A 112,110-nucleotide genomic window follows, 5' to 3' on the forward strand; every position below is an offset into this window, starting at 1 on the left:
CAGAAGGGCTGGGGGCACACAGGGACACCGGGATGGGGGGACACAGGAACACTGGGAGGGGCTGGGGATATGGGGACAGGCTGAGGGGACACGGGGACATGGAAATGGGATGGAAGGGACACAGGAATGTGGAGGCACAGGTGGAACTCGGAGATTTCGTGGTGAGTGGGCAGGTGGACCCCATTTCCCTCCCCAGGATGGGGGAACCCACATCCCACCCAAGGGGGGACACAGCCACCCCGGGGCCAGGGGACAGAATGAGGTGGCACAGGGAGGATGGGAGCAGGGGAGGCAGGAGCCAGCATCCTTATCCCACGGGATGGCACCGAGGGGGAAGGATCGGGGCTGGGGGACGTGGGATGCCGTGTCCCCGGGGCACCGGGAGTGCGGGACGGGATTGGGAGGGGCCTGGATCCGTACCGGGGAATACGGGACGGGACCCAGGGGTGGCAGGAACGGGACCGGGGGACACGGGATGGGACGCGGGGGAGGCGGGATCGGTGCTGGAGGATGGGACAGGGAGAGCAGGATCGGGACCGGGGGATGCGGGACGAGACCGAGGGGTGCGGGACGGGACCGGGACACTCGGGATCGATACCGGGGGATACGAGACGGCACCGAGGGGGTGCAGGACGGGACAGAACGGGGCAGCCCCGCGCTCGGGGAGGGCAGGAGCGGGCCCAGGGGCTGCGGAGGGGCAGGAGCGGGGGCTGCGGGCCGGGTCCCCGCAGCAGCTCATCCCCGCCGCCCCCCCGGCGCTGGCCCCGCTCCCAGCCCTGCGCCCGGGGCTGCAGGGGCCGAGCTCCGCGCTTGAACCCGCCCCCGCCAGATCTCATTTCCCTAAAAAAAAAAAAAAAAAAGGGAGAGAGAGAGAGAGAGCGAGGGAAGAAAAAAAAAAAAAAAAGGAGCGAAGAAGGGAAGGAAAGAGGGAAGAGAGGAAAAAAAAAACCCGGCCGGAGCCATGGCCGGGCTGCGGAGCTGCGGGCTGCTCCTCTGCCTGCTCCTGGCCCGGGCCCTGCGCTTCCCGGACTATTCCTACGTGCTGGAGGAAGAGGAGGAGGAGGACGAGGAGCCCCTGGACTACAAGGACCCCTGCAAAGCCGGTAGGAGCGGGGGGATGCGCGGCGGGGGGCGGGCGGGCGGACAAAGGGGAGCGCGGGGGGGCCGGTGGGAGTGAATGTGGAAGTGAGTGAGTGTGAGCGAGGGCGAGTGTGCCCCGCACACACTTCGGGGCTTTGCACGGCGGAACTTGGCACCGCTGCCCCGCGCTGGCCCCGGGGCCGGGGAGTCCCCGCTGCCCGGGATGGGAGGAACGGGGGGAGCAGCGGCCGGTCCCGCTCCGAGATGCATCTGGTTGTACTTAGGGTGAGGAGCAGGGGGGGCTGGCCCGGCGCCCCGCTTTCTCTCCCTCGTCGTGGCTGTACTGGCAGCTGTCAAAGGCGGCGGGGAGCCCCCATTTCACCCCCCCTCACCATCCCAGCCCATCCCAGGACCCATCCCCGGCTCAATCCCACCCCCCATCCCACCCCCATCCCTGAACCCACACTCTGCACCCTTTGCCTTTCCTCCTCTCTCCCGACCCGCAGCCAAAGCTCGTCCCCCCGGGACACCCGGGCCGGGCTCAGCTCGGGAGGTGCTCCCGCGGGCTGGGGTCCCTCAGTGCCGGGACAGGGGGTTCCGGGCTGTTCCCCGGATTTTGGAAGGGCCGGGAACAAACTGGGTGCTGCGGGGGGGGGACAATCCCTGTGTTCCAGCGCGAGATAAAGTGGATGGAGGGATTTTGGGGGGGGATGGGGGGGAAACTGAGGCACGGGAGGGCCGTGCAGGGCTGAGCCCGGCGCGAGGGCCGGGGTCTGGCGGGGGATCACGTTTCTCTGTACTGGCATTGTCTGCGCTGGAAGGCGGCTGTTGATATAACTCTGTCTACACGAGGGCTTTTTCTGGCCAAAAATCCTTCCCTTCCTGCCCTCCCGGGCTGAAACAGCAAGGCTTGCAAAACCGTCCGGGCAGAGCCGGCTGGAGCCTTCCCTCCTCTCCCGCTTCCTCCAGCTGAGCGGGAGAGACGACGCTTCACCCTCTGACGAGCCGGACTAATTAGCGGTGGCCTTCCCAGTGGCCCCTCCTCGCCCCGCTCCTGTGCGCCCCAGGACCCCTCCTGGGGTCTCCTCTCGGGGCCGGCTGTTCCCCCCTCCCCATTCCCGTCCTGGCCTTTATGAGATCCTTATGTGACTAATTTAATTACGGCAGCTCTTCCCCGGGAGCCTGGAGGGGGGTGAGGGGGGGAGATCAGGCCCTGCCACGCATCGCATGAACCATGGATTTACCCCCGCAGGGCCGGGCTGGTGAGGTCCAAAGGTGGGAGCTGGAGCTGGAGCCCCGCCTGGCATCGCCCTGGCATCACCCTGACCCCCCCCATGGCATCCCATGTGCGGGTTTGTTTTAGTTTTGGGGTGTTGAGACCCTCCCCGAGCTTGGGGCAGTGCCAGGAACAGCCGAGCACCGAGGCTTTGCCACTGCTGCTACTCCAGGGAGGGAAGCACGGAGAGAGGGATTTGGGTTCCTTGGCACAGCTCACGCCAGAGGTGTCCTGAGGCCGTGGCTCGCCAGCCACCTCGGTGATGCCACCCTGTCTGCACCGGTGCCAGCGGAAGGGGAAGAGCCGCCCGTGCCGCCGCGTCGCTTCCAAGGATGCCAAAACGGGACCGCTGGGAGATCCAGCCCTCGGACCAGCCCCCGGGGCAGCCAGGGAGGGAGGAATCAGCCGTGGCCCCGGTTTCCCCTCACCCGGTCAGCAGGATATCCAGGTCTCGGTGCCCGGGAGCGGCCGCCGGGTCGGATCCGGGTCGTGCCTCCGGTTGGGAAAGGCAGCTGGAATCGCTCCCACCACCCCCGGCCGTGCTGGAGGAGCGGCCCCAGGGTTTGTTGTGGCTCATCCCAGGGGGTCCACGGGGGTTGCTGAGCAGTTTGGTGACGAAAGCTGGGCCCCCCTGGGTGCCCCCAGCACCCGGGGATGGATGGAGCCAACCCTTCTCCCTGAGTGCAGCTCCACACGCACATTTTGGGGTGCTTGGCTAAACTGGGGGGGCTGGCACGTCCTCCCCCCTGGCATTCCATCACCATGGGGAGGGGATGTGGGGGAGCAGAGCCCTCTGGGGGCTCACACAGCCCCCCCAGGGAGGGTTTTTGGAGGGGATCTGCTCCCCCACCTCCCCTCGGGGGGCTCAGCATCACCCGCCCGGCACAACCACGGGATGCAGGGATGGGGCTGGGGCTCTGAGCCCCCCTTTCCCGGGTGGACGAGCTTCCCAGCCGTGCCTGGAGTTCTCCAGCCGCCCAGATTTCACCTAGATTACACTTTCCAGGCGTAGCCAGCCCGGGCTACTGGTTGGAGTCACACTTGTCAGGCTGCCCAAAAATATTTTCCAGCCGTTATATGTCACTTATTCATGCAGGGCAAAAATCCACCCGCGGAGCCGGGGCCGGCGGGAGGCCTGTGGTTCAGGGCTCGGGAAACCTTGGGAATCTCAGGCCGATCCCGGGATCTGCTTTATCTTTGTGTAATCACCCGCACGCTCCGGCGGGGGGCCCGGGGGGTGCAGACGGCGAGGCCGGGGTGGGATGGAGGCGGGGGGGGGGGGGGGTCGTTCCTCTCTTCCCTCCCTTCCCGGCTCCTGGGAAACTCTCCGGCTGCTGATTCACGCCGGCGGGTCGTGGAGAGGGGGGAGACGGCGTTTCCTGAGGCTTTATCCGCCGGCCGAGCCGGGGCTGGGAAACACATGGAAACACATGGAAACACATGGAAACACATGGAAACACATGGAAACACATGGCCGGAGGGATGGGGCGGCCCCGGGGAGACCCCAGGGAGAACAAAGCCGTGGGGAGGGATGGAGGGAAAGGAGGGGGGATGGCTCATAGTTGCCCAAATCTTTTGCACCTCGGCTGTGCCGTGCTGGGTGTTTTCCGGGTGAGAACGTGTCCTCCAGGTTGCTCGTGGCTTTGCTGAGGGTTTCTGGAGAGAACAGCATCCCACTGCATCCCACGGAGCTGTGGGAAGAGGGGGTCCTGTCCCATGGCCTGGCTGTAGGAGGGGTGTGGGTCACTGCTGTTGATCCAGGGGGGCCTTGCATGGCAAACCCCCCCTCTGTGCACGTGGGAAAGGCAATGGGAAGATCCCGAGCCTCGGGAGGGTTTATCGGCACAACCGTGGAGCTGGGAATAGCCTTTGGAAAGAGTTAATGGGTGCTGGAGGAGGCTGTGGGGGCAAGATTGAACGGTGCAAGCACAAGGAGGGGGATGTTTGCAGCCAGAGCCCTGGGGATGACACCCAGAGGTCTGGGAGCCCTTGGAGCTGGTGTCCTTTGGCAGAGCCGGGCACAGGGACAGGCACAGTGCCCTGAGATCCTGGGATACCCCACGTGTCCAGAGCTGGGTGTTGGGGCACATCCCTGTCCCCAGTGGGCTCCAGTTCCAGGTGCCACCAGGTTCCCCTCCAATGTGGCACCAAATCCCCCCATCCCCTTGGCAGAGCAATTCCCAAATCTTCTCCTTTCCGGCAGCTCTCCCTTTCACAGGGATCTGTGCTGCTGGCCAGGGATGTGTTTTCCTCAGTGACCTGGCTTTGGAGAGGGCACACAGGGAGATCCTGCTCCCTGCACACAACTCCTGGCATCCCAGGGCTCCCACATGCCTTAGGTTTGGCATCCTCCACGCCGAGCCCTGGAGGAGGCTTTCTCCTGCATTTGCTGTCACGGAAGAGGAGCAGAAGGAAAATCCTCCCCTGGAGTGATCAAACCATCCCTCCCACTCCCAGCCTGCCCCGAGGTGGACCTTTCCTGCCCCTGGAAGCCTTTTGCTGGCCTGGGATGTGTTTACTGGAGGCTCCACGGTGCTTATTTCATCCCCTGGAGCAGGCAGAGGATTTGGATCCTGAATCCCGGTGCCCAGGGCTGGGGAGGGAATTTGGCCATAGGGAAGCGTTGGCAGAGATGGGAAGTGCCTTGAGCCACCGAGGGATGCACAGAGGGGAAGTGGGGATAGGTGGGGATCCTCCCTTCACCTCGGATGCTCTGCTTGAGCATCTCTGCCTCCCTCAGCTGCTGGATGTGCACCAGGTGGGATAAGGATGCTCCAGCCAGGAAGCAGGAGGCAGGGGGGTCTCAGTTGAGTGCAGGACTGGCTCTTTTGGGGGTGCCCCTTGGTGCTGACCAGCTCCATCCCCCCGTGCCTCAGTTTCCCCACTGGCTGCAGAGGGGCTGTGATCTGGCCTGGCTCCCAGCCTTGGCCTCCAAGGCTTGAATTCCTGCTTTGTGCCTGCTGTGCTGCTCGGAAGGTGCTCTGGGAAAGCAAATATTCCTGGCCCCGGCGTTTACAGCCTGGCTGCTCCCTCTCTCCGGCGAGGGGCACCGGGAGAGGGGCTGCACTGCTTCTCCTCCACCCTGTCCCCGCTGTCCTGGGGGTCTCACAGGGCCACTGGGGGAAGCTGGAGGAGACCTGGCTGCTTCCCCATCCCGGCAGCCCCGGGATGCTCCACATCCCTCCGCCTGCACACCCACACCTCCTCCCCGGGGCTCTGCGGGCAGGGCAGACCCCCGGGGCCAGCGAGACCCCCCCAGTCCCGGTCGAGTGGGGTCCCCGCTCGCCTGGCGGCGGCCCCGGGGTGTTTTGCCGCGCAGCTGGGCCGTGCGGGGGCGAGGGGCGGTGCGACGAGCATTCCTCACATATTTAACGGCTCTGCGAGCCAGTGGGATGCTGCTCCCGTGACTCCGCGGCTTTACAGCCCGGCAGCTCGGCGGAGGCCGGGATACACCTATGGAACGGCTGCCCTCAAGCCCGTTCCCGGTCGGGGCAGAGCAGCTCTCTCCCTGCTTCCTTCCACACTCCAAACCCTGCCTGCGCCGGGAGCGACGCTCGTGGATTGGCACCACAGGAGGACTCGGAGCAGCTGGGATGGAGCTGCTGAGCCAGGGAGGGAAAGCTGGGCTGAGGGGATGCTTCCCATCCGTCCCATCCTGCCCTTTGAGGGTCGGTGGGACCCACGCAGGGGTGAGGGTCCCTCCTGCCTGGTGCCCTTTGGTGGGACCCGCACAGGGATGAGGGTCTCTCCTGCCCGGTGCCCTTCGAGGCCTGGCAGTGCCTGCAGAGGGATGAGGGTCCCTCCTGCTCTGTGCCGTGCACGGAGCCTCCTTTGCCCCAGACTGACCTGGAATATGATCCTGTCCTGTTTATCTGCCCTGCCAAGGCCCCCCCACCGCTCTGTTTGCTTTTCCCGGCTCACCAGAACACCGCGTTCGCGCCCCGGCCCTTTCCCGCCGCTCATTTCAGCTGATTTTTTTTTTCCCTGAGACACGGTTCCCAACCTTGGTGGAGCCCGAGGTCAGGCTCATCCCAAAATCCCAGCGATGTCGGGGAGGTCAGGCCCGTGGGTGTCCCTCTGCCCTGCGTGCCTCGCTCAGCGGGAGGGAGGATGCTGAGCTCCTGCATCCCAGGCAGGGGGGACGGGGACCCTCCAGGGACAGCCAGCGGGCCAGGAGGTGCCTGTAGGATGGGGATGAGGTGCTGAGGGGGGTTGGCCCGGGTCCTGCTGAAGAACCTTGTTTGTCTAAAGCTTCAGCCCCGGGGTTACGTCACCGTTCCAAGAACCCGAAAGAAAACACAGCACAAAAAGTCAAACAACAGCGGAGGGCTGAGCTATCTCCCGGCTGAAAGGGGGGTGGGAAGAGCTCCGTGGGAGCCTCCTCTCAGGTCCCACATGGCTGGTTGCGTTCTGGGGGGTGGGAGGGATGTGCCTGGATGGAGCTGGTGTCATCCCACTCTCCCTGCCCTGCTCCCTGTCCTGCTCCTCGCCCGGCTGACAGGGGTGGTGGTGGTGCCACCGTGCCCCACGCCTGGCCTTGGAGCTGCTGCCCTGCTGGCACTGCATCCCTCCCACTGGCATTGCATCCTCCCCGCTGGCACCGCGTCCTCCCCCGCTGGCACCGCCGTGGCTCGGACCTTGCCCCCGATACCTCTGTGGCCGAGCAGAGAGCGGCCCCCGCGGCACAGCCCACGGGCTGCCAGGCTGGGAACGGCTCAGGGACATGGGGATCCCTGTGGGAATGGCTGGAGACCTTTGTGCTGTGGTTTGGGGTCTCCTGAGTGACATGAGCCGGCGGGATGAGGGTGTTTGATGCAGGGAACGGGTGCTGGAGGTGTGACGGGTTTCCCTCCTGCTCCAGCCTGTGTTCTGCCAAGCAGAGGCTGAGACCTCTCCTGCCCATGAGACCCCCACGTTCAGGGGGTCCCCTTCACTTGCAGAGGGTCCCCTTCCCTTGAAGAGGATCCCCTTCACTTGCAGAGGGTCCCCTTCACTTGCAGAGGGTCCCCTTCACTTGCAGAGGGTCCCCTCCACCTCAGAGGGAGGATGTGACACAAACAGGGAAGGGACAAGTGGTAGCAATGTGGCAGCATCCTGGAAGAAACCCCTTGGGGGGGTTTACAGCATCTGGAGGGGCGGTTGATCAGCAGAGACCCCCAGAGAGCGACCCACGTGTCACCTCCTGCCGCGGGTGCACAGGGAGCGAGTGGGAGGAGGACGTGACCAGAGCCCAAACCAACCTGGAAGTTTCTCAATCCAACACTCTGGGCTTGTCCCCGACGTGTCCGTACAGGGATCGCTGCCGGGCCACCCCCACGGCTCCTCTGGCCCCTCCAGGAGCAGCAAAACACCTTCCCCCGTGGGCTGGGGTTTTTTTTTTTTTGGGGGAAGCCAAGCCACCTCCAGCCACCAGGAAAACCAACCCCACGTCCCCGGGCTGGCCTGCCCGGCTCTCTCACGTCTCCCAAATCCCTCACATATGGTTTCTATATCACTTGGCTCCGCCGGCGCTTGCTCGGCTGTAAGCGAGCTTACTTTCCCTTGTCTTTCCATGCAGCTCTTGGCACGGGACGCTCGTCCTTCTCCCCGGCCCTGGTCCTCCCCCGCGCTGCCCGTTCGGACACGTCTCTCCCGGCCCCGGGGAGGGTGCGGGGAGGCCGGGCCCGGCTCCTGCCTCTGCTCTGCCCTCAAATTGCAGCCTGGCCGTGCCAGCCGCAGGTCGCTGCCAGGGGAGGTGCCGGCCCCGGCTTGTTTGCTCTTCCCTCGGGGCTGCCGCAGGTCTGCTCTCCACCCTGGAGCTTCCCCCGATGGGATTCACCCCCCGGGTCAGCGCTGGGGACGGACCCAAAACGTGGCTTTTCCACCGACGTGGGGTCTGGGCTCGGTGCCACGCCAAGGGATGGGATCCAGCCTGTTCCTCTGATCCCGTGGCTGCTCCTCTCACCCTGCGCCGGTTGTTTTGGACCTCTCAGCGTTATCCCAATTGTCCCGCCTTGTCTTGATAATTAGTGGCTCTTTTGGGATCCATTTGCTAATTGCTTGGAGCGCGACCTTGGCAAGGCTCACCCTCGTGCCCTGAGTTGCTCCAGCCGCCCCACTCCCCATCACCGCCCCTCCCGGGGGGTGGCGAGGGCAGGGGGTGCCCGGGACCCTCTGCTCAGCCCGAGGACCCCAAAATCCAGTGAGGAACCCCTCTCCACCCCACCGCGGCCTCGACGTGACCTCCGCCAGCCCTCGTGCTCCGGCCACGGCGTTTCCGCAGGAGCCGGATCCCAAGGGATCGGGGCCGGCCAGGCGCCGGGAGCCGCGGGGTTGAGTCACGGAGGGGGAGGCAGGAGGAAGAGGAGGAGGAGGAAGGGCTGTGCAGGGTTATGCCCTCCAGCCCTGTGGTGCTGGAGCATCTCAGGCCCCCCCCCAGTGCTGGAGCGGGGCTCCCAGCCCTGGCACACGGCCGGTCCCGTTGCTGCTCCGTTCCTGCCTCATTCCTGCTCCTTTCCTGCCTCATTCCTGCTCCGTTCCTGCCTCATTCCTGCTCCGTTCCTGCGGGCGCTGGGCGCAGCAGGAGCTTCCCGGGCCATATGGCTTCGCTCTGTGCTGGCAGATGACTCAGAGGTCGTTGGAGCATCCCGGGGCTGTCGGAGCTCGCAGCGGGCTGGGGGAGCAGGAGCTGGGCGGGAAGGGGGTCCTAAACCCACCAAAGTGGGGGAAAAAAGAAAAGAAGAGGCAGTTTTGCAACACAAATAATGATAGAAACCCTGAAAAGTGATGGATGGGCTTTATGCAATCCAGATGTGAGCGCAGGGCTGGCTCCAGCTGCAGGGGAGAGGGGGGAGCCACGCAGCACGCTCAGTTGAGAGCGAGAGGGAGGAGGATGAGGAGGAGGATGAGGAGGAGGAAGGGTTTGCCTTCCTCTTCAGGGCTTGCCAGGTGTGGGGGAGCTGGGGAGAGGCACCTGTTGGGGGCCCCTGGCACATAAATGGTGTGGTTCACACCTCCTCCTCCCCTCCCAGCCGCCTTCCTGGGCGACATCGCCCTGGACGAGGAGGACCTGCGGCTCTTCCAGGTGGACCGGGTGGTGGATCTGTCCCGTCACACCGTCACCCGCCTGCCCTCCAACTCCTCAGGTACCGCCGCACCCCCAAAGCCCCTCCACCCACCTCCACTCCCCCCATGGTGGGGGGCTGCCCATGCTGAACCCCCTTCCCCCACAGGCAGCAACTCCACCAGCCCCCGGCCGGGCCACCCTCGGCGCAGCCGGGGCCGGCAGCGGAGCCGCCGGGCAGCCACGTCCCGGCCGGAGCGAGTGTGGCCGGACGGGGTCATCCCCTACGTCATCAGCGGCAACTTCAGCGGTGAGTGCGGGCTGGGGGGGTGCTCTGATCCCCCCCACGTGCCTCAGCCCCACCCCCAGCCGGGCTGACGGCCCCCGCCGCCCCTCCGCAGGCAGCCAGCGAGCCATATTCCGGCAGGCGATGCGGCACTGGGAGAAGCACACCTGTGTCACCTTCCTGGAGCGCAACGACGAGGACAGCTACATCGTGTTCACCTACAGACCCTGCGGGTACAGCCAGGGGGGTCCTGGGGATGCTCCAGGGCCACCTGCCCCGTGGGTTTTGGGTCTGGGTGGGGTGCAGGAGGTGTCGGAGTCGCCGCCGGGGGCTGAGGTCGGTGGTGAGGAACCAGCCTGGGCTTGAGGTGGGGCCGGGGCCAAAGGAAACAGGGGTTTGGACGAGCTCGGCGTCTTCACGCGTCAGGGCACGGCCCCGGCCAAGCAGATGGTGGTTAGGAGAAGGATTTCCCCTGGAATGGGAGCCCCTGCGTGGGTGCAAACCCTGAGCCCGGGTCCAGAACACAGGGCTGGGCCAGCTCAGCTGCAGGGCACAGGCAGGGTCCCTCCACCGAGCAGGATGGGACCCTGGGCTTTGGGGTGGGTTTAGGGCTGGATTTGGGGCTGCCACGCCACGCCATCCCATGCCAGGCAGCCCAGGGGCAGGAGCTGAGCTCTCCCAGCTCCCAGGAAAGCTGAGGCTGGAGGCTCGAGCTCCTCGCCTGGGCAGGATGGCTGAAGTTCCAGCAGCAGGGAGGATTCCCAGCAGCAGCCAGGGATTCCCACAGTCCCAGGCTGGTCTCCCTGGAGGGTCAGGACTCACCCAGTCCCCCCCCTCTCCCCAGGTGCTGTTCCTACGTGGGCCGCCGGGGGGGGGGACCCCAGGCCATCTCCATCGGCAAGAACTGCGACAAGTTCGGCATCGTGGTGCACGAGCTGGGCCACGTCATCGGGTTCTGGCACGAGCACACGCGCCCCGACCGGGATGACCACGTCTCCATCATCCGGGAGAACATCCAGCCAGGTAGGGATGAGCCCCCCTCCTCCTCCTCCTCCTCCTCCTCCTCCTCCTCCTCCTCCTCCTCCTCCTCCTCCTCCTCCTCCTCCTCCTCCTCCTCCTCCTCCTCCTTCTCCTCCTCCTCCTCCTCACCATCATCATTGCTGCCACGGGGTGCTGGCGGAGTTGGGGTCCCCCCTGAGTGTGTCCCCCTCCTGTTTTCCCAGGGCAGGAATACAACTTCCTGAAGATGGAGCCGGAGGAGGTGGAGTCGCTGGGGGAGACGTATGACTTCGACAGCATCATGCACTACGCCAGGAACACCTTCTCCAGGTACCTGCCCTCGGGGGGCTCGGCCTTGTGTCCCCTCGTGTCCTGGGGACAGTGTCACAGCATCCCCAGCCCCGGGGGACAGTCACCAGCTCTCACAGGGTTAACTCCCTCGGAGCAAGGATGAGGCCCCGCAGTGTCCCATTCCAGAGCAGGGAATTGTCCCTGGTCACCTCCACTGGGGACACGTCCCCTCTGACTCACCGGCCCGCAGGCTTTTAATTAGCCGGGCTGCTTTTAATTAGCCGGGCTGCTTTTAGCATCCTTCCTCTCGGGGAGCGGCCGCAGGGCCGGGGATTCCCACCCGGCTCAGCCTCCTGCTGTCCCAGGGGCATCTTCCTGGACACCATCCTGCCCAAGTACGACGTGAACGGCGTCCGGCCGGCCATCGGGCAGCGGACACGGCTCAGCAAAGGGGACATCGCCCAGGCCCGCAAGCTCTACCGCTGCCCAGGTGAGTGACCCCTGCCCAGGTGAGTGACCCCTGCCCAGGTGACCGTCCCCTGCCCGGGGGAGTGTCCCCTGCCCTGTCACTGCCGGGGGGGAGCATGCCCAGGGGTGTATCTCTCAGAAACTGCTCTGCTTCGCCCCAAAACTTGCCAAAGGCGGCGTTGGCCTGGGTGGATTCTCTGTTTCCAGTTGATTTTTGGGGTCCTCCCCACCCTGTGAGGAGCACACAAGGTGCCTTTTGCCATCCGTGGCATTTTTGAGGGGGTTGTGAGCAGAATTTGGATGCAAGAGCTCGGTGAGCCCCGGGGCTCTGCTCATGAGAGCAGAGGTGTCCTCAGCTGCCCTTTCCTGCTGTTCCTCTGAGAAAAGGGCATCTCCCCAGAGCATTCCCCTAAAAAAATCCCCCAGGGAGCATCCCCTGCAAAAAAATCCTCAAAAGAGCATCCTCCAAGAGAATTCCTCAAAGAGCATCCCTCCAAAAAATCCTCTCTAGACCATCCTCCGAGAGCATCCCCCAAAAGAGCATCTCCCAAAAGCACCCCCCAAAGAGCATCCCCCATAGTATTCCCCTAAAAAAAATCCTCCAAAGGTTGATCCCCCTGAAGAGAATCCTCCAGGAACATCCCCCAAGAGCAACACCCAAAAAAATCCTCGGAAGAGCTTCTCCCCCCCAGAGCATCTCCCCCAAGAGCATCCTTCAAGAGAAGAGAATCTCCCAAGATCGTCCCCTCCAAAAATCATCCTCCAAAAGGCACCTCTCCAAAAACATCCTCCAAAGAGCACCTCCCCCCAAAAAATCCTCCAAAGACCATCCCTCCACAAAGAGCATCCTCCAAGAGAAGAGCATCCCCCCTCTCCCAAAAAAATCCCCCTGAGAGCATCCCTGAAGAGCAGAGCACCCCCTGAGAGCACCCCCTGACCACGCAGCACCCTCTGGGAGCAAACCCTCCTCCGAGACCCTCCTCCATCCCACCCCAGCATCCTGGTGGGGTGGGACAAGCCTGGTCCCCACTGGACCATCCTTTGAGGGCCGGGGGCACGACCAGCACAAGGGGTTGGCACCTCGAAGGGCACCATCACCCCGGGCACGGTGGGGAGGGGGCTGGCACGAGTCCCCCCCCGGTGACAGGCACGTGCTCCGGGGGGCCGGCGCTGGCAAACAAACACAGCTGCGAGGAGTTTGGCTCCCCGCACGCGCTAATTAGCCAGCGGCTAATTAGCAGCCCCGTGGAAGAGAGGGACGCCTTTGTGAGGGGCCCCACGGCCCCCGCCGCCCTCGGGGGCTCCGGGGGGAGGAGAAGGGGGGGGGGAGCAGGAAAAGCGATTAGTTTGGAGCGAGGAAAAGAAGAGAGGGGACAAAAAAAGAAAAAAAGAAGGAAACCTCCCCAAAAAGCTCTCTCTGGATCTCTTTTGTTTTCCACTGTAAAGAAAGGAGAGGGGTGGGGAAAAAAAAAGGCAGCGAGCCCGGGTTTGAAACGGCCCTTTTTTCGCACCGTTTCACCTTTCAGCGACGGGAGGGGAGGTCGGGGAGGGGGAGGCTGCCTTGGCCCCTGCAAAGCTCCGTGTGCCGCTTCCCCGGCATCATGTGGCTCCCAGATGGCAGCGCTGGGCCGGCTCCAGCTGCGCCTGCGGAAAACCTGCCCGGAGCTCGGGCGTGGAGCCGGGCCGGGACACGGAGAGGGGGCCGGGATGGCTCCTGCGGCGAACACGGGGCTGGGAGGGCTGCCAGGAGCCCCGGAGGTTTCGGGGATGCATCGGCGAGGTGCTGATGTGGGGGTTGTTTTTTTGAGTCCTCAGGGCTGGGAGTCTGAATGGGAAAAGGGCACAGCGGGGCTGGGAGGCTTCCCTCGGGGGTCTGACTTTCACTTTTTCTCCTTCGTAGCCTGCGGGGAGACACTCCAGGACAGCCAGGGCAACTTCTCCTCCCCGGAATTCCCCAATGGATACTCTGCCCACATGCACTGCGTCTGGAGGATCTCGGTCACCCCCGGAGAGAAGGTACCGCCTCCCACCTCCTCCCAGCCCTCCTCGCCCTCCTCCCCGCATCTCCCACCCTTTTTTTCCCGGTGTCCCTAATCCCAGCATCCCTCTGTGGGCCGGGATGCTCCGGGCAGAGCGGGTCCGGGGGCTCCCGCCGGCTCCCAGCAGAGGGGGCGCGGGGGGGGCTCACCCCACGCTCTTCCTGCTCCTTCCCAACCTCAGATCATCCTGAATTTCACCACCCTGGACCTGTACCGAAGCCGGCTGTGCTGGTACGACTACGTGGAGGTGAGAGACGGGTTCTGGAGAAAGGCCACGCTGCGAGGTAACAACCCGGGGCCTCCTGCCCGCTCCTCCTGCCCACCGGGAACGCTCCAGCACCGGGACCAGGGGCTCCCCTCGGCCCCTATCCCTGCCTGCCTGATGTTCCAGAGTCCTGGGGTGGGGAGAACTAACCCCCAGAGGGGTTACTGGGATGAACGGAGCTCCCAGTTTGGCCCCCACACCAGTGAAACCAGCCTGGGTGATCCAGCTGGCTGGCACAGCTCTGCCCAGGGAGGTGCCAGGATCCCAGTCCCATCCCCGTGAGCTGGATGTTCCCCAGGGAGATTCCAGGATCCCAGTCCCATCCCCGTGAGCTGGATGTTCCCCAGGGAGATTCCAAGATCCCGGTCCCATCCCCATGAGCTGGATGTTCCCCAAATCCCAGCTGAGCCTGGAACAACCAGTTGAAGTGAAACTGCCAGAAAAGCTGGAGAGGGAGAAGCAGCGCTTTGGCTTTAGGCTGGAAAGGGGCACGGGGGGCACCAGGAGGGGATGGCTGGGAGGAAGAGGAGGGAGTGGTGAGGAAGAGGAGGGTTCCTGGCCAGCAGAAGCCCAGCACGCCTTCCTCCCCAGGCAGGTTCTGCGGGAACAAGCTGCCCGAGCCCATCATCTCCACCGACAGCCGCCTCTGGGTCGAGTTCCGGAGCAGCAGCAACTGGGTGGGCAAAGGATTCTTCGCTGTCTACGAAGGTAGGGGGGAGCAGGGGGGCCAGGGGGTCAGTGGGAGGGCCGGGGGGGGGCTCAGGCCGCTGCTCCTCCCTTCCAGCCATCTGTGGGGGGGACGTGAAGAAGGACAACGGGCACATCCAGTCCCCCAACTACCCCGACGACTATCGGCCCAGCAAGGTGTGCGTCTGGAAAATCACCGTCTCCGAGGGCTTCCACGTGGGATTGACCTTCCAGTCCTTCGAGGTGGGTCAGCATTCCCTCCAGGCCAGGACGGGGGAGGTCTCCCCAACCCAGTGCTCCCCCCAGGACAGGCGGGGGGCTGCCCTTCCTGGCTCCACATCCCCCCGTGCTGCCTCCCTGCCTCAGTTTCCCCACGGAGCTCCTTCCCTCGGCGCGTGGGCAGTGGGGAGGGCTCGGAGGTGCTGGGGCCGAGACCCTCCCCTACCTAACACCCCTCCCACCAGATCGAGCGGCACGACAGCTGTGCCTACGACTACCTGGAGATCCGGGATGGCAGCACTGAGTCGAGCAGCCTCATCGGCCGCTACTGCGGCTACGACAAGCCCGACGACATCAAGAGCACCTCCAACAAGCTCTGGATGAAATTCGTCTCCGACGGCTCCATCAACAAGGCGGGTTTCGCCGTCAACTTCTTCAAAGGTGCGGGGGACGCTCCGGGGGGGGTCGCTGAGAGGGGTCACGGCCCCTTTTCCTGCTCATCCCACCCCGCCCTGCCCAGAGATGGACGAGTGCTCCCGGCCCAACAACGGCGGCTGCGAGCAGCGCTGCGTCAACACCCTGGGCAGCTACAAGTGTGCCTGTGACCCTGGTTATGAGCTGGCAACCGACAAGCGCCGCTGCGAGGGTGAGTGGCCCCCCTAAAACACCCCAACACCCCCCGACGCCCCTCGCAGCGCCCCTAACCCCGTGGAGCCCGGGGAGGTGACGGGCGCCGGGTGCCTCCCGCCCTGCAGCCGCCTGCGGAGGTTTCCTCACCAAGCTCAACGGCTCCATCACCAGCCCGGGGTGGCCCAAGGAATACCCCCCCAACAAGAACTGCATCTGGCAGCTGGTGGCCCCCACCCAGTACCGCATCTCCCTCCAGTTCGACTTCTTCGAGACCGAGGGCAACGACGTGAGTGGGCGGCGGGTGCTGCTGGGGAACCACCCCCGGGGTGGCACTGCCGTGTCCCCAGCCCCGTGTTCCACGCCTGTGCCGCCCCCCCAGGGGGTGCAGACGCGGCTTTGTGCCCCCCCAGGGTGTGCAGACACGGCTTTGTGCCCCCCCAGGTGTGCAAGTACGACTTCGTGGAGGTGCGCAGTGGGCTGACGGCCGACTCCAAACTGCACGGCAAGTTCTGCGGCGCCGAGAAGCCCGACGTGATCACCTCGCAGTACAACAACATGAGGATCGAGTTCAAGTCCGACAACACCGTCTCCAAAAAGGGCTTCAAAGCCCATTTCTTCTCAGGTAGAGCTGCCTGGCCCCGGCACAGGTGTCCCCTGCCCTCCCTCACCCCGCAGACCCTCCCCGTGCCCCCAAACCGCCGCTAATGCTCCCCTCGCCCGTGCTGGGGGTGCAGCCCCCCGGTCCCAGCCCGGTGGTGGGGTGACTCCTGTGGGGTCTGAACCCTCCCAGCCTCGGCCAGCCTGCCTGGCGGCACATTTTGGGAGGTTTTCCCCTCTTTTTGGGGGGATAATTGGGTCCTAGTTCAGCGGCGGGGGTGCTCTCAGGAGGCCCCCAGATTTCCAGGGGGTGCTGGGGGGCCAGCTGGGTACAGGGATGTGCTGGGCCCTGGGTGCTGCACCCCTCAGGTGGCGCTGCTGGGGTGGGGGGACGGTGACACCCCGCTCTGCTGCGCTGCTGCTCCCTGCTACGCTGCACGGCACCGGCTTCCTCCGCTTCCCGGGATCGGCATCCGGCCACCTCTCAGCTCTCCGGGGCAATTCCCTCCTCCCAAAAACCATTACCTGCCTATCCCTGTCTGCTCCACGGTCCGCCCTCCTCTCCCGGGCCACCCCTCCAGGAGGTGGTGTCACCTTTGGATGGGTCTCAGGGGGGTAGGGATGGGCACCTGGAATATAACGCTGGATGCAGCATCACCCAGGGCTGGACCCTGGGGCTGGGGGCTGCCACGGGGCCCTCATGCAAGAGAGGGTCCCCCCGGTGTGGCACAGTGCCCTGGGCACCATCCCGGCCTTGAGCAACTGGCAGCACCTCCCGGACCCCTCCTGCTGCATTTTGGCCCCGTCAAGGCCGTTTTTGTGGGGCATTGTGGCCACCTGGCTGCAGGAGCAGCGGGACCGGCATCCCCTGAAGTCCCCGGGGCTCCCCGGAGCGGGGGTCGAGTGTCTCTGCTTTATTTGTTTAATTAAAACCAAGGCAAGTAGGGCGGCCCAGGGGGCCCAGCCGTTGGGAGCCGGCACCCTCCACAAAGTGATTCCCTGGGGAAGCCCGGTGGCCAAGCGGGACCACGGGACAGCTGGGTGAGTGTCCCCTGCACTGCGCTTCGGGCTCATCCCCTCTCCCCTTTTCCCTCCTTCTCCTCATCCCACCAGGATGGGCGGTGATCCCGTAGGGGTTGCCCCAACCCCAGCCCAGCAAACCCTCTCCTCCACCTCTCCACACCCAGGTCTCAGGCTTTCCCAGCAGCACAACCACCCTGGAGGACTCGGCCACACAGAGCCCCCTCCTCTGGTCCCCCCCGGGGTCGCTCCCGGCCGTCCCCGGGGCAGAACATCTCCCGTGCGGCGCCTTTTTAGCCGCGGAGGGTCCCTGCGCTCCGGACGAGCCTCATCCCTCGGTGCCAAGGGCAGCCTGGGTGCCTGTTTTCCCCCGGTGAAGACATGACCCCTTCCTCCTTCTCCTCCTCCTCCTCCTCCTCGCGGGCCGGGGCTCCAGGAGGCAGGAGCCGGCTCCACACATAAAGATGTGTCCGCCCGGGAATCTGCCACGGTGTCGGCACCCAGGTGAGTGCCCCCGGCTCTCAGCCCAGCCCCGGCGCAGGGGGGTCTCAGCAGCGGGGGGAGAGGCACCAGGGGGGTGGCGGGAGCAGCCCGGGGCCCGTCGGATGCCCGCGGGGGAGAGCGGTGGTGAGCACGGGCGAGCAAGCTGGTTGGAATAAAGGATTGCTAAAGACACCGACCCGGTGGGCTTCTTTCCGCTGCCAACTCTCCTCTGCTCTTGTCTCGCCCGCCCAGGCTCCCTCCCTCCCCCGGTGCTGGAGCTGCTCTGAGCCCAGAAGCCCCTTCCCATCCCCAAACGGGCCTTCCCGCCTCGCTTCCTCCCTCAGACGTAGGAGACTGTCAGGTTACGGCCTCCGGGGGGGGCTGGGGCAGGGCCCCCCTCGCTGCTGGCTCCAGGAGGGATGCTCCTGTCTGGCACAGTGGGATGCTGGGGGGGCTGGTGCTGCTTGCTGCTGGTTCCCACTCCCCAAACCACCACCCTGCGGGGAGGGGGAGCGAGGGGGAAAAAATGGGATGTGGAGCATCTCGGGAGGGGGGGGTGCTGAGACATCGGTGACAGGGACCCTGGGAACGTGGTGGGATGGGAGGTCAGCTCGGCCAGCAAGGGGTGATCCCGAACCCCTCCACTGCCATTCCCAGACTGGACACCCCCAGGAACCCCCGCAAAGCCCACCCTCATCCTCCCAGAGCCAGCCCCGCGCCTCCTCCTCCTCCTCCTCCTCTTCCTCCCCGCAGAGCCGCTCGCCCCGGGCTGCCGAGGGGGCTCCCGGGGTGTCCCCCTCGCTGCTGCTTCCCCGGCTGCCGCTCCGCATGTCCCCCCCCCGCACCCCCCGCCGCCCCCGCGCCCCCATTGCTCCCCCCCTTCTCTCCCTCTCTCTTTGCAGAGAAGAAGCAGCAGCTGCAGCCCCCGAAATCTCGCCCGCCCGGCCTGAAGTTCCGCCTGCAGAAGCGGCTGCGGGGCCCGTCCTGAGCCGCTCCCTCCTCTCCATCTTTCTCAGGAACGCCGCGGCCCCGGAGCCGTGCGGGAGCACGGCGGGACCGAGCCGAGCCGTGCCGCCGGCCCCCCGGCAGCCTTTTGCTTGACAGAACTGGTTGTTGACCTTATTTTTAATTTTTTTTTTTTACTTTTTTTTAAAATTTTTTTTTTTTTTTTTTTAATTTCCAAGCACCCCATCCCCTTGTTTTTTTGTCGTTTACCAGCTGACCATGGCTTTTTTTTTTTTTTTCTTCCCCCCACCCCACCCCTCCGATTTTTACCGTGTCTGTGACATCTCCTATCGATGAGTAAAGAGGGACCTCCCGCGTCCTGGTCTTTTCTTGTGCACCTTTGGTTGTCACTGTGTGTTTTTCTGCCTCCCCCCTCACCCCGTCCGTCCCAGCAGCAGGTAATGGTGGCACCCATGGGTGAGCCCACGGGAGAGGAGGACCCATCCCGTCCCTGGATGGGGCTGGATTTGGGAGCAGGACGCTGGAGCTCTGCTTGCTGCTGGCCGTGGGCGCTTGCTTGGCTGGGTGCTCGGCGGAGGGCGCGGGGCTGGGGGGCCGGGGCGCCGTGCCAGGCTGGAATACCCCATTCCAGGGTTTTCCCACCCCGCTCAGTGATGCCTCTGCTCTCTCCCAGACAAGGATGAGTGCTCCAAGAACAACGGGGGCTGCCAGCACGAGTGCCTCAACTCCTTCGGCAGCTACGAGTGCCAGTGCCGCAGCGGCTTCGTGCTGCACGACAACAAGCACGACTGCAAGGAAGGTGGGTCCAGCCCGCACCCCGTCCCTGTGGGACACCCCCATTCCATGCATCTGTGACCCTTTCTGTTGTCCTGCCAGCCGGCTGTGACCACAAGGTGACATCCATCTCTGGGACCATCACCAGCCCCAACTGGCCCGACAAATACCCCAGTAAGAAGGAGTGTACCTGGGCCATCAGCACCACGCCGGGGCACCGCGTCAAGCTGGTAGGGACTGGGGGGTGGGAAGTGCTGGGGTGCCCTCCACCGAGCCCCACTGAGCAACTCCACCCGTCACCTTCCACAGACCTTCTCGGAGCTGGACGTGGAGGCGCAGCAGGAATGCGCCTACGACCACCTGGAGATCTACGATGGGAAGGACGCCAAGGCCCCGGCGCTCGGCCGCTTCTGCGGGGCCAAGGAGCCCGAGCCCATCGTCTCCTCGGGCAACAAGATGTTCCTCAAGTTTGTCTCCGACAACTCCGTCCAGAAGAAGGGATTCGAGGCCACCCACACCACAGGTAGCGCCGTGGGGCTGGGAAGTGTGGCCGTGGGGTGTGGGGAGAGCGTGGCTGCCCCTAAACCCCGGCCTCTCCCCCAGTGTGCGGGGGCCAGGTCCGTGCCGAGGTGAAGACCAAGGACTTGTATTCCCACGCACAATTTGGGGATAACAACTACCCCGGGGGCTCGGACTGCGAGTGGGTGATCATGGCGGAGGAGGGGTTCGGCGTGGAGCTCATCTTCCAGACCTTTGAGATCGAGGAGGAGGCCGACTGCGGATACGACTACATGGAGCTCTTCGACGGCTACGACGGGACGGCCCCTCGCCTCGGCCGCTTCTGCGGCTCCGGGGTGAGCTGGGGAGGAAGGGGGACGTGATGTGGGGTTGGATTAGTGTTAGGGTTGGGATTAGGGAAGGTTAGGGCGGTGTGAGGGTGTAGGGTGATGGGTGAGGCCGAGCCAGAGCAGCATGGAGAAATCCCCGTCGGAATTCAGGATGGTGCAACGATTTGCACCCTCCCCATTGCAAACCCCTTCCCTCCCACCGTGCCCACGCATCCCGGGAATGCCCACGGATCTGAGCACCCCTTCCTTTGCCCTCGCAGCCCCCCGAGGAAATCTACTCGGCCGGAGACTCCGTGATGATCCGCTTCCACTCGGACGACACCATCAACAAGAAGGGTTTCCACCTTCGCTACACCAGCACCAAGTTCCAGGACACGCTGCACACGAGGAAATGAGGGCCGGGGGTCCCGGCCCCCCCCGCGGGCAGGGGAGGAGGAGGAGGAGGGCAGGGAGGAAGGCGGGGAGCGCTGCTGCCCCGCACAGACTGCACGGAGGAGGAGCACACAGCCAACCTCAGCACTCAAGACACGCTCGCACGGGGCGCCGGGGCTCGGGCGCCCACGGCACGGGGGGCACTGGGGGGGTCCCCACTGGCAACCACCCACCCCAGTGCTGGGGGGGGCCGAGTGGGACCTGCTGCCCTTCCCTGCCCCGGCCGAAGCTCTGAATGTACAAACCAGTAACCGGGAAGAGCCCAAAACACACACAAGGTGCTGTCTCTCTCTTGTACCCATGAAATAAATACCCTTGTACTTGGAGCGGGGCAGCCCCGGCCTCTTTGCTTCCACCCCAGGAAAACGGCATCCAAAAAATGGGCCTGGAATAGCGGGGGGGAGAGCCCCCAGCACCCTGCATGGACCCCCATCCTCGGGGTGGACCCCCATCCTCAGGGCTCTGATGGAGCAGAGCCAGCAACCCTGAAGGAGCAGCCGGACCGTGTCCCAGGGATGGTGGGATCACCGTGATGGGGCCTGTCAGAGCCCCCCATTCCCTCAGGACTCTGCGGGCGAGTGCTCCTCCCCACACACACATGCTGTATCTCACCCCTCCAGCAGCACCCTGGTGTGGGTGGGTGGGTGCCACGTGCCGTGCCCACAGCGTGCCGTGCCCACCGCGTGCTCCCTCCGGCGCGTCCCCGTGCCGGTGGCAGATGGTGGGTGGGCTGTGACACGGCCCCCGCGCCCACCGCGTGCTCCCTCGTGCCTCCCCTCCATCCCGAGCTGTCTGCCGGCGCAGAGTGTGTGTGTGAGGGTGTCAGGATGGGGCTGGGATGCTCTGGAGCAGCTGTTTCCAGGAGGAATGGCAGCGGGCACCGGGGCTTTGCATCCAGAGGGGTTTTCAGTCCCGATGATGGAAAGAGGGCACCGAACTCGGGGAGTGTTTCAGCCTTTCAGCGACAGGACAAGGACTGATGGCCCATAAACTTAACCACAAATATCTCACCAAGGGATGCCAGAGGACGGTGCCAGACTCTTCCCAGTGGTGCCCAGCGATGGGACACAAACTGAACCACAAAGTGAGGAAGAACTTCTTTCCCTTGAGGGTGGCAGAGCCCTGGGACAGCTGCCCAAGGAGGGGGTGGAGTCTCCCTTTCTGGAGACATTCCAAACCCACCTGGATGTGCCCCCACCTGCTCCGGGTGACCCCGCCTGGGCAGGGGGGTTGGACTGGATGATCTCCTTCCATCCCAAACTTTCCTGTGGATCTGCGAGCTGGCGAGGGCAGGAGGGTTACCCGTGGCCGCCTCAGCACTTTGTCCCCTCCCAGTCCCATCCCTCCTTTCCCTGAGCTGGACTTTGTGGGGGGTCTGGAGCCACTGCCCGGGGTCCCGGCGGGGGACAGAGGCGCGTGACACGGCCGGTGGCGACCGCACAGAGTTTATTGAAACACCTCCAGCACAGCACAGGGATGCTCGGGGGGACGGGGGGAGTTGTTGTTCTACAGCGTGCAGGGGGTACACAGAGATGGGGGGGTGGGCACCCCGCGGGGGGGGAAGGGGTGGGCGCCCCGGGGGGGGCCGCACGCAAGCGCCATGCTGCCGACGGCTCATGCGGGGGGCGGCGGGGTGGGGGGGCACGGGGTGGGGGGGCTCAGCTCCACTCCCCTATTCCCCAGCTCCTCCGGCTGCCTCCGGGGCCACGGTTTGGGCAGCACAGGGTGGCAGAGCAGAGAGGGACAGCACGAGGAGTCCCCCACACTGCTGCAGCCCCCACTGCAGGAGGGGGGGGTCCCTGTCTGAGCTCCCCGCTGTCCCCAGGAGCAGCCTAAAACCGGGGGCGCTTCCAGCCTCTCCACTGAACCCCCTGGGGTGGCCAGGGAGCCCCAGTCCCGGCTGGCAGGACCGGGGCTCCCCGGGAGCTGCACAAACCCGGGGTCGGGGGGATGCAGGGGACACCGGAGGGGAAGGGGGTCCCGCAGCGGCTGCGCGGAGAAGGGCAGAGCGCGGGGCTCACGCCAGCGAGGGTGATGCCGGTCGGCCAGTCCAGGAGATGAAGGCTTCTTCCCTCGGGGCACAGAGCAGCATGGTGGGCTCCGCCTCCCTGCCGGGCGAGCATCCCACCGGCTCCTTCCTCGTGCCCACCCGCGTCCTCTGCCCACCAGTGTCCGTGGGAGAAGCCCCCAGGGCGGGCGCCCATCCCCCTTCCCGGCCCTGCCCGCCTCCTCCTCCTCCCCCCTTTAACGCCCCACGCTGATGTTGCACGTCTTGCAGCTGGGGTCCTTTTTGGCGTTGGCGGTGGAGAGGCTCATGAGCTGGTGGCCGCTGATCTCCCCCAGCACGCCCAGGGCGAGGTCCACGGGCTCCGTGTATATGACCTCCAGGATGCTGTCCTGGGCGTGGCGGTACACCAGCTCGCCCTCCTCCACGCAGCACGTCAGGAACTTGTTGGAGGAAATGTCCAGCTGGGGGAGGCGCTCCCGGCAGAAGAGATCCCCGGAGGAGCCCTTGGGCGCCAGGACCAGCACGACGTAGTGGTAGGCGGTGTACATGCAGTAGAAGTCCGCGAAGTAGAGGTTGGTGTTGGGGTTGAAGAGGCGCTGGGCCGGGATTTGGAAGCGGTACCGGCCGTAGGGCGAGTCCTGGGGGGGCTGCCCGGTGTTGAACTCGGTGTTGCAGCTGAAGAAGATGCCGTGCAGCATCCCGCTGGTGGGGGAGCCGTGGCTCCCGCTGTTGTCCTTCAGCGACGGCTTCATCACGTTCCCGCAGTGCATCCTGGCGCGAGGAGGAGGAGGAGGAGGAGGAAGAGGAGGAGGAGGGACACACAGACAGGCACAGGCAGGGTCAAGGGGTGCGCCCTGGGAGCGGGGGGAGTGGGGAATGGGGGCTGGGGGTACCTGACGTGCTGGAAATACTCCTTGTGCTGGTTGCGGTAGAAGACGGAGAAGCGCAGCATGCGGCCGGCGATCAGCTCTGCCTTCTCCTGCAGCTGGGCCAGGTGCTCCTTGGCATAGTCTGGGGGCAGCGATGGGGACATCAGGGCGTCTCCATCCCCCTCCGGCAGCCCTTCCCTGCCCGCAGCTCCCCGCACCTCCCGCCTCCCACTCATCAGCTGCCGCTCCAACCGGCCCGGCTTGTGCCAGCTCCCGGCATCGCCCCCGTCCTCCTCCGGGCTCCTGCATCCCGGCACTGCCCCCGTCCTCCTTCTGCCTCCCAGCTCCCAGCATCAACCCCATCCTCTTCCCAGCTCCAGGCTCTCTGTATTGACCCCACTCTCCTCCGAGCTCCCAGCTCCCAGGATCGTCCCCGTCCTCCCTCTCAGTTCCTGACCCCCAGCATTGACCCCATCCTCTGTCCCGGCTCCTGGGAAGGCCCCATCCTCTGTCCTGGCTCCCAGCTCCAGGCATTAATCCCCCCTCTCTCCTGGCTCCCAGCATTGCTCCTTTACTCCCTCCTCGTTCTGGCTCCCAGCATTGCCTCCATCCTCCTCCCAGCTCCCAGCGTCGTCCCAGTCCTCCTCATCTTCCCAATTCCGAGCCTCCCCCGTCCTCCCTCCTGGCTCCCGGCTCCCAGAATTGCCCCTGTTCTCCTCCAAGCTCCTGGCTCCTGGGATCGCCCCCATCCTCCTCTCAGCTCCCGGGTGGCCCCCATCCTCCTCCCAGCTCCGGGCATTGCCTGCGTCCTCCTCCTCCTCCTCCCAGCTCCCAGCACTGTCCCCGTTCTCCTCCTGGCTCCCGGGAGGTCCCCCATCCTCCCTCCCGGCTCCGGGGATCGCCCCCATCCTCCCTCCCAGCCCCGGGCCGCCCGTGTCCCGCTCACCCCCGGTGCAGAACTCCACGGTTTCGCTCCAGCCGGACACCAGGTACTCCCCGTCGCTCTGTTTGACGGCCGTTTGCACGGCCACGCTGTACTCGGTGCGGGGGCTCAGGAACCAGTGCCCCCGCACCGTCATGGGCAGCGGCACCGCCTTGGCCACCAGCTTGGTGGGGACATCCTGTGCCGGGGGGCGGGGGTCAGGCGGGACAGCATCGCACCGCCCCAAACCCCCCCCCCCCGCGCCCAGGGGATGGTGCCAAGGACCGAACCCCCCCCAAACATCCACCTCGGGGCACCGAAAACACCGCGCTGACACGTCTCCTGCTGCCCCCCCCCAGCTCTGTCCCTCCCTCCCCGTCCCCGCACAGCGATGGGGGCGCAGGGTCCCCCCCTGGAGGGCGGGGGTCTCGGGGACCCCCCGCTCCTGGTGGCATCTCGCGGTGTCAATAGGCCACGGAGCAGCTCCGCAGTGCAGAGCCGTTTCTGTGGCAACGGCGGATGCTGAAGTCGGGAGATAGAGGGGGAAAGAAAATATCCCACCCCCCCACCCCTTATTATTGGGGAGGAGAGAAAAAAATAATGTTAAACATTAAATAGCATCACCGTGGCAACGGCGCTGCTAAAAACGGCCCCGAATTAGTGACTCGCTGCACGGGGAGGGGGAGTGGGAGAGGTTTGTGGCTCTGCTCCCCCGCGGGGGCTTGGGAAGGGGGTCCGTCACCCCCTGATCCCCATCCCAGTGCCCTCCACCAGTGTGTCCAGAGTGGGGAATGACCCCAATCAGCGTGGGAGTGGGTTAAAAGCCAGTTCCCTCTCACCAACCCCATCTCCTCACCCCGGACAAGGGGTCCCACATCCCCCCCCTCCCCGCTCCGGGCTCACCCGGTGTTTGAACTTGTTGGAATTCTTGTTCTCCTTCTTGTTGAGGTCGATGAAGTAGTGAGTGACCCTCTCCAGGTCCCCCTTCTCCATGGCCCAGGAGATGCGGAAGGAGTCGCAGGTGATGTTGTTGATCTCGATGTTCTTGGGGGTGGAGAGCAGCTCCATGGCCGGAGGGGCTGAGCTCCTGCGGGCACGGCGCGGGTTTTGGGGGGGTGCCGAACAGCCCCCCGAGCTGCCCACGTCGGCAGCTGCCGGGGCCGCTCCCCCCGCGGCGGAGCAGATGGCACCGGGGGGGTGGAAAAGCGGCCGGCAGCCAGGAATAGGCAGCGCGCAGGCAGGAGCAGGCAGCGGGACGCCGGGGAACAAGCCCGGTCGGGTGCGGGGGCCCCGGCCGCTCCCCCGGGTGCCGCGGGGCCCCGGCGCGACGCCAGCGGGTGTTTCGGGGTTTGCTCAACACCCGGGGTGGGGAAAGAAAAACAAGGGGAGCCGAGGGAGTGCTGGGAGAGAGGGGAGGGTTGGACGCGGGCACTGGAAAAGCTGGATCCGCCTTTTTGCCCTGGCCCGTGCCTCAGTTTCCCCCCCTTCGCTGCGCCCCCCCAGGGAGCCGCTCTGAGGGGTGGGGGACACGCGGTGACACCCGTGACGCGGGAAGGGGGTGATGCGCAGAGGGGGTTGAGGGGGCGGGTGCCCCCCACCCTGCGCCCCGGTACCCCCGGATTGGTGCGGGGGCAGCCGTGCCCGACGTACCCAGAGCCCCCCGCTCCCCGCGTGCCCACGGCCACCCACGCCGGGCTCATCCGTGAGTGTCCCTGTCACTCGGCCACCCACGGCCACCCACGGCCACCCAGCGTCCCCCCCCCTCCATCTGCGCAGAGCCGGGGGTCACCCCCAGCCCCACTCAACACCCCCCAGCCACCCCAAGCAGGGTGTCACCCAACAAATCCGCCCCCCCGCCAAACCCTCGGGCACGGCAGAAGGTCACCGCGCTGGGGACAAGGTGCCACCTCGCTGCCCCATTCCCGTGCCCGGCGGTGGCGCAGGAATTCCGCACCGGGATTGCTCCAGCCGGATCGTGTCACCGCGTCCCCGTGTCCCCAACACCCCGTGCCCCTCAAAAATCCCTCAGCAAGCCTTCCATGTCCCCACGCCCCACCTGCCCCCCATATCCCTGTGCCCCCCGGGCATCCCTCAGCGATGCCATCGGGATGTTGTCCCGACGCCACCGGGATCTGGCGGCTGCTCCGGGTGTCCCGGTGCCGGTGGGGCCCTTACCTGGCCGCGCCGGGGGGCTGCCGGGACGCGGTGGGATGCCGGTGGAGCGGCAGGGTGAGAGAATGGAAGGGGCGGCAGGACAGGGAGCCCCGGCGGGGCTGATCCAGGCGGGAAGGACGGAGGATGCCGGTGGGATCGCGGTGGTACCCGGCGGTGCCGCGTCGCTGCCTGCGGCTGATGCGACTGGGATCCTCCCAGCCAGCTCGGAAATAGCAAACACCCTCCAGAGGAGGGAGAGAAGAGGGGGGAAAAAAAAAAAAAAAGGGAAAAATAGATATCCAAGGAGCTGGGAGAAAAAGGGGGAGGAAGGAAAAGCCTCCCGGTTCTGCCAATGGGATGGAGGGACGCGTGCGGCGTCAGGTGATGGAGGCAGAGCGGGATGTGGGTGCACATTGGGGGTGGGTGGTGGGCAGGTTCTGCCTGTACCCTCCCGCTTTTGGGGCTGGGGGATGCGGGGGGTGTCCCGGTTGTGCCGCAACCCCCATCCATCCCCAAAAATGTGATGGATGAGGTGCGTGGGGATGTTGGAACCCACTCAGGACCCCCGTGGGAAAGGGGGTGCAAAGCCCGAGGGGGGTGTGGTGTTTTGCACTTAGTGAACACGCTTTTTAGAGGACACACGTTTTTCGGAGTGGGGGCGAGCACCCCAAAAAACTCATCGTCCTCCCAAATTTCTCAGTGGGGGGTGCCCACCTCGAAGGGGGGGACAGGCGGCTGGAGGGCTTTAGAGGACTCTGAGGGAGTGGCTGCATCCCAGGAAGCGTTAAATGACGGGGTGAGTGACCCCTCCCCAACCCCCCAAAAAAATCCCCCCTGCGCTGCCCCCGTCTGCGGTCCCGAGAACCGGGCACTGCCCGCCACAAAGATGGCGCCGCCGGCGTCACGCTGGGTCGGGACACGCCAACCCCAAAGATGGCGGCTCACTGGCAAGGCCCGCGCGCCCTCAACAAACATGGCGGTAGCGGCGTCGCCCCGGGGAAGGGCGCGTCATGCGCCACGCATGCGCGGTGGAGGGCGGCGAGCCCGTGGCTGCCCGGGCAGGGTAAGGGGCGGCGTGGCCGGAGGGGGGAGGGGGGGGTTTTGGGGGGTCCAGGAGGGTCCGGAGGGGTGGGAGAGGGGGAATGAGACCCCTGGGGAGAGCGGGGCGAGTGGGTCCTGGTTGGGGGTGTATGGGGAGGGTGAGAAAGCTGCAGAGGGGGATAATAGCGGGTAATGGTGGGGACTGAGACCCCTGGGGGGGTGGGAAAGAGGGATCCTGGGGGAGCGGGGGGGGTTAAAAGCCTTGGGGAGGGGGTGAAGGGGGGTCCTGGGTGTCTGAGACCGCTGGGGAAGGGGGGCAAGGGAATCCTGGGGGGTGCGGGGGGGGTCTGAGACCCCTGGGGAGGGGGGTACGAGTGGATTTTGGGGGCCTGAGACCCCTGGGGAGGGGGGTGCGAACTAATTTTGGGGGTCTGAGACCCCTGGGGAGGGGGGTGCGAGTGGATTTTGGGAGCCTGAGACCCCTGGGGAGGGGGGTGCAAACTAATTTTGGGGGTCTGAGCCCCCTGGGGAGGGGGGTGCGAGTGGATTTTGGGGGTCTGAGACCCCTGGGGAGAGGGGTGCGAGTGGATTCTGGGGGTCTGAGACACCCTGGGGAAGGTGGACGAGTGGGGCTTGTCTGGGGGGTCCGGGGGCAGTGGGGTGGTGAGACAGCTGGGGAGGAGGTTGCAAGTGGGTCCTGGGGGGTGCAGGGGGCAAACGACTCCCCCCTGGGGAGGGGGCTACAAATGGGCTCTGTCTGGGGGTGTATGGGGGGGCTGAGCCCTTTGGGAAAGGGGTCCTGGGGCGGAGGGGAGGGCACATTGTTGGGGTGGGGGATATGATTGAGCCCCGTTTAGGGTTGCAGGACCCCCCCTACCCTTCTGAAAGGGGTGCAGGAGGGTGGTCTGACCCCTCTGACCGTGCCCCCTCCCCACAGGATGGCCGAGGGGAGCTCTGGCAGCTCCGGCTCCCCCGGCAGCCTCCGCCCGGGGGTCTCGGGGGTCCCGGGGGCTCGGGGGGTGCTGGGCAGACGTCCTGCTGCTCCCCCCCTCACCCCGGGCCGCCTGCCCTCCATCCGCTCCCGGGACCTCACCCTGGGGGGTGTCAAGAAGGTGAGTCCCCCCCACACCCCTCCCCAAATCGGGGTCTCACTTTGTGCCCTTCCCCGACAAGGGGTTTGGGGACCCCTGGGGGGGGGGTTTGGGGACCCCTGGGGGGGGATTTGGGGTGCAGGGGGAGCTGTTTTGTGTGACTTGTCCCTCCCTCTGCTCTCACCTGCAGAAAACCTTCACCCCCAACATAATCAGCAGGAAGATCAAGGAGGAGTGAGTGGCCCGGGAAGCGTTTTTGGGGGGCGATGGGGGTGGATTGGGGGGGGTCCACCCCTGGGCAAAACGGGGGGCACAAGGGTGGTTTGGGGTCTGGAGCATCTCCCTGATGAGAGACTGTGGGAGCTGGGCCTGGTTAGTCTGGAGAGGGAAGTGAGAGAGGATCTTGTCAATATGTAGAAATATCAAATATCCATAGAAATATCTCATAAATCCGTGCAAATATCCATAGGAATATCTCTAATATCCATAGAAATATCCATAGAAATATCTCATCAATCCATGCAAATATCCATGGAGATATCTCATTGGAGAGGGGATGCCATCAATCCATAGAAATATCTCAAGTATCCATAGGAATATCTCATCCAAGAGGGGATCCCATCGGTCCATATGAGTATCTCAAATATCCAGATAAATATCTCAAACATCCATACAAATACCTCACCTGAGAGGGGATCCCGTTGTTCCCTACAAATATCCTATTGATCCATACAAATATCACAGATATCCATACAAACATCTCAGATATCCATACAAATATCCATACAAATGTCTCATCTGAGGGGGGGGATCCCATCAATCCATATCAGTATCTCCAAGGATTGTCAGAGGATGGTCCCAAACTCTTCCCAGTGACAGGACAAGGAGGGATGCCCATAAACTGAACCACCACAAGTTCCACCTCAACAGGAGGCAGAACTTCTCTCCGTGGAGCTGCCCAGGGAGGGTGTGGAGTCTCCCCTCTCTGGAGACATCCCAAACCCACCTGGACGTGTCCCTGTGTCACCTGGGCAGGGGGGTTGTGCTGGGTGACCTCCAGAGAGCCCTCCCAAAATAAAAAGCCGTGCCCTGGGATGGGGTGTGGGGGCAGGGATGGGGGTGATGTGCTCCCTCCCCGCTCCACAGGCCCCGGGAGGATGTTTCTGTCAAGAAGGAGAAGAAGGAGCGGGACCGGCAGCGGGACGGGCACGGCCGGGGCCGGGGCCGGCCCGAGGTCATCCAGTCCCACTCCATCTTTGAGCAGGGACCTGCTGAGATGATGAAGAAGAAGGGTAAGGGGAGCTGCCCCCGCTCCTTTGGGGGGTCTGGGGGTGTGCCAGGGGGTCACCCAGGGCTGCTCCCCTCTCCCAGCAGGCTCCTGGGACAAGGCTGTGGACGTGTCCGACTTCGGCCCTTCCCACATCATCAACATCAAGAAGGAGAAGAGGGAGACGGACGAGGAGACGAAGCAGATCCTGCGGATGCTGCAGAAGGACGACGTGCGTGGGCGCGGAGGGGGCGGCCGTGGTGCCCCCCCAGGCTGGCACTGAGTGTCCCCACTGCCATTCCCGCAGTTCCTGGACGACCCGGGGCTGAAGAACGACATCAGGAACAAGCCGGTGCAGCTCCCGCTGGCCCACTCGGGGTGGCTCTTCAAGGAGGAGGGGGCAGAGCAGGAGGACCCCCAGCCGTGGCTCCCGGGATCCAAGGAGGAGAAGATGGAGCTGGACCCACCAGCAGTGAAAGGTGGGCTGGGACTGGGGGGACCTGCAGTGGGGACAGGCTGGGGGAGCCCCCCCATTGCCCCCCGTGCCCACCCACCCTCTCTGCAGTGAAAGAGGAGCCGTGTGACGAGGAGCCCAAGGTGTCCCAGCCCAAGGGCCCGCCCGGATTCCCGCGGGATGTGCCGGTGGCGGAGCTGCTGCAGAGGCTGAGCCTGCAGGCCGAGGAGGAGCTGCTGTTCCTGCAGCTGCCCGACACCCTGCCCGGGCAGCCCCCCACCCACGACTCCAAACCCATCAAATCCGAGCTGCACAACGAGGACGGGCAGGTGGTGGTGGTGAAGCAGGAGAAGAGCCAGGTGGGGGCTCGGCGAGGGAGGGGTGGGATGGGGGTGATGTGTCCCCCCAATCCCATGGTGTCATCCCCCCATCCTGTGGTGATGTTCTCCCCCATCCCATAAGGATGCCCCCCCATCCCTTAGTGGTGTCCTTCCCTCTCATGGTGTTGTTACCCCCCCCATCCTGAGGTGTCATTTCCCCTCCAATCATTGGTGTCATTCTCCTTCATCCCATGGTGACTTCCCTCCCATCCCGTGGTGTGATTCCCTCCCATCCCCTGGTGTCATTATCCCCACCCTGGTGTCCTTTCCCCCTCCGTCCCATGGTGTCCTTTCTTCCCCATCCCATAATGATGTCACTCCATCCTGTGGTGTCATCTCCCCCCATCCTATGGTGCTCTTTTCCCCTCATCCCACACTGGTGTTCCTCCATCCCATGGTGTCATCTCCTCCAATTCCCTGGTGTCCTTTCTCCCCCAGTCCCGTGTTGCTGTTCCTCCATCCCGTGGTGCCATTACATCCCACGCTGTCCTTTCCCCTCCAATCCCGTGCTGTCCCCCCCATCCCATGGGGACATCCCCCCCATCCCGTGGTGCCATTCCCCCGTATCCCACGCTGTCCTTTCCCGTGGTGGCCGTGCCAGGAGGCGAAGCAGGCGGAGAACACGTGCACCCTGGCCGACCTCCCCGAGGGGCAGGTGGGGAAGCTGCTCATCCGAAAGTCGGGGAAGGTGCAGCTGGTGCTGGGCAAGGTGACCCTGGACGTGACCATGGGCACCCCCTGCTCCTTCCTACAGGTATGGGGGGCACCCCCTGCTCCTTCCTACAGGTATGGGGGGCACCCCCTGCTCCTTCCTACAGGTATGGGGGGCACCCAGTTTGGTGCCCTGGGGAGGGTCGTGCTGCCTCTCCCCGTGACAGCAGCGGGGAAGGGTCCTGCTGGTCCCCCCTGGGGACACCTCCAGGCTCCTCCTCCTTCAGCAGAGACCCCCCCCCCTTCTCCCAGGGGATTCCCATGGGACTGGGCCGCTCAGGGGTGTCTCTCCCCTCTGGGACAGGAGCTGGTGTCCGTCGGCATCGGGGACAACCGGACGGGCGAGATGATCGTCCTGGGCCACGTGAGGCACAAGCTGGTGTGTTCCCCGGATTTCGAGGCTCTCCTGGAGCACAGGCACCGGTAGCCGAGGGATTCTCAGCCCCCCCGGCCCGTGGGGACAGTCCCTGCACACCCTCAGCCCCCCCCAGATGTGCCTTTGGGGTGTGGGGAGGGGTCCTGTGCAGCTCCGACCTCCTCCCAGCCCCGTGGGGGGTCAGGGGCATCCCCCCAAAGCTGCTGCTTCCCCCCCTCTGTGCCAAAGGGGGGTTTTTGGACATGTGGGACCGTGGGGTGTCCTCCCCTTCAGCTCCCTGGTGGCTGTGGATGCGCTGGTGCGGGTGGGACACACATCAAGGGGGGAGGAACATGGAATAAAACATGGATAAAACGTCTTTTCTCCCTGTGTGGAGCTGCTCAGGTTTGTTCTGGCACCTCTGCTGGGCAGGGGGGTGGGATCTCCCTGCTCCCACCCCATCCCATCTTAACCTGCACCCATTTTACCCCCCAATTCCATCTTACCCCCCTCCTGCCCTATCCATTTTACCCCCCATCCCATCCCATCCCATCCCATCCCATCCCATCCCATCCCATCCCATCCCATCCCATCCCATCCCATCCCATCCCATCTGTCCCATCGCATCTCACCCCATCCCATCCCTGCTTCCCACCCCATCCCATTTTACTCCCCAATTCCATATTACCCCCTTTCCCATCCCATCCCATTTTACCCCCCAATTCCATATTACCCCCTTTCCCATCCCATCCCATTTTACCCCCCAATTCCATATTACCCCCTTTCCTTTCCTATCCCATCCCACCCCCCAATTCCATATCCCATCCCACCCTCCCCTCCGCCTCTCTGGCCACGCCCCTCCCTCACTGGCCCCGCCCCCTCCTCGTATGACCCCGCCCCTCCCGCCTGGCAACTCCCCTTCCCCTTGGCCCCGCCCACCCACCCACGACCACGCCTCCTCGTTATGCTCCGCCCCCATCGCCGTCCAATCAGCGGCGCGTCCGCTCCGGGGGGGGCGTGGCGTGCCCGCGCGCGCGCGAGGGGCGCGCCCGGACAGGGCGGGAGCAGGAGCGGGCACAGGAGCGGGCACAGGAGCGGGCACGGCCATGGCCCCCCCGCACCCCTCCCGGGGCCCCGGGCCCTGCCCGGCCCCCGCCGCCCTCCCCGGCCCCACGGCCCTCCCCGGCCGGGCTCGGGGGCTCCGCGGCATCGCGGCCTTCGCCCAGCGCCCCTCTGTGCCCGCCGCCTCCCCCGCCGCGCCGTCGCCGCTCCCGGCGCTGTTCCGCGGGCTGGGCTTGGACGAGCGGCCCCGCGAGCGGCCCCTGGGTAGGGAGCGGGGGTGAGGGGAGTGTGGAGGGGCTTTAGGAGCTGCCCGCCCTCCCCCCGTCCCTTCCCCAGCCCACTGTGCCCGCTCGTCCCGCAGGTCGTGGCGGCGCTGGCGATGGGAAGGCTCTGGCGCAGCCCAGCCCGGCACGGGAGAAGGAGGAGGAGGAGAAGGAAAAGGGGGCAGCGCTGGTGGCGCTCCCCACGCGCGGGCAGTGAGTCCCTCCCGGCACCCCAACCCCCTAAAACCTCAATACCCACCGTCTCCTGGACTCCCCCCGCCCCCCTCTATCCCTTCGTCCCCCTCTGTCTTCCCTATCCCCTCTGTCCCCTTTTATCTTCCAGCCCCGCCATCCCCTCTGTCCCTTCTATCCCCCCATTGCCTTATCCCATCCATCCCCCCATCCTTTTATTCCCTTATTTCCCGGTCTCCCCCATCCATCCTATCCCTCATTCCCTTATCCCCCTCTGTCCCCCATCCCCTTTATCTCCCCTATTCCCTTATACCCTTTATTCCCTCTATCCCCCCTGCCCACTCCATCACCACTATCCCTTTATCCCTCCTATTCCCTCATCCTCTCTGTCCCCTTTATCCCCTTGTGTTCCCCTCTATCCCTCCTCCTGCCCTTTCCCTGAGCCCTTCCAGTGGCTCCATCACCCACCCTGGTGACAGGGGCTGGGGGACCCTCTACCAGTGACCCCCCCTGGCATGATCACACCCCTTCCTGCCCCACTCCCTCGCTGCTACGTTGCCAGGGCCACCTCTTGTGTTTTGTCCCCAAAACCGGGTCTTTTGAGCCCCCCTTCAGGCTGGTGTGGGGCAGGAGTAGGGGGGAATTTCGGGGGACACCTGGGCACCCCCAGCGTGTCCCCAGCGTGCCAGGGCTCACCCCTGCCCTCCTTGGGGTCGCAGGATCCGATGGCAAGACCGAGGGGACGCGCCGCCCACCCGCCCTGGAGGAGCCACCACTGTGCCCACCCTGAGCTCGTCCGGCCCCCTGCGCCCCCCCAGGAGCCCCCAGCCGTGAGTGGTGACCCCAGCCCCGCGTTTTGGGGGGTCCAGGTGCTGCTGGCTCACCCCTGACCCCGTGTCCCTCCCCAGGGCCCCCCCAGGGGCAAAGGGACCCGCCGTCCCCCTGGGGCTGAACTTGGTGAGGATCCACTGCCAGAACGAAGTTGTCTACCAGTACCATGTGGCCTTCAGGTACTGGGGGGTTCATGGGGGGCCCCGCAGCCCCTCGGGGGTCCCCCCCAGCCCCTCGAGAAGGGGGTGTCCCCAGGCAGAGTGCTCCATGTCCCGAGTGCCACGAGATGGGGCGCCCGGCGCAGCAATGCAAAGAGCTCCGGGTTTTCTCCCTCAGGGGGGATTCCAGGGGGGGCTTAGCGGGGTCTGGGGTGGGGACAGGGGAGGGAGAAAAGCCCCTGTGTGTCCCCAGCCCCGAGGTGGAGTGCAGGAACACACGCTTTGCCATGCTGAAGGAGCAGCACGCCGCCACCGGGGATGTTTTGGCCTTCGACGGCTCCATCCTCTTCCTGCCCATCCAGATTCCCAAGGTAAGGGGGGGCTTGTCTTAGCCCAGGTGCCCCCCCCTCCCCAGGCCTCCAGCCCTTGTTTTGGGTGGGAGAACCCCCCCTCTTGCCCCACAGGTCAGTGTGAAGGCTCAGAGGAAGAGCGATGGGGAGGAGGTTTCCATCACCATCCAGATGACCAAGGTCCTGGAGGCCAGCTCGGATCTCTGCATCCCCTTTTACAATGTGGTTTTCCGGAGGTGGGAGACCAAGGAGACCCTCCCTGAGCTCCAGGGAGGAGACCCTCCTCCCCCTCCTGTCTGCCAAGCCTGACCCAGTCCTACTTTTCCTGCTTTTCCTTCCTTAGGGTGATGAAAATCTTAAACATGAGCCTGGTTGGGAGACATTTCTTTGAGCCTGCCCAGGCCACCACCTTGCATAAACACAGGTGGGTGCCAGGGACATCCCTGTTTCCCCAGCAGCCTGGAAATTGGGAAGTTTTCCCAGGTCAGCTCTGGCTGGCCTGACCTCGGAGCGGCCGTTTTCCGAAGCTGGGAGCTGGGAAACAAATCCCTGCGCGTTTTGGGTGTTCCTTGGCTCCTGGGGCGGCTCCGGGTTAACCCAGGCGCCGTTGGGCATCTTTCCCTGTGGACACAGCCTCCAAATTTGGCCGGGATACGCCGTCAGCATCCGGAAGAAGGACGGCGGGCTCTTCCTCATGGTGGATTCCATCCACAAAATCATCCGCAGCGAGTCCGTCCTGAGCGTGATGTGAGAGGAGCGGGAAAGAATCCCGGGGAGGCTTCAGGGACGGGGAGGGGAGTGTTTTATTTTTGGGATGGCACGGGCAGGCAGCGTTCCATGGGCCGTCTCTCCTCATTTCCCAGGCAAACAATCCACTCCCAGAGCCAGAAGACGTTCCAGGACGAGTGCACCAAGGAGCTGGTGGGCAGCGTGGTCATCACCCGCTACAACAACCGCACCTACCGGGTCGACGACATCGACTGGGACAAGACCCCCAGGGACACTTTCACCCTGGCCAGCGGGGAGGAAATCACCTTTGTGGAGTACTACAGGTAAGGATGGATCATCCCTCGGGATTGGGAAGGGCTCAATGCCCGCTGTTGGGTGAGCAGGAGCAGGAAGGTCTCGCCCGATGCCGTGTCCCTGCCCACGGCAGGGGATTGGAACTGGGTGGTTTTTAAGGTCCCTTCCAACCCAAACTATTCCAGGATTTTGTGATTGTGCTGTTTGGTTTGTTGTTTTTTTTTCCAGCAAAGCCTATGGGATCACCATCAGGGATCTGGACCAGCCGCTGCTCATCCACAGGCCCAAGGAAAAACAGACGATGGACAGGAAGGTGAGTGAGACACGGAGAAATGGGGATCCATGGTCTGCCCTGGGCTCCTGGGGAGGGCAGGGACTCCCAGCCCCTGGAATGCTGAGGGTGCCTGTCCCCTCTGCAGCGTCAGCTGCACATGGTGGTGCTGGTGCCAGAGCTCACCTTCCTGACCGGGCTGTCCGACCTGCAGAAGAACAGCCGGACGCTGAAGGTGAGAGTCTGTTCCATCCCACCATCCCTGCTTTTCCCCAGCTGGCAGTGCCTGCTTTGGGGAGCTGCTGGGGGGTAGCTCCGAGCCCCCCATCACACCTGGGGGCTGCCCCTGCAGGAGGTGATGTGGGAGATGATGCAGAGCCCCCGGCAGCACTACCTGCGCCTCACCAACCTCCTGCGCCAGATCCGCGACAGCCCGGAGGCCTCCCGGGAGCTGGAACGCTGGGGGCTGCACCTGGACACGGATATCTGCAGGGTAGGGCTCTCAGGGGGTGCCAGGCTCCCTGCCTTCCCCCCTGGGGATGGGGGCAGCCCCGGATTCCTGCTCTGTCCAGACCCAGGGTCACATCCTGCCCTCGGAGCGGATCAACCTCCGGCACCGCTCCTTCTTCCCCGAGGAGGACCTGAGCTGGCACAGGGAGGTGACCAAGGAGGTGTCCATCTCGGCGGTGAGCCCACCACGGGAACAGCCTCCCCTTGTCTGGGAGCTGGCCTGGGTTTTCCTAAGCGCTGGCATTCCGGCTGAGCTGCCTCCAGCTCAAACCCTTCCCTTGTTTATGTTGGATTTGAGCTTCAGCCTGTTTTTCTGAAGGAGTTGGAGGTATGTGGTGGGTGGTGTCTGCTTTCCCACCTCCTCCCGGGCTGGAGGAAGGCTTTCAGATGCAGGAATTCCATGCTGTGTGCTCCCGAGGTTCCTCTTGGGCTGCTTTCCCTCTCCCAAATTCCCCTCTGTCACCCAGGTTCCTCTCTCCCAAATTCCCCTCTGTGGTGCAGGTTCCTCTTGGGCCACTTTCCTCTCTCAGATTCCTCTCTCCCAAATTCCCCTCTGTGGTGCAGGTTCCTCTTGGGCCACTTTCCTTCTCCTGAACTTCCCTCTGTGCTCCTTAGGTTCCTCCTCTCCCAAGTGAAAATGTGCTCCGTGTTCCTCTTGGGCCACCTGCCTTTCCCAAATTCCCCTCTGTGCTCCACGTTCCTCTTTGGCCACTTTCCTCTCTCAGATTCCTCTCTCCCAAATTCCCCTCTGTGCTCCAGGTTCCTCTTGGCCTGTTTTCCTTTCCCAAATTCCCCTCTGTGCTTCCCAAGTTCCTCTTGGGCCACTTTCCCTCTCCCAGATTCCCCTCTGTGCTCCCTAGGTTCCTCCTCTCCCAAGTGGAAATGTGCTGCATGTCCCTCTTGGGCTGCTTTCCCTCTTCCAAATTCCCCTCTCCCAAGTTCCCCTCTGTGCTCCATGTCCCTCTGGGGCCACTTCCCCTCTCCCAGATGGGAATGTGCTGCAGGGCTTGGGGGCTGCACGACCGGGCGGGAACACGCCTGAAACACGGCCTGTCTTCGCTTCTCTTTCCAAGATCTCCATAAATTCCTGGCTCCTGGTGTATCCCAAGCGGCTGCAGCAGGTGGCCCAGGACCTGCTGGCAGCCGTGAGGAGCACCTGTGGAGCCATGGGAATGCAGGTGGGACAGCCCACGGTGCAGGAGCTGCGGGACGAGCGCATCGAGTCCTACGTCAAGAGCATCCGGAGCGGTTTGGGAAGCCAGGTGGGGAGGGGGGATGTTCCCAGGGGATCACAACTGGGATGGGAGCACCTGGAAGGGCTCAACCTGGAGGAAAGGAGGCTCAGGAGGGACTTTATTGCTCCCTAAAACTCCCTGACAGGAGGGGGGAGCCAGGGGGTGGGGGGGTCAGGCTCTGCTCCCAGGGAACAAGGGACAGGGGAGGCTCAGGTTGGACATCAGCAGGAATTTCCTCGTGGAAAGAGCTGTCAGGCATTGGAAGGGGCTGCCCAGGGAGGTGGTGGAGTCCCCACCCCTGGAGGTGTCCAAAATCCACATGGGAACACGGGTCAGTGGTGGCGGCCTTAGGTTTGACTCGGTGATCTCAGAGGCCTTTTCCAACCCCAACAATTCCACGATTCCCGGCAGGAAAAGGTGCAGCTGCTCGTGTGCATCACCCCCCGCAACAGGGACGACGTGTATGGGGCCATCAAGAAGCTGTGCTGCGTCCAGGCCCCTGTGCCCTCCCAGGTGGGCCCAGCAGGGTGGGACCAGCATTCCCGGGAAGCTCCGGGTGCTTTTCCAGCCCCGCTTTTCCACGTGTTTTCCCGCCTCGTAGGTCATCAACGCCCAGTCCCTCATGGGCCATGCCGGCAAGATCAGGAGCGTGGTCCAGAAAGTTCTGCTGCAGATCAACTGCAAGCTGGGCGGGCAGCTCTGGGGGGTTGACATCCCGCTGGTAAGGCAGGAAAACCCCTGGAAAAGGCCTGGGATGAGCTTGGAAGCTCTGAGGGGGTGAATTATTGTAGTCACAGGCTTCCCTCGCCGGCTGGAGAACTGGGGGTTGGATTCTCTTTGGAGCATGGGAGTCCCTCGCAGATGGAGGGATCCAAGCCTGGAGGTGTCTTGGCTTATCCCTAAATCCCACCTGGCTGTTTTTTTCCCCCCCTTTCCCAGAAACAGCTGATGGTTGTTGGCATGGACGTCCACCACAGCCGCAGCCAAGGGATGCGCTCCGTCATCGGCTTCGTGGCCAGTATGAACCAGTACGTGGGGTCCTGGGAGGGGGGAAGGTGTTCCTCCGGCTCTGCCCTGGGAATCTGGCGGGATTCCACCCCAAAATCCCCCTCCTTGGACGGGAAGGGGGGGCGAGGGTGATGCTTTTCCCGACCTGCGAGGTGTTCGCCGGCGTGTTTGTGCTGGGAATCGCTGGGAAAAGGGCTGGGAATGCTGAGTTGGTGGACTTTGCCTGGTGACTGTGTGTGGGGTTTTCCTGATGCTCATTCCCATTCCATCCCCAGCATCCTCACCAAGTGGTTTTCCAAGGTGGTTTTCCAGATGCCCCACCAGGAGATCGCCGACAGCCTCCGGCTCTGCCTCTCCCAAGCCCTCAAGCGCTTCTACGAGGTGAGGCCAACAAAAAAAACCCTCCCACGGTTTGATATTCCCTCAAAACAAGGGGAAAACACCCCAAAACTGCCGCTCGGGAGCTGGCAAAGCTCCCCAGCAGCCTTTGGACTGGATGTGGAGCCGGGACAGCTCATCCTTATCTCGGGAACGTGCGAACCGGCCCCGGGGATTAGTTTGCACAGAGGGAAGTGCCACGTTCCACCCCTGTCAGCACTGAAGGGCTGAGCCCTGGCCCTCGTCCCCACAGCCTGAGAAAAACAGCCCGGGACAAGGGCCAGGAGAAATCCCAGCACTTGGGATTTGCCTGGAGAAGCTGTGGCTGCTCCATCCCTGGAAGCGTCCCAGGCTGGGTTGGAGCAGCCTGGGGATAGTGGGAGGTGTCCCTGCCCGTGGAACTGGATGATTTTAAGGTCCCTTCCAAGCCAGAGCATCCCAGGATTCTGTGATCCTGTTTTCCCAGCCCTCTGTGGGGGCTGCAGGAACAGCCCTGGGCACTGGGAGTTTGCTGGGCAGGAGGACCAGGACACAGGGAATGGCTTCCCACTGCCAGAGGGCAGGGTTAGGTGGGATATTGGGAAGGAATTCCTGGCTCTGAGGGTGGGGAGGCCCTGGAATGGATTTCCCAGAGAAGCTGTGGCTACCCCATCCCTGCAAGTGTCCAAGGGCAGGTTGGAGCAACCTGGGCTAGTGGGAGGTGTCCCTGCCTGTGCACCTGGATGATTTTAAGGTCTCTTCCCACCCAGACCATTCTGGAATTCTGTGATTAGCACAAACACAGCTCTGTGCCCCCCCCAGCCCTCCCAAAACCCCACTCTGAGCTGCATTTTGGGAGGGGGGGAGCTGAGCCTGGTCAGGGGCTCTGTGGGCAATGCGTTGGGTCCTGACCTCCATCCCTGGAGACTCAGCGAGCATCTCCTGGCCAGGGAATGTTTTCCCACCAATCCTGTGCATATTGGGGGTGAAAAAACACCGAACTCTCCCCATTTTTACCCCTCCCCTCCCAGCTGAACCACTCGCTGCCCAAGAAGATCGTGGTGTACCGGGACGGGGTGTCCGACCCCCAGCTGGACACGGTGCTCAAGTACGAGGTGCCCCAGATGCAGAAGAGCTTCAACACCTTCGAGAACTACCAGCCCAGCCTGGTGGTCGTGGTGGTGCAGAAGCAAATCAGCACCAACTTCTACGGCCTGACGGGAGAGGAGTTCACGTCCCCCCCGCCCGGCACCGTCCTCGACCACACCATCACCACCTCGGGCTGGTGAGTGGCACCTCCGGGGCTGGGGGAGGTGAAAAACACCCTGGGAGGGGAGAAAAAACCGCCCTGGGGTGTGAAAAAACTCTGGGGTGCGAAAAAATGGTGGAAATCACCCCGGGGAGCAAAAAAAAAATGGTGGTAGGAACACCCCAGGGTGCAAAAAAACCACCCTGGGGGGTGAAATAACCAACCCTGGGGTGCAAAAAAATCATTGTGGACACCCCAGGGTGCAAAAAAATGGTTGTAAAATCACCCCGGGGTGCAAAAAAAATCATTGTTAAAACACCCCAGGGTGCAAACAAATGGTTGTAAAATCACCCCAGGGTGCAAAAAAACCACCCTGGGGTGCAAAAAAATCATTGTAGATATCCCAGGGTGCAAATAAATGGTTATAAGATCACCACAGGGTGCAAAAAATCCACCCTGGGGGGTGAAATAACCAGCCCTGGGGTGCAAAAAATCATTGTAGACACCCCAGGGTGCAAATAAATGGTTGTAAAATCACCCCGGGGTGCAAAAAAATCCCTGAGTGGAAAAAATTAGTGCAAAAAACTCACCTTGGGGTTTAAAAAAAAAACCTGGGGTGCAAAAAATTATTGTTAAAACAACCCAGGGTGCAAACAAATGGTGTAAAAAGCCCTTTTTACACCCCCAGGAAGGATTTCTTCCTGCTGGCCCACAGTTCCCGGCAGGGCTGCAGCATTCCCACCCGCTACATCTGCATGTGGAACACGGCCAACCTGAGCCAAGAGCACCTCCAGAGGTGAGGGCAGGGGTCCAGAGGTCCCCCAAAATCCCCCAGAGGGAAGGGCAGGGGTCCCAGAGCCCTCTGAGCACTTCCAGAGGTAAGGGAAGGGGCCCAGAGACCCCCCAAAATCCTCCAGAGGGAAGGGCAGGGGGCCTGGAGTTCCCTGAGATCCTTCAGCCCCCTCCCAAAATCCTGAAGGGATGAGGACAAGGAGCCCAGAGGTCCTCAAAGTTCCTGCAGGGATAAGGGCAGGGGTCCCAGAGCTCCCCAAAATCCCCCAGAGGGCAGGGCAGGGGTCCCAGAGCCCTCTGAGCACTTCCAGAGGTAAGGGAAGGGTCCAGAGACCCCCAAAATCCCCCAGAGGGAAGGGCAGGGGCTCCTCAAAATCCTGCCCAGAGCCCTCCAAGCACCTCTGGAGGGAAGGGCAGGGGTCCCAGAGCCCCCCAAGACCCTACAGCCCCCCCCAAAATCTGCAGAGGTAAGGGAGGGGGGTTGGAGTCCCTCCTTATCCTACAGACCCCCAAAATCCTGCAGAGGGAAGGGCAGCTTTCCTGGACCCCCCCCCAATATCCTGCAGCCCCCCAGTGTCCTGCAGAGGGAAGAGCAGCCTTGTTTCAGTGTGAGGACCCCCCAAAATTTGGGGAGTTTTGGGTCAATCAGCCCCCTGGAGTGGGGAGGGGGGGCTGTGCAGGCACTGGGCTGAACCTGCTGGGTGAACTGGGTGAACTGGGAGGACGTGGATGAGGCAGAGGAGGCGGATCCCATCTCATCCCATCCCTCTGGTGGCAGAGGTGACAGAGGACACTGTGTCACCCCGGGGTGCCCCAACCTTTGCCCCCTCCTCCAAGTGGGGAAGGAACACCCGGGTGGGAGCAGGTTTGGCCTCCAGGAGCGAATCCATCCCGCTGGGAATCACCAATCCCCCTTTTTTCTCCCCTGTCTGTCCCCAGGCTGACCTTCAAGCTGTGCCACCTGTACTGGAACTGGCCTGGCACCGTCCGTGTCCCAGCCCCCTGTAAATATGCCCACAAGTTGGCATTCCTGGTGGGGCAGGTGCTGCACCACGAGCCCAGCGCCCACCTGAGCGAGCAGCTCTTCTTCCTTTAGTGTTGCCGGGGCAGGAAAACCGGGATGGGGCTGGAATTCTGCTCCCCAGCCGCCAACGTGGGGGAATCTTCCTTAATTCCCTGTTCTCTTGTTAATTTATTCCTGTTATTTATTGGGTTTTAAGGGTTGCAGTGTCGGTTTGAAGGACGCTGGGGAGCATCCCAGGGCTGGGTTTATCCCCCTGGAGATGAATCCAAAGGAATATCCCCCTGTTTTCCAGTCCTCCCAGTAAAGGGGGTTGAGTTAACGAGCCCCAGAGGTGCTGCTGCTCCCACAGCTCGTCCCTGTGCAGGTGCTGGTGTAAACCCCAAAGATCTGGGGTTTTTTTTTCTTGTGTTTCCAGGGAGGTTTCAAGTTTTTCCTGGTTTTTTTTTTTTGTCTTTTTTTCCAAGGTGCTGTTGAACAAACCAGCCCCAGGTTTGGCTGGTTCTCCTGTCCTTGAGGAGTCACTGGTTTCTCAAGGAGAATTCTCTGTGCATTCAGGTCGTTGTCCCAAGGGGAAAGTTTTTCAGTTCTCACCTTTTTCAGGTGTGGGGTTTTTTTTGCCTTAGTCAGGAGATGTTTGAGACCTTCGAGCCTGGGGCTGCTAGACCACAAAAAACACCCTAAAACACCCCAAAAGATGCCTCAAACCTCTCCTTGTGCATCCCTAGCAGGGATGGGGGTCCAGCAGGACCCTCCTCCCAGCCTCTCCCCTCCGTTTTAATGCCAAAAAAGTTCTAATTCCTCAATTTTTTTGCCTTTGCTGTGACCAGTTTTTGGTTCTTTTCAATAAAACTGTTGCTGGCAGCTGCTCCTTCTTGGAGTGGGGGGGTGGGTGACAGGGGTGGGTCATTCCCCTCATTCCCAGGGATGGAGAGGGGACACGGAGAGGGGGGGGTCACAGCAATGCTGTCACCCTGTGCCCCTGGTTAATCATTGATCCCTTTATCCCTGTTTATTTGCCGGTCCAGGCGGACTTTGGCAGCCCTGGCCCAGCCTGGGTTGGGATTTGGGAGCAAAACTTGGCTCGGGGAGGGGGGCTGGGGGTGCTGGGACAAAGTGGGGGGGGCAGGATGGGGGGTCCCTGCTCTTCCTGGCCCCTCACCAGCAGCTTTTTATACCCCAGCACTGCCTTGTCCCTGCCCTTGCTGGCTCCTTGGCACAGGGAGAGGAGCCAGGACCAGCCCTGGCAGGATTTGTCCCTCCCCCAAATCCCCCCAGCCCTTCCCAGGGGGTCCTTGGGGTGCCCTGTCCCCTTGGGAAGGGGTTGAGGGGTGTCCTGTGCCCCCAAAGGGTGTTTGGGGAGGTGGTCTGAGGGATGTTCTGTAACCCCAAGGGTTATAGAACCCCCCCTGTGCCCCTGAGGGGTGTTTTGGGGGGTCCTTGGGGTGCCCAGTGCCACTGAAGGGACATTTAGGGGGGTCCATGTGGTGCCTTGTGCCCCCGGGGTGGGTTTTTGGGTGGTCTTCGGGTGGTTTTGGGGGGTCCTGGGGTGGGTTTTAGGGGTTTTTTTAGGTAGTTCTTGTGTGGTTTTGGGGGGAGTGGGTGATTTTTAGGGATCCTGGTCCCCCCAGGTGTGTTTTTGGGAGGTTTTGGGATGTGGTTTTTGGGGGTCCAGTTCCCCCTAAGTGTTGTTTTGGGGGTCCCTGTCCCCGCAGATGTGTTTTTGGGTGTTTTATGGGTATTTTGGTGGGGGGCGGGTGTGTTTTTGGGATGTTCTTGGGTGGTTTTGGGGTGTTTTTGGGAGTCCCAGGTGTGTTATTGGGTTTTTATGGGGTGTTTTTGGGGGTCCCGGGTGTGGTTTTGGGTGTTTTGGGGGGGTCCCAGGTGTGGTTTTGGGGGGTCCCGCGTGTGTTTTTGGGTGGTTTTGGGGGTGTTTTTGGAGTCCCGGATGTGGTTTTTGGGTATTTGGGGGGGGTCACGGGTGTATTTTGGGGTGTTTTGGGGGGGTCCCGGGTGTATTTTGGGGTGTTTTTGGGGGTCCCGGGTGTGTTTTTGGGTGTTTTTGGGGTGTTTTAGGGGGTCCCAGGTGTGTTATTGGGTTTTTATGGGGTGTTTTTGGAGTCCCGGGTGTGGGTTTTGGGTATTTGGGGGGGTCCCGGGTGTATTTTGGGGTGTTTTTGGGGGTCCCGGGTGTGTTTTTGGGTGGTTTTTGAGGGTCCCGTTCCCCCCACGCAAAGCCGCGGGGGGGCGTGGCCATGTCCCGGAGGGGGGCGTGTCCCTGGTCTCCGCCAGCCAATGGGAGCGCTCCCCGTGCCCGCGCGCCGAGCGTGCGCCCTGCGCGGCCCCGCGCGAGCGGCGGCGGGAGCGGGAGCGGAGGTAGGACCGGGATGGGCCGGGATGCACCGGGATGGACCGCGCCGGGACGGGACGGGGAACGGTGCGACGGGCCGGGGAAACCGCTGCGGGGACGCGGCACCGCGGGGAGCGCGGCGGGGCCGCGGGGGGAGCGCGCTGGAGCCGGCCCCGAGCCCCGGATGGGGATGGGGATGGGGGAGAGGATCCCTGCGGGATGCGGGGAAGGCTGCAGGGAAGGCTGCAGGAGAGCGGGGTTGGGGTGTAGGAGCGGGCCTAGGCTTGGAGGCAGCGGGGGGGGGTCGCTTTGGGGCTGCCAGCGGGGTCTGGGGCAGGTGGAGGTGGGCTCTGGGGTGCAGGACGCTGTTATGGGGTGCAGGACCCAATTTTGGGACGCGGGACCCTGCTATGGGGTCTGGCACCAGCAGTGCAAGCTCTGGGGCCGGGCAGGGGGCAAAAGGGCCGGGCATGGGGACTGGGGGAGGGGATGGGGCAGGGCCGGGGGGGCAGCAGGAGCAGCTTCAGCACGGGGGGCACTGGGGGGGGTCCGTGTAGGGTGGGCTGGCCGGGATATTCCCCTGTTTGCTGCCCGCCTGCCCGCCCCGGGGCCTGCGGGGAGAGGAAGGGACAAGACACTGCCCGGAGGCTCCAGGGGGGGCAGAGGGGGATCCGTGACCCGAGAAACGTGGCCCCGGGACGTGCCCCAGGGCACGGAAACCCTCCTGGAAACCCTCCTGGAAACCCCTCCTGCCCGCGGGGCGTGTGGAGCAGCGTTTGCTCCGGAAGGAGCTCGGCCCCGCCGGCTCCAGGAGCGGGATTCATCCCGGTGGGGTTTTCGGGAGCCCCCAGTGCACCCCTCCCCTTCCAGTCTTGCGCCAGCGAGCGGGATTTCGGGAAGAGCTGGCGCGGGGCTGACGTCGCCGGGGTCATGGCTTTGCCAGCGGTTCTTATTCCCCGGCGTCACCTTCCCGCTGGCGGATCGATGACCGCTGGGAAGTGAAGCCCAGGGAGATGGGAAGGACTGGCGTGGCCTCGGGAGCTGTGTTGTGTGCTGTCGTGGCATCGCTCCCGGGCACATCCCTCGCCGGGCATCCGTCCCCTTCCCGTGGCAGCGGTTTGTCCCCGTGCCCCATCCCAGAGGGAGATAAAGTAGGTCAGGCGCTGGCTCCGGGCTCCGGGAGCGGATCCCGGCGGGAGGACGCCCTTGGAGGTAGCGGGCAGGAGGCTGGGACGCTCCGCGGGTGGGGTGGCGAGGGGGCCGCGCTCCGGGGGTGTTCGCTGCACACCCCCCTTTGCCCCGGGATGCGGGGATGGATGGACGGATGGATGGATGGATGTGTTTGGCACCCTCCCGCCTTGCCCTGAGCTCCCCGTGGCTTTCGGGGGGCCGGAGCCCCATATGTCCCTCTTTGGGCCCTTCCGCAGGGGCGGCTCCTCCACCTCGTTTTTGCCCTAAAACGGAGCGAGCCCGTGCGGCTCCTGCCGCTGCCCGGCTCTGCCTGCGCGGCGCTTCCTGCCTTTCCTTTGGCAGCTGGGGCAGGAGTCCGAGGTCCGGTTTTCCACCCTGGGTGTATCCGGCTCAGCCCGGCTTCGGGAGAAACCCCTGGGAGCGATTTTGGCTCCGGCGGGGGCTGCGTGCCTTGGCACGGGCCGGGACAGGCGGTGTGCGACCCGGCGGGATGGCTCCAGGCGGGATCAGGGATACGGGGAGCACTCGGCTGGCACGGGCAGGGAAGGGCAGCCAATGTCCCCCGTCCCGGGACACGCGGCCACTGGGGCAGACCTTTGGCACCGTGGGCAGTGTGCCAGCACCTGTGGGAGTCACCAGGATGTCCCATGTAGCCTGAGAGGATCCACCTGGGATGGGTGGGTTGGGATAGGGAGGGAGAAGCAGAGGAAGAGTCCGGGCTTGCTGAAGAGGCAGAGGTCCCTTAGGTACCCCCACTCAGCACCAGCACCCCACTGGATGAGCTCCCTTCCCATGTTTTGGGAGGAGAGGGGTTAAGCCAAAGCATCCGAGCTAAGCCCTGGCAGGAGGAGGCTAAAACCTCCCCAGAACAAAGCTCACAAGGTGGTGGTAAGCTGGTAAAACCTGTGGGAATGTGGGAGCCTTCGGAGGGGGAGCGGGGTCCTGGATGGGGAGCAGGGTCCTCCTGTGCCCCTTTTCCTCACAGTCCTGGCCCCCAGGTTATTTTCAGAACAATTGCTTGGCCGGGCTTCAAAAATGTCCTGGGCTCATTTTTGGAGGAGCCCGGAGCCTGCGAGCTCTCAGCACAGGCTGTGGGGTATCCCAGGGAGATCCGGGAGCCCCTGGGAAGGGCAGCCAGGAGGCAGGACACGCCTGGAGCCCCGCACTGGGATCGGGGTGGCTGCTGCACTTACGGAACCAGCGGACTGTTACTCTCTCCTGGTCCTTGTGAATCCCGAGTTTGCCGCCCACCTCTCAGTGCAGTTTTCCCAGGAAGGCAGCCCAGGCCCTGCTCCAGCCTCTCGGGTGCCTCCCACAGTGGACGTGCAGGTCGTGCCTGGCGTGTCGTCCCCCCCCTCGCCCCGTCTCCCCCAGCCCCTTCCTTTGCACCCCGGGTTTGTGCCACCCCACTTTTATTGATCCCCGGCGCGTATGAAAGGAGCAGAGAGGGCAAGGATTGACTCTGGGCAAACACTATAAAGGCACCTACAGTTGGAGCCGGGGAAGGAGCCGGTTCATGGTAATTATCCGGGTTAAAATATAACCCCGTGAAAGTTCCACCTCTGTCCCCTGGGTTCCCACGTCCTCCGAGCTCCTGGAGGGATTTGTGTCCAGGTCCTGGAGGGATTTGTGTCCCGTTCCTGGTGACGCCGAGGGGACCCACGCGTGGCTGGGAGCTGGAGCGTGACTCCTCACACCACGGAGAGCTGGATTTGGGGCTGGCAGAGGCACAAGCCCTGCCTGCTTCCCACCACCTGCTGCTCTTCCCAGGGTCCCGAGGTGCTGCGGAGCTGGAGAACCCCCGGGAGCCGTGTCCTGGCAGCCCCCCACGGTGAGCAGAGGGTGGCTCAGAGTGGGGGAGAAGCGGGTGGTCCTGTATACAAGTCCCCCCTCAAGATCTGGGTGCTCTCAACGCTGCATCCCCTTTTCCCTGAGGAGGAAATGTGCCATCTCCCGACGGAGCTGTGGGGTGGAGGAGCGGCGGTTGGAGCGCTGGGAACGCCAAAGCCAACAGCAGTGTGTGTTTTCCCTCCCAGCATCCCAGAGGCACCATGATCCCCAGCGCGGGCCCCCGGAGCTGCTGCCTGCTCCTGCTGCTCTGCCTCCTTCCCTGCCCGCGGGTCCGGGCGGGCAGGGACAGCCCGGGAGTCTCCGCAGCCTCCTTCCTGCAGGATCTGCTCCAGCGCTACGGAGAGAGCCAGACCTTGAGCCTCAAGCAGCTCAAGGCCCTGCTGAACCGCCTGGACGTGGGAGTGGGACACGCCAACGTCTCCCAGTCACCGCAGCAGCGCCTGAACCTCTCCCGGGTAGGGCCCCAAAACCTCCCTGCAGATCCCAAAACCTCCCTGCGGAGCTGCGGGAGTCTCAAGGCACGTTCCTGTTCCCTTCCCTTCCCCAGTGCTTCAGCTCCGTGGAGCTTTTTGCCATCCACAACCTGAGCGAGGGCTCTGCCGTGGGGCACAGGGAGTTCAAGGAGTTCTGCCCCACCATCCTGCAGCAGCTGGAGTCGGGGGCGTGCGCCTCCGAAAACCTGGAAAATGAGGAAAACGAGCAGACGGAGGAGGGCAGACCCAGCTCGGCTGAAGGTAAGAGGGGAGCTGGAGGGGCACAGGCCCTGCCCAGGCCCAGGCACGGAGCTCAGGAGCGATGAGGCACCCCGGGACCTCCAGCACAGGTGGTTCCCGCTCCTGGGAATTCCTTGCCTGCAGCAGGCAGGAATCCCCACGGGTTTTCCTCGCTGTGGATTGTGCCGTGGCATGGTTTCGCCGGGATAACCTCTGTGCCTCCGGGATAGCTGGATGAGGAGGGGACCTTGCCATGAGTCCCTGTGGGTGGGAGGGGGTGGCCTGGCACTTGGAGGGACCCGCTGGCCTCCAGCCACCAATGGATGCTCAACCAGCTCCCGCGTATCCCGCTCCTGACGATGCCCATGGTCTTGGATCAGCTGCCCTGAGCCCCACCCTGGGGCTGGCTCGGGAAAGCCTTTTCCAAGTAACCCAATGGTTTCATTCCCACTTTCCCTGCACCAAAAAAAACGATGGTTTTGTCGCAGCTGAGACATCCAGAGCACAGGGAGAGACCCTCCAGTGCCACGTGGCACAGGAATAGACCCGGAGCCAGCCCTTTCCCGCCCGCCCGGATCCGGGCTCTCCGAGAGCCTCGGTAATGTCTGGCCCCTCTGGTTTCTTCTCGTTCTCCGCAGTGTGGGGCTTTGGTTTTCTCAGTGTGTCCATGATTAACGTGGCCTCCCTGCTCGGAGTCCTCATCGTGCCGTGCTCCGCCAAGGCCTTTTTCCGCCGGGTCCTCACGTTTTTCATCGCGCTGTCCATCGGCACGCTGCTCTCTAACGCGCTCCTCCAGCTCATCCCAGAGGTGCGGTAGAACGTCCCTGCCCTCTCTTCCCGGCTCCGGGGCCCTCTCTGCCTCCAAACCCCGCCGAATCCAGCCGGTCCCTTCCGTCACCCGAGGCTCAGGGCTCGTCTCAGGGGCTTTTCTCGCCCCCTCCGAGCACCAGGAAACCCTCTGGAGCGGGCGGGGAGGCTGTGTCCTCCAGCCCTGCCGGGTCTGAGGAGTGGGAATGTGCTCCTGGAGTGGCCAGGAGTTTATCCCTTGGAGGAATGTGCTCAGCCATCAGTCTCCCAGGACTAGTGGGAGAGTACTGCGAAACAGAGGAAATATCCATAAAAAAGGAGGAAATATCCATATAAAAACACGGAGAACAGCATCAGCTTCCTCTGGAATCAACCAAATTTTACAAGGCCTTTATTGCCTGTATTTTTTTCGGCCCCCCTGCCTCTCCCTGATTTCCCAGCCCGGTGTTTCCACAAGGGTTCAGGCTTCCCTGAGGTTTCCTGGTGCTCTGATGGGACCAACAAGAAATACTGCAAATTAATTGTGTTGTAATTGCCCAGTTCTGGAGTTGAATAAATCCACACGGATTTGGACACCTTTGGAACACTGTCCAGGTGGCTCCTCGGAGCACAAGTAGCTCCTGGGTAGAGGACGAGCTGGATCCGAGCTCCTGCACATCCAGCCTTAAAATTCCACAGGGTTTTTTTCCCCCTGGCATTGCCAGGGCAACGATCACCTCACCCGTCTTGGCAGTGGGATGTTTTTCCAAGGCTCCCTTTCAACTCCAGAACTGCAACTTTTATTCGCTGGACATAAAAACCAAGCGCCTCTAATTCCTGATTTTTCCGGGAATCGGGATGCCGCGCGTACGCTCCAGCCTCGCCAGCGCTCGGAGCATCCCGGCGTGGGATGGGGATGGAGCGTACGAGGTGCTCAGGGAACCTGGGCGCTCCGTGGCTCGGGAATGGCTCGTGGAGCAGAGCTGGGGGCTGGCTGGGACACGGCCTGGCTGCCAAAACCCGCTCGCTCCAAGAATCCAACCCTTCCCAAAGAGCCATTCCCAAAGCCGCCCGGCGCCAGGTCCCAGCCAAGCCGAGATGAACAACAATCACTAATGAATGTCCTCTTCTCTCCCCTCTCTCCCTCCCTCCTCTCTCTGTCCTGTCGGTGTGGATTCCTTCCCTCCCTGTGCCCGCCTTGATCCCCTCCCTCGCCTTTCCCGTTCCCCCGGGGTGGGTTTGGCTCTCACGCCTCAGTCTGGGGTTACGGTTTCCTCTGCGTGTCCGTCATCTCCCTGTGCTCGCTGGTGGGAGCCAGCGTGGTGCCCTTCATGAAGAAGACCTTTTACAAGCGGCTGCTCCTCTACTTCATAGCTCTGGCGATTGGAACTCTCTACTCCAACGCCCTCTTCCAGCTCATTCCCGAGGTAGGGAGAGGACCGGGCGGGTCTGTGCTTTTCTCTCTCTCTCTCGGGGGCTGTTTCTCTCTCTGGCTGGAGAAGGGGAAGGCGGCGTCGGAGGGGAGCCCAGAGCGAGGTACGGAGGCTGGAAGCCCCTTGGAACTACAGTTTGGAAGGGAATTGCTGCAGGCAGAGCCCAGTCTGCTTCAAGCAGAGAATCACTGTTTTATTGCCTTTCCTGGCCCTGAAGGCAGGTCCTCTCTGAGCGTGGAGCCCTGGTTTTGGCATCCCTGCCCCAGGGCGGGTGCTGGATCCGATGCCTTGGGGCACAGCCAGCTTGGAGGAGGGAATGAGGGAGATTAAAGGTGCACAAAGGCATTTTCTGAGCTTGTCCCCAAAGCAGCTGCTGCTTAGAGAGGTCAGAAAGCTGTGCCACCCCCTCTGGGGCCTAAAGTAGATGAAGGACCCTGCCAGGGACTGTTCCTCATCCTCTCCCATGGCCCCTCCTGCCTGCAGGCGTTTGGATTCAACCCTCAGGAAGATTATTACGTTTCCAAATCCGCCGTGGTGTTCGGGGGCTTCTACCTCTTCTTCTTCACGGAGAAGGTCCTGAAGATGCTCCTGAAGCAGAAGGACCAGGTGAGGCTGAGCAGGGGCTGGTGGGTGGTGGGGAACAGCGGGAATGTGGGGGTGTCTGACACCCCCGAATCCCCTGATCCCACAGCACCACCACGGGCACAGCCACTACGGCCCCGAGGCTCTGCCCTCCAAGAAGGACCAGGAGGAGGGGGTCACGGAGAAGCTGCAGAACGGGGACCTGGACCACATGATCCCGCACATCACCGGCGAGCTGGAGCGCAAGCCCCCCTCCGGGGATGAGAAGGCTGTGGTGGGCTCCCTCTCTGTCCAGGTGAGCGCCTTGTCCCGTGGGATGGGAACATGGGAAAAGCCCGCCCGTCAACGGAAAGGGAGTCTCGGACCCCAAACCCTCTGCGGGGGGTGGGAAGCAGAGGGCTCCGCTTCTGGATTTCATGAGCGTGGGGATGGTTTTCCCGGCTGGAGGAGGGATCAGCCAACCCCCCCGGAGCGTTTGGGTGCTGAGCCCCCCCGTTGGGGTGCTGTGGCAGGACCTGCAGGCCTCCCAGAGCGCGTGCTACTGGCTGAAGGAGGTGCGGTATTCCGACATCGGGACGCTGGCCTGGATGATCACCCTCAGCGACGGCCTCCACAACTTCATCGACGGGCTGGCCATCGGCGCCTCCTTCACCGTCTCCGTCTTCCAAGGGATCAGCACCTCCGTGGCCATCCTCTGCGAGGAGTTCCCGCACGAGCTGGGTGCGTGAGTCCCCCGGATCTGCCCCTCCGCTGCTCCCCCGGTCCCGCTCTCCTTCAGGGTCGGTCCTTTTCCCCGGAGAGGAAGGGGGATTTTGGGGTGGGATAAACGGCGAGGGGAAGGCGAGGCTGGAAACGGCGCTGAGTAATCGCCGCTCTAAAAATAACGAGGTAATATGATGTCTGAGATTTAAATTTAGATGGAGACATCTGAAGGCAAAGAAAAAAAAAAGAAACCGAAACCCTCGACACCTCGTTGGTTTGGGAGGGGGCGAGGTGGGTTTGGGTGGGAAGGTCCGAATTTAGGGGCAGTGGTGTGGTCAGTGCAGGGGGGTGGGTTTGGGTGTGAATTTAGGGGCAGTGGTGTGCTGTTAGTGGAGGGAGGAGGCAGGTTTGGGTGTGAATATCTGAGTTTAGGGGCAGTGGTGCGCTGTTAGTGGAGGGGAAAGGCAGGTTTGGGTGTGAAGGACTGAATTTAAGGGCAGTGGGGGAGCCCACGCAGGAGCTGGCACAGGATGTGATTTTTGGGGCTGTCCTGTGCGGGGGGAGGAGTTGGACTCAATGATCCTTTGTGTGTCCCTTCCAGCTGAGGACACTCCACGATTTATGACCCGGAGTCCAAGGCGGCCCCTCGGTGCTGTCCCCATGCTGCCAACAGCCCTTCCCTCCTCATCCTCCCGTCCTTTTCTCCCGCAGGGGACTTTGTCATCCTGCTGAACGCCGGGATGACCATCCGCCAGGCTCTTTTCTTCAACTTCATCTCTGCCTGCTGCTGCTACGTGGGCCTGGCCTTCGGCATCGTGGCCGGCAGCCACTTCTCTGCCAACTGGATCTTCGCTCTGGCTGGAGGGATGTTCCTGTACATAGCTCTGGCTGACATGGTAAATCCCGAGCCTGGGTGCGTGGTTGGGATCTTCCCAGGGCTTTTTTCCCAGGAAAACTTTAGCCTGAGGGTGGGTTTGCTCCGTCCCCTTGGCACACGCTTTGCTGTCTCCGCTTTGCTTTGCCTGGCTGAGCGAAATCCACGGGCTGGGGCCGGGGGGGGGGTTGGGTGTTTTTTTCCTGGGAAGAACAGAGCCTTTCCTGTCGCTGAGCCTTTGCCATGCCTGTTTTTTCCCCTCCCAGTTCCCCGAGATGAACGAGGTGAGCCGGGAGGACGAGCAGAACGGCAGCGCCCTGATCACCTTCGCCATCCAGAACGCGGGGCTGCTCACAGGCTTCACCATCATGGTGCTGCTCACCATGTACTCTGGCCAGATCCAGATTGGGTAGGACCAGCCCGAGCTGCAGCCCTGATCCACTTTTTTCCATTTTTTTTTTTTTTTTCTGGGGGGGTGGGGGAAGGGGTTTTCCTTGGGGTTTTTTTTTTTTTCCTTCCCTTTTCCTGCTGCAAGCAAACGACGGTACCTGTGCGGGCACTGACGTCACACTACAGAGGAGACATCGCTTTGAAAGCTGTTCCACAGACCTTCTTTGGGTTTAAGACTGTGAGGGGAGGCTGAATCCCCCCTTCCCATAGGACTGACCTGACCGGAGGATTGCTTTCCCCTGTCATATCCCTGGTCTCCTCGCCTCTCCTGGGAAGGATGGAGTGGGGAGGCAGGAGCTGCTTCAGCCGTGCTCAGAGCATTCCCATGGGATGTGACGCCGTCCTGACCCCTTTGGGGTGGGGACGGATGGGGACAGACCCTTCTTGGAGCGTTCCCATGGGGTGTGACGCTCTCCTGACCCCTTTGGGGGGTGTATGATGGGGACAGACCCTTCTCAGAGCGTTCCCCACCAGCCATCCCTCGGAGCTGTGCTCTCCATGAGGATGAGGAGGCTCATGATGTCACCACCATCCGACGGGGTTTGCTCCTTTCCAGCCCTGGGGAGAGCAGGGTGAAGAGGGTTGGGATTTTAGAGCACACTTTGGGTGTCCATGCTCGGAGCAGAGGACACCAGGCCAGGTTGGAGTGACATGTGGGCTGCTGGGAGAAGCCCGGCGGGATATCCTGACCCCCCCTGTGCTGCTGGAAAAGAGGGGCAAATCCCAACTCCTCCTGGTGGGAAGGGGGGTGAGAGCAGAGCCCTGCCTGGCCGTGGGCTCCCAGCCCAGGGGTCTCTCCTCAGGCTGTGTCCAAGCTCACGGTGACACCCGGGAACAGCCACCGGCTTTTAAACACTGCTGAGGTTCAGGGTGGGGCGGGGGCTGTTTTTAAAACAAAATACCAGACTGTGAACCTCTTTAGGTTGCGTTTTTCCAGCCTTAGGGAGTAGCCAGAGAAGGGTGTTCCAGGCACTTCCCAGCTCTGCCCCCGGGGCTGGCTTTCCCCAGATTCACTACGTGAATTACTAGTTATCATATTGATAATCTTGCCCACCCCACCCCTGTTGCTTGAGGTCCCCTCGCACCCCCTTTCCCCCCCCAAACCTTGTCCTGTACCTGGTGTGAGCTCGTGGCTGTGTGGATAAGCAGGAGTGGATTCAGGGAGCTTCCCGTGGATTGGGATGGAGGAGTGGTGCGGGTGCTTTGGGAAGTGTTTGTGCTTGTCAGGGAGTGTCTTCCCTCCCTCCCTGGCTGTGTAGGGGGTGTGTGTGACAATCCTGCCACCTCAGTGTGGTCCTGGAGCCGAGGATCCCACACCTTCCCTCCCCACCCTGCGGAAAGCAAAGCCAAGGGTGTGCCAGGGATTTTTCCTCAGCCCCTGGCACAGGCTCAGCACCTCCAGCAGCGTTGTACCCTGGCTGGATGGCTGTAGTCCCTGAATTCCCTTAGTTCCCAGCTGGATGCTGTTCTTCCTAAACTCCTGACCGTTGTCACCGAGTCCCTGGACTCTGGCATTCCCAGTATCCTTATGGATCATCACCTCTGCTCTCAGTGGCTTTCCTAGGCTGGGCTTAGTCCCCTCAGCACCACAATGCTGTTGGCTTTGTCCTGCACCCCAAAACCTAAATATGAACTTGTCAAGGAGCAGGGAGCCTTTTTGGGAGCACCCTCCACCCAGAGGTGCCACATGGTCCTCAGGTGATTCCTTCAAGGAAAGATTCCTTCCTTTATCTCGTGTGGTGTCTTGTTTTGTGGATTGTCACCTTAAGTCACTTCTCCCTGTGGGACAGAGCAGCCTGGCCTGCCCTGGCTCGGTCACCTGTGCAGCACCTCACACTCATTCCCTGTGCTGCTGATCCAGGAGGAAAGTGCCACTGGAAACTCCTTTTCTGTGCTTGAGAGAGCTGCAGGCCCGGCCGAGCGACTCGAGGTGGAAAATCTGAGTCCTTGGACTGGCACACGTGCCCTCTCCTCTCTCCCAAGGGAGCGTTTGGAAAAACACCAGGTGGCTGGAGGGTTTCCATGGGGCACCGATGGAAACGTGGTGGAGGAAAGGGGGGGGAATCGGGGTGTTTGTCCCCCGAGGGCTGTGCCTGGGAGGTCCTCTAGAGCTGGGAAGCGGCAGGAGCGATGCTGGGATTCCTGGGAGCTGGTGCAGCCCCTCGGCACAAGGTGGGAATCGTGAATCCGTCGTCTTCTCGTTTCCAGTTTTACCCTGGTTGGGTTTTTTTTTGAGAAATCTGCAACCCGAAAATTTAGGGTGTGGGGGTGAACCCCCTCCCCCAGAGAAACAAGGCTCCCCCTCTTCCCATTCCCAGCTGGACAGGCTGGAACCTGCCAGCAGGGAAGGGATGGGGCAGGCAGGAGGATGAGGAGGGAAAAAAACCCACCCAAATCGAGCTCGTTATGGATTTTCATCCGTGTTTCCCTTCCCGTGTCCAGTTGGAAGCTCCAGTTCCATCTCAGTATTTCAATAACTCAGGTGTTGTGGGAGAGAGAACGCGTTGAAACAAAGAGCGTAACTTATGTCACGTGAACTGTACAGATATTTGTAAAATTCCATAAATAAAATATATTCTGTAATGATGGAGGGTCCCAAGCAGCGACACCTCCCTGTGGGCAGAGCTGGAGGAGGGGGTGAAGGGGTGGCAGCGCTGCTGGCTCAGGATTTTTCCGAGGGGAAGGGTTTGAGCCAGGCTGGGTGATGCAATCCTGATTTTCCAGCTGGATTTCCATGGCTTGTGCAGTGCAGTGCAGCTGACAGAAGATGGCACTGACAACCCCCGGCCTGGCCGCGTGGCACGGCCTTTACGACTCCAAAATCCCCTTTTTTAATTATATATATATAAATTTTTTCTAATTTATTTTAAGCGTATTTCCAAGCAGTGGTTTGGCTGGGAGGAGGAGGAGGTATGGGATGCTGGATTCCTCTCCAGCTCACACGAGGGAGACAGATTCCAAGCAGCGTTCGTGTCCTTGATTCCCCACCCTCCATTAGGGGAAAAAAAAAAAAAAAAAAAGCAGCAAACTTTGCTTTTCCCCTTGCCTTTTTTCTCTCTTTTTTATATACAGTTCCCCCCGAGCTGCCAGCTCCAAGCAGTGAACGCGATTTTTAGGAACCCCGTTGCAGCTAAAGAAAATAAATCTAGAAATTCTGGGGTGCTTTATAAAAAAAAAAAAAAAATGTTATTTTAAGGAAGGGAGGGCTTGGTGTGCATCTGACTTGCTCCCACTCCCTCTCAGCGCTTCCAGTGCTTAGGGAGTGTGGGGGGCTTTGGCTGGGCTTTTTTTTTTGCTGTAAAATCCTCATGTTTTGGTGAATGCCTGAAAGTTCAGCTGCCTCAGCAGGGCCTGCTGGCTGGGCTAATAGAATCCTGGGAAGGTTTGGGGCAGAAGGGATCAGATCCAGTGCCACCCCCTGCCACGGGCAGGGACACTTTCCACTAGCCCAGGTTGCTCCAAGCCTCTTCCAACCTGGCCTTGGATGCTCCCAGGGATGGGGCATCCTCTGGGAAATCCATTCCAGGGCCTCACCACCCTCACAGGGAAGAATTCCTTCCATATATCCCATCTAACCCTGCCCTCCTGCAGTCCACAGAGGGCTTGGTTGGTGACTGGAGCCCAAGCGCCGCTGCCATTGGAATAGATAATTTTACAGATAATTTTACTAGATGATTTTTTTAAAAAATTTATTATTCTTTTAAATTTTTTTACTAGATAATTTTACAGGTAATTTTACTAGATTTTTTTTTAAAATTTACTAGATGATTTAAAAAATTTTTTTTTACTAGACAGTTTTACAGATAATTTTACTAGATAATTTTTTCAATTTTTTTTACCAGATAATTTTACTAGATAATTTTTTTCAATTTACCAGACAACTCTTTTAAATTTTTTTACTAGATAATTTTACAAGTAATTTTACTAGATAATTTTTTTCAATTTACTAGATAATTCTTTTACTTTTTTTTTTTTTTTACCAGATAATTTTACAGGTAATTCTACTAGGTAATTTATTTTCAATTTACTAGATAATTTAAAAAAAAAAAATTTTACTAATTTTACAGATAATTTTACGAGATAATTTTTTTCCCAATTTACTAGATCACTCTTAAATTTTTTTTTTACTGGATAATTTTACAGGTAATTTTACTAGATTTTTTTTTTCCATTTACTAGATACTTTATTATTATTATTATTATTATTTTACTAGATAATTTAAAAAAAATTTTACTAGTTTTACAAATAATTTTACGAGATAATTTTTTTTCCCAATTTACTAGATAACTCTTTTAAATTTTTTTTTTTACTAGATAATTTTACAGGTAATTTTACTAGATAATTTTTTTCCCATTTACTAGATACTTTATTATTATTATTATTTTTACTAGATAATTTTTTTCCATTTACTAGATACTTTTTTATTATTATTATTATTTTTACTAGATAATTTTACAGGTAATTTTACTAGATAATTTTTTTCCCATTTACTAGATACTTTATTATTATTTTTTTTTACTAGATAATTTTTTTCCATTTACTAGATACTTTTTTATTATTATTATTATTATTTTTACTAGATAATTTTACAGGTAATTTTACTAGATAATTTTTTTCCCATTTACTAGATACTTTATTATTATTATTTTTTTTACTAGATTTTTTTTCCATTTACTAGATACTTTATTATTATTATTATTATTATTATTATTATTATTATTTTTACTAGATAATTTTACAGGTAATTTTACTAGATAATTTTTTTCCCATTTACTAGATACTTTATTATTATTATTATTATTTTTACTAGATAATTTTTTTCCATTTACTAGATACTTTATTATTATTATTATTATTATTATTATTTTTACTAGATAATTTTACAGGTAATTTTACTAGATAATTTTTTTCCCATTTACTAGATACTTTATTATTATTATTTTTTTACTAGATAATTTTTTTCCATTTACTAGATACTTTTTTATTATTATTATTATTATTTTTACTAGATAATTTTACAGGTAATTTTACTAGATAATTTTTTTCCCATTTACTAGATACTTTATTATTATTTTTTTTTACTAGATTTTTTTCCATTTACTAGATACTTTTTTTTATTATTATTATTATTATTATTATTTTTACTAGATAATTTTACAGGTAATTTTACTAGATAATTTTTTTCCCATTTACTAGATACTTTATTATTATTTTTTTTACTAGATAATTTTTTTCCATTTACTAGATACTTTTTTATTATTATTATTATTATTATTTTTACTAGATAATTTTACAGGTAATTTTACTAGATAATTTTTTTCCCATTTACTAGATACTTTATTATTATTATTATTATTTATTTTTTTACTAGATAATTTTTTTTACTAGACGATTTCACAGCCCCTTCCCACCCAACCCCGGGGGGTGATTCCGGGACTGTCACCTCCGACGCCGCCATGTCGCCCCCCCTCCGTTGCTTAGCAACCACCCCCTTCCCCTCCAAGATGGCGGGCGGGGCGGGGCGGGCGCGGCGCCTGCGCTGGGCGGGCTGCGAGGGGAAGGCGAGGAGGAGGAGGAGGAGGAGGAGGAGGGGGGCAGAGGGCGGAGGGCGGTGTGGTGGTGGTGGTGGCGGCGGCCGCGGCGGCGGCGGCGGGGGCGGGATCGCAGCGCCGCGGAGCCGCCGCCGGGAGCACCCCCCGCGGCCCCCCGTGCGAGGGGAGCGGTGAGGGGGCACGGCGGTGGGGAGGAGGAAGAGGAGGAGGAGGAGGAGGAGGAGGAGGAGGGAGCGGTGCCACCGCCACCATGTCCGGGCGCGGCCACAACAAGCTGCCGACCACCGAGCGCATCGTCAAGGGTGAGGGGAGGAAGGGAGGGGAGTGGGGGGGCGGCCAGGGCGCCCCCTGCCTGCGCGGGGGGGAGCTGGGATCGGGATGGGAGGGGGCTTCAGGCTGGGGAAACCCCCCCTAGGAAAAAAAAAGGGGAGTGTGGTTTGGGAGGGGGGGGGCGTCCCCAGGCTGGGGGAGCCCGGAGAAAAGGGGGGGGGGGTATGCGTGGTTGGGAAGGGGGTGTCTGGTTTGGAAGGAAGGGGAGGGGTCGCCAGGTTGGGGGAGACCCCCCCCCTCCTCGCTCAAGCTGGGGGAGCGTGGAGAAAGGGGGGCAGCGTGGATTTGGGGGGATGGGATGGTTTTGGGGCGGGGGGGGGTTATGGCCAGGTTGGGGGAACCTCGAGAAGGGAAAGGGGAGCGTGGTTTGGGGGGGTCCCCCAGTTGGGGGAGATCCCCCGGGTTGGGAGAGACACCCCCCTTTCCCCCCCGGGTTGGGGGAGCTTGGAGAGAGATGGGGGGGGGGGAGCGTAATTTGGGGAGCCCCCCGAGGTTGGGGGAGCCCGGAGAAAGCGGGGGGGCTATGCCTGGTTTGGAGGGGGGGGTCCCCAGGCTGGGGGAGCCCTGAGAAAAGGGGGGGCTGCCTGGTTTGGAGGGGGGCACCCCCAGGTTGGGGGCACCCAGAGAGAGGGGGGAGATGCCTGGAGTGGTGGGGAAGGGGTGTTCTGGTGAGTCACCCCCCCCTTGTGTGGGAGCCCTGAGTCAGGGGGAGCCTGTTTTTTTTTGGGGGGGGGTCGTCCCCAAACCGGGACAGTCCTGAGTGGGGGGATCCTGGGGAGGGGGCACCCCTAGGCTGAGGGAGCCTGGAAGAGGTGGAGGGGATACCTGGCTTGGGGGGGACCCCCAGGCTGGGGTAGCCCAGAGGCGGGGGGGGATGCTTGGAGCAGCGGGGGGGTCGTTCTGGTGGGTCAGACCCCTTAAGGGAGAGCCCTGAGTGGGGGGGTCAGGCTGGGGGGACACCCCCTGTTGTATCCTCTCCACAGGGGAGCCAGGGGGGTCTCTCTGGTTTTGGGGGGGCACCTCTGTTCTATGGGGGGCACTCGTACTGGGGGGAGGCATTTTTGGCCCCCCCTGTCCAAGAGGATGCGGCCCCCCCTCCCTCCTTTCTCTGCTGCAGTGTGAGGAAAGGGGGGGGTCCTGTGGACCCCCAGCCCTGTGGGCACAGGTGACAAGGCGGGAAGGTGACATCAGGGGACATCCCTGTTCGAGGGGGGGATCCCCATCCCGGGGAGGGTGCAATCCATCACACCCACGAGGTCCGAGCCCCCCCAGCCTGGGGTGCTCGGGGTGGGATGGGGGGGTGCAGAGCCCACCCTCCGCTCATCCCGCCGGCTCCCGGTGTCTTTCCTCCCCCAAATCCCCGCTCCCCGCTCGGATGCCCCGCGGGCGGTGCCAGCTGGCCCCCTCTCCGGCCCCGTTATAGTAGGTACTATTTTGGAAAGAGCAGAAGACACCGAAGCAGTTAACGAGGAGAGAAATACGTTATGGGAGAAACTCCTGGATCGGGAGGAGGAGGAGGAGGAGGAGGCTGGGGGGGATGCACATTTCGCTGCCCTAATTGATCCGGTGCCATCCATGTCCCCGGGAACATCCACTGGGTGCCTCAACTTTTGCCGAGAGGCTCCAAGTTACACAATCACCCCGTTATTAAACCTCCCCCCCCTCCACGGCTTCGGTCATTCCAGGCTGCTGGAAGCAGCAGATCTCCCAGGAACAGTTGTAATCCACGGCCATGGAGGTGTCCCCACCACGCTGCCATCCCTCCCTTCCCCTCTGGATGCATCCAGGCGATTTCTTTCCATTTTTTTTTTTCCTTTTCCTTTTTAGCCTGTCATGTGGCCGATCACATGTTTAATGTTAATAACCTCAAACCCAGGGAAAGGGGATCCGGGTGGCAGCCGGAGCGTGGAGGCCCCTCGGGCCCTGGTTGAAGGGGGGGTGAAGCTCCCAGGGGTTTGGTTTTGGGTTTTTATTTTTCAGTGGGAATAATGCCAGAGCACTCCTGGATTTGGGGAGGGGTCCTGGGAGGGGGTGTGTGGTGGTTTGTAGGTCTCCCGAGTGGCCGGTGCTGCCCGTAAATCTCCTGCTAAATCCCAGGCAGCTGCCTGTGTTTAGGTTGGCCTTGTTCGGGAAAGGTAATGTCAATGCAGCCATTATGATTCAGCTGAGTCGGCCGTATCCATGCGCTCTCCCTGCCTGCCGGGGCTTCCAGATCCCGGGAATCCCTGGCAGGGATCCTGCCTGCTTGGCAACAGCCCCCCCCCACCCCCTCCAGTATCCATAGGATCCCGCTAATTGTGGTCATTAATCCATATCCAAGCAGGGTGGAGGCTCACAGCCTGCTCCGTGCTCCAACGCTCCAAAATCCACGTGAACTTCCCATATTATCCCCCCCCCCCCCAAGGATAATTTTCCAGCTGGGGAGGGAAAATCGGGATATCTCCTTCCGAGGGCCGGGATTTATTGTTTGAAGGTGGCGACGTTGTTCGTGGTTATTAATAATTAAAAAGCTGAAGATAAAAAGCTCGTTTTGTTCTGTGGAAAATGCCTGCAATTAAGTAGGATGTGGAATTTTAACTATGTTTAACCTATATATTTACATCTCCAGGGCCCTGCAGAAGCGTTAACTGTAATTAAGTTTTTAGGCAGGGGAAATGCAGCATTTCCAGTTTTTAGGCTTAAACTTGTACTGGGGAGAACTTCCTTATTTAAAATCTCGAATTTTGGGGTAGGTCAGGAGCTGCTTCTTTAAAATCTCTAATTTTGAGGTGCCACAGGGATTGGTTTTTATTAAAATCTTGAATTTCGGGGTAAGTCAGGAAATTGCTGCTTTTAAAACAGGGAATTTTGGGGTGTGCCAAGAGTTGCTTTTTTATTAAAATCTGGAATTTTGGGGCCAGAACTGCTCTTTAGTAGCCCAGTTCTAGCAGGAAACTGGTGGCTGGTGGTAACAGAGACCATTAATGTCCAAACTTGGTGCTCTCTGGGGAGCACTTGGGGTAGTTCTGCTGGAAATCTGAGGGATTAGGGGGTCTGGTTGTCTGTATTATCCCAAAGTTAGGCCTGAATTAACTGTTGGATCGCCAGAATTCACTGGTGGATCCCACATCTGAAATCCACATTATTCAGGGCAGGTGCTGGAGCTCAGCACTGCAGGGTGGGTGTTTTCCCTCTCCGTGCCCGTTCCAAACAAACCTGCAGGGATCTTCTTGCAGTTTTTGTTGCATTTTGCTCCATTTTTCGTGCGTTTGGAGGGTTCCCCCTCCAGCAGATCACACCTGCAAGGTGTGACATCCTCTGGGAAGCAGAGCTGCGTCCGTGAGGATCCTTCCCCCTGACCGTGCTGGAAGGTGACCCAGCTCTCTCTCTGTGCAGTTGCATCCATGACAAATCCTTTAAAAACCCAGGATGTTGGGATTTAGACACCAGGCTGATCCAGAGCAAATAATCTGCTGGAATTTTTCTGCTATTGGTGTTGTTATTTTGTGTCTGTGAACACACACGGTGCCGTTGGGGAGCGGGGAGCCGGGAGCAGCCGGGATCCAGTGCCCTGGTTTTGGCAGCTGTTGTGTGTTTGTTGGAAGTCAGACACATCCCTAATTCCCATCCTGTTCCACGATGCCTGTGCTGTGATTTCTGAAGGAATTCCTGCTTTTCTGAGGTGGGGTGAAACCAAGGAATTGTGGTGTAAAGCTGGGACCGGTGCTGGAGCCAAAGGTGTCCTGGAAACAGGTGGATTTTCCAAGTTTGTGCTTTGCTGTCGTTTCTGAAGGACTTCCGGGCACCTTTCTGCAGGTCTAGTTTGGATTTTTTTTTGGACAAGGGCCTGAAGTGACAGGCCAAGGGGGAATAGCTTCCCACTACCAGAGAGAGGGTTAGATGGGATATGGGGAAGGAATCCTTGGCTGTGAGGATGAGGAGGCCCTGGCACAGGTTGCCCAGGGAAGCTGTGGCTGCCCCATCCCTGGAAGTGTCCAAGGGCAGGTTGGAGCAACCTGAGCTAGTGGAAGGTGTCCCTGCCCACGGCATGGGGATGAGCTGGATAATTTAGAGTCCCTTCCAACCCAAACCATCCCTGATTCCATGGTGTCCATGATCCCTTCCACCCCTAGCCAAGGTTTCTGGGAGCGTCAGGACACTGGGATCACACACCCCCCACGGAAACCTCCCTCCACCTGCCCCTTTCTGGGTGAAATCACACCCCACGAGCTGCTCCCTTCTCTCCCTGTGCCTTTGGAGCGTGGCAGAGATGCTGCTGGAGGCAGGGAGTCCAATCCCACGGGATTTGTTCCACGAGGCTCCCGGTGCCTCTGGGGAGCCAAAACCCGGCGTCGGATCAATCACTGCCGACTCCAGAGAGCTCTGGGGAGTTTCCCCCTCACGCTGCTGCCAAGTGTGGAGGGTTTGGAGGCTCATCTCGCTGCCTGAAGATGCTTTTGGTTGATGGAAAACGTGCAACTTTTCTTGTTTTTAATATAAACTACAACTCTGGGAACGCAGTTGGGTGATCGGGCGTTGGATTTTCCCCAGGTTGGGAAGTGTAGGGATTTTTTTATAACACTGGTATCAAAGTCAAAGGAGCTTTTTAATTGCGTGCGAAGCGAGGGAAGGGTTAGAAGAAATCTTAAATATAAAGGAAATTGTGGGTTTTGGAAAGAAAAAATGTGATACCATCGTTATTGTTGCTGGTTGTGCTCTGTAAGGCTCTAGTTGGCTTGGCTCGTTTAGTGTTTGATGTTTTATGGCTGCTAAGGAGTATTTGGGGAGAAAAGGAGCTGTGGAAATGGCTAAAAATGGAGTAAAGGCCAAGGTGCACATGCCCAGACCTTGGGATGCCACAGGAAAAGTGTGAATGCCACCAGGGTCAAGATGCTGTGGGGGGATCCCTAAAAAGCAAGTTGTGTCATAATGCAGCAACTTGGCTGGACAGAGCTCAAGGAGGCCCTGGGAGAGACAGTCCTTAAAGCAGGAACCCCATAGGATCCCACTGAATTACTTGGGAATCTGGTTGGGGGGGGGGGGGGCAGGTCTTGAAATGCCCCCAAAATACGAAATAATTCTGATATTGTTATGTGAACAGGAAAGATGTTTTGTTACCTGTACGTGGGATGAGCTGGGGAGAAGTGGCTGTGCCAAGCCTGGGTGTTGCAGATTTGGGGCTGATTTTGCTGGATCATGTGGCATTTCATCCAAGAAATGAATCCAAAGGGAAATGTTCTGCAGAGGTCTTGGGATGACACAAACTATTCCCCTCCAGTGTTTTCCTGCAGCCCTTGGCTGCCCCAAACAGAGCCAGAAGTGCCTCTTTTTGGGCTGAAGCTGCCAGGTTCTCTGCATCCTGTACAGGGATGCTCTGCTGTGCTAATAAATGTGCTAATTAACGTGCTAATTAACAGAAATGCCAAACCCAACACCAACCTTGGGCACAAAACCCTGTTAGAAAACAGCGATAAGGTGCCAGGGCACGTGGATTGGGCTGAGATTTTATCCATTTCCTCTGGGAATAACACCAGCTGCTTCAGGTCTGCCCTGGAGAAGAGGGAAGGTCGTGTTCCTCTGGATTCCCCTCCGCTGGATATTATTTTTCTGGATATCAGGCTGGGAAAGGTTAATCCCGTTCTCCCTGTTCGAGGCCGCGTCGGCGGCTTGATGGGGCCTCGTAGCAAAGAACGAGCCTGGATTAATTAGATACCGGGCCAGGGTGGTGGGTTTTATTTAATAAAAGGTGTCAGAGTGGAGGGGAAAGGTTTGGGGGCTGCTTTGGCTGCCCAGGCAGGAGAAGGCAGGAGAAGGGAGGCTGTTCCTTAGGAAGTAGGGCAGGGTGCTGGCTTAAAATAGCTGCCAACGCCAGGCTTGTGCTGAAGGAGCTATTTAGGTAAATCCCGGGGTCTCGCTGGGGGCAGAGCCGCCTGCTAATCTAAAGATACTCCTTGGAGACCTATATTTGTCCGGGATCCTTCCCTGGCTGCTTTTCCAGGTGTTCCCTGCGTGGTCCCGCTGCGGATGGGGTTGGGATGGCGGGTGTGTTTACGTGGCAGTGGCTGGGATGGGGATGGAATTAGACATCATTAAGCAGCAGGAGTGAGGGAACGGGCTACGTAAAGGCATCAGCCTTATCCTATAATGCAGGACTTGGCTCCCAGTGGCTCCTGGAGGCCGGGATTGCAGTGCCAAAGGGACACATTCCGGTGACACTGGAGAGCCACGCTGGGGTCGTCACAGAATCCCAGACTGGTTTGGGTTGGAAGGGACCTTAAAATCATCTTCCATCCCCTGCCATGGGCAGGGACACCTTCCACTAGCCCGGGTTGCTCCAGCCTGGCCTTGGGTACTTCCAGGAATGGGGAATCCATGAATATACCAGGAAAGCCCTTCAGGGCAGGGCAGGGGCAGAGGGAGGGATGGGGAGCAGCTGTGGGATGGGTTGGACCAGAACTGAGGTGGAGGATGGAGGGTGGGTGCTCCTGTGTCAGAGGGTGCTCTAAAGCCGTAGGAAAAAGGAATTTCAGTGTAGATTTGAGGGGTTTTCCTGGCAGGAGGAGGAGTGTCCAGGCTGTGCTCTGACTTCTCCAGCCTCCAGAACAAAACCTTGCTGCTGTTGAGGGAGTGGAAGGAGATGATCTTTAAGGTCCCTTCCAACCCACACCATTCTGGGATTCTGGGATCTCCAGCTGTGGGAACCTGGCTGTGCCTCCCCGAGAGGGCTTGTGGGGGTTGTCTCTCCAAAATTCCACGATGTGAGTTTAAAGCACTTTCCCTGCTCCAAGCTGGGGGCGTCTGGTGAGAGTTTCCCAGGATCTCCTCTGTGTAAGACAACTGGTTTGGGGTGGATTTCAGGAAAACAGGGAGAACTGGTGTCAACCTAGATTGCTGCAGAAAACATTCCCTTCTATCAGCTGCTGAGTGTAGCAAATGTGGTAAAATGGCTTCTCAGACAGAATATTATCCCAAAGGTGATGTCTTGGATGAGGATCACAAAGGTTTCCCAAAAGAAGACTCTGGAATTGCTGGTTCAGCAGTAACTGGGGGCTCCTGTCATCCTGCTCCATCCCTGGCACGTGCAGGTCTGGGAGAAGCTGCTCTGGGAGTGGTGCTGGAAGGGATTTATCCCTTTTTTTTTTTTTGGCTACTTTTTGGTTTGCAAGAGAAGTGCTCTGGCTGATCTCCAGGGTGGCCACTGGGAAGGTTTTAACTCCTTTGCATTTCCCTTTGGACTGTTGGCACCTCAGTGTGGCCTGAGGTGATGTGTCATGTCAAAGCTGGGAATAGGACCCTTGCAGGGAATGTTTTATCCAGTGTGGATCCAGCTCAGGGTGAAGCGTTAAGGCCTGACATGGCAATAGAAGAGAAACCCCCATCCTGATCGTGTCATTTTGCACCCAAATTCCTGTTTACCCGTGCTGGGACCACCTCTTGGGGGATGCATCCAGACAGGAACGTTCCTGGGGGTTGTTTTGTCCCCGTTTCCCACGTGGATCAGCCCCTTTCCCTACAACGTCACGCGGGGCGAGATCCCGGGAGGACACGACGTGCACGGAGCACGTTGGAAACGGGATCCAGGAATCCCCTCGGGATCCAGCAGGAGGGTCAGGCTCACATTCCCAGGCAGGTGGGGGATTTGCCTTTTCCACAAAGCCCCCGCTGTGCCTCCAGTAGGGATCTATTAGTGACCGTGCTGGAACCTTGGGAAACAGGTGGTGCCTTTCCCTGCCTGCTGACATCTAGGAATCCCCTCCCGGCTCCTGTGGGGAGCTCACTGGTTTTTAAAGGAGCTGCAGCTGTTTGCTGTAAACCTCCCCCTTTTCCTGCTCCTTTTTTCCCCCCTCAAGCTTTTCCTCGAGTCCTCAGTGACTTCTTGGGAGTCCCTGGAAGATACCGGCTTTGCTGTGGGTCCAGGGTTGATTATTTTCTGGGAATACATCTATTTTTAACTGATGGGAAGTCTGTAGAGCTTGAGTGTCTCAAAGAGAGAGTTTTTCCAGGCTGGAATTGAGGGGGTTTGGGGCTCTCCAGGCTGGATTTGAGGGGTTTTGGTGCTCTCCAGGCTGGATTTGAGGGGTTTGGGGGCTCTCCAGATTGGATTTGAGGGGTTTGAGGTTCTCCAGGCTGGAATTGAGAGGTTTTGGGCTCTCCAGGCTGGAATTGAGAGGTTTTGGGCTCTCCAGGCTGGAATTGAGAGGTTTTTGGCTCTCCAGGCTGGAACTGGGGGGTTTTGGGCTCTCCTTGACTGCCAGTGGTGAGTTGGCCCTGGGGCCTGTGCGCAGCTCGTGTCCCTGTGGGAGCCCTGGGCTCTGCACAGATTGTCTCAATGACAATCCCGGGCAAATCCGCATCAGTGCCGGTCATTAGGAGACAAATCTGGGCTGGAAACTTGCAGGACCTCGTAAGGAAGAGTGGCTTTGCTACCTGCATTGCTCCTGGAAAGCTCAGTGCCCGCCAGGAGCGTTTTTGAGGCAATCTCTGATCCACTTTGGAGCTTTGGCAGGAGCAGGACCATCAGTGGGCCTGGATCGGGGTGGGTTTGGATTCCTCCCGGGGCGGGATCCACGTTGTGAGGAGCTGCTTTCTGTGGGCAAGGCTCTGGGAGCAGCTCCCCAGGCTGGAGCTGGCGCCCGGTGTGCGCTCACGGGCTTAAGTCGCCTCTGTTCTAATTAAATACTCCCGGGTTTAATCTCCCCTGGGCTCCTCCGGGAGCAGGGAGAGGGAGCAGAGTTCCAGCTCCACCTCGTGGGACCGTCACCACCGGCCCTGGGCTTGCCAGCCCTGGCACAGCTCGGCCACAGCTCTGCTGGTGAATCCTCCTTGGCAAAGGCACCTCGTGTTTTCCTGGCCTGACAACGCTGTTCACTGTCCAGGTTGCCAGTTTACGGATAATCACCTTCTATCCCGAAGTTTTTAGGGATCTGTGGAGCTGTAAAGTGCTAGAATTTATATCTCTTCCCTGTGAGGGTGGTGAGGCACTGGAGTGGTTTTCCCAGAGAAGCCCCTGGAAGTGTCCAAGGCCAGGTTGGAGCAACCTGGGCTAGTGGGAGGTGTCCCTGCCCATGGCAGGGGGTGGAACAAGATGATTTTAAGGTCCCTTCCAACCCAAACCATTGTGTGATTCCACGATTCTGAGATATCTCCATCCAAATTCCAGGATGGGCTCTGATTCCCATGTTTTTTAAGCCTCTGGGTGTTACATTCCATGTTTCTGGGGGAGCCCTGAGCGTGGCCCGGGCAGTGCTCCGCTGGCACACACCGTGCTTGGATTTGCATTTCCATGCACAGCACTGTCCCTTGCTTTTTTTAGCCTTAAATGCACCTGGCTCCTGCTCAGCCCGGGGCGTGCCAGGCTCTCCCAAAAACGTGCCCTCAAAATCTGGGTGTTACTCCTGGAATGACTGGAAGGAAGTTGTTGAGGTACGGGCGGATTTGCTGCCCCGGGAGCGACCTCGGTTTTGGGATGGCTGTGACTCTCCCCTTTGAAAAGGAATCATTCAGTTGATAGAATTCCACCTACAATACAGATATTTTTAGGGTTATTGTGAGGAGATATTCTGGTTGGGCTACAAAGAGGAGCGTGGCTCCAGGTGAGGAGCAGAGCGAGCTCTGAACCAGTTGGATGCTGGGAGGTTGGATTCGGCTCCAGCAGCAAAACTCCGACTAATTTTGGATAAAACTGGGACGTTATAAACTGCATCTGTTTGAAGGAGCTGCCTTCTGATAATCCCAAATCTTATGGTCATCCTGCAGCACTTCCAGGGCTGAGAAATAAAATTCTGGCCTTTTTTTTTTTTTCCCCCCTCTGTGAATTTTTGGAGCTCCTGAAATCTGGGGGTTCCTTACTCAGAGCAAGAAAGGAAAATTGCTGCCCTTGGAAGGTTGGAACGTGCAAAAATTTGGGGGGAAGACAGACAGAAATATGGCAATAATAATATAATAATAATTATAATAGTAATTTCTGGCTCTTGCTGCTTTTGTATGAGAAGGTGTTTGCTTGACTTGGTGGTTTTTCTGAGGTATTAATGTTATTTTTACGTGAACAAGGGAGGTGTTACTGATTTCCTCAAGTGAAATATTAATTTTCCAGGAGGTGAAATATCACTTCATTTTTTTTTTTCCCCCCACAGAACTTCTGCAGCTGGAAGGGGCAGTTCTGTGACATGGCAGGGCCAGCCCTGAAAAATGACACAGATTATTTGTCAGGGCTTGGTCCAGGCTTGGAAAAATTCGGGATATCAGGCACACAACCTGGTTTGGCAGGTTCTCACATAAACTCGCCCTGAGGGGCACCTCAGGGGAGGGAAAAACTCATGGAGAGCAGGGTGGGGGTTATTAAAGCAAAGATATTTTATATTAAATGACCAGAAATTTGGATTGTTTAGCATTTCAAGGAGAATATTCCATGGAAAGGGCTGTCAGGCATTGGAACTGCCCAGGGAGGTTTGGAGTCCCCACCCCTGGAGGTGTCCAAGGAAGGACAGGACGTGGCACTCAGTGCTCTGGGCTGGGGGACGAGTTGGGGATGGGGCACAGGGTGGACTTGATGATCCTGGAGGACTTTTCCAACCTGGGTGATCCCATAAATCTGTGATTTTAACATCAGGTTTGAACGTGAGAAGCTGCCGAGGCCCAGCCTTGTCCTTGCTTTTGCTCTGGCTCCTGGACAGAGCAGCAGGAATCAGCTTGGCTGGATCCATCACCTGCCTGCGAGGTTTGATTTCCCATTAACGGCTCCGAAAGCTCGGCACGATCCCGAAAATCCGGCTTTCTCCGAGCACAAATGGCGTTGCTGTGGCCTTTTCCTGGCTGAATTCCTCCGGTGTGAGCCCCGGGCTTGGCTTTGAGCAGATGAATGTAGGTTAGGTGTGAATGGGAATGAAACACCGGATAAAAATAACCTTGGGCTATTAGGAAATCGGGAAAGAGGGAAAAAAAAACCCTGCCCTGCTGCTCGTGCTCTGCCCAGCTCAGCACAGGAGGCAGCTTTTCCTCCCTTTCCGAGGAGCTTTGGGTGAGTTTTCCCTGAGGGAGTTTCTACCTTTGGCAGCCCTTGGTGTCCATATCCCTGCTTTTGCCCCAGATGTGCTGTTTTCCCTCTCCAAAGTGCCTCTGTAACCCTGTGCCCAATAACGAGGAGCGACCAGGGGAGGGGTTTTGCATCCAGCGCCCTTCGGGTTGGCTCCCAGGTGGCATCGGGAGCTCCAGGGAAATCTCTCTGGAGTTTGTTACCGAGCCTGTTTAATCCTAACTGATTTTTTTAGAGCTTGAGGGGGCACCTCCTGCTCCTCCCAGGGCCGGGGAGCAGCGTTTGGCCGTGGCTGCCACTCCAGGCAAAGAGCACTTGCTCCTTTTTCAGTAATGAATCCGCCTCGGCTGCTCCGTCCCGTCCTCCCAGGGACTCTGGGATGTATAAACAATCATTTGTGGATCACTCTGTTTTCTCTTCCATGGCACTGGCTCTGTCTGGAGCCAGTGGGGATCGGGCAGCCCTGATGGGAGTTGGATTTTAAGTACATTTTAAGGACAGATGTAGAAAAAAAAATGTAGAAAGCAACGTGGTTTTCCCTGCGGGAATATCATCATCTTTCACTGAGGGGCAAGTGATGCTCTGGGTTGGTAGAGTTGGTGGTACAAAAGCAGCTTTTTTTTCCCCCCAAATTCTCCCATCCTTGACTGTCCATGTGCTTTCAGAACACTTCAAATGCCCGCCTGCTCCTGGCCTGGCATTTAAAATCTGTCTTAATTTGGCAGCAAACGGAGTCTCTTGCACTGGAGTCTAACAAAGATCTCCCCATCCTCTTAATTTTCCTGAAGTCCCTCGGGCACAGTTGACCTTTTAATCCATTGCACACCTCAGACTTCACTTGCACTCGTGTCCTTTCGTTTGTGGTCCTGTCAGGAGGTCAGGAATTGTCTTTTCCTGGGAGTGGGTTTGGATGCCCTTGCAGAATTCCACATCCCAGACCTACAGATCTCACTGTTTAAACAGGACTGGGTGCAACACCCGGGTTTGTGTGCAAAGGGAAGGTGGCACAGAGGTCACAGCGTTTGGTTCTTGGAATGTTGTGAGTGTTTTATCTGTAATTTCTGTTGATTATGAGGGAGCTGACTCTGAGGATGAGCTGAACGTGCTGGGTCTGCTTGGGCACTCCAGGAACAACCATGGCATTGCAGGGACAGGACAAGGGGGAATGGGTTCAAACTGAGAGGGGAAATTTAGATGGATATTGGGAAGGAATTCTTCCCTGTGAGGGGCTGGGATGGAATTCCCAGAGAAGCTGTGGCTGCCTCTGGATCCCTGGAAGTGTCCGAGGCCAGGTTGGAGCAACCTGGGCTGGTGGAAGGTGTTCCTGCCCATGGCAGGGGGTGGCACTGGGTGGGCTTTAAGGTCCCTCCAACCCAAACCATTCCATGATTCCATGACTTCTTTGTGAGATCAGGAGTTACTCCCCACTTTTCAGAACTGGGCAAGTCCTTCCACCCTTCTCAGTGCCCTGGGGGTGCAAATTTCCAGGTCAGTTTGCTCTGAGGGCTGTTCCTGCTGTCAGAGAGCCCAGGCTTGGCTGCAGGATCATCCTCCTCTTCTTCCTGCTGCCTGAGAGAGTCAAGCATTAATAAGGATAAAATCCAGCTCTTTAACAAAAGGGGGGGTTTGTTCCTCACATCAGCTCTGGCACGAAGCAACTGGAGCCCAAATTTTGCTGCCTGACAGGATTCCTGGCTTTGACAGCACTAATTAAATGCTGATCCTCACGCCCTTCTCTGTGGATTTTGATTTTCCAAGCACTTGGGCTCTGCTACATCCTTCCTGTGACTCCCACAAAGCTTTGGAGGTGCTCCATGGCACAGGGGTCTGCTCTGACACCACACAACTGGCTCAGGGAGTGAGGAAGGATTTTTATAGCAGGAAGCATAAAAGCAGGACAGCAGGTGATGTGGAGTAATCCCTGTGGGATCCCTCTCTCCACAGAGCTTGGCCAGGGTCATTTTGGTCCTGCCCTGACCAGGGGATGCTGGAAGGGCTGAGCAGTTACTGGTTATCCTGGTTCTGGGAAGGAAATGGACTCCCAGGATCTGAGCAGATCCCTGGACAAGGTGCCAATCACCCCATGGATCGTGGGAGCTTCCAGCAGCCAGGCCACGCACTTAGGGGTGTTGCACAGGATTTCATTCCCGGTTTTAACTCATTCCCAAATATCCAGGCCTCCTAGCAGGAAGAAGGAGCTGTGTGTGTGCATCCCAGGGCTGGTGCTGTTCCTCTGGCATCTCCAGAGCAGGATTCTCTCCCTGCAGCTTGGCTGGCAGACGGGCAGAGCAGAGGAGAAGCTGGTTCCTTCTCCTGCCCAGCTCCTTGTGGGAGTGGAGCCGTGCAAAGCCAAGGAGGGAACTTACATAAAAGTTCTTGGCTGCTCCCGTTGGCGCAGCCTCAGATTTTATCTTGCATAACTTTGCTCACTGGGGCCACCAGGAAAAGGCAAAACCACAGTTCCAGAGCTTCTCGTGGGTCTCTGGATGGTGGGATGGGCAGCACTGCTCCTGTAGTCACATCCCTGCTCCTCTAAGCTCTCTGACCCCACTTCTGGGGCTTTTTACTCTTTAGGGTGGCTCCTGAGGTGGTGGCCGTGTTTGAGGGCCTGGAGTGATGGGGAATATGGGAGGGGAATGGTTCCTGTTTCTCCATTCTCTTCCAGGACAACCACCCTGTTTGGAGAAGTGCTGACAAATGATTTTCCAGCATCTCAATGGCAGCGAGTCCCAAACCCTCCCTCACTCCAAGCCCTGCACCCACATTTCCACACAGCTCCTTTTGCTCGTTCCACCTGATCCTGTTTGTGCAGCTTCCCTGGCCTCCTCCCACTGCCTGATTCCTGCCATCCTTACACCGATCCAGAGGGGGAAAACAGGTGAAATCCTGCAAAATCCACATCCAGAGGGGCCGTGTTTTCCTTTTGGAGCAGGGCTGAGCTCTGCATGCACTAAAACCCCTCGTCCAGCCTGTGTTGGTTCAGGGAGGTCTTGCTTAACCCTCTTTAATTGGCAGCTCCGTGGGGAAGGCTCTGTGTGTGCTCTGGAGCGTTCCAGGCACGTGGGACACGGGAGCACAACTTCCAAAGGGACCCATGGAAGCGGGGCCACCTTATTGCAGGCACCGGCTCCCCTTTCATCAGATCAGCTCTTGTTCTCCTCGCTCCTGCAGCTCCTGTGATTGGAAAATTGATGTTCAAGCTCTAAAGAATCCCTTGTGCAGCCTCATCCTCCTTTTCCCTCAGGGGTTTCGGGGTAAATTGCTGCTGGATTTGCATTTAAAAGCGTGGCACTGTTGTTCCTCCCTGTGTTATTTGTCTAGCTCTGTCCTGTTAAATTCAACATACTCTGGCACATCACGGAATTACTGGGGTTGGAAAAGACCTGTAAAAGCAACTTCTGCTTTTGGGGGGATGTGTTGATCCTCCTGCCTAAATTGGTGGCTCCTGGTTTTCCTGTTTTTGCTGATATTTGCATGAAACCTGTTTTAGTGCAACATTATGACGATGATTGTCCCCTTGGAATTAGGAGGCAGCTCTGGAGTGGGTGCAGATGGCATGGAGTCTGGGTGTTTAGCCAAGCTCTGGCAGCTCAGATCTTCTCCTTTCAGGATTTGGGAGCATAATTTCGGTGGGAATCCAGTCTCCAAGTGTCTGCTCCAGACTGGGAAGCAAAGCCCTCCCGATTCCTCTCACCACCCCCCAAAAAAAAAAAGCAAAAAAAGAGACGTGTTGCTGACTTCCTTGCCTTCCCTTTCCAGCTGTCCCATTCCCTCCCACGCAGCGGCTCACCCTGAAGGAGGTGTTTGAGGATGGGAAGCCGAGGCTCGACGTCCTCAAGAGCCACTTGGTGAAGGAAGGGCGGCTGGAGGAGGACGCGGCGCTGAAGATCATCAACGACGGCGCCGCCATCCTGAGGCACGAGAAGACCATGATCGAGGTGGAGGCCCCCATCACAGGTCAGAGAGCCCAAAAAGGGCCACCTGGGGTGACACCAGCAGGGCTGACACGGGTTTTTTTGCTGTGTTTTAACTCTCAGAAGAGAGGGTTTTGCTGGCGGAGGTCGAGGCCGCCGCGCTCGGCTCCTTGTTGCTGTCGCGACCTTTCTTTTCTTGGCACGTAATTCCATCCCTCTTTTGTGCTGTTCTTGCTCCCCCAGTGTGTGGTGACATCCACGGGCAGTTTTTTGACCTGATGAAGCTGTTTGAAGTTGGAGGATCACCCAATAACACCCGCTACCTCTTCCTGGGAGACTACGTGGACAGAGGCTACTTCAGTATAGAGGTGACAAAGAAAGCTGAGCTTGGTACTAAAGGAACCAAAAGTGTTGAGCCTCAGTTAAAATACAGCTCAGAATCAGTTTAAATACAGCTTGGAATCGTTAAACACAGCTCAGAATCAGTTAAATAACCTCAGAATTGCAGCTCAGAATGAATAAAAACACCACCCTCAATCAGTTCAAATTCAGCTCAGAATCAGTTCAAATTCAGCTCAGAATCAGTTCAAATGCAGCTCAGAATCAGTTAAATTCAGCTCAAAATCAGTTAAATCCAACTCAAAAATCAGTTCAAATTTAGCTTAGAATCAGTTCAAATACAGCTCAGAATCAATTAAATACAGCTTGAAATCAGTTAAATATAGCTTGGAATCAGATAAATTCAGCTCAGGATCAGTTAAATTCAGCTCAAAATCAATTAAATACAGCTTGAAATCAGATAAATACAGCTTGGAATCAGATAAATCCAGCTGAAAATCAGTTAAAGTGCAGCTCAGAATCAGATAAATCCAGCTCAAAATCATTTCAAATGCAGCTCAGAATCAGTTAAATACAGCCCAGAATTAGTTAAATACAACTCAGAATCAGCTCAAACAGCAAAGTCAAATCTCCTGTGCTGGATTTACCCTCCAGTCGAGCTCTGCATGGGGTGAAAATCCTGTTGGTAACTCCCAGTGTGATTTTGGGCAGGAAGGTGGTGTCCCAGTGTGAGGACTGAGCACTGGACCCTCACCCAGTGACATTTTGGTGGCAGTGATGGGGTTAATGGCTGAACTCTGCCTTCTGAAGTGGAGTTTTAATGTCACTTGGGGCTGTCACTCAGGGAAACAAGAGGGAGCAGGCAACGAGATCCCACCAGGAGAGTGGGAAGCAAACGTTGGAAAACGTGCAGGATTCAGCTGAGCAGGGAGAAGGAAAAGTGTCACACGACTGAGCCACTGCTTCCCCCTGAGAGAATCACCTTGGAATGGGGTCAGGACAAAGGGGGAGTCGCTGGGGTTGTGTTGGGACTTCACAGATTCCACGGAATTGGGCAGCGCTGGGAGTTGGTGTGAAGGCCAAAGGAATCACAGATCCCAAGGCACTGCAGCCTCCTGGATTCACAGGGGTGGTGGAGAAGGAGTGGGAATGGGAGAGTTTATCCCAGTTGGAAGCAACGTAACGAAGGGCTTTTGGGGAAACAGGGGCGTGAAAACAGGGCTGGAATTAGCAGAGGAGGTGGTTTCTCCTGGAAGAGGGGAGGGTGCAGGAATAGCTGAGCTGTTGGGTCTGCAGAGGAATCATTCCCAGTTAAATCCCGGGGAGGAGCTCTGCTGGATGAGTGCAAGTGGCTCTTTGAAGGATTCTGCAGAGGATTTAGGGAGAGCACTGTGCTGGAGCAGCCCCTGGCTCCCTTCCAGCCTCGGGAATTCTGACAGGGAGCCAAGGTGTGACGATGAGCCCTTTCCGGGGAAGCGGGTCCGGATGCTGGGGAGGTGGGGTTGGGCTGCTGGGATTTGTGGTGGTGCTGGCAGGAGGAGCCCCACAACCCCCCGGGGAGGAAGGGGAAGGACATCCAACTGCTCCTTTCAATGGCTCGGCTTGTGCCAGTTGGGATTGCACTTGGAGTGCATTTACCTGGAAAAGAGATTATATTCCAGCCCAGCAGCTCCTTCTGAGGTAAAAGGTGGATTTTTTTTTTGGTGTTAACCAAGAACCCCTCAAAGGGGGGTTGTTGGACCCTGTGTCTGCCCATGGATTTGACAGCTCCTGGGTGGAAAAGTGCTGCTCTCCCTCTGCTCTTCCCCCAGGATTGATCAGACATGGAGATTTTACTCCCAGATCCGCAGCAGTGCTGTGGATCAGTGCCCTGCTCTCTCCATGCTGGGATCATCACAGGATCCTGGAATGGTTTGGGTTGGGAGGGACCTTAAAATCACCCAGTTCCACCCCTGCCATCAGCAGGGACACCTTCCACTAGCCCAGGTTGCTCCAACCTGGCCTTGGACACTTCCAGGGATGATGCAGTCACAGCTTTTCTGGGAATTCAATCCAGGGAAGAGCTGGGAGGCTCCATGTTTAAAACTCCCTGATAAATGCCAGGTTTTGGGAATGGGGGGAGAGGTTACTGTGTGGCTTGTGGGCAGGTTTGGCACCAGCCTCTCTTGCATTTTTTGGGGGGGGGTCACAATTCCTCCTGCAATTCCCTCCCTGGGGCCTGCTGAGCCTTCCCTTTCCAAGTGGATCAAACCCTTGGCTTTGGGCTTCATGCTGAGAGGCTGAATAAGGAGAGAAGTAGATTTATTAAAGTTTATTTAAGGCCAAATAAGTGTCTGGAGTCGCTCCTGGGGCTGTTGTGAACAGGCACTAATCAATTCCTGGGCTCAGGGCCGTGGAAAGGGTTCCATGCAGGAAGCATCCAAGGCATGCAAGTGTGGAAACCTCCCTCATTCCTCATTCCAGCCCCTTGGGAGCTGTTGAAGGTCCTTCCCTCTGTGCCCCAGTGGTACCTGGCAGCCCCCACATCCCTGGGAAGTGGCTGCAGCCCCAGGGAATGTTTCTTTGTGTGTGTGTGTGTGTGTCCAGGAAGAGTTGTGGTGTCAAATTCCATCCCTTTTCACTTCAAAACCCTTCAAATGTTCTTTTTAAAACCCCTCTTCTGCAAGTTGCCAGCCTTCCCTCCATCCCAAATCCTCCTCTGTATCTCTGCTGTGCTTGGGTGCCAGGGCTGGTTCTTCCTCCAGTCGTTAGCAAGTCATTTGGTTCATTTATAGCAACTTCCAAGTTCTCCTGCCAGCCCTGAGAAGTGACATTTAGCTTGCAAACACGGGAGGTTAAAGCTTTAAATCCCAGAATAATTATAAATGGGTTTGTTGGGAGCATTCCTCCTGGTAACAGATGCAATAAAACATGGTTTTGCTACCGGTGTTGGCCCTGTTCGCTTGCAGAATTCAGAATTAATCAAGTTTTTAATGTGGGGTTGAATTCCAAGTGAGACACAGATGGTGCTTTACAGCTCCTTGGGTTTTGGGATCAGCTGGAGTGACTAATGCAGAGCTTACCTTGCAGGTTCAGTGCTTAAACACCATCCTGGCTGAGCTGTGTGTACTGGGAACCGACTGGAAACCGGTTTATTTGGGGTCTGGAGGTTGTTTCCAGCTGGTTCCCGGGGATCTGTGCCCCAGATCAGCAAGATCTGAGAGTGTCAAACTGTTCACAGACTTTGTGGTTCCCACCCCCAGGCATGTGCAGGTTCTGTACCATCTCAGCCTCCAGGGTAAGCTCCTATTAGAGACTTTAATCCAGATCTTGGGGCTGCTGTCATTCTGGATTGTCCTTCCAGCTCTCCAAACCGTTGGATAACATTCCCTGTGTGCGATGCCAGCCCCTTTCCCTGTCAGCCTGACAATGCAGAGCACACAGGGGTGAGCACTCCTGCTTTCCAGCCCTTCCCTGAGGCTTTCTGGGAAACCAGCCTGGAACATTCCTGGTCAAAATGCCCCCCAGTTGGAGTCTGACTTTAGGCTGTGCTCAAAGAGTGTGGTTTTACAGGTGGTGCTGCTCAGCTGGGGGATGTGGAGAGCCCTTTTGAAAAGGCAGAAAGCTTTGCTGAGCTTGTTTTTTGGCTCAGCTTTTCCTGTTTTGAACTTGAACTTCACGTGACTGTGGCGTAAGCGGAGGAACGAGGCAGGGGTGGGGTGGGGAGGGGAAATCAGTGGGGGGGATAAAGTTGAATTTTTCATGTTTAATGGACAAGGGGCTGCCTGCTCTGCTCCATCCCGCTGGAACATCTGGAGCAAACAGCTGGTTTGGCTTTGCTGCTCTGCAAGTGGGGCTTTGGAAGGGGAAATAAAACCCCCCAAACCTGCCCCCACCCAGCCCCGAGCTGGTTTGGGTGAACTAAAATCTCATTTGTCACTTCTCCAAGTCGGCCCTAATATAGAGAGAAATCCGGGTGGCTTTTCCCCCACTGCTGCATTTGGCCAAGATGAGATCCACTGCCCAGCATGGAGCTGGGTTTCTCTCCAGGTTCCTCTTTGGGTGTCTTCCCAGAAACGCTTGGGGAAGTCTCTCACACCGATGAGTGCCCTGGAAAAGGGTTTTTCTGCCTTTTTTTTTGCTGATCTCCTCCTTCCCCTCTCTTGCAGTGCGTGCTGTATTTATGGAGTTTAAAGATAAATCACCCCAAAACATTGTTCCTCCTTCGAGGGAACCACGAGTGCAGGCACCTCACAGAGTATTTCACCTTCAAGCAGGAGTGTAAGTACCAGCAGTGTGAGAAGGAATTCAATACATTTTAAAAATATGTTTTTAAATATATTTGAAAAAAAAAAGGTGCTGGAAGCAGGTGTGGGCCTTAATTTTCGTGCCTCTGAGCACAAAAATAATTATCAGAGCTGTATATATAATAACAAGATTAATCAGATTACTCTCAGACTAATAATCAGATTAATATCAGATTAACACCAGATCAAATTAATATCCAGAGCTGTAAAAACCTGTTGTCTGTTTTCCTGTTTACACAGCTCTTCTCTTTCAGCCCCTGCTATAGAAAATACCCCCAAAAAACCCCAATATATAAGTCCTACAAAGCACCAGGGTTGTGTTGATGTGGCCTTTTGGTTGCAAAGAGGAGGAAATGGGAACACATCTCCCCTTGAGGAGCCAGTCACATCCTCCCCTCCCTGACTTCCAACATATAATCACTGCCAGGAACCTTCCAGCTCCAGATTGTGCAGCTGGGATCAGTGATTCCAGTTGGAAGCAAGGGAAGGGTTTGCTCCTCCCTGTTTGCACTGGGGAGAATCATTTACCTTTAGGATTGTTTTAGTTCAAGGTGGGTTTTCTGCAGCGTTTATGTGGCATCTCTGTTTTAATGTGTGGAAAAAAATCCTCTTCTTTTCCCTGTGCCTGGATGAGGCACCAGTGGAGATGGTCATCACTTGTACCAGTGAAAGATCCACTCTCTGAGGGCATCCTGGGCAGATCCTGCCTCACAGCACCCGTGTCCAGCTGCAAAGGCAATTCCTGACTTCAGGAATGTGTGATGTTGCTCTGCCAAATCCGACAGCTGCTGCCTTTCCCTGTCTGTGACCTGCACAGGATGAGCCTGGAGGTGCAGCAGGGATGTGCAGGGAAGTGCATCCCAAGTTTCTGTCAGGTGGAAACAGTCTCTTTTCTGGGTTGATCCCAGTGCAGCTCTTGTTGGAAACACCTTGAAGGGAGATGAATATTCCTGAACAAGTCCAGATTTACAGCAAAGCCTTTTTCTCTTTGCATCCAACAAACGTTTTCTAAGCCAGTATTTTCACTAATACCCAGGTGCACAGTTGGAGTTGTGGGCCATAAACATAGAGTTTCCATATCCCCTGAGGAACTGGGCTCCTGGAATTTATTTCTCAGCACTTTGGCTGATCACAGCTCGATTTAATCCCTGTTCCCAGGTCGAATCAAGTACTCGGAGCGAGTGTACGACGCGTGCATGGATACCTTTGACTGTCTTCCTCTTGCTGCCCTCCTAAACCAGCAATTCCTGTGTGTCCACGGAGGACTGTCTCCAGAAATCACGTGTCTAGATGACATTAGGAAAGTAAGTTATCTCCATGGGGCCATCCCATTGTTTCCCATTCCAACGGGGGAGGAGGTAATGGCTCGATTCCTGCTCAGCATTCCAAGGGGATGGAGGGGTGGGTGTGTGTGTGTGTCCTGCCACAGCTCCCACCAGCAGCCTCCTGATGTTGTGTCCATTTTCCAGTTAGACAGGTTTAAGGAGCCTCCAGCCTTTGGTCCAATGTGTGACCTGCTCTGGTCTGATCCCTCGGAGGATTATGGCAACGAGAAAACGCTGGAGCATTTTGCCCACAACACTGTCCGAGGCTGCTCCTATTTCTACAGGTAAGAGGGGTTTTGGAGGGCACTTTGCCTCCCCTTGCACTGAAAAAAAATCAGTTCACCCTGTGGCACTTTGCAGTGTGCCTGAAATACTCTTCTCTTGGCTCTGATGCACAAATGACTGTTTGTTTTTCCTTCCCCTGTAATACTGAGCTCTCCTTAGGTAACTTACTTTATGAAATTGTGGTCTGAGGCAGCAGAGATGCTCCTTTTGCTGGCAGGGTGCCCCGTGAGTGGCTTTCAGTACCAGGATCTCTAGGAAATTATCTTTTCCTGCCTGAAAAAAAAACAAACCAGCATTTGTGCTGACAGAGCACTCGTAGGGAGGGTTTGGCACCGGGGGTCTGTTTAACAGAACCCTTTGCAGTTAATTTTCGAGCCATATACTGGCATTTTTTGGGAGTGCTGGACAGAAACCAGGTGGTTTCTGCAAGTGGCTGGTCCCTGAAACCAAGACCACACCTGCTGAGTTACCCTTGCTTTTTTTTTTGTTTTCCAGTTATCCTGCAGTGTGTGAATTTTTGCAGAACAATAGTTTGTTATCCGTAATCCGAGCTCACGAAGCCCAGGATGCTGGGTAAGTGCTGCAGCCCCTGGGAGCTGGGCAGGTTTGGGCTTTTCCTTGGCCAGGTTTTAAACCCCCTGCCCTGTTTTCCAGGTACCGAATGTACAGGAAGAGCCAGACGACGGGCTTTCCCTCGCTAATCACAATCTTCTCTGCACCAAATTACTTAGATGTCTATAACAACAAGGGTAAGGGGCTCTTGGGGGAGGTCAGGGAATCCTTCTCCTACTCTGCCCTCTCAGAATCTCAGGTTGGAAAAGCCCTCCAAGGTCATGAAGTCCAACCTGTGACTGATCTCCACCATCCCAACCAGCCCAAAGCACTGAGCGTCCAGTGTCCTGCCTTGGACACCTCCAGGGCTGGGGACTCCACCACCTCCCTGGGCAATTCCAATGTTTAACCAACCCCTTCCATGAGGAGATTCCTCCTGATGTCCAACCTGAGCCTCCCCTGGCACAGCTTGAGGCCGTTCCCTCTCCTCCTCTCCCTTGTTCCCTGGGAGCTCCCCCCTCCTGTCAGGGAGTTTTAGGGAGCAATAACATCCCCCCTGAGCCTCCTTTTCTCCAGGCTGAGCCCCCCCAGCTCCCTCAGCTGCTCCTGCTGCTCCATCCCCTTCCCTGGACACACTCCTCAATGTCCTTCCTGAATTGAGGGGCCCAGAACTGGACACAGCACTCGAGGGGCCTCCCCAGTGCCCAGCAGGGAGGGACAATCCCTGCCCTGCCACTGCTGCCCCAGTGGTTTGGATACAAAAATACACTATTTTTGATACAAAACCCTCTCCTCCAGTTGCATTCTTGGGCACGAAATGAAAGAGGGCTTTGTGTGCTGGGCTGAAGTGGTCTGTCCCCTGACTTAATGTGTTACTGTGGTAATTAGCTGTCGAGTCATAGAGCCTGGAATGAAGCTTTCATTCCCAGCCACGGCACAACGGAGCCCTTTTGTGGGATGCTGCCATCCAAGAGAAGCTGATAGTGTAGGCAAGCTTTCCACTTCCCCCTGCCTCTAAATCATGAGGGGATTTTCCTCAGCTCTGGGGTTTTTTTAAACCCTTCCCTTTGGATCTTGGCTCTGTGTTTTGCATCAGTTTTAGCAGCTTTGTTCCACCGACCCTTCAGGATTTCAAGCTTTAGTGAAACAACATGAGTAAACTAAAAAATGGCTCTTTAAGCCTTCTCGTTTTGGGGTGTTGGTAGTTTGATTCTACACAGGTGTAACCTCATGTTGATAATGAAGTTTTATTAACACAGGTACAACTTCCAAAGGCTGGGAGAGCTGGGGGTGTTCACCTGGAGAAGAGAAGGCTCTGGGAGGGCTTAGAGCCCCTTCCAGTGCCTGAAGGGACTCCAGGAGAGCTGCAGAGGGACTTGGGACAAGGGATGGAGTGACAGGACAAGGGGGAATGGGTTCAGACTGAAAGAGGGGAAATTTAGGTTGGATATTGGGAAGGGTTGTGAGGCCCTGGCTCAGGTTTCCCAGAGAAGCTGTGGCTGCCCCATCCCTGGAAGTGTCCAAGGCCAGGTTGGAGCAACCTGGGCTAGTGGAAGGTGTCCCTGGCCATGGCAGGGGGGTGGGACTGGATGAATTTTAAGGTCCCTTCCAACCCAAACCATTCCAGCTCTTAAATTCCCAGTGCCCATGGACACATGTTCTCTTGGCTTTTTCTCTCCCAGCTGCTGTACTGAAATATGAAAACAACGTCATGAACATCAGGCAGTTCAACTGTTCCCCTCATCCCTACTGGCTTCCAAACTTCATGGATGTCTTCACATGGTCTTTGCCTTTCGTGGGGGAAAAGGGTAAGAGAGGTTTGGATTTCTGTTCCAAGTTCCCAGTGACTGGTCACAGTTCCCTGAGCGTTAGAGATGTGTCCCATATGTGTTGGGAGAGTGTTGCAGCTCATTAATACCAGGTAGCACTGGGAAAACAGTTCAAATTCAAGGAAATCTTCGTATTCCTGGTTTAAATTCTTGGGAAAACCATTGTTTATGCTTGTTTTAAAGACCTTTTACCAACAGGCCGCTCCTTTCTTGCTCTTTCTGCGTTGTTGATGGGGCTGATCTTGGGTCATGTAGCCCCACCTCAGAATTTGGAGACATTTCTCTTCCTCTGGGTTTGCAACAGAGGAATTAAAAACTCCTGTTGGCTCGTGGCCCACCAAAAAGGAAACATTCACTTCAGTCAGAGGCTTATTTCGTTCTGGAGGGGGGCGAGGCAGCTTAAAATATGCCCAAGACTGTGCCTCAGCTTTCCAGCAAAAGAGGATTTTTTTACATCTCCTGATGAGTTTAAATTCCACCCCAGTGTTGTGTGTTTGGAGTTGTGGCTTCAAGCTCTGAACTGCCAAAGGGATGGGGGTATTTTTTTGACTTTGAGGCACCAAAGGTCTAATCCCCCCCCCCCCCCCAAGTCCTCAAATTCAGCACTCCCAGAGCCAGGTGGCCTGTTGGGATGGGGAGGGGGGACCTTGGGCGAGCTCAGGCTGTTCTGCAGGAATGTTGGCACCTCAGTGCCCACGTCTGGTTCATCTGTGCTGTGCTTGGACTGCATCCACCTCCTTGGCAGAGGATGGAGCGTGTGTCGTCTGCTCTGGTCCCGCTGCGAGGTACCAGCAGCTGCGGCTCAGAGTGTCTTTAGGCTCCCACTTCCAGGGAATAAACGACCTTGAAAAAACCATTCCCTGGCACAGCTCGCCCTCCAGATCCCTCTGTGCTCCAGGGTGTGCCCCAGGCCTCTCTGACCCCCCCTGTCTGTGCCTCTTGCAGTCACTGAGATGCTCGTTAACATCCTCAACATCTGCTCCGATGACGAGCTGATCTCGGATGGGGACGAGACGTTGGAAGGTAAAACATCACTGTGGGGACCTGGTGACAGCAGGGGGGGAGGGTGGGGAAGGTGTTTGATGCCTGAGCAGCACTTGATTTATAGCTGGATGCCCAGCTCTCCAGTTCCTTTTTGGCCAAACCTTGTGCAGTTCTGGGTAGGAAACGTTTATTTTTTTTTTTTCCTCGTTTGCTCTTCAGTCACAGAGAAATTAAATGACATTCACTGCGACAGACACTTCTTGCCAGCTACTCTGGGAATGGTTTCCTGCTCCTTACACAGGCTGCTGGTTATTTTTTCCCCCAATTCAAAATTTTCTGCACCAAAATATCCACCCAATCTTCTCATCTGTTGCAGTGAGCTCCTGTGTAAAGCGGCTTCTCACGTCACCCCTCCCCAAAAGCCAGAATGCAGTTTTTGGCCTTGATTTTAAGCTGTGCATGAAAGGGACGAATCAGTGGCTGAGCTGACATGCAGTTTGGAATTTGGGGGTCCCTCAGGAAGCCGTGGGGGGCAGTGAGAAGTGGGGCCCTGAGCTGCTTCGGTCCCAGCTGGAGACTCTTAACCCGCTTCTCCCATTGCATTTCGTTTTTGCTTTTTTTGGTTTGGTTTTGTTTTTTTGTTTTTTTTTTGTTTTTTCTTTCCTCCCTCCCATGAAAATTAAATTTGTTTCTTCTATCTCTGTCTTCATCTACTTGTTTCTTGGTGTCTCCTCTCCCTGAAGATCACTACATTTCAAGCTATCCGAAAGGTACCCAGCTAGAATTTGCTACGAGCTTAATTTTCACTGCCTGTGCCACCAGATCCTTGAAGTGGATTTCCAGAGCTGACTAGTCGGGCAGGCTCTTCATCCCCTTTCAGTTTTAACATAAGCTCCATGTGTTTTTTAACCCTTCTGCGTTCCTCCAGGGGCCTGAGGAACGGGGTCACGTTTCTACCTGATTCTGAATGCAGCCACGTAGTGCATGGCTGAGCCATGGTGCATGTTAGACCTGGGTTTGGCTTTCCTGTCCTGATGTGTACTGGGCCATGTGAGGAATCTCAGCTGAGAGGAGATGGATTTTGTTTCCCCCCGTTTCACCTGGATTTTTGGTTTGGTTTCAGTTCCCTCCATGCTTTTTCTCTCCCGTCGGGTCCGTGGAGCGGGAGGGGAGTTCACCTCTCTCACCTTTGTGTTTGTGTGGGGCCCGAGCAGAGCTGCAAGGCCCTGGCCAGCCCTTCCCTGTGCTCCTTGGATGCCAAAGCTGATGCTTGCGTGGCACAGCAGTGCCCATCAGCCATCAGACCCCTCCGTGCTCTGCCTTGCAAAACTGTGTCTCCATGGCTGAGTCATTTGTGTCACATCCTGTGCAGTGTGAGCCCACCCGGTGAGCTTCCAACAAAGACCTCCCCAGATCCGTGTCCCTCGGTGGTTCTACTCTCTCTAGAGCTCTCGAGTCCGTGTCTCATCTCGTTGGTGTTGCCCTTCTCACTGCCATCCTGATGCCATCCTGATGCCATCCTCCAGCACCGTTCTCTCTCCAGTGTAGCTGTGAATCTGTAAACCATGATTTCTTTTCCTGGAGTCAGGCAGGTGCTTCATGCTGGCGTTCCCTGGGAAAGCAGGAAGCCTCCAACGTGCTGCTCTTTGCTCTTTTCTCTCCCTTAGGTGGGACAACAGTCCGTAAGGAGATCATCAGGAATAAGATCAGAGCCATTGGGAAGATGGCACGTGTGTTCTCGGTTCTTCGGTAAGGAGGGGTTGGGAGGAAACAGCCTTCAGTTGTGCCAGAGAAGGCTTAGGTTGGATATCAGGGAAAATTTCTTCATGGGAAGGGCTGTCCAGCCCTGGCACAGCCTGCCCAGGGCAGTGGTGGAATCACCATCCCTGGTGGGATTTAAAGGAAATGTGTGGATGTGATTTAACAGACGTGTGGATGTGGCACTTGGGGACAGGGGTTAGTGGTGAAAACACAGTGATGGTGATGGTTGGACTTGGTAATCTTAGACATCTTTTCCAACCTTAATAATTCCATGATTCCCGAGGCTTGGTCAGCCCAGTGTGACCATTGCATTGCCCTCTGTGAGCTGTTGTGTTGCTGTTCCCTGCAGGGAGGAGAGTGAGAGCGTGCTGACCCTCAAAGGCCTGACCCCCACAGGTACCCTGCCCCTGGGAGTGCTCTCGGGGGGCAGGCAGACCCTCCAGACCGGTGAGTGTCCCTGATCCCCCCCTGCTCTGCTCCACCTGCCCCCAAACCCCCCCTTCCAGCCCCCACAGGCAGCCTGGAGGGTGCCAGGGGATCCCAGGGATGGCTCAGGCCCACGGGGAGGAAGGATTCCGAACCAGGAAGGAGCAGAGGTGTAGGTGGGGATGTGGAGAGATGCCAAGACAGTCCCCGTGTACCCCGGAGGAAGGAACCCCACAGCACCCTGCCCAGAGCATGTGCATTGCTTAACTGTATGTTTCTGCAAGGATTTTTTTATCCTTTATTTCCCTCCTAATGCTGCATGGTGCACATCCTCTGCCTCACCTCGCTGCTGCTGCTGCTGTGTGACAGCCTCTGTGTGAATGTGACAGTGACACACCTTGTTTGTTCTTTGTTAACACACCCCCAACCCCCCCAAAACCGCCCCTGGGAAATCACGAATCTCAAACACAGGAAGACTTAGCCAAAGGAATGAGATCCATCCGGGCCTGGATGTTTTATATTAAGACTCCTCTCAGGTTTTCATCTGGTTTTGGAGGTTTCTTTCCGCTTTGCTCCCTCCCTCAGCAGCTCTGTGTTGGTGGAGTGCTGGGAGCAGGATCCGATCCATGGGCTTCCCACTCACAGGGCGGGGAGGGAGGTTGGCTGATGGTCAGGGAATGAGCTGTCCCAGTAACGTGTCCCCAGAGGGAATCCTGTAATCTAGTGTTTTAATCCTTTCCTGCTATCCTTTGAATGCTGGCATGTCCCCAGCTTCCCCCTTCCCATGGGCACCGGGGATTTCCTGCAGCTCACTCAGGGACGAGGCCGGGGCTGCCTGGATTAAATAGTTCACGAGTAGGAAACGTGTAAATACTGCTGCCTGCTCCCAGGGAGGGTGCAGCATCGCTCCCAAACTCGTGCATTTCTCTGCCCAAAGAGGAGGATGGATTTTTTTCTTTTTTTTTTACCCCTTTTTTTTTTTTTATAGAAACCATCGTGGTCCTGTCGCCCCAGTTCTGGGAACAGAGCCTGAGTGGAAAGGTGGCTGTTGCAGCAGCTTTGTCCCTGTATCTGACAGCACAGGGTGATGCTGTGACGTTCTCCAGCCCCTTCCCCTCTCAGGGGGTTCTCAGGGGGGTACCATGGACCTTCCCCCTCACCCCAAAATAGGCATCTCCGCAGGACAGAACAAACAAGCTGGGCCTTTGCTCTGCCTTACCCGCCCTGCCCGCTGCCTCTTCCTATGGCTGCAGGCTCCCCCTGCTTCCCTCAGCACCACCCTGCTTCTCCTGCCCTTCTCACCCCCATTTCCCTGTCCTACCCCCTTCTCCCACCCCTTTTTCCCCATCCTGTCCCCTTCTCCCAGCCCTTTTTCCCCGTCCTGCCCTCTCTCCCACCCCGCCCCATTTCGCACGTCCCTTCGCACTCCCGGCAGCCTCCTGGTGAATTTATGGGAGCCCCGTCTGCTCAGCAAGGAGAAGAGGGGGCTGCCCCTCTTTAGGGGTGCCTCTGCACCCTAAAAAAGGAGAAACAGGGCTGCAGGTAGCAGTGGGGGAGGCCCATCCCTCCCAAGCCTCCCTCCAGCTTTCCACAGCACGGCTTAGCAAAATCAATGGAATGAAGTCACCAAATCCAGGGCAAAGCTGTTCAGCCACAGCTCCATCCTTCCCCCGTGGCCTCCCAAGGACCGTGTGGCCTTTGTGCTGGGGCCAAAGTGGTGTTTTGAGGCTGAAAACCAGAGAATCTGTTCTAAGGAAGGGCCTCCTCCCAGATGTTGAGGCAGGGCCTGCCAAAACTTGGCCCGTTGCTGCAGCAGATTTAGGAAAGGGGACCTTGCTCAGCTCGGTGGTGCCTCGTTGCTTGGTAACACTTTTAGGAGGTGGAGCTGAAGCCAAACTGGGTTTGAAGCATCAGCCTTATTTTTTCCTATAACTCAAGGCATCGGGAGCGGAGCAGCCCAATAACTGCTGCTTGTCCTTCCCTGGAAAACAGTCTATCCCTCTGCTTCCCACTGCTCCCAAACATCTTCCCATCCCTCGGGCTCACTCCCCTCCCACAGCCGTGAGGGCAGTGGGTGAATTCCACACAGTTCACCTCCTGCAGGCAGCCAGAGCACCCAGCTGGGAGCAGTGGGTGAATTCCACACAGTTCACCTCCTGCAGGCAGCCAGAGCACCCAGCTGGGAGCAGGGGGGTGAGATCCACGGCTCAGCCCGAGGTTATCCCCGTCCTCCCCGGGGCACACGCAGCAGGCAGCCCTCTCTCTGCTTCTCTGTCCTTCCATCGGATCAATCTGTGTGGCGAGGAAGGGAGACTCCCCCTGCACCCCGAGGGAGTCCCCTTCCACCCTCCTCTCCACCCGCTGTCACCTCTTCTCTTCCCTCTGGCCCGTGGTTTGGCAGCCCTGGGGCTGGGGGAGCGTGGGCTCTGCGTCGCAGCCATGATGTCGGATCACTCACTGTCACTCTGTTTTGTTTTCTTTTTTGTTTTGTTTTTTTTTTTTTTTCCTGTCTTCATTTTTGCATGCCACTGTTCTTCTGTATTGCAGCCACAGTAGAAGCGGTAGAGGCACGGGAAGGTATGGCTAGAACCCGCCGAGAGACCCAAAGCATCTCCGTGTGTGCGTGTGCTGACCCCAAACAGCTTTATCGGCCCTACAGAAGCTTTTTTTTTTTTTTTTTTTTCACTCTTGCATCACCAGAAGCGGGGGAAGGACAAGGCCCTGCTGGGGAGCTAAAAAACAAAAAATCCCCAGTGGTTTGGTTCGAGGCTGTTTGAGCCTCAGCGAGGTTGTTGCTCGGGGCGGTTCGTGCTCTGGTGGTTGGGGTCCTGCAATCTGATCTCTCAGGCTGCCAGCACGGTCAAAATCCTTTAGGAAACAGAGGATTTCGTGGTGCTGATGTAACCCCCTGCCTTCAGGGCCAAGGTGGAGAGCAGGTTTCTCCCTGTGGAGTGTGGAAATGGCAGATCCCCGAGGGTGTTTTCCTCGATGCTGAATGGGGGCCACGCAGCTCTGCAGAGACTTTGCTTACCAAGGGAAGTTGTTTGTAAAGCAGCCAAGTCCTTGGAAAAGATTTGGCACGACCCCCTTTTTCCTTAAATGACGTGTAACACAAAGAAGTTTCACATTTGGGCCGGATCATCACGGCGAGGACGGACGTGCTCGGCCTCGCAGTGATGGAACAGGGACACGAAATCCCTGAGGGGGATCCATCCCTCCCAAAACTGCCCGTGTGTCTCCTGGTCATGCAAGAGCTCTGCCTTTGTGATCCAAGGATTAGCTGTTCCCTCTCCTGGTGTTGCAGCGTGTGGTTTGTGTTGGAGTTCAGAGCCTTGTGGTGGTGTCTTTGTTCTGTCGGTTTGGTTTGGCTTTTTTTTTTTTTTGGTGTTGTTGTTTTTTCAGTGTCGTGTTGTTCAGCTTTGAACCTTTCCTGAGATTTCACTCTTTGGGGACAGCGAGCACCTGTCTGGTTCTTCAAATTCCCACTCCTGTGTTAGAAAAGGGCAGGTGGGATGTTGGGAAGGAATCCTTCCCTGTGAGGGTGGGGAGGGGCTGGGATGGAATTCCTGGAGAAGCTGTGGCTGCCCCATCCTTGGGAGTGTCCAAGGCCAGGTTGGAGCAACCTGGGCTAGTGGAAGGTGTCCCTGCCCATGGCAGGGGGGTGGAACTGGGTGATTTTAAGGTCCCTCCCAACCCAAACCATTCCATGACTCCATGAAAAGAGAAGCTCTGAGGGAGCAGAGCAAGTCACCACGGTCGAATCCCAGACTTTGCTGCCGCGATCCAGCAAATTCCAACCCCCAAACCGCCCTGAAGAACATCCACGTGGATCCCAAATCCAGACAGGCGCCGCTTCCACACAGGTGCTCTCTGTCCCGCTGACTGTCCCGTTCGTGTCTGGCGTGTGCTCAGAGGGCTCCTCCCGCCGATCCCCGGCCCGGCACTAACACCCTGCCCTCCCTCCTCCCTTCTCCCCGCAGCCATCCGTGGGTTCTCCCCGCAGCACAAGATCCGCAGCTTCGAGGAGGCGCGGGGGCTGGACCGGATCAACGAGCGGATGCCGCCGCGCAAGGATTCCCTGCACTCGGACGGGCCCGTGAACTTGGTAACCTCGAACTCTGCGGACAAGAACGGCACGGGGAAGAAATCCCAGTAACGCTGCGAGCGCCCGAACCCGCACCGCTAAAGGATCCAAAACTTAAGGAGTTTTATTTATTTATTATCGGGGGTGGGCTGGGGGCGAGGGGGGGTTGAAACCAACGTCACCCGGAGGCACGTCCATAAGTCCAAGTTCGCATCCGTTCTGTAAAAGGAAGGGCGACCATTTTTGTAATTATTATTATTTTTTTTTCTTTTTTTTTAATTTATGTTCAATATATATAAAAGGAGTCCATCTTTTTTTTTTTTTTTTTTTTTTTTTTCATTTAGAAACCAATCCAACTGCTAGTACATCCCGGGAATGTTGTGCTGTCCAGCTGCCCCTCCCCGAGAGGCCAAACCTCTGTGGAGGTGGTGGAGGGGGATTAAAAGAAACAAAAAAAATCAGTCAAACCAGGCAACTTGGGTCGTTGGCTTTGGGACAATTCGGAGTTGGCCTGAGCTTTCCAAAGCAGGTCCTTCCCTTCAGGACAGGGTTGGGTTGGTTTTCCTTTTCACACCTGTTTTCTTCCCAGATTTTCCTGTTGCTTTCAAGTCCTTGCCTACCTGCAGCTGCTGCTTTAGCAACCAATTCCCTGGAAGGCACGTTGTTGAGATCCATCCCTTTTCCAAGGTGACAGCCAGGATTAGCTCTGAAGGACTCCAGGGTGTTAACACCAATCATGGCACCTTTTCCTTCAGGAATCCAGCTTTATTCCGGTGGAATCCCAAACAAAAATTAGGGGAAGGCAGGTGGGGGAAGCGCTGCCTCTTGTGGCTCTTCCCCGACCGTCCCAGCTCAGAGCAGCCACTTTGCTGCCCAGGCAGCAGAATTCCCTTGGGAATCGCTCTGATTCAGAGCAGAGGAATTATCTCTGCTGTCTGATGATCTCTGGGAAAGCTGCCAGGCCTGAATTTTAAAGGAAAAGGGGGTGATTTATAACCTGGGGAATAACAGACCCCCTGTTGTCCCACCACCACAGGCTGCTGAGCCCGCGGCACATTCCCTGTTCCTGGCTCTGGAACAGGCCCTTGCTGGTCAGTTTGGGGTGGGGCCCCCTCAGTGTCACCTCCCTGTCCCCCAGGGTGTGTTTTGGGGGATCTTCCACTCACTGTGGTTGACTTGGGGCGTCACCCACCCTTAGCCAGTGGCTATTCCTCCGACTCCAAAGGAGCCATGGGCACCTCAGCCTTTCCCAGCAGCTGGAAAAGAACTGGGGATAAGATGTGTGGGGATGCTGCTGGTTTCTGGGAGATGTGGCTTGGTGCTGGTTTCAAGGCACCCCCCCAGTTTTGGAAGCACCTCCCTCGGCTGCAGGGAGGGGAGGCAGGTTTGGCAGGAGGCTGGAAGATAGAACCAGGCGGATCCGGTGGGAATTTTTGGAAGGGTGCTTGTGCAGTGCTGGAGAGGGATCTCCAGGGGCTCCCAGGGGACACCCCCCATGTGGTGCTGGGGATTTTGGAGCGTAGATGTGTTCCTTTTTCCTTTGGAAAAGGGTTTTGTGAGATTCCCATTGGTCTCTTCCCGGTGCCGCGTGAGCCGCGTCCGTTGCCCGGAGCCAAGGAAGCACAAACCCCTGGCCAGCTTTCCCTTCTTCCCCACCTTTTCCCATGCTCGAGCCTCTCCCAAGGGATCTTTGCCAACACTTTCTCTGGATCTTGCTGTCTCCCCTTTGTGATTCCAGCGCCAGAGGAAAACAGCAACTTTGCAGGAAGCTTTCAGGCTGTGTCTTAGGATCACACCTCACTTAATTCCACGGCGGCTCCTTAGGATTCTGTGAGCGAACCACTGGGTTTCCACAAGTCACATGCCTCCCCTTTTCCCTCTTTTTTTTCTTCCCCCCCTGTTTTTTTTACACGCCCACCGCTTTGCAAAAAGTGCAAAAAGAGAGGTGTTTGGAGCGAGCTTCCCTCCCCCCACCCCCCTGTCCGAGGCCTGGGGCCAAATTGCCTTTGTCTGTGAGTATTCTTTGTTCTTTAAGGGCCTCCTTTGATCGCCGTGAGCCCCGTGTGTGGTATCCGAGAGCACAGACCGTGCCCGGTGCTGCCCGTGCATGTTCGGGCGTGTTGTGCTGACCCAGGCTGGGATCTCACCCAAGCAGCAGGTTTTAGTCGGGAGATTTTTTTGGGATGGGAGCCCCGCGGGACCCCCCGGGCCTGGCACCCCCTCCCCGCACAGGGGATGGGTCAGCAGGGCCCGGCCCATCGCGGAGGGGGGGTTTGCTTTGCTGGCAGTTTGTCTCCCCAACCCTCTTCTCCTGCTCTGGCATCACCAGTTCCTCCTCCCTGAAATCCCTGTGGACCTTGTGCTTTGTGGATTGGGGGATCCAGAGCCACCCCTCCATCCCTGGGGCTCGTGGGGCTGCAGCTTCCCAGTGTCCTGGCCCTGGAGAAGGTGGCCAGGGGCAGGATGTTCCCCTCCCTGTCCCAGGAGCCGTGTGGCAGCTGGCACATGTGGATGCCACGCTTCCAGGTCCCCTCTTCCCTTAAAACCAGTTCCCGAGGGGGTGAGGAGCAGCGATGGGGCTCTGGGTGCTAATTACCCCCTCAATTAACAACCCCTGTCCGTGCTGGCATCCCGGTGGGAATGCAGAGCTTTCCCTGCCCCAGCACTGAGATCCCCCTCCCCTCTTCTGGGGAAGAAGGTGATGACATTCTCGGAGCAGAATTCCCTGCCCTGACTCCCCCACCACGGCAAACCAAAAAACAATCTCTAAACCCCCCCAAATTCCTCTGTTCCCCTTCCCCCAAACCTGGCCCCTCAGAGCTGTGCACGTCCCAAGACCCCTCATCTCAGAGCTCCTGCCCGTCCCTTCCCCTCCCCGGCTGCCACCTGGAGCTTGGACAACCGGGATTCTGGGAAGCCCACCGGCCTTGGGGGAGCCCCCACCTCCCCGGGGGAGCCCCCAAATCCAGGGAAGCCCCCACGTCCCCACAGCCTGGGTTTTTTTGCATGTTCTAGCAAGGTGCATGTCCAAGGAGGGGAGTCGGCAACGGGGCGGGTGGTGGGTTGAGTTCAGGCTTAATTTTATTTTTGGGATTGGGAGAACCTCTCTGGCTGCCTCTGGCACAGATCCCACCTGGCCAGGTGAGCTGGGGTGGGATGCAGATCCCACCAACCTCGGCCAGGGAGGACCTGAAGCCCCACAGGGGGTGCAGGGATGGTGATTTTGGGGTTCTCAGTGCTGAAGGATCATATGCCCGTTGCCTGGAGACTGCCTCCTTTTTAATTTTTAATTTTTATTTCTTGCTTTTATTTTATTTTATTTTTTTTTTTAGTTCTGTTGAAAGGAGAAAAAAAAATGGTGAAAATGTTATTTATTGGCAGAAATTATTTAATATAATTTCTTTTTTTTTTTTTTTTGTGAAACAAGGAATGAATTTGTTAGAACTGTCTCGATGTAAATCGGAGTCATCTTTAAGGAGGAAAAAAAAAGAAAAAAAAAAAGATAAAAATTGACACAGTCACTGGGCTCCACTGTGGTTTTTTTGGGGGGGAGTGAAGGGGGTGTTTCTCCTGGGGTGCTGAGCACCCCGTGGGTGCTTCCAGGAGGAAGGATTTGGGGGCTTTTCCAGCCTCTCCAGGGTTGGGGCAGTGCCCAGACGGCGTCTCCCAGCCTCTGGCACGTCGGCACACGCGGAGTGGCGGCTCCGGGGTGGGTTTGGAGAGCTCTCAGCTCCTGCTCCTCGTCCTCCCCTGGGTAAATAACCCTCCTGCCGCTGCCAGGAGGAAGAGGAGGGGATGTGCCAGCTCTTGTTTCACACCCGGCTCCTTCCTCAGCGCTTTTGGGAGGTGCTCCCTCCACACCCAGGGATTTCAGGGAGCAGCTCTGGGCTCCAGGATTTATCCGGGTGGGTCACAGCTCCCACACCGGGCTGGCTCCTGCCTGGGGATCCCCATCCTGGGCCTGGGACAGGAGGTGGCTCCTGCTGCCATCCCAGCTCCCTCCCTGCTTGGGAAGCTGATGTTCCTCCCAGCTGTGGCTGCCACATCTGGGATCCATCCCTCTCCCACGACACTCAGGATCAGCTCTGGAGGACTCCAGAGCCTTGTGCCAATCCCAGCACCTTTTCCCGCGGGAATTCGGCCTCGAGCCCAGCTCACCACGTGCTCCCTGTTCCCCACCTGTTCTCCTGACGGAATTCCCGCTGCCCAGCCTCCGGATGCATCCAGGGCGGGACCGGGAAAGGATGCTCCGGCTCCCCCACCCTTTTCCTGGGTGTTCCCACCCAACTTGGGGGGGCCACCGGCACCCTGCCCCGCACTCGGCATCGCCCCCAGACCGCGGGCTCGGCCCCGGGGGGGCTCCGGCCGCCGCCCGGCACATCCCTGGACACGGGAGCATCCCCGGGAGCATCCCCGGGGCCGGCCGCGCGCTCCCGGCTGGCATCGCCGCGCTGAGCAAACAGGAAACACTCGCCCTTTGTTAATCCCGGCCCGGGCTGCGCGTTAAATATTTATCTGCGAGCGGAGGCTGGTGCCGGAGCCGCGGGGAGGGAGGGACCGAGGCAGGGCCGGCGCTGGAGGCTCCTCGCCGGCCACGGGGACGAGGAGGTGAGGAGGTGAGGAGGTGAGCCGCGGCTCGGGCGGGGGTCGTTGGCACCCCGGGGTGGGCTGCGGCGGATGGGGGGCTGCGACCTGCGGAGATGTCACTCGGTGGGCTGGAGGGGCCCTGGAGGTGACACGGGGGGGATGGTCACCCCCCGGCAGCGGGGATGGGCTCTGGGGTCCTCTCACGGGGTTTAACCCTCCCCATGGGTGCCCTCGGCTCCACCCCAGCCCTGTTGCCCTCCCTGCCCTTGTCACCCCGAGTTTTTCCAGGGGGATCAGCCCCTGTCCCCAACCCGCGTCCTCCCCGCGGTGTCACCAGCTGGCACCAGGGAGCTGCCCCATTCCCATGGCATTCCGGTGGGAGCCGTGTCCCCCAGGGCTGTGGCAGTGGGGAGGACCCCTGTCCCCTGTGTCCCATGTGTCCCTGATGTCCCCGGTGCATCCCGGGAGCAGCATCACAGCCAGACAGGGCTCCTGCCATCGTCCCCCTCACCCCCAGCGGCAGGGGACGGGCGCTTGGTGGGGACCGAGGAGTGGCAGCGAAGCCACCATCCCCCCGGGAGCTCACGTGGGACCTCACGGGACAGAGGAAGGGCCGGGGCGGCCCCGTTCCGGGGGTGTCAGCAGTTTTGGGGGAGCAGGAAGTGACCAGAGGGTGAGTGGTGGGTGCGGGCGCTGCCGGAGGGGGTGAGTGGGATGTGGGGCACTCACAGAGCAGGGCACGGGGGTGTTACACGGGGGTCCTCAGTGCCCAGATTCCTTAGGGATGGAGGGATGGAGGAACACCCGTAGGAAAACGAGGGGCAGTGAGGATGGGGACTTTTCTCCCACCATATCCCCCATCCCGGGGCTTGGGGGGCCACAGGAGCACAGCCCCCACTCCCCACCTCTGTCCTGACCTCCAGCCAGCACTTCCCTCCCCGTCCTCTCCCAAAATTCCCCCCCAGATCCCTGTCTCCATCTCAGAGGGGGGCTGGTGATGGCAGAAGGGGTGTGGATACGGAGCACCCACAGAGCAGGGCATGGGAGCGTTTCAAGGGGGTCCCCAGTGCCCAGAGGGATCTGGAGGGGATGATCACCCATGTGGAAGTGGGTGACAGTGGGGATGGGGGCTCTGCTCTCACTGGGGGGCTTGGGAGGCCACGGGAGCACAGACCCCACCCCCCACCTCAGTCCTGACCTTCACCCAGCACCTCCCTCCCCATCCTCTCCCAGAAATCCCCCCCAATTCCCGTCTCCCTCTCGGCGGGGGGCCGGCGGCGCCGGGCTCGCCCCCGTTTCGTAAGCGGGGGGCCGGGTGCGCGGGAACGCGTGCGCGGGGCGTGGGATGAGTTCAGCCTCCTGGCTCCATTCCCTGGATCTCATCCCTGGAAATGTCACTGGAAACTCTGAATGGGCCGGCCCCGCTCGGGGGGGACGGAGCAGCGCACCCCGGGGGGGGCCGGGGCACACGGGGACCCAACGCCGGGGAGGACGGTGGCTCCTGACCCACCCGGGGGATGCTCGGAGGAGGGGGGGGCTGTCCCTGCCAGCCCCCCGCGATGCGCTGAGCACCCCCCCCTCCCAGCTCCTTCTCCCGGCAAAGTTCGTGCCGTGGATTTCTCTTCCCTGCCTCTCGCAGCTCCGTCCCGCTCGCCCCGGGGCTCCCCAAAACCCCGGCGCTCCCCGGGGGTCCCCGCCGGCACCACCCAGGAGGTAAGAGCTGGCTGGGGGGGGCGGCGAGGAGGGGACCCCCGGGGCCAGGTTTTGGGGCAGGATGGGGCCGAGCCCCGTGTGGGAGCTGCGCTGGGAATGGGGTGGAGGTTCTTGGGGTGTCCTGGGGAGTGGGAGTCTGCACCCCACTTTCTGTCCCCTGAGGCACATCATTCCCAGCACCTGTTTCCCTCCGAGGAGGGAGGTGATTAATATTAATTACACCCTTGGGGCTGCGAGGACGCCGGAGGTGTGGGGAGCAAGGAGCTGAGGGGTCCCCAGCCCGAGCTGAGGGTCCCACACGCACAGGGCACTGTGCCGGGCTGGCACCCCCCCCGGCAGCCCCCCAGGCTGTTTGAGGGGGGGTCTGGCCGTGGTGGGCACCTGTGAGCGCTGGGGTGATGACTGATATGGGGATGAGCCAGGGCACAGGTGACTCGCCCCGTCCCGGGGCTGCGCTCGCCCCTGGAGCCATCCTGGTGCCAGGAGCCGCGCCGGGGGTCCCGGCCCCCCCAGCCGCCCCCCATCCCGTCCCGTGCCGTGGTGAGTCACTGCACTGCCCTCCCGGCGGGCGGTGCCGGGGCCCGGCCGCGCGTTCCCGACGCCTCGTCCCTCTCCGTCCCCTCTCCCTCCCTGTTTGCGCTGCAGGGCGGGGGAAATATTTCTGCCCTGTCGTGTTTCCCGGCCCTGGCAGCTCTCCCGGGCGGGCGACGCTGCTGCCGCCACGTGCCCGGGCGGGAGGGCACCGCGCCGGAATGCCAAGGTGATGGGAACACGGCACAGCCATCGCCCCGACCCGCTCCGGGCGTGTTCTCCCCGAAGAGAGCCGTGCTGGATCCATCCCTGCAGAGCCGGGGTGGGGACAGGGGCGGGAAGGGGGGTCTGGATCCGCATGGAGAACACGTTGGGAAGCTCTGCCAGGGCTGGTTCCAACCGGGAACAGCTGCTTCCCGTGGCACTGTGAGACTCCCTGAGCTGGAGACGGTGCCACCGTGGTTGTCACCCCACTGTGGTGGTTGTCACCCTCCTGGCCGTGGGGATGGAGCTGGGATGGAGCTGCCAGCTGTCCAGCCAAGCCTGAGGGTGTCCAAAAGAACAGGGACATGGGCCCCCCCATGAGCAAAGCCACTTTCCTCACAGGACACGGGCAGCCCTGGGGCATCACCCCAGCACCCCCTGGCCATGGCAGGTCGGCTCCTGCCCTCGGACACCAACCAGGCTCTGGGTGTCCAGGACGTCCCCTCCCTCCACCCACCCCTGCAGGTGCTCCCCCAGCACATGGTGACACGGGTGAGTGGGGCCGGGGGCTGCTGCATGCCGTGGATTTTGGGGGGGGTTTCTCCCTCTGTCCCTTCCTTTGCCCCCCCCACCCCGCCCCAGCCCCTCCTTGTGCCGCAGGTGCCCATCATCCGCCACCGCGGCTCCAACACCCTCAACTTCCACTTCCACGACCCGGAGCCCAAGAGCTCGGAGCCCAAGAACTCAGGTACGGCCCCGAGCACCCCCAGGGACGCCCCCATGGGCTCCCCCCCAGCGATGCCCCCCTGAGTGATGCCCCCCCTGAGCCATGCCCGCCTTGTCCCCAGTGAATGAGTGGTACCAGACCTGGCCGGCCAAGGAGGTGAAAGCCCCCAACACCCCAGTGCCCACCGGCCCCACGCCCACCCCCAGGGCCGCCCCCGCCCGCCCGTGCCCCCCGGGCTGGTCGGCCACCTGGACCAAGGACAGCAAGCGGCGGGAGCGGCGCTGGGTGAAGTACGACGGCATCGGGCCCGTGGACGAGACGGGGATGCCCATCGCCTCCCGCTCGGTGAGTCGGGGCACAGGGCCAGGCTGGCACCCCCCTGTTGTCCCCTCACCACCACCCCAACGTGTCCCCGCAGAGCGTCGACAGCCCCCGGGACTGGTACCGCAGCATGTTCCGGCAGATCCACCGCAAGCTGCCAGGTGAGCCCAGGTGTGCAGGCGTGGCACAGTGTGGCACATCATGGCACATCATGAGACCCTGCTTACCCCCTCCGTCCTCAGAGCCTGACTGGGACACCCACCCCTGCCCTGCCACGGCGCCTCCATCGCCCCCCAAACCACGCAGGAGGGGCTCGGCACCGGCTGAGCCCCCCGGGATGCCCAACGGGATGGACTGGTGAGTGTGGCACGGGGATGTGGGTGAGTGTGGCAGGGGGATGTGGGTGAGTGTGGCACGGGGATGTGGGTGAGTGTGGCAGAGGGATGTGGGTGAGTGTGGCACGGGGATGTGGGTGAGTGTGGCACGGGGATGTGGGTGAGTGTGGCACGGGGATGTGGGTGAGTGTGGCACAGGGATGTGGGTGAGTGTGGCACGGGGATGTGGGTGAGTGTGGCACAGGGATGTGGGTGAGTGTGGGACAGGGATGTGGGTGAGTGTGGCACAGGGATGTGGGTGCCCGTGGGGTGGGGGGGCTGCAGGGGCTGAGCCCCCTCCCGCCTCCCCTCAGGACGCGCTGGGGTGCCACCGGTGCCACCGCGGAGCCCGGCAGCATTTTCGACTATGAACCGGGGAAATTCTTGCCACTGGAGCAGGTAGGGAGGTCCTGGCAGGGAGGGATTTTGGTGGGCACCGTGGTGGGCACACACCTAACTGGCCCCTTGCCCTTTCCAGCCCCCGGCAGCGGCACGGCGGGCCCAGTCCATCGAGGTGAGGTGGTGGTGGTGGGCAGGGGGCTGGGGGTGGCAGTGGGGGTCCTGGTGGCCACGGGCAGTGCCAGCCTGGCCCGCCACAGCCCCATCCTGCCCGTGCAGGTGCTGCTGGAGCAGGAGCTGGAGCAGCTCAGCGAGGAGCTGGACAAGGACATGAGGAACATGGAGACGCGCCGGACCCCCCGCCAGGTACCCCGGACCCCCTGTCAGCTGCCCCTTGTCCCCCCCCAGCAGGGCCGATGGGGTGTGCATCCATCCAGCTGTGGGCACATCCAGCTGTGGGCACATCCAGCTGTGGGCACGGCCTTTGTGCAAAGCTGATGGTCGGACGCAGGGCTGGATGTGTGCACATCTGGATGCATGCATGGCTGGGTGAGTGCATGGCCGGATCCATGCACATCTGGATGCATGCATGGCTGGGAGCATCCCTGCATGACTGCGTGAATGCACAGCTGGGTGCCTGCACATCTGGATGAACGCACTCCCAGCTGGGTGTGTGCACAGCTCGGTGCCCGCCCGGCCGGCCCCACGCACATCTGGGCCCGTGCACATCTGGTTCCACGCACGGCTCCTCGGCGGCCCCGAGCCGCGGGACTCTAGGACCCAGCCCGTCCGTCTGTCCGGCGGTTATTGGCGCAGCCGGGCTGGACTCCTTCGCTTCCCGCCGAGACTCGGCCTCCTGGATGATTAATTTTTCTCTCCCACCCCCTCCCGCTCCTCCCGGCAGAGCCCGGCGGCTGCTCCCACCGCTCGCTCCCCTGCTCCGGCCTCCCCGGCTGCTCGGTGAGTTCCGCGGCTGCTCCCGCGCCCCGGACCCCCAAATCCCCCTGCCCGGACCCCACTCGAGGCGGGGGGCAGGACCCCACTCCGAGGGTGGCAAATGGGCTGTCCCTCCAGCGTCGCGGCGGGGTGGGAGCCTCCAGACATCCCCCTTGGGATGGATCCCCACGGACCCCCCGTGGCAGTTCTGGTCCCCTCGTCCCCCCCACGCCCCAGCACGGGTGGGGGCCCCGGCGCCGGGCCGGCTGCCCGGTGGGTGGGACGGGGCCGGAGCGGGGCTGACCCTTTCCCCCGTCCCCGGGACGCCGTGTCCCGGCGTTTGGCTCCGTCCCAGGGGAGGTGACGGCGGCCGGATTCCCACCGCCGTGTCCCCGCGTCCCCACGGGCACAGGGAGGGGACAGCTGTGCCGGAGGGTGCCGGGGCACCCCCGGGTGGGGTCGGTACCCTGAGACGTGCTGGGCACCCCGGGGGTGTCCCCACGGACCCGTCTCAGCCCCGGCAGCGGGAGGAAAACAAACAAACAGCAGCGCCACTTCTTGTAGGACCTGCCGTAACCCCCAGGGGCGCACAGGGGGAGTGGCCGCCCGCTCCCCAACCCCTCCCCTGGCCTGGGGGAGGCATCTGGGGCTCTTTAAGTGCCCCCCGCAGTGGGGTTATCCATTAGCCAGGCCGCCCTCCCCTGCTCGGCGCTTCCTGCTCGACACCAGCAGGGACGTGCTGCTGGCACTGCTGGAAAACTTTGGACCTGTCCCGCTTGGCTGCCTTTGGGATGGGATCCTGGAGGGATGCACACAGGACACCCCGGTGTCCTGGTTCTGGGGGACCCCAGCGTCCTGGTATTGGGGTACCCAGGGGTTCTGGTCCGTGGAACTCAGGGATCCTGGTCATGGGGGACTCAAGGATCCTGGTTTTTGGAGACCCAAGGATCCTGCTCCTGGGGAATTGGGCATCCTGGTACCTCTGTTTTGGGTTCTGGTCCATGGAACTCAGGGATCCTGTTCCTGGGGTACCCTGGCATCCTGGTCCATGCAACCTGGTCCTGATCCATGGGATACAGGGGTCCTGGGGGACCCTGATATCCTCATCCATGGGAGCCAGGGGTCCTGATCCATGGGACACACAGGTCCTGGATGTCCCTGACATCCTGGTCCGTGGGACTCAGGGGTCCTGCCCCCCGAGGACAGCAGGGTTGGGGCAGGGAGGGTTCATGGCAGCAGGGCTGGGTGTGAGCCCTGAGCCCCTGTGACCCCACAGGAGCCCCCTGTCACCCCACCCACTGCGGAGCCCCCCCGGCACCCAGCGCTCCCCCGCCAGCCCCGGCATGGAGCGGGGTGTCCTGGGGCTGGCCAGTGACCGGAGCCGTGCAGCCCCTGGCAGAGGTGAGCCCCCCTGAGCCCCCCTGGACCCTCCCCAAGCCGTGGGGCTCCCCATGCCCCCACAAGCTGGTGACACCCCTCTCTTTGCAGACACCCTCAGGCCAGAGACCCTCCCCAGCCTGCCCGACCTGGGAGATCCCGCCGAGACCGTCAGGAGGGAGGAGAAGAAGGTGAGGCCGGGATGGGCCCATCCCCTGTTGGGTTTGGGATGGAGGGGGGGTCTCCCTGTAACCACTTCTCTCCCTCCCCAGATGAAAGCTGCTCGCCTCAAGTTCAACTTCCAAGCCGAGTCTCCCAAGTAAGCTCTGGTGCTGCTGGGGGGGTCACTCCTGGGGTCCCCCCAAGCCCCACGATGAGGGGTGGCCCTGCCAGCCAGGCTGGGGATGGGTCAGTGCCCCCCCAGACAGGTGTGAGCGCTGTCCCCTGCAGGGAGCTGACGCTACAGAAGGGGGACATCGTCTACATCCACAAGGAGGTGGACAGGAACTGGCTGGAGGGGGAGCACCACGGCCGCGTGGGCATCTTCCCCTCCAACTACGTGGAGGTGAGCCCGGGGCGGTGGAGGGGGGCAGCAGGGCTGGGGAAACCTGGCACTGCCCCTCACCCCTGTGTCCCACCCAGATCCTGCCCCCCACGGAGGTGCCCAAGCCCATCAAGGCGCCCACCATCCAGGTGCTGGAGCACGGCGAGGCGCTGGCCCTCTACAACTTCCGAGGGGAGCTGCACGTCGAGCTCTCCTTCCGCAAGGTGCCCGCCGTGCCTCCCCCCTGCCACTCAGGGCCCATTTCCCAGCCATCCTGCACTGACCCCACCTCTCCTCCCTGCTGCAGGGCGAGCGGATCTGCCTCGTGCGGCGGGTGGACGAGAACTGGTACGAGGGGCGGATCTCGGGCACCAGCCGCCAGGGCATCTTCCCCGCCACCTACGTCCAGGTGCTGAAGGAGCCGCGGGTCAAGGCCACCGCCGAGGACATCCCCCCCTCGCCCACCCCCGCCATGTCCCCGTCCCTGCAGCGCTCGCCCGCTCCCCGTGTCCCCCAGAACCCCGCCGGCTCCCCCCGGGTGGTGGAGCCACGTCCTGGGGTCACGGGTGGGCACCTCGGCGTCGCCTTCCCCGCCTCCCCGAAGCTGCCCCACTCTGGCACCCCCAACCCCTCGCTGGCCTCTGCCAGCCCCCCCCAGTCTGCGGCCGCCCACCCCCACCAGGAGCCCCGGCGTCCAGCCTGGGCCCCCGAGCAGGTGAGTGCCCCCCCGCCCTGGCATCGTGCCCCTCGCCCTGGGTGACGCCCTGAACGCTGCACCCACCCTCTCTCTGCTCCCACAGCGTGCGACCCCGGGGATACCCACCAGCGCCCGCCCCGAGCCTGCCCCGTCCTACAACGGCTCCGAAATCCGGTGGACCCCGTAAGTAGGGCCGGGAGCGTCCCCGCCGCGCCGTGTCCCCCCCTCCCCGTGTGGGGGGTGGGCTCTGGCCACGCCGTGTCTCGCAGGTACCGGGCGCTCTACCAGTACCGGCCCCAAAACGCCGACGAGCTGGAGCTGCTGGAGGGGGACCGCGTGGACGTCATGCAGCAGTGCGACGACGGCTGGTTCGTGGGTGCGTGCCCGCCGGGACGGGGGCGGGGAGGAGGGACAAGGTGCCGCCGCGACCCCTCACCGCCTCCCCTTGCCTTTGTCCCCCCCCGCAGGCGTGTCCAGGAGGACGCAGAAATTCGGCACTTTCCCCGGGAATTACGTGGCGCCGGTGTGACCCGCGGCCACGGCGGGGGACGCGAGGGGCTGGGGCCGGGGGGCGCGCCCCGCTGCCCCGCCTCGGCCACGCCGTGTCCCCGCAGTGTCCCCTCCGCGGGGATGAAGCGCCTCCAGCTCCCTCCCGCCCCTATGGGGCTGCCTCTAACAGGGACAAATCCCCCCGGCGCGGGGGGTCTCCCCCACCCCAGTGCCTTAACACGCCCCCTCCTCACCGCTGCCCGGTGCCCGCCGCCCCGGGGGTCGCCCCGGGGGTCCGCCGGTGCCGGGCCTGACCATGACGGCCGCGACCCGGGATGTGGGTCGGCGCCCGGGAGTCGCCTTTGCTTCTCTTCCATCATTAAAGCTCAGCTCAGCCCGAGTCGGGGCGTGCCGGGATTCGGGAGGGGCCGGCGGGGCGGGGGGGTCCCACGGGACGCCGCGTGGGGGCCGCGGGGATCCCCCCACGCCCACGGGCGGTGCCGGGGCGGGACCAGCCGCCGCCGTGCGCCCCGTCGGGGCGGGGGGGCCGTGCCCGCAGCCCGCCCCGGCCCGGCCCGGCCCGGCTCCTCCCGAGGAGGCGGCGCCGTCCCGGGGCCGCGCTCGGCTCCGCAGCCCCGCGGGGCCGCCCGGCTCGGCCGCCCCGGTGAGTGCGGGGGGTACCGGCGGTGCGGGGGGCACGGGGGGCTTGGGGGGCACCGCGGGGTGCGGGGGGACCGGCGAGCGCCCGCTGCGGTTGTCGGGGGTGCCCTTCCTTCGGGGGTCGCGGTGCCCGGGGGTCCCGCGGATGCTGCTCCGCCGCGCAGGGGAGGGGGGCTGCGGGCAGCCTGTCCCCCCACATCCCCAGGTGTTCACGTCCCCCAAATCCCAGTGTCCCCATAGCTCAAATCCCCACGTCCCCGTGTCCCCACGTCCCCAGAGCCCCACGTCCCGCGCCTCCTCTGGCATCGCCCGTCCCCGCCGCTCGCCCCGCGGGTGCCAGGCGGCACCGCCAGTCGCCGCGGGCACAAAGACGTCGCTGTGCGACGGGGACAGAGCCGGGAGGGAGCTGGGACACAGGTGGGGTGCGGGAGACCGAGAGGGGAGCGGGGGACAGAGGAGGGGAGCAGGGGATGGAGAAGGGGTGCGGGACAAAAAGGAGGGGTGCAGGGGCTGGAGAAGAGGTGCAGGACCCTTCGGGGGTCTGGGGTTGGTGCCCAGCCGGGTGTGGGGGTCCCCAGGCCGGCAGCCCTCGCTGCCCAGGGATGCTGAGCAGGGCCGGGCATGGGGAGGGGGTTTGGGGTTTCCTCCCGGCACTGGAAGCCCAGCCCAGGAAATTCTTCCGGGCAGCCTCTCAAGCCCCTCTTTGTGCGCTTGGGATTTTTAACATGCCTTCCCGGCGGCTGCGGACGAGGTGCCCGGTTCCGGATGGGATGCCCGGTTCCAGACGCGATATCCAGCTCTCCCCAGGCTCTGCAGAGCTCGGCCAGGCTGTGGCGGGATGGGATGGGATCTGGTGTAGATTTAGGGGACGGGGCTGTCTGTTCCCACCCATCCCCTCAAAACCAGGAGCTGCTGCTCTCCCTGGGGTGCCATGGGACACCCCCGGGGGATACTCAGCACCCTTTACTGGTCTGGATTGGCTGCAGGATGAAGGACTCGGGGTGGTGGTCCTTGCCGGGTGCCAGACCCCCCCGCGGTGAGCAGCAGGATCACCACATCCTCCCCTCCAAACCCGCTGGCTTGGCCCTGCCGCGCTGCGGGATTGGCCTTGCTGCCAAGGCGTCGCTGATTCCCTGCCTCGCTCCAGCCCCTGGGAACGACCTTGGCTGCCTCAGCTGCGCCAACGGCTGCCTGGGACCCCCGTGCTCCGGGGGGAGGAAGCCACCAGCCTTGGGGCAGCAAGAGGAAGCGGCGGTGGCTGCTGACACCCCGCAGGGACGTGGGTCCCCTCCCCGGAAGGAAAGCGCTGCCGGTTTCCATCACCCCCTGCTCGGGGTGCAGCCGGGACGAGGAGGCTCCCGTTGGGTGGGCTGTGGGTGAGAGGAGGGGGGTTCCCTCTGCCTGGGATCCCTGACAGCGCCCTCCTGCCCGCCCAGAGCCACCCGCTGCCATGCCAGTGACCGTGACCCTGCCCGGCCTGGCCCCGTGGGGCTTCCGCATCTCCGGGGGACGAGATTTCAGGAAGCCCATCACTGTCTCCAAGGTAGGACACCCCCCCAACCACCACCACCACGTGCCCCCCCAGGCCGGGGGAGGCCGCCGGGCGGGCGCCGTGCTGGGCTGCTCCGGGGAGAGGATCCTGTTTGCTTGTCCTTGGGGGATCCCGCTCCGTGGGAACGGCCCACGGCTGGCGACGGCAGCACAGGGGCCCCGTGCCACCCCCGGGCTGGGCAGGGCCGTGCCAGGCTTCCGGGTGTTGTTTCCAGGGCCGTGCTCCCACCCTGGCAGAGGGTCTGGTGCTGTTCTTGTCCAGGCCATGGGGATTCCAGAGGGTGGGAGCCACCGGGATTCAGGAGTCGATGCGGAGCTTGGCGCGAGGGCTGCACGTGGGGGTGCGTGTGGGGGGCTCACTGGGGCTGTCCCCACGTCCCCCTTCTTCTCCACGGAGGTGATGGAGCACGGGAAGGCGGCCGTGGGTGATCTCCGGGCGGGGGATGTCATTGTCACCATCAACGGGGAGAGCACGGCCGAGATGCTGCACGTGGAGGCCCAGAACAAGATCAAGCAGAGCCCTGGGCAGCTCCGGCTGGAGGTGGAGAGGTGGGTGCTGAGGGGGGTGGGCAGCCCCGAGCCCCGGAGCTGGAGCTGGGTGCCAGGGGTGTCCCCACGTGGGTTGGGGTCCCCAGCCAAGTGTGTGCTGGTTGTTCTTCCCCTCGGGCGACTCCTGGGGCTGTGCCATCCCCCCCCCTCTCCCCCAGGAGCCTGGCCCGGCTCTCTAATTAAGGAGTCAGGTGCTAACGAGGCCATGCAGCGCTGGCAGCCATTCCCTGGCCGACTGGTCCCAGTTGGGGGCCCAGTTGGTGCCTCTCCCCACCTTCTGGAGGGGCTGGGAGGAGCGGTCAGGCTGTGCTGTGCTGTGCCATGAGCAGGGACTGAGTGCTCCTGGGGCACAGTCCAGACCCTCCCTGCTCTCCCTTGGTCCCCAGGTCCCCAGTGCCACCTCCCAGCCACGCCAATGGGGACACCTCACTGGAGAGGTTGGCCACACGTGTCCAGGTGAGCCCCAGCACGCCCTGTCCCCCCACCCAGGGCTGGTGGCAGCTGCTGGTGTCACCCTCCCCTCCCCAGGACACGCTGCGGACACGGGATGAGAGCCAGGGTGCCCTGAGAGCCCCCGACCCCAGCCTGGCATCCCCCATCCACCTGCCCCACAGTGCCAGGTAAGGCTGGACCCAGCTGTATGTGGGGCTGGGGGGTGGGCAGGGAGCTGGGGAGGGCCAGGGACCCCCCTGATGGCTCCATTCTCTCCCCACAGCTCCCAGCCCCTGGAGGAGGAGTTCGCCTGTCCCGGCCTCTGCCAGGTGAGTGGGGAGCTGGGGGGCTGCAGGGGGGCAGGCAGAGGTGCTGGGGGGGGCATCTGTGAACCATCAGCCTTTGTGACACTAAACCTTACCCTTTTTCAGCCCCAAACCACCTCTCTTTGAACCCCCAAACCACCCTCCTTGCACACCCAAGCCATGCCCTTTGACCCCAAAACCACTCCCCTTTGCACACCCAAGCCATGCCCTTTGAGCCCTGAAATCATCACCCTTTGAGCCCCAAAACCACTCCCCTTTGCAAACCCAAGGCACCCCACTTTGAACCCCCAAACCATTGCCCTTTGAGTCCCCAAACCATCCCACTTTTGAGCCCCAAATCACCCCCTTTGGACCCCCAAACCATCCCCCTTTGCAAACCCAAACCATCCCACTTTTGAGCCCCAAATCACCCCCTTTGAGCCCCCAACCACCCCCCTTTGCAGCTCCCTGGCCACATCACTGCCCAGCCCTGCTCTCCCTCGGGCACAGCTGGTGCCCCCTCCCCTCTGGTGCCCCCTCCCCGTCGCCCTGGCAGCACCCCCAGACCCGCGGGCACCGGCACCTGCCCAGGGATGTTTTGCTCCTCTTGGCAGCGGCGCCAGCCTGGGGAGGCCAAACCAGTTTGGGGAGGCCCAGCCCCACTCCCGCCAGCCCGGGGCACTGGGGTGTTGGCCGGGCAGGGACCCACGGCCCGGCGCACCCCCGGCCCGGTGGGATGCCCTGGGAGCGGGGCCGGGATGCCCGGGGGCTGGATGCCTCCTCCTCCTCCACCCCCCGGATCAGCCGCAGGATGCCCGTGGCCGCCCCGTCCATCCCCGCGGGCAGCCGCTGGCTCCGGGCTTGGCGTCTCCCTCCTCTGCTCCCCTCCCTGCTTTCTCTTTTTCTTGTTTTCCAAGCCCAAATTGGGAAGCGCCGTGGTCCCGGAGCGCGGCCCTTCCCGGCTGCCTTTGGCCGCAGCCCCGGCCGCCCCTTGGCTCCTCCGGCCGCCCGCTCCCTCCTTCCTCCCCAGCTCCCTGTTTGCTTTGGCCCCGGAGGGTCCCTCCCTGCCCCAGATGGTCCCTCCCTGTCCCTGAGTGTCCCTCGCTGCCCGGAGCCCCCCACCACGGGGCCGTGAAGATGCTCAAAGGGGAGCCGGGGGGAAGGGCTGCCCGTGGATCCCGAACTTCCCCCCATCCCAGGGTGGGTTGGCGCTGGATCCCGGCGGGGACGAGGCCAAGGCGCCCGGCTCCTCCCGCGCCTAATTTTAGCTCGTCCCTCATCTCCTCGTGACCCCACAGAACCCCGGGGCTGCTCCCCTCTCCCTCTCCATGGATCCAGGCGGGGAGATCTCCCTGTCCCTGTCCCGGGGTCCCCCTGGGGTTCCCGTCTGCGTGGCGGCCGCTCCCGGGAACATCAGCTTCCACTTATCCAGGGTTCCTCTTTCCTGCCTCGCTGGGCCCGCTAAGCAGGAGCAGATGGTGGGGAGGGGACGGGCGCAGGCGCAGGGGTTATGGGGTGGGGGTGCTGTTCTGGTCCCCCCCAGGGGTCCTGCTGACCCCAGCCAGGCGTGGGGAGGAGAAGCAGCTGCCCCACGGAGCATCCCTGCATCCTCCAGAGACAAGGGCTCGAGAAAAGCCCCTCTGGGCCTGGTCCAAGTGCCCCCAGGATCCCCGGAGGGAGAGGGAAGGTCTGTGGGCACCCTGCCAGGGTGCTCAGGCTGCTTTGGGGGCCACCCCAGCCTGACCCCTTGTGCCCTCCCATCACCTCTCTCCCCCTGCCAGGAGCGAGGAATCCTGACCCACCAGAACAGCTGCCAGGGGTCCATCCTGCCTCCACCCCCCTGCCCACCCTCACCGGGGTTTGGAGCCCCCCAAAACCCCTGGGAGACGCACAGGGAGCGTCGCCCTTCCCTCTCTCCCAACACCTGCAACAGGTACGGAGCGGGGCTGGTGTGGGGGGGGGACAGGACACAGGGAAGCCCCCAACCCCACCCTGGCGTGGTGATTTGGCACCCACGGGTGCCGAGGGAGCCCGTGGAAAGGGTTAACTCACCTGCGAGGCAGGTGGGGCCGCGGCAGGGCCGGGCAGGCCGGGGCAGCTCCCGGGGGGGAGGGATCAGGTGGCAGGCGGGTGGTGGGGGGGGCGCAGAGGGTGGATCCCGGAATTTGGGTGCTGTCAACCCCCCCAGACATCTCCCCCTCGGGGTGCCGTCCCACAGCCAGGGCTCGGAGCCGGCCATGAGGCGCTTGGAGGAGGACTCGGAGGTCTACAAGATGCTGCAGGAGAACCGGGAGCTGCGGGCGGCCCCGCGGCAATCCAGCACCTTCCGCCTGCTCCAGGAGGCGCTGGAGGACGAGGGAGGAGGTGACAGGGCGCGGGGGGAGGCGGGGGGGTCCGGCAGGGGGGCGGCAGGACGCTGATGGCCCCGTTCTTCCCCCCTCCTCCCGCAGGTGGTCCCACAGCCCCCTTCCCCAGCCGGCTCTCGTCCAGCGCCCGCAAACCCGTGGCCGGGGTCCAGAAGCTGCACGTCTGCGAGAAGTGCGGGAGCAGCATCGCGTGAGTGGGGCTGGGGGGGTCCCGGGGCAGGGGCCGTGCCTGCCGTCCCTCCTGGCCAAGCCAAAACCGGGTTGGTCTTGGGGCTGGGCGGACCCCGGGGCAGGATCTGCCCCTGCCGTCGCTCCCACAGGGTCGAAGCGGGGCCGATCCTGGGCTGTGAGTGAGGTTGGGGGAGGTCCTGGGGCAGGATCTGTCCCTGTCATTGCTCCTCTCAGGGACAGACTGGGGCTGATCCTGGGCTGCGAGTGGGGCTGGGGGCGTCCGGGGGCAGGGAGGTCCTAGGGCAGGACCCATCCCTGTCACTGCTCCAAGCAGGGAACAAACAGGGCTGACCCTGGGACGCGAGCGGGGACGGAATCCCTGGGCAGAGCCCCGCCCTGCCACCGCTCCGGGGCCGCGGTGGGGTGGGAGGGAACTCGGGGGACACGGAGGGCGCCCCTCTGACACCCCTTCCCGGGGTCCCCCCAGCACGCAGGCGGTGCGGATCCAGGACGGGCGGTACCGGCACCCGTCCTGCTACAGCTGCGCCGACTGCGGCCTCAACCTCAAGATGAGGGGCCACTTCTGGGTGGGCGACGAGCTGTTCTGCGAGAAACACGCCCGCCTGCGCTACCAGGGCCCCCCGGGGGCGCCCGTGTCCCCCCCGCCCGTGTCCCCCCACTCCTGAGCCACAGGAGTGATGGGGGGGTCACCCCCCGCATCCCCCCAGTGTCCCGGGGTCAGCCCCCCGCCCCCACAGCCCCACCGGGGTCGGGGGTGTCATGGGGGGGCTGAGGGCACCACCAGGCTCGGGGTGGCCGGGATTTTTGGGGAGGGATGCACTACAGCCTTCGCAGTCTGTGTGATGAGCTGGGTTAGTTCTCAGCCTGGGCTGCAGCAGTGGGGGACACGGGGGTGACATTGGGGAGGAAGGACTTTGGGGGGGGTCACAGGGATGCTTGAGCACTTGGGTGCCTGAGAAGGGCTGGCACCGCTTGTACACTGACTGCAACAAGGTATTAAACCAGATTATATATAAATATAATATATATTTGCTCCACTCCCGTGTCTGCTCTGTGCTGGGGCCCCAGGGTGGGGGCAAGGTGGGTCCCCCCCCAAATCCCAGGGTGCAGGCAGGGACCCCAGACCCCCCAGCCCTCCTGCCTGCACCCAGGGTGGGGGGCCAGGGCTGGGCAAGGCTCATCCCGGGCTCTCCAGTGACATCCCAGCTGGCCTTGTGGTGCTCCCGGGAAGGTCAGGGCTCCCCGCGGGGCTGGATGTCCCCTCCCTGCTCCCGGTGTCCCTGGGAGGTGTCGGGGGTTTATTGGGGGCTGTTGGCAGAGCCCTTTGTCCTGCAGGGGCCCAGGTGGGCTCTTATCTCTGCTCCCCACCCTCCGGGGCTGTTTGCACCGAGATGGGCTTTGCTGTTATCTGGGATTCTCCTGGGAGGGAACCAGCTCCTTCCCCTGTCCTGGGGACAGCCAGGAGCCCCCTCCCCTCTTGCCTGGGGTCTCACTGGGGTCTGTTTGGGGTGCACCACAGCCCCCCGTGTGCCCCCGGGCACGTCCATGGAGCTCTCACCGTGGAATTCCCGATTAAACATCCCAGAGCTGCTGTGGCTGCCCCATCCCTGGGAGTGTCCAAGGCTGGGTTGGAGCAACCTGGGCCAGTGGAAAGTGTCCCTGCCCGTGGCAGGATGGTGGATGGTCTTTAAGGTCGCTTCACACCCAAACCATTCCATGACTCTCTAGGACTCCCAGGGAGGGAGGAGGATGATGATGATGGTCCTGCCCCTCTCCCACCCACGGCACGGGGGATAAAAAAAAGAGGAATAAACGCCTTGAGCCCTGCTGGGGTAGCACAGGTGGGGCTGGGGGCAAAGGGGCTGCCCGGGCAGGGGGCGGCCCCCCCACCCCCGCCCCGCCCCGCCCCGGGGCTGTGCCGCCCCCCAGCCCTGCCCCATAAAGCGGCGGAGGACGAGCCCGCTGCTCCCTGCCCGGCTCCCGGTTCCTGTTTCTCCTCTGCCCGGCTCCTGGTTCCCAGTGCTCCCTGCCCGGCTCCCGCACCCGCTTCCCCATTCCCGGTTTTTCTCTGCCCTGTTCCCGGTACTCCCTGTCCGGTTCCAGGATCTCGGTTCCCTCCCTCGTACCCCGTTCCCAGTCTCTCCCTGTTCCCGGGGATGCTGCGCCGGCGCGGAGCCTTCAGCGTGGAGCCGCTCCATGACGGCGGTGAGTCGGTTGCCCCTGGGGCCAGGGGGGACCCTCCCCCTGCAGCTGGGGGGGCCTCCGGTGTCTCCAGCCTGGGAAGTTCCTGCTGGAAGGGATCCTCAGGGATCCCTGGTTTGGGGTGTCTGTGCTGCAGAGGGAACCCGGGGGTCCCTGGCACCCCCTCTGTCAGTGCTGTTGGTGCTGCAGATGGAAGCTGGGGGTCCCTGGCACCCCCCAGTTCATGCTGTCTGTGCTGAAGGGGGTCCCTGGACCCCTCGTTTTCATCCCCCTCCCTGCTGGGAGGGGCCAAGGACTGTGCTGGCTGTGCTGGGAATTCAGGTTTTTCCCTTCCCATGTTTAGGCTGACGGGCCTGTTCCTGCACCCGGAGCCCACTGAGCAGTGGGGGGGTCCCCAAAACCCAGGGCCCATCTCTATGTGCCCCCCCTGACTCTGCCTGTGCTGGGACCCCCCCTGCTCCAGCAGCAACAGCCAGAAAGCACTGGGGGGATCCGGGATCCAGCCGAGCTGGAGCTGCCAACCCAGGAGGAGGGGATGGGGATCCCCCCACGTCCCTACCTGTGCCCCCCACCCCGGTGGGGCTCTGGTGCCACCCCCGCGGTGGGGGGGGAGCAGCCCCTCGGCGCGTGGGGTCCGGCAGCCCGCGGGAACGCGGCGTGTGGGAGCCGGGATGTTGGCAGCCACCGAGCCGGGGTGGAGGGGCTGCCCCCCGGGATTCCTGGGATTCAATCCTGCTGGGGTGGAGGGGCTGCCCCACGGGATTCCTGGGATTCAATCCTGCTGGGGTGGATGGGCTGCCCCACGGGATTGCTGGGATTCAATCCCGCTGAACGGATGGATTGTCCCAGCACCAGCCCCGGCCTCTCCAGCCCCCAAGGGGTGCACGGTGGGTGGTGTGGCTGCGGGAATTTGGGGGCACTGGGACCCCTGACAGGTAAACTCAACCCGAGCCGGAGTTCCTGAGTGAGTTCCCTGGAATTTGGTGGGATTCCCCCGGCTCCTGGCTGCCTGCCGGTGCCCAAACACCGCGGTTGGGGCGGGAAGGGAGCCCTTAACCACCGGCCCAGCCAGTATCGCCGATCCCAGACCCAGCGAGGAACCAGTTGGGAACCAGTCCCGTAATGAGGTGCCTCTGGATACAGGGCCCGTCTCCGGCTGGGGTGGCTATAAAAGGGAGCGCCGGGACGCGCGCCCGGCTCTCGGCTCCGGCTCCCGGCGATGTGGGGGGGCTCCCGCGCCGTCTGGAAGAGGAGGTTCAGCTGCTGTGAGTGTGTCTGGGGGGGTGTCAGATCCCAGTGGGGCTTCCTGGAGGGGTGGGCGACTCCCAGGAGGTGCCAAAGCTTCGCTCCCACCTCCCTGAGGCCTTTGCCGTGGCCTGGCTGGGAAGGGAGGGGGGGAAAGGGATGCCGAGACCCCCCCCTTGATGC

The 112,110-nt window shown here is 60.2% G+C and overlaps 7 protein-coding genes across 24 annotated transcripts; 6 read left to right on the forward strand and 1 right to left on the reverse strand.

Moving 5' to 3' along the window:
- The first annotated feature begins 860 nt into the window (after positions 1-860).
- On the forward strand, positions 861-20,728 carry BMP1 (bone morphogenetic protein 1). Of its 7 annotated transcripts, XM_064638108.1 has the most exons (20): positions 874-1,103; positions 9,367-9,480; positions 9,568-9,708; positions 9,800-9,917; positions 10,529-10,707; positions 10,908-11,013; positions 11,340-11,464; positions 13,343-13,458; positions 13,663-13,765; positions 14,338-14,454; positions 14,531-14,676; positions 14,898-15,093; positions 15,173-15,298; positions 15,408-15,568; positions 15,724-15,904; positions 19,022-19,147; positions 19,225-19,352; positions 19,432-19,645; positions 19,726-19,976; positions 20,231-20,728. In XM_064638108.1, exons 1-20 carry the CDS (start codon positions 962-964, stop codon positions 20,363-20,365), a joined length of 2,925 nt encoding a protein of 974 aa, XP_064494178.1. In that variant the 5' UTR covers positions 874-961; the 3' UTR covers positions 20,366-20,728. The 7 variants fall into 7 exon arrangements, with proteins under 7 accessions (XP_064494182.1, XP_064494183.1, XP_064494181.1 ...); XM_064638107.1 differs by having other exon boundaries at positions 873-1,103; positions 9,367-9,708; XM_064638109.1 differs by lacking the exons at positions 19,022-19,147; positions 19,225-19,352; positions 19,432-19,645; positions 19,726-19,976; positions 20,231-20,728 and adding an exon at positions 18,285-18,491 and having other exon boundaries at positions 868-1,103; positions 9,367-9,708.
- Positions 20,729-22,569: 1,841 nt separating this feature from the next.
- PHYHIP (phytanoyl-CoA 2-hydroxylase interacting protein) lies at positions 22,570-26,610 on the reverse strand. Its single transcript, XM_064638072.1, has 5 exons — positions 26,377-26,610; positions 25,105-25,288; positions 24,226-24,400; positions 23,304-23,421; positions 22,570-23,181 (listed from the first exon to the last, which is right to left on the reverse strand). Exons 2-5 carry the CDS (start codon positions 25,267-25,269, stop codon positions 22,647-22,649), a joined length of 993 nt encoding a protein of 330 aa, XP_064494142.1. The 5' UTR covers positions 25,270-25,288; positions 26,377-26,610; the 3' UTR covers positions 22,570-22,646.
- Positions 26,611-27,355: 745 nt separating this feature from the next.
- Positions 27,356-32,044, forward strand: POLR3D (RNA polymerase III subunit D). 2 transcript variants are annotated; one of them, XM_064638069.1, is made up of 9 exons: positions 27,356-27,418; positions 28,334-28,508; positions 28,678-28,721; positions 29,634-29,779; positions 29,859-29,986; positions 30,062-30,233; positions 30,320-30,567; positions 31,190-31,342; positions 31,604-32,044. In XM_064638069.1, the coding sequence occupies exons 1-9, from the start codon at positions 27,366-27,368 to the stop codon at positions 31,724-31,726; spliced, it is 1,242 nt and encodes a 413-aa protein (XP_064494139.1). In that variant the 5' UTR covers positions 27,356-27,365; the 3' UTR covers positions 31,727-32,044. The 2 variants fall into 2 exon arrangements, with proteins under 2 accessions (XP_064494139.1, XP_064494140.1); XM_064638070.1 differs by having other exon boundaries at positions 29,862-29,986; positions 31,604-31,866.
- A 674-nt stretch (positions 32,045-32,718) lies between these two features.
- PIWIL2 (piwi like RNA-mediated gene silencing 2) lies at positions 32,719-42,840 on the forward strand. The gene is made up of 21 exons (XM_064638005.1): positions 32,719-32,980; positions 33,078-33,192; positions 33,891-34,001; positions 34,080-34,181; positions 34,414-34,531; positions 34,625-34,746; positions 34,854-34,934; positions 35,144-35,257; positions 35,374-35,562; positions 35,762-35,846; positions 35,953-36,039; positions 36,157-36,297; positions 36,377-36,490; positions 37,388-37,576; positions 37,961-38,062; positions 38,151-38,270; positions 38,489-38,577; positions 38,833-38,938; positions 39,946-40,199; positions 40,852-40,959; positions 41,895-42,840. The coding sequence occupies exons 1-21, from the start codon at positions 32,761-32,763 to the stop codon at positions 42,049-42,051; spliced, it is 2,724 nt and encodes a 907-aa protein (XP_064494075.1). The 5' UTR covers positions 32,719-32,760; the 3' UTR covers positions 42,052-42,840.
- A 1,225-nt stretch (positions 42,841-44,065) lies between these two features.
- SLC39A14 (solute carrier family 39 member 14) lies at positions 44,066-55,494 on the forward strand. 6 transcript variants are annotated; one of them, XR_010425480.1, is made up of 11 exons: positions 44,066-44,352; positions 47,288-47,348; positions 47,554-47,823; positions 47,916-48,102; positions 50,125-50,294; positions 50,784-50,906; positions 50,992-51,177; positions 51,395-51,602; positions 52,296-52,480; positions 52,725-55,168; positions 55,204-55,494. XR_010425480.1 is itself a non-coding variant. In XM_064638008.1 (10 exons), exons 1-10 carry the CDS (start codon positions 44,081-44,083, stop codon positions 52,869-52,871), a joined length of 1,809 nt encoding a protein of 602 aa, XP_064494078.1. In that variant the 5' UTR covers positions 44,066-44,080; the 3' UTR covers positions 52,872-55,494. The 6 variants fall into 6 exon arrangements, 5 of the variants coding, with proteins under 5 accessions (XP_064494078.1, XP_064494077.1, XP_064494079.1 ...); XM_064638008.1 differs by lacking the exon at positions 50,125-50,294 and adding an exon at positions 48,720-48,889 and having other exon boundaries at positions 52,725-55,494; XM_064638007.1 differs by having other exon boundaries at positions 52,725-55,494.
- Positions 55,495-58,590: 3,096 nt separating this feature from the next.
- Positions 58,591-93,107, forward strand: PPP3CC (protein phosphatase 3 catalytic subunit gamma). Of its 6 annotated transcripts, none has more exons than XM_064638134.1 (15): positions 58,591-58,762; positions 73,561-73,758; positions 73,959-74,083; positions 78,203-78,314; positions 79,499-79,644; positions 79,810-79,949; positions 80,446-80,523; positions 80,605-80,699; positions 82,185-82,310; positions 83,277-83,354; positions 84,059-84,085; positions 84,983-85,064; positions 85,426-85,523; positions 88,050-88,121; positions 89,483-93,107. In XM_064638134.1, the coding sequence occupies exons 1-15, from the start codon at positions 58,711-58,713 to the stop codon at positions 89,656-89,658; spliced, it is 1,605 nt and encodes a 534-aa protein (XP_064494204.1). In that variant the 5' UTR covers positions 58,591-58,710; the 3' UTR covers positions 89,659-93,107. The 6 variants fall into 6 exon arrangements, with proteins under 6 accessions (XP_064494204.1, XP_064494208.1, XP_064494206.1 ...); XM_064638136.1 differs by having other exon boundaries at positions 58,594-58,762; positions 88,050-88,079; XM_064638138.1 differs by lacking the exon at positions 88,050-88,121 and having other exon boundaries at positions 58,593-58,762.
- Positions 93,108-94,931: 1,824 nt separating this feature from the next.
- PDLIM2 (PDZ and LIM domain 2) lies at positions 94,932-109,517 on the forward strand. Its single transcript, XM_064638129.1, is given in 28 exon segments — positions 94,932-95,606; positions 95,609-95,886; positions 97,024-97,173; positions 97,282-97,369; positions 97,470-97,693; positions 97,767-97,830; positions 97,912-98,026; positions 98,358-98,442; positions 98,522-98,557; positions 98,662-98,748; positions 99,287-99,342; positions 100,807-100,886; positions 100,968-101,014; positions 101,146-101,260; positions 101,338-101,463; positions 101,547-101,954; positions 102,040-102,119; positions 102,206-102,312; positions 102,404-103,089; positions 104,522-104,628; positions 105,034-105,185; positions 105,572-105,641; positions 105,714-105,805; positions 105,901-105,946; positions 107,704-107,855; positions 108,111-108,286; positions 108,373-108,478; positions 108,947-109,517. Coding segments are annotated over 28 exon segments (4,020 nt in total). The 5' UTR covers positions 94,932-95,518; the 3' UTR covers positions 109,146-109,517.
- Positions 109,518-112,110: the final 2,593 nt, after the last annotated feature.

Source organism: Pseudopipra pipra, chromosome 28 (assembly GCF_036250125.1).
Source record: "Pseudopipra pipra isolate bDixPip1 chromosome 28, bDixPip1.hap1, whole genome shotgun sequence".
NCBI lineage: Eukaryota > Metazoa > Chordata > Aves > Passeriformes > Pipridae > Pseudopipra > Pseudopipra pipra.

Coding starts and splice junctions, on each gene's coding strand:
- BMP1 (XM_064638107.1), top strand. CDS start 962: ATGGCCGGGCTGCGGAGCTGCGGGCTGCTCCTCTGCCTGCTCCTGGCC. Junction 10,708..10,907: donor CCGGGAGAACATCCAGCCAG/GTAGGGATGAGC, acceptor CTGTTTTCCCAG/GGCAGGAATACAACTTCCTG. Junction 19,353..19,431: donor CGGGGCACCGCGTCAAGCTG/GTAGGGACTGGG, acceptor CACCTTCCACAG/ACCTTCTCGGAGCTGGACGT.
- PHYHIP (XM_064638072.1), bottom strand. CDS start 25,269: ATGGAGCTGCTCTCCACCCCCAAGAACATCGAGATCAACAACATCACC. Junction 24,401..25,104: donor CCAACAAGTTCAAACACCGG/GTGAGCCCGGAG, acceptor CCCCCGGCACAG/GATGTCCCCACCAAGCTGGT. Junction 23,182..23,303: donor GAGTATTTCCAGCACGTCAG/GTACCCCCAGCC, acceptor TCCTCGCGCCAG/GATGCACTGCGGGAACGTGA.
- POLR3D (XM_064638069.1), top strand. CDS start 27,366: ATGCGCCACGCATGCGCGGTGGAGGGCGGCGAGCCCGTGGCTGCCCGG. Junction 29,780..29,858: donor TGAGATGATGAAGAAGAAGG/GTAAGGGGAGCT, acceptor CCCCTCTCCCAG/CAGGCTCCTGGGACAAGGCT. Junction 29,987..30,061: donor GGATGCTGCAGAAGGACGAC/GTGCGTGGGCGC, acceptor CCATTCCCGCAG/TTCCTGGACGACCCGGGGCT.
- PIWIL2 (XM_064638005.1), top strand. CDS start 32,761: ATGGCCCCCCCGCACCCCTCCCGGGGCCCCGGGCCCTGCCCGGCCCCC. Junction 34,002..34,079: donor CCCCCCAGGAGCCCCCAGCC/GTGAGTGGTGAC, acceptor GTCCCTCCCCAG/GGCCCCCCCAGGGGCAAAGG. Junction 38,578..38,832: donor TTCGTGGCCAGTATGAACCA/GTACGTGGGGTC, acceptor TTCCATCCCCAG/CATCCTCACCAAGTGGTTTT.
- SLC39A14 (XM_064638008.1), top strand. CDS start 44,081: ATGGGGTGTTTTTGGAGTCCCGGGTGTGGGTTTTGGGTATTTGGGGGG. Junction 48,103..48,719: donor CAGACCCAGCTCGGCTGAAG/GTAAGAGGGGAG, acceptor CGTTCTCCGCAG/TGTGGGGCTTTGGTTTTCTC. Junction 50,907..50,991: donor TCCTGAAGCAGAAGGACCAG/GTGAGGCTGAGC, acceptor CTGATCCCACAG/CACCACCACGGGCACAGCCA.
- PPP3CC (XM_064638134.1), top strand. CDS start 58,711: ATGTCCGGGCGCGGCCACAACAAGCTGCCGACCACCGAGCGCATCGTC. Junction 79,950..80,445: donor GGCTGCTCCTATTTCTACAG/GTAAGAGGGGTT, acceptor TTTGTTTTCCAG/TTATCCTGCAGTGTGTGAAT. Junction 85,065..85,425: donor CGTGTGTTCTCGGTTCTTCG/GTAAGGAGGGGT, acceptor TGTTCCCTGCAG/GGAGGAGAGTGAGAGCGTGC.